This window comes from Cupressus sempervirens, chromosome 3 (genome assembly GCF_028749045.1).
Source record: "Cupressus sempervirens isolate cs-2001-9-10 chromosome 3, ASM2874904v1, whole genome shotgun sequence".
NCBI lineage: Eukaryota > Viridiplantae > Streptophyta > Pinopsida > Cupressales > Cupressaceae > Cupressus > Cupressus sempervirens.
The window spans coordinates 109964947-110109125 of NC_143120.1; the positions used below are offsets into that span (position 1 = coordinate 109964947).

Here is a 144179-nt window from a genome sequence, read left to right on the forward strand (position 1 = left end):
AATGAGAATATGAGGCTCCAAGTTTGTGACCCATTGCCTTCTAATGGAATATTTGACTGGATTCCTAAAAGTTGGGTATGGTCTCTCATTTTGTTTATCTCATTTATGGTAAATAATACTTTAGTATTTGTATTGTTTCTCCTACTTTATGTAGATTTGCGAGCTCTTAATAAGAAAATTTTGGAGTTACAATAAAAAGTTATTTTTGTGCCATTTTATCATGTGAGCTTTTCATCTATGATTATAGGCCCTTAGTGAAAATGAATGTTTATAGTTTCTTTAATAGAATATGGGCTCTAAGTACCATTACTAATCCATCAGTGTTGACTAGTATTTCGATGTTGGGCCTTAAGTTCTATGGGAGACTGTACCTCCTTCCATTTGGCCACAGTTACATTATCTTTAGCTTTGTATGGAATGATTTTGTGTTTTACTTGTATAAATTGGTTTGGTATATGATGCCTTAAGACATCTCTATTTCAATATCTAACCTACAAGGAACTCCAAGCTAAACATGCCTTGGGTTAATATTAATTCAAATTTGCCTCATGGGTAATGAAATTCTATTATGTTTTATGGTTGCTATATTATTATTGTATGTGGAATTAGATAGTCAAAGCGTAGTGAGACTAGTGAGTGGCATCACTCATAATAATTTCCTATTCGATACATTTTCTCAGCTCTCGAAGCATAAGGGTTCGTGCTCCCCGATTTCGTTTCCCAATATTGGCCCTCCTCAACTGAGGGGTAAGGAGAAAGAATTGAGCTATATGTTTCTTCAAGGATTTCCAGGCCTCACATCTTGACCCTTTGGTATGATTTGACATTTCCCCTAAAGCTCCTCATTTCTTTTCCTTCTCTCTAATTATCCCTCCTAGGAGTTTAATTTGGTGTCTCCCTTTCCTTGATACCCACCCTTATGCTTCTAAGCTCTAAGTGAGGGTAATTTTTCATAAATTTATTTTATAATTTTCACAAGTTGATTTGATTGGTGATGGACCTTTGGTTGTTAAGGAGCTTGTGTCTTCAATCAATGGCTGGCTATTATTATTACTCTATATCTCTGAACACCATAGCTATTTGTTTCTTTATGATTGTTTATTTGCTATAGTCTGTTTCATGCTCATGCAAAGGTTCTATTCATATTAAGCTATGTTTTGACTAAATATCTATTCTTATAGCTGTGTTGGATACTAATGGCTCTTCTGTAGCTCAAGTTGGATTTCAGGGAGCATTATGGCTTTATTTCTCTCTTAGATGGGCTAGCTTGTCACTGTATCTACTCATTGATATAGGTTAAACTATTTTATTAGGATGAATTATGGTCTCTTTATTTTTGGGTCTCTTGGATGCAAGGGAGCTAACTATAGGGGATCTTGCAACTTGTTATGCTACAATATTGTTTCTTTCTTATCTATCATCCTTATTTTGATGTATAAGCTGATTGGCCTCCTATATCCCTTTCAAAGAGTCTCTTTTAATTTATATTTTATTATGTAAGGGTTAGTATGCTAGCTCAAGACCTCACTTGGAGGTGCTTGTAAATGTGGTATGCCACCTCAGCCATATGATTATGGCCATGTAAGCATAGGGTATGTCCTTGTTATTTGTAGTGGAGGTTCCCCTTCCCTTATATGCTGGACCTTGGTCTTAGGTTAGACTAGGGGTTTTCTTTTGCGTTATTTTTTCCCTAGTGCTCCCACTTTGAACAGGGTAATTTTTTTGTAAATATTCCTCAATATTAATAAAATTTGGCATATGCCTATTATTGAACAAAAAACAAAAAAAAGGGAGTATTCAGAACAATATCTCTAAAATGGATCTACCTTAGTCAACTTAAAGTCATCAAATATTCTACATAATTGTGTATAAGTGAGCTATGTGGAATAGTTTTCATCATGCTCTTCTTTTGGAATAACTTATTCCATCCTTTGAGTATGTGACAACCAAGGATACATGCTTCTACAACTTCTATAATCTCTGTAAGAATTTTCCTTAAGCTCTTATACCATGTAATAATTTTCCCAACGCAAAGAATGAAAATGTCAAAATCTAGAAGCTAAATTAATAGAACAAGAGAGACAAAATGATATTATCAAATAATAATGGATAATTGAATTTAGATAATTGGATGAATACATCATAGGAGTGCCTTGTATATAAACACAATCAAGATGGCTAGGAGTCATGCAAAGAGATAAGCAACAACTAAGCACATGTCCAACAATAATGGATTATCCTCCATTGTGCATGAATGTATGTGCAACAATGAGAGGATATGAATACACAGGTGTATCTCATAAATACATACAGTAGACAACATGTGTTCAAATATGGTGCAAACTACTATGTTGTCAACATGACAACTCATGTGAATATGCTAACTCCTAAGTGTCTACATGACAACTAATATGCAAATTCATTAACCTAAGTAAACTTAAGTAAAGTGTAAATAGTATATACTTATTTACACCAACAATCTCTAATGCTTAAAATGATGAATCAACTAAGGGCGCTTTAAGGAAAGTGTGTGACTTTGTAGAATAATGGCTTAAGAGAGGAGATGACAAATTGCAAATATATTATTCTCCTCCTAGTTCTCACCAACATGTATCTCAAATTTCTTTTATATACTTACCATTGATCTATGAGCCCTATTTTTTATTTAGTTTTTTTTTTTTTTTGCTATAATAAGGACTACAAAGTGCAACCATTAGGTTTTTTTGCAATACACACACTTATAAGCAAATGAAAACCTTAGAAGAAGAGTATAATACTTTTAACGATTAATAAAAACAAAAATACAACAATAATCATTGAAATAACAACTCCTCATTTACATAAAGATGTCAAAGAAACAATCCCTCAAGATTACCAAATGACATACTCATTTTGGGAAACAAAAGAAGGAAGAAGAGATGACTTATCTAGACTCTACCATTGGAAATTTGAATTTGATACTTTCTAAGGATGAAGAAACTAAAAAATAACTTCAACAATTGAGAAATTCTATAAAAGATTGATAGCTTTAATATCATTTACACCTACAAATTGTATAAATCTCCTTATTTTGACATCCCACATTGACAGCTTGTAGATTAGATAGTTGGATAGATACAATGGTAAATGAATCTTGTGAACAAATGAATTAATACCCATTCTATTTTATTTATGAATTATTGAACAATTATTACTATTTATGTATATTATTTGCTTATTTTATTTTATTTTATTTGAACAACTATTTAAAAAAAAAATTAACATAAATAATAATAATATTTATATATCATTTTATTAGAAACACAAAGATTATTTTGTTTTTTATAAATTTGTTTTATTTTATTATTAATTTCATTCACTTATTTTTTTAAAATTATATTAAAAATTATTTTAATTATTTACAATTTTAATTATTTGCTTAGACCCTGCCTCCCCTTGACCCAACTTCTATCCCAAAAACAATGCTCCCTCCGTGGGCGTTGGAACCTGCCGTAGATTTGTCTGAGCCCACTAGATCTGCTTGAAAACTCCACGCTACTTGAAAACCCCAAAATCCTCGTGCGTTTTGTTCAACATTTCCAAAACTAAAATAAAATTGGGCGACCTCTCTACATGGATTGTTATAAAGACCGTCAAGTTCCAGGCCCCCTCACCGGAAAACTGAAACTAAGGTGACCAATCATTACTTAAAATTCAACTTCAATATATTTCCCGACAATTCTTGACCCTATTGGACCATCCATTGACATTTATAACATTTAAAAAAAAGTAGGTGGATCAACTTTCCAGAAAGAAAACAGTAACAGAACTGGACTCAAGACTTCTGTTGATCATTACGATCATGGCGGTCTTAAACCAATTGCAAAAAGCTTACTCAAAGACGCCGCAAAAATGTCCAATAAACAGGTTCTCAATGGAATTAGGAAGGTGGGCGTGATCGGAGCTGGAGCGGCAGGGCTTATAGCTGCCAGGGAGCTGAAGCGAGAAGGATTTGAAGTGGTGGTGTATGAGCAAAATGCAGATGTGGGTGGCGTTTGGTTGTATAATCCGAATGTTGGGGATGACCCACTTGGATTGGAGTTAACAGGGCCCAACCACGGGAACATCTATCAATCGCTCAGAGCAAATCTGACCAGAGAGCTCATGAGTTTCATGGATTACCCATTGCTTGTGAAGGAGGGGAGAGACCCAAGAAGGTTCCCTGGTCACCATGAAATTCTCCTCTACCTCAAGGATTTTGCAAGGGACTTCAATTTGGTTGAACTTATTAAATTCAATACAAAGGTTGAGTATGTTGGGATGGTTGGGGAAGATCAGAAATGTGTTATGAATGGTGATATGGATGGGAATCCAATGGATGAAAGAGTTCAGTGGGTTGTTAGAGCAAGGAGCTCAGAATTTTTGGAAGAGAAAGTGTTTGATGCAGTTATTGTTTGCAACGGTCATCATAGACAGCCCATAATTGCTGACATTCCAGGTAATTGTTTTAAAATTGATGGACTAGAACGTGGATTCTATTTTGTCTTTTGGTGTTTATAATGGGACTTAACGTAGATTTAGTAGCTGGGTATATTCATCAATTTTTGCTCCAAATGTTTCTGATTGAATGAATGAAGAATTTTAATGACGTGCACAAGACCAAACAGTCTAAGAGACCACAGGATCACAGCCTTACACTAACTCCAAATTCTTTTCAAAGTTCAACCTCCTGCTATGTAACTTGATGATCAAACTAGCAGTTCTATTGATCTTATCCTCTTCGAACAAGTTGTGCAAGTTGTCCACCCTCAAATTGATTTCGTATTGAGCTCTGATGTCATCCTATGCTGAGCACTCTCTAACAAAGTGCCATTTAGTTTCAAGCGCACCTATCTCATAGAACCTGCAGATCCTTTCTTCCCACTCCTCTTTGGGCCTTTTCTATCTACTTGTCTCAAATCTAAGATGATGGGAACTTGTCCTCAACTGAACCACTACCAATCTAGCTTTTTGTTGGGAGGTTGGTGCCTCCGTCCCCTCTAGGTGAAGGTATTGTTTAGCATAGACTGATGGATTTGTGACGTGTGCTTAATCGCCTCTTGTGGATCCTTGTTTTTGGCTACATTGTGATGTTCATTGATAGCTCGGGCTTTTGGTGTAACGACAGCGGTGATTCCAACAAGCGGTATTAGAGTGCTGGGTTATGGGTTCAAATCCCTTTGGTCATGCTGAAGGTGGATTGTTGTTACCTTTGTCCCCTCTAGGTGAAGGTACCATTCAGCATAGACTGGATTTATGACATGTGCTTAATCACCCCTCGTGGATTCTTGTCTCTAGCTGTTGTGACGTTCATTGACAGATGGAGCCTTTGCTTTAATGACAACGACAATTCCAAAACTTTGCCTTTAATAGCTGCCGCTAGATAAGCCTTATCATCATGTTCCCAGGTTGAATTGAAGAGTTTGACGCAGTGAGCCTTTTTCGATCTATGTTATTAGTCCTTATGGCGGTCCAGAATTTCTCTATGACGAACTTTTTTATTTCTGTGGAGTTAGGGCATTCTTGTAACTTGATGTTCCACTTACTCAACCACTTTATATTTTGTCTCATTCACGTTTTCCTCCTGTGAACCAAGTTCTCACTCATTGCAATCTTAGGCCATCTTTGGTTATTCATGGTTCCAAGTTTCCTTAAATAACTTAGAAGTCGAGTTATTGCTGCTGCCTCCTATGGGAAACTACTTGCTTCAGCAAAAAGAATTTCGTACAACACTGAAGTCTTGACTTTAAGAACACATGTGATTAAGTGTTTCTAAATCCTTTTTACCTATCTCCAACGACTTTAACTCATGCTGCCCCCCAAACCTCGCAGCCATAAAAGACAACTGGTGTAACCAGCAAACCAAATAAAGTTTTCTTGGTTTTCCAGTCCCAAAGCTCAATATTTCTGCTTTCTTTAATAAGTAGGTATGATGCTTTTCACCCTCCCAGAAACCCAAGTCTCCCAACTGAGTCGATAATGAAGGCCAATCTCCAAGTGTTTGTAATCTTTCACCACTTCTAATGGGCTGCCTTCAAAAAGAAAGAAAAAATGTTTGTCCTTCCTCAAACAAAAATCATAATTCACTTGCATTCCAATCTCATGATTAAAGTGCTCAAAGCCCCTAAATGATCTCTCAACCCTTGAGAAGTTTTTGAAATCAGAATAAGGTCGTCCACATGAAGAAGAAGCTTCACCACATACCCCACCAAATGGACCCCTTTAGCCTCAATTTTGTCTAACCAAGCAACCCAGTTTATCAATTTATAAGCCAATCAAAGTTGGAGATGAAGGACACCCTTGTTTAACACCAATATCACTATCAAAGCATTTAGACATTGTCTTTACTTCTGATTTTGGTCCAAACTCTCTCATATAACCTATGCACCGCCACTCTATACTCATCCGAGATACCTAATTCTTCCATTCTCTTCCACAACTTGTCTCTAGGAACCTTGTCAAAGGCATTTTTGAATTCTACAAAACAACAATAAGCTTCCCCTCCCTGATTGTCCCATACTTTCTGTATAAGATGTCAAAGAGTGATGCAATGATCAATAGGCCTAAGCCTGAAGCCCGCTTGCCTTTTTGCTCTTTTTCCTTCACCTTCTGCCCAACTGCCATTTGTAGATTCCAACATGCTCCCAAAAAGTTTTCTGAATAGAGGGTTGACCATAATGGTTTGATAATTAGATGCGTTATTGATGCCCCTACCTTTAAACAGATGGATAATCACACTAGTTGTCCAATCAGCTGGAAACCCCTCCCAAATAACATTGTTGAAGACCGCTTTGATGTGGGGGGAAAGCAGATCAACTCCCCACTTTAAAAATTCACCCTGCAGCCCGTCTGTATCACGTGTCTTCCCACTAGCCAATTTCTTTATTCCAAGTTTGATGTCATCCACTGTGAACAACTCCATTGAGGTTTTAACAATGGGGAGAGAGTCATTCTCATGTCTCCGCTCATAAAGTGACTCAGCATACTCTAACCATTGCTCATCTGTAATGTTATTCTTTGTTTGTTTTTTCCTTTGTTGGAGTTACTTCCAAAAGTCTTTGGGATTGTGTTTGCCAAGATGTATTAACTCCCTCCTCCCTCCAATAACATACTCCTTTGCTTGGATCAACTTTGTAAATGATTTCTTGTTTTCTTTGCACCGATCTTTCCCTCATATAGCTCTCTTGGCATCCTTAATCATGCCATGGATTTGTTGGAAATGTATTGGTAACCCTCTTCCTATTGCCCGATCTTTTACGTACCTTTAACACCTTGTGTATAATTGGAATCAACAAACTACTATGCAAATGTTCAAACTTCTCCTTGTCCCTTTTATCAATTGAAATATTGTCTGTTTCAATGAGTTGCTGTTTAAGGGCAGCACTGAAAATAACCCCTTTTTCTTCATTTATCAGAATTCTACCTTTGCTAACAACTGTCTTTTGCCTGTGGGAGCCTTGTTTATCATGTGGAATACTCAGAAAAAAGTCTAATTTAATATAGAGGGGCGTGTGATCAGATTCCATCTCTCTAAAATGTTCACCAATGTTGAATTCTATCACTCTAGAGTAGAATTTTGTGAGCAAATAACATAATCCACCACACTTTGAGTATTGTACATCTTGCAAGTGATATCCCCCGACGTTGACATACCCGCATGACATTACCAATAACCATGTCTAGCAGACTACACAACCCCAATAATTCTTCTCTGAAATAAGAAACACCCCCATCACCATCCTGTGAGGATCTTTTGCATGGTTGGTCCCCGCTTTCTAACCATAAAGGATTATCCTCTCCTTTTTCAGCATTGTTCAAATGTAAGGACTGATTGTTGGCCGTCCTTGCACTGAAGTCCCCAACAAGTATTATTTCATTTGTAGTGCTGAATAGAGAGAGATCTTTTTTTAACGATGCAAATGGATCTTCATTGTCTATGTTCCTTTCTTTGTAGAATTTAGAGTTTTTGGGACAAAGTAACAGGCTGCCAATCTGAAAATTGTCCCATTCGCTGCTATACACAGCCACATCTATTGTTTATTTGGGTCTTCCTTTTCAAATATTACCACATCGTACCATTTCTTTTTTATAAACACCACGATTCCACCATGTCCTTTACATGTTTCATTCCCATCGTTCCAAACTGAAAATTTCTCGTAGCCATCAAAATCAGAGACCATGCAATTGTCATGCTCATGTATCTCAACGAGAATAATAATATTTTTCTGTTCTTCTATGGGTCCCAACCCAGGACCTCTTCTCCAAGGATGTAATGTCCCCTTTTTGGGACATTAAAACTTTTGAGGTTAAATTCATATAATATTAAATTTCGCCTATGAGAGTTTAAAACAAGTTTATAAAATGGTTCAATTTAATATTTTAAAGGGGGCTATATGGTGACCAAAGAGGAAGATGACGAGAGACAAAATGGGAATTTGAAGAGGCATGGTTGAGCGCTAAAAGAGGAAGTCTCATTCACTTTGGGAATGTTTGGATTTGAGATTGAATTTCTGGTTTCTTTTTGGAGAACTTTGGAATGCTGGTAGCTTTTTCTTGTTGAGGATCCTGAGGACGGAAACCTTCAAGCTCTTTTTGGGTGGATTGGACGTAGCCCCAATTCATCTTTCAGTGGATTCACATCAGAATTCACATTAGGCTTTCAGGTGCATTTTATTGTTTACATCCAATCTGACTGTGTTTCTATGTTTAAGATTGGACCTAATGGGTATTATATTGCTGATGTATAATGCAATAACAACTTCTAAAGTTTAAATGAGCATTGCTGGTTATTTACTTGTTTATTGTGCTGGTTTATTTGCATAAGATGTATGTTTATATTCTGAAAATTGTTTGAGGAAAAAATTGGGTATAATACTTGACTAGGATATTATATGGTATTAGAGCATAAAATCCTATCAGCCGGTGTGTTTTGATGAGTGATAGAAGCACAAAAAAGGGTTACAAATTGCAGTGTGGAAGTTTATTTTTTGCTTGCTGATCAAAGATCAAATACACAGTTAAATTTGAGAAATAATAGCCTTGCGTCCCTTTTCACATGAAACTTGCAATTAGTTTGAGGTTGTCGAGATATATAGTCTAGAACATAACATTTGCTTGGGCCTTCATTTATTTATATTCAGGCTTAGTTCTGGCTGTCGTGGGTTTATTGAAATATACTCAAAAGGGAGATGAGTGCTTACTAAGCTTAGTTTGAGCATTAAAATATTATACGAAGTAAATGTTATTCTCGTGCCATTGGGGTTGTCGATGGGTGTATTCATATAATTTCATCATTTAGCCAGAGTCCAAAGTATTAATGGGACTGGTGAGGATGAGAAGTTGCATGTGAAATGAATATAGTGTTGAAGCAAGTTTGTGCTAAAGTTGGGTTAAGAAAATGCATTGACGCGAAACTACGGAAAGCCAACTCTTATATAGTTATTTTTGAAGCTAGCGGGACCCCTTGATTTTAGTATGTGAAATATATGATAGATATATTAATCTTTGTGACCATCTATTGCACTGGTGGACTATTCAAGCTTTAAAAGTTTGGAATAAGTGATATTTGGGCCGATACTACTTATAGAATTGTTGTGCCGTATTTCTTATGAAGTATTGAGCAATTGACAATTTCTGCCATTGTTTCAAACATCTAAAAGCATTCAAAGACATTTGGAAAGATATTATCGGGTCTATTCTCAATTGTTGGAGCTGATTATAAGTGCCATGGTCGGCCTTCTTGCGTCTTCAGTTGTTGCCTATTCTCGCATTCTCTAAGGTCTGATTTTTTTTAACAAAGGCATCCATGGTTGTTGTGTTTGGTCTCTTGGATGTTGGCGTCAACATAGGACATGTTGCACTAAATGGGTTTGCTAACGTTGCATGAGGATAATATTGCTTTGAGGAAAAAATGGACATTGCCGTGAAAGTTGAAACATCACTGGAACGATGACCATCCGTTGTTATTGAATATCATTTTAAAGCTAGCCGAGCATTATTTTGGGTAGTTGGGGTAGTGTCATAACCGGGGGCAGTGACTTTGATACAATTAGCAACAGTTTGGAAGTCCACGAGTCGATGCCGTTACAAATTATGAAGATTCCAATCAAATACTCATTGGAGTAATAGGAAGGTAGAGGACTTTGTCAAAAGGGTAACTTGCGGGAGAATGCAGGTCTCGATTGTGGAGTCAACTTAAGAGATTTTTCTAGCGGTTATTGCATGCGAATTATTAATCCTGAGTGTTACTGAAGACATAATTATTGGACACATAAAGGGCTTTATGAATTGATTCCGGTATATGTTGTTAGTAGTATTGTTCAACAGTTACAATAGAGAATATAAGCTTACTGCTCATGTGAGAAAGTGATCATTCAAAGACGAAAGTTATATAGAGCACTGGCAACATTATTGATTGGGGGGAACTAGATTTTTCTAAAAACAACATCATATTATACCATAACATACCACTTAGTCACAATGACAATAGTCTCTATGATGCAAATGGATATTTTAATTGGGAAAGTGTCAAAAGCAATCTAAGAGATTGCTAAGAGTCGCTACATAACAATTAGGGGGAGACTTGGTTATAACACATAGGAAAAAACTCAGAGTGATTTACATTAAGGAATTAAATTGAGGTAAAAGTTGGGTCTCAATGTTATTTCTCAATGCATATAAGCATCGCATGCTGAGATACAGTACAAGAGGAACTTCCGTAGTTTGAGTTTCCACAAGTTGGTGTAGATTTGGGATCTGAAAATAGTTTGGAGATTTCTTGTAGGAAGGGATAAACTTGGCAAGTGGTGCTGGAATAACTTCAGTTTCGGAATTGGGATGTTTGTTTGAAGTACTTGAGCACTGCCAAGGTGGATGCTACAGGGTTGATTATCTTGAGGACTAGGCTAATACTTTGTTTGGCAACTGATGTACGAGCATCCTAGGCTTTCTTGCAATCCTGCATGTTGGAGGAATTTTGGTTGGTGGTTGTGGAATTGATCGCTTTTTGGTACAGTTTATGCCTGGAAGCTTGACATACCCTAGGAGCTCGGCATACACTATGTTGCTCGATATGGTGTTTGGTTACTTGGCATGGTCAGTGGAACTCGACATGGTCTTTGGTTACTCGACATGGTCTGTAGAACTCAGCATGGTCTTTGGTTGCTCAGCATGGTCTCTGGAACTCAACAATGCTTGGGAATTTACTGGTGTTCGGCTTGGTTTTGCTAACACTCAGCTTGGTCTTGGTTTCTGTTGGTGCCGAGTTGTCTATGAGCTGACTTTTGGCATTTACTTTGTGTATGGGTATTTAATTTAGTGTTGTAGCCGACTTATGGCTCGGCCTATATTTAATGTAAGGGATTTAATTTAGTTTATAATGAGCTGGGCCGACTTGTGGCTTAATTGGGTATAAGTAAATGGTCTTGTAGAGTCTTTTGGCATTATAATGATTCATTCCAGCTTGGAGAAGGGGATGAGGAGTAGATGTGAATTTTGAAGAGCTAGGGTTGCGGCTTAGGAACCAGAGGATTGCTTGGGGGACTTGAGGGTACAAGTGTGGATTCTTCTTGGTGTTCTTATCCAGTTGTGGATCTGGATTAGCTAGAATTGGTGTGTGGTAATTGGATATTGTGGGATCTTGCAGAACTGGTATTGTAATTGTTGTTTGTATTTGGCCTTAACCCTCAAGGCCTTACAGTTGGGCACATTGCATGTAATCAGTTATTTTATGAATAAAGAGTTATGATCTGGTATTAGATCTTGCATTATTGTTGCTTGTTGTTGTGTTTCCGTTGTGGGTTTATTTGTTGGGGGTTTGGACATCTCCTTTGGGGATTCTCTTGCCTTGCACTGCATCAACAACTAGAGCTAGATTGTAAGCAGTGGAAAGGCAAAGGTGATTGAGTGAAGGCAAAGGTGATTGAGTGCAGCGAATGAAATAAAATTCCTGAGCTGCATAGTTTAATTGCTAATCGTTGAAAGTGATCTTATGAGTAGGCATTGTTCTGATTTGAATAACATTAAGCAGTTGTAAACGACATGGTCATAGCTGGGTTGTTTGAAACAAAAGTCAAACCAATGAAGGAGAGTTAATAACTTAATTGTGGTTGATAACTCTTGATTAGAACTATCCATGTTTGTGTTTTAAGAATCTGTTATATTGGGCCTTTGGTTGTCTCATTGCTTTGCATTAGATTTTCATTCATATGTTATTTAGCCTCATTAAAACTAAACCACAGTCACAGACCAGTTTAAAAACATATAGTCAACATACATACAAAATGTTTGATGAATTGCTTGTGAGATTTAGCAGTAGTCAAAAATGCAGATCTTGGGATACATCAATACAATTTCATTAACAAGGTCCCTGCGAAGTGGAAGTGAAAACAAGGCACATTCAAAATATTTTCAGATCTGACATGGCATCAGAAACCAATTTGGCCAAAATGCTATATGAAACAGGTAGCAAGTTGGGGTTGGATTCACAAACAAATGAATACACTCTCAACATCTTGAGCAAATTGGAAGGATGTTTGACCCTGGTAGAGCAATCACCTCCTCATTTATTGTAGATTGTTCTTGCTCCTACAGTGAAAAAATTGAGTCATCACAAGTGGTTGAAGCATTCAAGGGGAGAGGTAAGGCTTGTAGTTACTTCTTGTCTAATGGAGGTCATAAGAATTTTAGCACCAAAAGAACCTTATGAAGAAGACATCATGAAGGAGGTACTTTAGCTCATTGTTGGTAGTTTTCACAATTTTGGGAATATTGGAAGTCATCATTTCCCTTGAAGGGCTGAAGTCATATGCAGAAATCAGATTATGCAATCTTATGCTTGACATGGGATTGTACAATTTAATACATACCATGTTTCAAAGTCTATTAGGCACAATTAGAGGAGAACACAATGTAGATGTTGCAGCCATGGAAGACATTATGATTATGACAATTAATGAGAGTCATGCACATTTCTAGCCACTTTTACATATATTGTTAGACATTTCCAATAGAAAACAAAAGGCATCACAAAGTGCTTATAAACTGGTCAACAAGGTGCTCAAACAATGTGAGCAAAAAATTGAGAAGTACAAACAACAATAGGCTAAATAAGAACCCAAGGCAAGGGAATTACAGGTTGTAGAATCTCAGAAAATGAGCAAGAACCAAATGAGGAAAGAGAAGATTTGTTTTACTTGCAAGCATATCTAGTCACTTGATCACACTTGTGAGGGTAACAAGAAAGGAGAAACGACACAAGAAGTGCATATCAGCATTGAGGGTTGGGAACTCTATAATTCAGGTTCAAAGTGATGAAACCGAAGAGATTGAGTCAGCTATGTGATAGCAAAGAATATAATAGCATCCTATTCGGTGAATTGGAGGTTATGATTGACAACCATTTTTATGAGAATGACCATCCACATGATATGATAAAAAATGAAAATGAACCTCTCCATCAGGATGGGCTATTTGAAAACAATGGCGTAATTATTGATGAGACAATACAAATGAAGATAGAGGAAAATTCTGAAAATGGTGCAGCTGAGAATGAGTCTAGTATTCAAAATCTAGAGCAAGGTGTTACTATAGGAGCTGATTTGAAGGACCAATCAGACATTTTATTTCTAGATGATGATTTTGGAGCTTATAATTTGGAGCATAAGCTGAAAGTATCAAATGATATGATCATTGCAGCCTTAGTACATTTTGACAACACCCATAAAAACATTGGGGAAATCATGTGGGAAGTTAAACGTATTGAAAATGAGATGGGAACAATGGAGGGATCCAATAGTGCAAGCCTTCACACTCTTAAGAAGACACTGGAAAGAATGAAATCAGACTACTTGAAACTGCTAAAAGACAGGGATATAACCATCAAGCATGCAGGAGATGAGGAAAAAGAGGTAGATGAACTTTGTCTTTAGCTAAGTATGACACAATACTCCTTGTACTAGGCTGAAAACCAGACTTCTATTGCAGCCATTCACAAGGAAGATGAACTTAAAGACAAAACTATGGAGAAGGCACAAATTGTTCAAGGAATCAATACCATTTATGAGCATGAAAACCAAAACAATATTCCCACTATTTCCCATCCCAATGAGGCAGATTTTGCTAATGAAGATCATAAAGACCAGCAAGAAGTCAAGTACATAAGTTCTGATTTTTACAACAACAACAACATGATCTCGCCATATCATGAGGTAGAAGATGAATCAAGTGAATTTACTTCAACAACTATGTGTGGAGGTGATCATTTCATTGATGGAGATGTTGAGTTTAGTGATGATACTTATGGTGAAGCAGATAATTTAGAGTAGTCCTTAGTGTGCCCTGAGGGTTTTTATAGCTTACCTAGAGTTTATCACCAAGTTCTTATGATATAGCAGCTGCCTACTTATTGATTGAAAATTTTATCTTTCTACGTACTCTAGTTATCAGTGGCTGCCCTACTTGGACTATTTGCACATTTTCGGATTTGGCTGGGCCTATAGGGGTTAGTGAGTTGCATGCAAATGAGTGCAAACTACACATGTTGCAATATATTCCATATGAGATGTTTACCTTTCCAGTTCAACGATATATTGGTGATAACATTGTCATTCTTGATGATGATCTGAGTTATGACAGCGACATCTTGAGTTTCCTTGCATATGGGCAGTGTGTTGGGCATCTATTTATTTAGTTGGTTGATTTGGGAGGTTGGAGATTCATTAATCATCTACACCCAGGAGCGCGTTGGTTGGTTGGTCGGTTTGGGATCCAAGTGTTAACATGATGTATGTTTTACATTTTTTGGATTATGTTGTGGAGTTACATAGCCAGAGATTTATGATCAAAGTCGCACAACCTATAGTGGCAGCAGAGATTGACATGGGATCCAGGGATCATATTGATAGTTGGGCTGCATTCCCACTTTTGGTACCACATGGCAGGTCCTGACTTTAAAGTTATCAGCATGGATCATAGTGATGCTAACAGATGGATATGGGACCTCGATATTGGCTTATGGACTCATGATTGCTTGAGGTCAAGCAAGCGCGAGGAGGGAGGACGTGTAATGCCCCCCTTTTGGGACATTAGAACTTTTGAAGTTCAATTCATATAATATTAAATTTGGCTTATGAGAGTTTAAAACAAGTGTATTTAAATGGGTCAATTTAATATTATAAAGGGGGCTATATGGTGACAAAAGAGGAAGATGATGAAAGACAAAATGAAATTTTGAATAGGCATGATTGAACATTAAAAGAGGAAGTCTCATTCATTTTGGGAATGCTTGGATTTGAGATTGAATTATTGGTTTCTCTTTGGAGAACTTTGGAAAGCTGCTAGCTTTCTCTTGTTGAGGATCCTAAGGACAAAAACCTTCGAGATCTTCTTGGGTAGATTGGACGTAGCCCCAATTCATCTTTGTGGTGGATTCACATTGGACTTTCAGGTGCATTTTATTGTTTACTTCCAATTTGATTGTATTTTTGTATTTAAGATTGGACTTGATTGTTATTGTATTGCTGATGTATAATGCAATGAGTTCTAAAGCTTAAATTGGCATTGCTGGATTTACTGGTTTATTTGCATAAGATATATGTTTATTTTCTGAAAATTGTTTAAGAAAAAAATTGGGTATAATATCCGATTGGGATATTACAAAGGATAACCTCTACAATTCCAAGTAAGCTGAATCGGCTGACCTGAACTAGTTAGGAAAGGAATGTTGTGTTAGTTCTAGTTGTAGGTTATTCTTCTCCTTATGTGTAGGTGGTGAGAATGGAATTTTGTGGCCATTATTTGGCCGAGAAAGGTTTCCTAAACATACTAGACATTTACATCTATTTCAATCTAACTTAATAAAATTTTATAGTAGATTTAAAGGAAAATAAAGAACATCTTTTTATTACATCTTTATGTTTGGCTATTGTTATATATGAGCATGATATTTGTTAGTTAAAGGACGAGGCTGATAGGTTGTTAGGTGCTATAAAGATGCTGCCAATAAGGCTTGGAGTTGTCAACTTTGTTGGAGACTTATACAAGTAAATGTACAAATGACTGGACTCAATGCGATATACAAGAATGTTAGTTTGGTTGTATTGGGCGTATTCCTGTAGGAAGTGGGCAAAGATTCATGTAAGTGAATTTGTAAATGTTAATGTTTCATAGCGTCGGTCAAATAAAACATAGAATGTAAATCTAAAGGACATCTCCTCGATTGAATGATATTTATAATTATGTAGATATATTAAATATATATTAATATATAAAATAATCCATGATTATATATAAATTCTTCTTTCTATAATATTATGTTTGATAGGGCATATTAACTCCTTTGTTTAGTGGGCCCTTTCTCTGAACTCGAATGATGTCCTTGTCACCATCTTGAGAATCTATCTCACCAACTTATGTCATAATTGTCCAATGTTGGGTCATGTGATTGCATGGTAGGTGATTTTCTCGGGTCTTCATTATACTTTGTTATCCTCCAAACAGTCATCCGCGAATGATTTGATATCGGGATATATTTGATATCGGGGTATGTTTTCAATATAATCAATTATCGACAATAGGTGTTAAGGCCGATAGGGTGTATGTCATGGGATATGACCCTTGGTAAATATTTAGATTCATGACCTTTTCAATTGTATTTAAAGGAGCAAGAACCCCCATTTTGAAACACACACAATATCAAAAGTGCTATTACAAAGTGGGGTTCTAATTATAAGTTTTTATTTCATACCAAGATAATATATTATAGAAAATCTAAATTTATAAATCTATTCAAAATTTTAACATGGTATCAAAGCCAGTCTAAGAGACGATCCGGATTAGATTTATTTATTCAGTACACTCAAACATTCTTAAACCGCACTTATCAAAATGATAAGTAGAATGAGAATTGAAGATAGACTTGAAAGTGCTTCAAATTTTGAAGCATGGAAATCGCATACAATGATGATACTAAGAAAGAAAAAATTAACAATGATTGTGGAAAATGCTCCTAAAACTAAGAAGACTGATGAATGGGAAAATGAGAAAGCCAAAGCTATGGAGTTATTAGTAGATGGAATAAAAGATCTTCTACTACCTATTATCAGACTCTGCATATGATATGTTCAAAGCTCTAGAAGATATGTTTGAGATCAACAACACTAGTAGGATTGTCACTCTGAAAAATCAATTCAATAATATAAAGATGAAGAAAGGAGAGACCATTATCTCATACTTTATGAGGATAATAGAGTTAAGAAACCAACTATTAATAGTTGGTCACAACTATGATAGCAAATAGTTAATTATGGAATCATTAAATGGGCTACCTTTTTTCATGGGAGAATTTTAGACAAGGGATAGGTACTCGTCCCACACTCCCCAAATTCGATCGATTAAAATCTGATTGCATTCAAGAAGAGTGGAATAAAAAACTAGAGGAATTGACATGGAGTCCACAGATGAAGACATTCAAGCTCTCACCACCAACTTAAAAAGAAAAAGAGGGAAGAATGATAAACCACCTTTCAAGAAACAAAAAGATCTTTCTTATGTACAATGTTTTAGATGTGACAAATATAGTCACATTTCAGCAAGATGTCCTGACAGAAACAAACAACAAGCCTCCTTCACTAAAGGCAATAATTCAAACTTGATTTTAGAGAAAGATTTGTTCTAAAGAACTTCAAATCATAAATCTTCTAAAATTCCACATTAAGAGGGTGTTCCCTATTATTTTCACTAAACCTCTAGCAAAATAAAATTGGATCACTTCCGAAGTAAACTTGGAATGTTGTAATTAATGAGAAGAGTCTCAAGATATTTATTCTATTAATTAATTATTTATTAATAAAAGTTATTTCATACGGGCACTGTGTACATCATGAGGAAGTGACGACTTCTAAATGATTATCACTTGTATTTGTAGAAGTTATTGAAAGGTGACGATTTTACAATAACTTAATTTTGTATATAGTGAATGTTCATATGGTAAGCATTAGGAGAATGCACGTGCACATGCCTCATGAACATTTTTGAGTACATGGTGAATGCTATGCAAATTGATGTTCATGAGGCCATTACTTGGTGAATATCTTGCAACTCTATATTCGGGAGGCCATTACTCAAAGTGATTTAGTGAATGTCAAATGAGTTGACATCTAATAATCCAGAATGGCAAACAAGTTGTCATTCTAGAATGTCAAATGAGTTGACATTTCATAAACCACAAATGTTAAATGAGAATACCCATTTTCAATATTATGTTGAGGTAACATGTTATTCATATTGTATATGAATCGTGTTATCCTCCCTAGCTAAGAGGGAGTGTTCATGTTTTATAGTGTCGGTTAGATAAAACATAGAATGTAAATCCAAAGGACATCTCCTTGATTAAATGACATTTATAATTATATAGATATATTAAATATATATTAATATACATATATATATTATATGTATAGATACTAATATATATTAATATATAAAGTAATCCATGATTATATATAAATTCTTCTTTGTATAATATTATGTCTGATCGGATATATTAACTCAGTTTTGTGGGCCCTTTCTCTGAATTTGAATGATGTCCTCATCACCATCTCGAGACTCTACGTCACCAACCTCATGTCATAGCTATCCAATGTCGGGTCATGTGACTACGTGGTAGGTGACTTTCTCAAGCCTCCATTATACTTTGCTATCCTCCAAACAGTCATCTGTGAATGATTTGATATCGGGGTATGTTTTCAATATAATCAATTATTAACGATAGGTGTTAAGGCAGATAGGATGTATGTCATGGGATGTGCTCCTTGGTTAAGGCAGATAGGATGAATGTCAAGCAATTATGAGTCTATGAACCAATGCCAGGATCCCATATCAATATGAAGGTAACTTTGTAGCCCAATCGACAATGACATCCTGCCACACTATGAAGTAAAGTTCCAAATGCAACTCCTTAATCATAAGATCCCTAGATCCCAAGTCAATCTGTAGAACTTAACTGCACCTATCTGCTGCGTTACCTTGGGAGTATCTGTGTAAAACCTCAAAGTACTAGTCCTGTCAACTCCTAGATCCCAAATCAGCCTATCAAATCGATCCTACGAGTAGAAGTAGGTGTCTAACAAACAGACCACCCTACCAAAACCATGAAAATACATGAAGTTCAACTCATAAGTCCACCACGTATCGCTGTCATAAATTGGATTAGCAATATGGAAGATAACATTACTCTCGCTATGCCCTTGTACAAGAAGGGTAATCATCTCATAAAGTATGTACCTCAAGATGAGACATCTCCACGACTCAATTTGCAACTGGCTAAGAGATTGAACCAAATCTAAATCAATAATAGTAGACCAAATGAAGCAACCACTGACAACTGGAGTATGCATAAAGATAAAATCACCAATCAATAAGTAGGCACCTTAATCTTTTGATTCACTATGAATACCATCAACCAAATCATTACCTCGATTAATGAGAAGATCCTCATCAAATGAAATCTCTGAATTATTTTCACTTGGTTATCTCTATCCATGTGGCATTGCGAAGATACAACTGCTGTTATAAAATCAGAGTTCTCATTGTTGTCTTTTTGATGGTCCTTATGGTCTTCATTAGCATAATGTGCTGCATCAAGATAGAAAATGGTGAAAACGTCTTGCTTACTTTCATGCTCACGAACAATATTGATTCCTTAAACAATCTGTACCATCTCCAACGTTCTATAGTTAATTTCATCTTCCTTGTGAATGATTGCAATAGAAGTCTGATTTCCTTGAGCAACTTAAAGTAGTCTGAATTCATTCTTTCCAAAGCCCTCTTAAGAGTGTGAAGGTATGCACTATTGATTCCATTCGCCTTCTCCCTTTCAACACTACTAACTTCCCACAAGGCTTCTTCAATATTTTAATGGGTGTTATCAAAATGCATTAAGGCTGCAATGATCATCTCATTTGATACCTTTAACTTATCCTCCAAATTGTATGCTCCAAAATCATCAACTAGAAATGGGATTTTTGATTGGTCCTTCAAATCAACCCCTATAGTAACATCATTTTGCTCTAATTCTTGAATACTAGCTCCATTATCATGATTTTCCCCATCTCCAAATGTATTGTCTGTTCATCTGTGTGGAGAAATACATTTTCAACCTTATGATCACTGTTTTTCAATTAGCCTCCAAGTCTCCAAATAAGAGACTTGCATATCCCTTACCATCAATCATAGTTGATTCCATCACCTCGCAAGTTGGAGCTTCATTATGTTGAAGCTGAACCAATGAGTCCTCAACTTCCTCAACACTAATCAACACTTCTTGAGCTGATCTTTTTCCTGGTTCTTCTCACAAAAGTGGTCAAGAGATCAAGTATGCTAGCCTTTGAATCATAGCTGCTCTTTTCTCATTTTTTTTTTGCTCATTGCCGGAGATCTTGAAACCTGTAATTCCATTGCTTTTGATTCTTCTTTAGCTCTTCATTGTTTTTACTTCTCAAATTTTGGCCTACATTGTTTGAACACCTTGGTGATCAGCTTACAAGCTATTTTTAAGGCATCTTGTTCTTACCGTGAGATTGCTAACAACATATGCATAAGAGGATGTAAATGAGTATCACTCTCGTTTATGGTTCCCATAGCTTTAAAAATACATGCATGGTGCTCTTTCCCAATTGTGTCCAAGAAATGCTTAAACATGGTATGATTTAATCATATAATCTCATGTCAAGTGATGCAGAGCATCTACCATAACCCTTCAAGAACCCCAAAATCAGTCATAGAGTTCCAATAATCAACATAATGTCTTCAACATGATAGAGGCATTAACACATTTGAAATAAACTCTGTTCTGGTCATCAAATTACAGTCATAAACAGTCATCATAATTCTTAATACATTCATGAAAATGCCGATCGCACCCTTCATATTGTAGAATGGGTAATTATAGATAATTTCTCCAATTCATAGCAAGATCCAACAGTGCAATAAAAAGTTATGATTGTTTTCCCAAAACTGGTCACCTTGAATTAGAGTTTGTGCAGAACTTTGATAACTTTGTCAATACTGTATGAAATCATCTCAAACCAAAAGCAATGGAAAACTTATTCAATTTACTAAACTACCATAATAGAAATACACTTATTTCCAGGCTGTACATGGCCGTACAAGACCTGAAAACAAGAGGGAAAACTTTCAAGACAACAAACAATAGATTTAAACAATGAAAATATGATACGAAAATACTTCCAATGCTTTCCAATCCTTCTCCATCTTTACATCATGCCTATGAATGACCATTACAAATGTTTTTATAGCCTTTACACCTTCATTTTGAAGTTACAATTACTCAACTTCCTCTTATGACCATCCAACTTCCCATTTTGTCTTTTTACAACTTTTCAAAAGTTGCATTTTACAACTTCTACAATATTTGACTCAAATGACTTTACAACTTCCCAAGAATATTCCATGTTGGATGTAATCTGGGATTTTTCTTGAGATTTTGGCATTCGTAGGATGACAATACAACAAAGCTCTACAAAATTCCTCAATAAACCAGCTCATTCAAGCTTCCACAAGGCTTTACAATAATGATGTAGCAACAAATAACACCTAAACTAGCTTTAGAGTTTAATTTTCCAAATGACATAATAGCAAATAGTTGCCAGGCATTCTTATAATCAATGAGAGTCAAAACTTGTTAATGTTATAATTCTGTCGGATAAATTATATTATATATGGAATATTAGATATATAATATATATGACAAATATTATATATATGAGATATATAATATATGACAAATATTATGTATGGAATAATTAACTTATATTAAGAGTGATATATATATATATATATGTAAAACAATTATAATAGATTGAGGGTATATTACTTGTGTTTTAAGTAATGTAAATTAATATGTTAAAGAGACATGCCTCTTTATTTCACATATATATTCATTCATATAGTGCTATTACAATAAAAAATTCCACAAGTGCTATTACAAGTTATAAAATAGTAGATCCTATTTCACTAACATGGTATCAGAGAAGGTTCTTCTGTTAGACTTGTGAGGTTTCTAAAATGTTCTAAAATTTATTTAGGACTGTCAAATATATGTAATGGATATATGCTGTTCTAAAATTTCTATCAAAATCAAAGAAAACAAAGAAATATATTTATACTCAACTCAGAATATTTGTGCCAATAGTGGCATGTTGTGATGGTTAAGTTGTTGAGTTGTTATCCTTGTCATCAAGGTTCAAATCTAATGGGGATGAGGTCCCCCGTTTGTGGCCTCACTGATTCATAGCTCCAGGTCAAAGCGTTTACCCCTCTTTTAAAAAAAAAAACCTCAAAATATTTGCATAAATATTTTTTTTTGGAAGAATATATCTAGAAGTTAAATGCGGAGTATAACCACCGAAAAAATACATCCTAGTGAAGTTTGTCTTTACTAGGAAGAATATATATTGATGCCATATGCTTTTGGGGAGGAATTTATTGATCAGATGTTGCCTCAATCTATATAAATGTTGAAAGATGGGCGAATGTTTTCGAAAGATTTATGTGGCTATATATATTGGAGCCAAATATTAGATTATAGTTGGAGCTTTAATAATTCATCCCAACTCTCCAATATTGTTGTGGAAGATTATCTTATATGGGTTGGTTCTGCTTTAACTATGGAAACCTTTCAAATTATTGTGCTTGTGTAATATTTTAGGAGCCTGCGACAACAAACAAGTTTGTCTTTTGTAAATTGGAATGATTCTCTTTGACATTTATTACCCAACAACCATTCTTGTTGTATTGGAGCGGTTCTTATGAAGTCAACACAAAGAGAGGAGTTACAGTTCATACTACACGTAGCTGTCAAAATGAGGAATTTTGGACTAGTGTAGGAGTGAACAGAATTTGCAGTGTTGTAGGAATTAAATAGGGGTCGTTGATAAATTGTAGGAATTAAAATAAAAGAAGTGGTAGCATCTTTATTTTAAGATGGAATCTTCAAAGTACGTAGAGATATATTTTCGGTGGCCAACACATTAAGAATCGAAAATGAAAGAATATGGAAGATGGCCGATAAGGGCCAATAAGGGACCTGAAGAGTACATATATAATTATATAGAAAAATGTGATGTAGGCATCAAAAATATTTTGGATGAACGCTTGAATTGGAAATTTGATAAATTACCTTGCAGTTAAATATACATTTGAAATCAAATTGCGATAACGGAGAAGATTATTGGCAATCTTCCACTTTATACACAGCTGCATATGAATAAAAATGACAAATAAGTATCACTAAACTAATTGAGGAAGAAGTATTTTATTCAGGAAATGGTTTCATTACCATCAACATTTACCAATATCAAAGCAGACTAATTCATATTATGTGGATAACTATGGTTTGAGCAATGAAATACAAATGTTTCATTTCCAACTATTGTCGATTGGACATTTCCCAAATATATAAATCTACATGCTATCATAATGCCAACAGTAGAAGGTGCTAAGGCTATTATCTATAGTTATAGTGGCGATTCATTAAATTCTATAAATTGATGGTTGAAAGAAGTTTCATTTCTAGGGGAAGCATCCCTTCGTAAGAGAGCAGAAGGGAATGGAGATCCCTATCTTCAATGCACTGGCTCATATATCATTGACAAATTCTGATCTTTGCTAGTCTGTATTCATATATATGCTCTGATTGATACTTGTAATTCAGAAGGATAGAGATCACATACTCTAGCACATTGTCTCTAGGAAAATATTCTCTCCTTGACTGAATGCTTATTGAGGAGCTTGGTCGGATAAATTGTTTGCGGATACATGTGGGTCTCAAACATTTAGCGCAAATATAAGGAAGGAAATTACATTTCAAATTCTTCAATGCTTTATGTATTTGATCGAGAGATCATGAGTGATCGTCAGAAGTTCACATTCATCATAGAGGAAGGCATTGAATATTTACACAACAGAGAAAGTAAAAACATGTGAGTCCATTCCTTCTTAGTTGGCTCCTTTGCTTGCTCAACAAATATTCTTGAGAAGTGTTTGTGAGATAAGCTGAAACCCCAGTAAATCAGAGAAGACACTCAATCATGAGTTTGTGATTAGGTCTGAGGGGAATAATCAAGTCTTAGATAAATTACTGAAGGAAGATGAATACTGTAGAAACTAACTGTTTAGTACATGAGTTATTGAGTTCTATGGGAGGCCTTAGGGACTTTGATTACGATTATGATGTGATTCTCTGCAAGGGTTGAAAGCTTGTTCTAGTTGCTCCTGTATAATGAGATAAGTTCTCTGTCTCTTGATTATTACATTTATTTACATATTGTAGGAAATCTCTTAACTATCCATGCATATAATATAAGAGTTATTTTCTTTATTATGCGCTTGTTATTTTCTTAATTCTCCATGGATGATTCTTTGAAATGAAGAAAAAGAAGAACACAAAGAAGTTTTCCATATGTGATGTGATGCAAAATTACTTGATGATATAAGAGTGGAAATCTAACATTGTATGGGGGAATGATAACCAATGTTCTATTTCCAATTGAACTGTCCTTATATGGGACTAGAAAACCTTATTTGATGAATTCTTACATGGAGGCATTTCCTGATTTGATGCATATGGACCTTCATTGGAGCAACTTATATTATTATTGTAGATAAGTATTTATTATTCTCAGGTATTGCACATATCTACTCATTGTAGTCTCTCTCTTATTTTGTATTTCTATAATTCCTATAAAGAGCTATTTGCCTTGATCTTTTGCCTTGTCTCTGAGGATGTTCTTGTAGGAAAAGAAGATTGGTACATTAGGCATGCTACCAAATATTGTGCAAACTTAATCTTATGATAGTAGCTTCAAAGAAGCTGTGATTTAGGATTCACGAATCCTTTGATGATTAGGTTGGATAATGTGAGTTTCTTGAAGCAAATATCCTTGATGATTGAAATTATGAGAGGGAGTCTGACAGTTCATTAGAGGCAACCTTAGGGAAAGAGAGGGAGAAGAAAATAAAAATGCTTCAATCAAACTTTTATTGGTTCAGAAGGAGTAGACTTTGTTGATGAATACAACACTAGTCAGAAACTATAACAGCTAAAGGAATATGATTCATGGGATAAATTCTCATATATGTAGGCTAGAAGGCCTTCTGCTATTAGGATAACCATTGAACTTAGGAAGCATGACATGACTTGCTACCAAGAGGTTAGAAGGATGATAATAGATTCAGAGGAAGTCTGATACTTCATCAGAGAGAACCTTGTGCTAAGAGGTCAGAAAAGTTGATATCAAACTAAGAGGGAGAAACCTTATTCTCTAATATGTTTTATGGTGAATTTTGTGACAGCACCACATGATAGTATTCGTAGAGACTTCATGCGAGCTTTTGATGTCATACATGTATGAGCCTGTCCCTTGTGTACATCATGAAGAAGTGACAACTTCTAAATGATTATCACTTCTATTAGGAGAAGTTGTTGTAAAGTGACATCCTTACAATAACTTGTAGCATGATTCATTTTTGCGAAATTGTTTCATGTAAAGGCTTTATCTTATAAATCAACAACTAGGCAGTTGATATCATTAATTTGTATGGATATATTTTCGGTACTTGGTGTATATCTTGCCTTGATATTCTAATAGGCCATTACCACATTGAGTACTTGGTGGATATCATTTAGTTGATGTTTTGATAGGCCATTACTCAGAGTATTTGGTGAATATCATTTGATTGATATTCTGATAGGCCAATGCTTATGTTACCAAATATGATATCAAATAGTAATTGGTGAATATAATATGTTGATATTCTGATAGGCCAATATTTATGATATCATATTCTAGAAATCTTTTGATCAAAGATTTTCTATATGTATTAATTTGAAATATTACCTATGGTGTAATATCTATGTATTTTATCCTTCTTCATTAAGAGGGAGTGTTAATGTTATAATTTTGTTGGATAAATTATATTATATATATGAGATATATAATATATGACAAATATTATATATGGAATAATTAACTTATATTAAGAGTGATATATATATAGTTATATAACAATTAAAATATATTGAGGGTATATTACTTGTATTATAACTATAACTAATGTAAATTAATATGTTAAAGAGACATGTCTCTTCAAGAGACATGCCTTTTTATTTCACATATATATTCATTCATATAGTAACTTGGAAAACACATAAAAATTCCACAAGTGCTATTACAAGTTACAAAATAGTCGATCCTATTTCACTAACAAAACTACTATAGGTTTGTACATGCATGGAGTCGATAGTCCCAAAACCTGATTATTCCATGACAATGTGAGAAAGTGTTGTTTAAAGTTGGAATCAATTTTCAGACGTTTCATCAAATATGTCATGTACAAGTTGGTTGAACATTTCATATCCAGATTACTCACTGCCAGGGGACAACATTGCTCAGGATTATTTTAGAACCATCCTTAAATGGCAAGGTAATGTCTAATACAATTCCTTCACCAAGCTTTTTAACCATGTTAGGGTGTTGGAGATTGTAGTTGTGATAGAGATCTTTATCTTTGGGTGTTAATACCATTATAGTCACCTTCAGCTGAAAAGGACATTTATGATAAATTGTAATATTAAATATAAAGACGTGTCATACAACATGCATTAAGGCATGGAAATACGAAGAGTTGTATTTGAATATAAAGAGTCATGTTTTGGGAAATTGAAGAGACTTTTTTAGTTGTTATGTGAAGAGTCTCTCTATATGTTATATATCATATCAAGCGAATGACATTGTACACTTGAATTTTATAATCAATAAAGTGATCTTTTGTTGTGTGGTTGGGTTTTCCCCTTTTCTTGAAGGGTTTTCCTAGGGAAATTTCTAGTACTTATTGTATCTGTTTTAGTTCTCTCTTATTGATATCTATCTCTATCTTGTGGGCAAAACCTAACATGGTATCAGAGCAAGATTGGATGACAACATTTAAGGAAGTTTCATTTATGAATTCGTTATTTGTTGTAGATTGCATTGAGTTGTTTTTTGTAGCCAATCTCTGTGTATTAAGTGTTAGTAGGTACTTCAAATCTTATCTACAAAACTCATTTCTGCTCTCTTCGTACTTCTCTATGTTTTAGAGTCTTCTTCATTTTCTAGCCATTTATGTTCTCATATGCTTCTTTAGCTTTTATGTAGACCAGTACTTGTTAATTACTTATTCCAGTTGTCTACAATGTATGCATCATTGGCCAAATATTCCTTTTAATATTGTGCGAATTGAATGAATGTCCATACATACCATTTTGTTCTCTTGATATGAAAATTAATTGCAAGATGCTTTGGAAATAAAATTGACACGATAACAATTCCTTATCAGTATAGGTTTTCCCGACATATTATCCCTGTTTGGCGCCATCTCCAAAGCTTATCCAATTTTTTTTTGTTTTCATGAAATTGGTATAGGTAATACCAATGTATCTATCAAGGATTGGGCAAACTGCTTTGTGTTACACCGATAATGGAAGTTAGACCGATGAGATGTTCATTGGTGTATCTTAATCCAATGTCATTTTCTTTATCGACATAGGTCTCAATGACATTATTTGTGTGGTTCTGTTCATTTCATCCTATCAACATTACATAGGGTTATAACCTTTTTGTGTATTTATTAATATTAGTATTGCCACTGATCCCATTGGGGGTTAGGAGGACTCAAGATCTCTTACTCCGATAGTATAAGCTACGTTGATTAGTGCTATATTGCCGTAGGAAACTCTGATAAGCTTATCGAAGACTGGTGTGATTCAAAATGAGTTTTTCAAATAGTCTTAGCTTTGTCGATGGATTCATCGTTGTGACTTTTCCCGATGCTTCATTTTGTTCACTTGGTATAAGCTTTCCCGATCACCTTCTCATAACTACCTTAAGTATACCATATTGCCATAGTTTTGTCCAATATAGTTAATGCTATGCTGATGAACTTCATCGGTGCAAGCTTTGTCGAAGAGATTTTTCACATGATTGATTCTTCATTGGGTGGTGTCTTCTCGATAACCTCATTGGTATTGGCAAGAAAATTTTCATTTCTCTAATAGTGTAAGTCTTGCCAATAGTGTCCCTCGGTGCAAGTTTCCCCAATGTCATATTTCTTTTGCTCGTTTAGATATCATTGGCTTGTTTTTCCTCGATGAGTTTCTTCTTTTGGTTCTTCCATCCGTATATATTATCCACATGCTCCTTTGGTTTTCTTCATCGGCTTGACTTTCCATGACGTATGTTATTTGTTTTATGTAAGATTATTTCACCATTTGGCCATTTCAGAAGCATCCAACCTTATTGTCCTTGTTCAAATGAAGCTTCCTTTGATCCTTCTGCCTTAGAATATCATAAATGATGACTCCATTGGTGTTTTAGTGAGTTTCAATCTTGAACAAATGTAAGGATACATAGTCTCTCTTAGTGTTACGCTTAAGCTACCCAATTGAAAGTTGGTTCTTATGTATTGGACACATAATGAATGATGCTTTCTTGGTGATAACCTTCATCCTACATAGATAACCAGGAGTAACTATCCTCATGAAAAAGTGCTATATATCATGCATACATTTGAATTAATATGCAATTTAAAATGGAACAAGACTTTAAATGAACAAAATGTAAAGGAAAATGAGATTGAAAATTTATGTGTCAATAGGGTGAATTATGATTATTATTTAATTAAATACACTAAGGTTACTATTTTTGCTAGTATTGGATATTGGTCACCTTAGTGTCATAGCTCGTTGGAACTGGGTTGAAAAAGTTTTAAATCTTGGGCATAAGAAATAATGACCTTGCATGTCAGAATATCATGATATTGATAAAAAGGTTGTTTTTGGAGCTAAAAGATTTAAGAAATTATATTATTCAACTATGTGCCTAAGTATAAAGCAAAAGACATTTAAGTGAAAAGTGTATTCGAGAAGAGTCATGACATTGAGAGTGAAGGTGAAGGTTTTGGAGCTAAAAACTTATAAATACAATTGCCTTGCAAGGATCGAACTATTATATTATGCATTGTTTATTTGATAAAGTATGAATTCCAAAGGTTTGGCGTTGAATTGGAGGAAATGGTGAATTTTCTTTAATGTCTTTCAGCACTTTGACTTGGATCTTATGCCGATGAATTGTGTTTGTCATCTTGTCATTGTTGCAAAGCAATTTTGATAATTAGTAAGGTGTTTTAATGAGGGTTTGAGATAATATTGCTGCTGGCAATCGGTGTTTAGAAGCGGCCACGTAGATTTGGGTGATAATCTGCTATCACAAGCCGATTTTATGGTTTCATTGCATTTTATACGAAGGTGGCATCAAAGTAAAGGCAGTGCAACTTCCTTTTCACAGCTGCGATCAGTTATTAAGGGTGGCCTTTGGCATTTAGAAGGCTGCAAACAGTAATTTGGAAGCAGCGTTTATTACTTTTGCATCAACTATCAATTCCATCTGCCACAATTAAAGACTTATGTGCTTATCTTTGCCAAGTTCCATTCATTTCAGATATTTAATAAATGTGCACTTCATATAGGTGAAATTCAATGTATATGCTTGCAAAATTATAAGAGTGTGAATTGCCATCAATTTCTATGCATTGACTTAATTTTTCTCAAAATCTAAAAAGCATGTAATCCGAAAAGTACAAAAATGCAAAAATTACGAACTTTCAAAAAGCAAGGAAAACAATATTACTTCTATAGCATAGTGAGGAGTGAGCCACTAGGGCTCATTACAGTGGTATCGGAGCTTGCATGCTAAGTGTTTGATAAAATGTCAAACCACCAGAATTAAAAGTTAGAACCGGTTGGGGCTCTCTACAAGAGAAGAACAAGCACTAGGAATCCAGTCTCTAACTTAAGTCTTGTTGTTATTAGTGGTAAAAGTTGAGGATTTGGTCTACACCAACTAGATGTTAGTGGAAGGTGGCAAGAGAAGGGTTGGTTTCTTGGAATAATTGAAGGTCACGCTTGTGAACCTGGCTGTAGGGTGGAAAAAGATTGGTTCTAACCTACAATTGTTGAAGGTTGCACAAGGAAGATTGGTTGGTTGTCAAAATGGTAGTTTTCTGGATACTGAACAGACCTAGTTGTTTGAGGTAGATTGTTTGTGTTGATAGATTGTTGGACTAGAGTAGGGCAATCAACGCTTCAGACTGCCAACCTAAGGAAGTTGAAGATTGGCATCTTTATAAACACGCTGCCTAGAAAGATGAAACCTAGAAGATTAGAGAAGATGATGGAAGAATTTAGAAATGAGATGAGAGCTGAAATCCGAAATGCTCTAATTGGGGCTAGGAGATGTCCTAAAACTAAACATGAATTTGAAGAGGATGCTGAAGATTTGGAACAAATAGAAGTGGGGATTTCTGTAGAAGAAGAAAGACCATTGAAGGCTATGACACAAATTGGTAAGACTGATAGACTTGATATTTCTAACTTTGTTGGTTTATACATCTTGACAATTTGATAGGTTGGATTAATGAGCTAGAACATTACATTGAGCTTGAAGACATTAATGATCCATAAAGGGTTAGGTTAGCACAGACTAAATTAAAGGGTCATGCTATGTTATGGTGGAAAGACTTACAGAAAGATAGGGAAGATAACGGAGAATCTAAGATCACTAGATGGGGAGATATGGTTTCTAGAATTAAATCCAAGTTCATATTGGAAGATTATGAATTGTACTTTCTTTAGAAGTTGCAAAACTTGAAGTAAAAGGATTTAATAGTTAAAAAGTACACCATAGAATTCTCTACGACGACCATCTAATCTAGACATCGAGACACATCTAAGGAAAGTTTGCCAGGTATGTTAATGGGTAAAGACTTAACATTTAGGATGAGTCAAGTATGTTAAGGCTTAGTATAGTTGAAGATGCTTATCAATATGCTATGAAGGTAGAACATAAGTTGAAAAGAAGGCAAGTTATAACTAGGGTTAAGGATAAACCAGTTGGTGATAAGAGCAAAGATAAACTTGAAATTAAAGAACCTGATCAAAAGATTCATGGAAGGGGTAGTAGTAGTAGAGAGTTCAAGGGCACTTGTTCCAAATTTGGTAATGTTGGACACATGGATTACTTGGTTCAAGCAAAGGAAAAAAAGAACCTTGTGGCACATGAGGAGCAAGCAAATGAAGACCTTATTGAGAATGAAGATGGACTTGAGATGGGAGGATCTCTGATGTTCAGAAGAGTCATGTTGCGTAGAAAGGAACTAGATCTTGTCTAGAGGAGGCAATTGTTTAGAATTGTTTGAAAATTAGAAGGCAAATGTCGTAAGTTTATTGTGGATGGTGGTAGTAATGATAGCCTTGCATATGAGGAAATGGTACAAAAGCTTGGACTTAGGAGACTCAAGCTACCTTGCCCTTATGTGATAGATTGGTTTCAAGATGATCACATGGTTAAGGTTAAGGAACAATGTTGGGTTAAGTTTAATATTGGTCTATACTTGAATGAAGTATTATGTGATGTTATAGATGAGTGGTTGTCATGTTTTGTTAGGAAGACCTTGACAGTATGATGTTGGAGCTATTCATGTTTGTCGAAGGAATGTAGTTTCTATCGTCAAGGATAGTGAGATTCACCTTACTTCATTTGAAGGAGTAAGGAATGGAAGCTAATAACTTGTGCAGGTTGAGAACTTACACCTTAGGAGATCAGACTAATTTGGATCAAATTGTGATGGATTTGCAACGGGTGATTGATAAGGTTTTTGAGGTTGTACATTTGTTGAAGATCTTGTTAAAGGAAGATTTTCAAAATCTGTTACAGAATTAGATTGAAGAAGTAGAACTGGGAGGTGAAAAGAATATTGTGGTATCAAACGAGTAAAAAAATCTTGTAAGAAATTCAGAGATGGAGAATTTGTTGAAGAATTTCAAAAGTGAAGTTAAACAATTGAAGCATCCATTGACAATTCACAATAAGGATTGTTAGGTAATGAAGATCTAGAATTGAAATCATGGAACTTGTAGTAGAACAATAACAAACATGAAATGGTGTGAATGTTTGCATAATTAGGATAGCTTTGAAGGAAATAAGAGTAGCCATTTGCAGAAAAATATATCATGTAGGTGAGAGATGCATCATCAATAGAGATAGGGGACAAAATTAGTTCAATGGTTTCAATGAAAATGAGCTTGGGATCCATGTTTTGAACTTGGTGAAATGTTCATAATTTTCTCTTATGGAACATTTTAAAGTAACCCGAGGTGTTGGATGTAGGAGCATCCTAGGTTGTTGGCAATCTTGCATCACCCACAAATATTTTCCTTTCTGTTTTTTGTTTCCTGTTCACTTGGACAGTTTTTTTGTTGTTTGGCAAGCAATCAATCCAGTTGGCTCGTTACCTTATGCAATCAAAATGGTGTGATTTAGGCATCATGGAGACCTTTTGTCTAGCTTCACAACTTCTTTTGATGTTTCTAGATGAAGTTATCTTAAGTTTGATCCAGTCCTATTTTGGCTTAACTATTCTAACAGCTAAGGTGGTGAATTGTGGCTGGCAACGAAGATTCACGTGCAATTCTTAATGGCACATTGTTCTATGTTGTTATAAGAATGACCAACCCTCTTGTGTGTCTGCATGACATGAAGTATGTTATCCTGTTGTTTGGCAAGCGATCAATCCAGTTGGCTCGTTATCTTATGCAATCAAAATGATGTGGTTTAGGCATCATGGAGATCTTATGTCTAGCTTCACAACTTCTTCTGATGTTTCTAGATGAAGTTATCTTAAGTTTGATCCAGTCCTATTTTGGCTTACCTATTCTAACGGCTATGGTGGTGAATTGTGGTTGGCAATGAAGATTCACAACATGTGATTCTTAATGGCACATTGTTCTATGTTGTTATAAGAATGACCAACCCTCTTTTGTGTCTGCATGACATGAAGTATCTTTTGGAAGTGTTCTTATGAATTTAGGTCTTGAACTATTTGTTTGTAAAACTTATCCTTTATCTTGGGATTTAATGATCAAATAAGACGACTTGTGGCTAGAGATCTTTTAGATAAGTAAGCTAGTGCTCTTGTTTAGTAGAGAAGGATTCATAGAAGCCACTAGGGGTAAGTAGGGTATGTAGAGGTTGTCTTAATTTTGATGAGGGTGTTGAATGTATTTGACTTGTTAGAAGTTGTATATTGACAATGCTGATTGGGAATAAGGTTAATTTCTGTAATATCTGCATTCGCACGCCAAACTAATGATAATCTAGTGTTATTTCTGCCATTGGTGCTCATTTCTATTTGTTTGTTTGGGCATTTCTGTTGTAGCATCTCTAGCTGCAAGTATTGGACATCTCCTTCGGAGGTTCTCTGTCCTTGATTGGATCATGCAAACTCTTGATGTAAACATGACAACAAGACATGTACATTGTTGTGTCTCATTAGTCATTACGACAAAGCATAAATTTATGAAGATGGATGGCAGCTCAAAGAGTATTAAGCTATGGTACTATTTAGAATGCCTTGAATCTCTTTCATTTTTATCATTATCTTTCATTCCCATCTTTAATTTTTTAGTTCTAATCCAAATGTGCCTTCAAATGTTCTATTTGGTACAAATGTGGATTTGTAGCATCTATCAGATATCTTCTATCTGATTATTGCTCAAAAGGAACCACATATACTCTCATAAATATACACATGTATATATATATATATATATATATATCTGTATGAGGGTATTTTAATTGACAATATTAAACTGATTCAATTTGTTCAAACTGTACATATGCAGAGATCATATCATAGTATGAATATGATTCCATTATTCACTATTATCATGAGTCACTTCATTATGTTATATTACTGATTAAGATCAGAAGTTATGAATTGCTAGATACCAGAAGGTTTTGTTTTCCATAACAAAGAGTCACATGTATGCAAATTGAAGAAAGCTCTATATGGTCTTAAACAAGCTCCTAGGGCATGGTATGAGAGAATAGATAGCTATCTTATCAAATTAGGGTACTCAAGAAATGACACAGATCCTAACATGTACTTCAAGAAATCAGAGGGTATATGTTAATACTAGTTCTCTATGTTGATGATCTTCTGATAATAGGTGAAGACCATCTTATTGTTAAATGTAAGCAAGACTTCATTTGAATTCGAAATGAAAGATTTAGGTCTTCTACACTACTTCTCGGGATTAGAAGTAAGACAAAAGGAAGAATACATTTTCCTAAACCAAGGGAAGAATAACATTGACATATTGAACAAATTTGGCATTATGGACTGCAAACCACTATCCACACCTATGGAGACAAATCTCCATAAACTCAAAACTGAGGCACATGAGTCTGAGGCTGTTGATCCTACATATTATAGATATATAATTGGATCATTACTGTACTTAGTAAAGACCCGTCTTCATATTTTTTATGCCACAAATGCACTAAGTTAGTTTATGTGCAAACCTAAAAAGATTCACCTCATGGCAGCAAAACACATTTTGAGGTACTTGCGAGGCATTATTGAACTTGGTCTGAAATATGAAAAAGTTGAGTTACAGCATCATGGATATTCAAATTCTGATTGGGCCGGATGTTCTACTGATCGAAAGAGCACTACAGAATGTTGTTTTAGTCTTAGTTCTGCAATGATGTCCTGGTTTAGCAAGAAGCAATCTTCTATTGCTCTAGGTTCCATCAAAGTAGAGTACATAGCCGCATCCATGGAAGCTCGAGAAGCAGTGTGGTTAAGGAAGTTACTTTTTGGGCTATTTGAAAAGTCTCTAAAACCTATAGTCATCCATTGTGATAATCAAAATTGAATCAAACTCTCAGTGAATCCAGTCTTCCACAATAGATCCAAACATATAGAGACACATGTTCACTACATCAGAGATATGGTAGATAAGGGTGTCATCAAGTTGAAAAATATCAGCACTGAAGAGTAGTTTGCTGATATATTTACCAAACCTCTTGCAAAGGTGAAAGTGGTTTACTTCAAGGGAAAACTTGCTATACTAAAATTGTAATTGTTATTGTCACTCTTGAGACTAACAATCTTAGTTCCTTTGTGAAATATATATATATGTATGTATGTATGTATGTTCTCTTAAATTCAAGTGACTATTGTGCCAATGTGTTTATTTGTGGAAAGATGATGATTTGTCATTATATAAGATGCTAGGTCTCTATTGTAAGGTGACGACCTTAACAATAGATTGACCTGTCATCATAGACTTCATTAAGTTGTTGTCTCGGAATGTGCCGGATAATATGATAACAAAAGTATCATGATTGACTTTTATTGTTTTCCCAGAACGAGTTGGAAATCATGGTACTACTTGTGTTGTTTTCTGAGCTCTTGATCCATTTGTCATATGAATATTTCTTGTTTTGGACTTTACCAGAATTCATAACAATGAAATCATGATAGACTACCTTAGTCCTGGAATGAGCCGGAGATCATGATTCTATATTGCCTTAAGATCAAGATCAACATTTGATAGACTATACCTAGCTATTGTCCCGGAATGTGCCGAATATCAGATAATTGTGTTGATGAATATTTGAATCTTAGATTGATGAAATCTAGATCATTAGTTTTTGTGACAGTCATATCCTCCCTCGCTAAGCGGGAGTGTTAGATTTGTAGCATCTGTTGGATATCTTCTATTTGATTATTGCTCAAAAGGAACTACAGATACTCTCATAAATATACACGCGCGCGCGCGCGCGCGCGCGTGTGTGTGTGTATATGAGAGTATTCTAATTGACTATATTAAACTGATTCAATCTGTTCAAACTCTGTACATATGCAGCGATCATATCACAGTATGCATATGATTCCATTATTCACTATTATTGTGAGCTGCTTCATTATGTTATATCACTGATTAAGATCAGAAGTTATGAATTGCTAGATACTGATCATGATCGGATTTCTTGAAACACCGAATGTGATTTAGTATAATGGGTCTTAACTAATGATTAAGGATAATTGTTAAGGGTTGTCTCATATAGAGACATGACCCTACGTGTCCTACATGCCCAAAGAGCACATAGAGTCATACCTCTGCATGAGACACAGCCTCTCAATCCTTATATATACAAAGTGGCATGATCATTTGGAAACACATCAATAACACATGCTATTACCAGCGATCTGCATACTTATATCCACCTGCAATTAAAAGAAGAAAGCATCAGCATTATTCATTGAAGGATTCAAATACAAGAAAGATATCAATATTCATTTCTTGAATGATCTAGTTATATCCTCATTGTGATAAGTATCAGAATTAGAGCAGTCAAATGTGAACATAATTTAAAGAATAAAGTTCTACCTCTGATCTCATTTTCCTTAACAACAAATACATAGGGCTGACTTGATTATTAATTGTGAACAAATCGATCTACAAAAACTACTAGCGGAAATACGAAAGTCTCTAATGATTTACTTTTTATTATTCTTTCCATGTAGGCGATCTATCTTCAGCCCTAGGCTGACAAATTATAGTGTTCCTCTTGCTGACAATCTAATTTTGTCTATGTTTCAGGTGCACAGAAATGGCCAGGAAAGCAAATCCATAGCATAAACTATCGAGTTCCCAAACCATTTTCCAATCAGGTATTAGATTGCAAACTTCAAACTTATTCTTCTTTTTTGTTTGAAGATAACAATAGATAATTAATAACAAATAAATTATATATTAAACTAGTATGACGCAAGACTATTGTTTTGAAGGATATTGTAAATAATACCACATCTCAAGCCTCAGATTTTCACCTCAAAAAAAATGTAATGTCCCCTTCTAGATTAAACCAAAAAATTATATTGACTTGACACTCTTGATCATAGACCTTGCAATCACATAGGGAACACCATTGTATACATATATCTATATAGACTAATTTAAGCTCTTAAATGCAATCTCTTTATGCTATTGAACAAACTTTGAACATAAGGTTTGAGTCGTGATAGGGTTGGCCAAGCCAACCCCATACTAAGCCCAAGAGTGGAACTTTAGCCCCCTTGGCCTCGGTGGCAGGACATTGACATCTACATGAGGTGGCCTACATTGTGCAATGCTTGTCTTGCTTCCGATCTATGCTTCATCTCTTAGGAATGGTAGGGAGATTGCAGTGGGGCTTTCAACTCATGCAATATAAGTCCAAAAGTGGTACTTGAACCCTATTGGTCCTAGTGGCAAGACTTTGACATCCATGACATCCATCAAGGTGGCCTACTTAGATGAAAATCTTATGCTATCATATCTACATTTCCTATAGTTTACTCATCATATTAGGAACCGGAGGAAGATTGGAGTGGGGTTCTTAGCTCGTCCAATCCAAGCCCAAGAGTGGGACTTTGACCCTCTTGGCCCTGATGGCAGGACTTTGACATCCACCAAGGTGGCCTACTTAGATGGAAGCTTTATACCGTCTTACCTACACCTTCCCCTGCCATCCATAATGAGATTCAATATTGGTTTACATTTAAAATATATTAAAGAGAGCCATACTTATTAACAATGTTGTGTTGAAGATCATTTCAAATCTATGTATTTGAACATTCCAATATATAATTCAGTTATATATTTTTGATATATATATATATATATATATATATATATAAGATCTCTCATGTATGAATATTTATAACTCCGATCCTTCCATGTTCCAATTCCACTACATATTGTTCATTCTATTCAGTATTGATATATCTTGAGATCCATACTAATGTCTTTCTCAAATATGTCAGTTTCAAATCCTTTTTTATGAATGATATGTATTCCATGATGTTTGAATGAGGCATAGCCATACTTATTAACAATGCCATGTTGAAGATCATTCTAATATATGTATTTGAACATTTGGATATATAATTCAGTTATATAGTGCAGATCTATCTATCTATCTATCTATATATTAGATCTCTCATGTATGTATATTTATAATTCTGATTCTTTCATGGTCCAGTTCCATTATATATTGATCATTCTATTTACTATTGATATATCTTGATATCCATACTAATGTCTTTCTTAAATATGTCAGTTTCAACTCTGTTTTATTGAATGATATGTATTCGATGATGTTTGAATGAGAGATAAATCTAATATTTGTATCTGAGTGGTGGAAGCATATCTGATGCCATTTTCTTAGATTCAAGGCTCTGATTGTAACTATGTTCCTTATGGAAGATGCACATCCATTCCTGTTGTTGTTACTGCTGTATCTCTGTCAATCTTCTCCATGTCTTCATAGAGTCAATATACTTCTTTACTTTATTGCTGTTGTCCATATAACAATTATTCATATTGACTTTCCATCTACGTTATTCCTTCACACATTATGCTTGTCGTTGATCTACTGAAGTTAATATACTGTAATGATCCTAACTTGCTTGTTCCCTTTTAACAATAAGTTCAAATCTTTAATTTACACTTAATAATTGTTTACTAATTTGGCTATCTCCACTTCTAGAATGGGAATATTACAGGGCATGACAATTTGCACCAGCATAACAAGTAATCAGCTTGGTATAGTGACTTGTTACAAAAACATTCTTATACCTATTGATATCATGATTGTCTCATAAATATAATATATTATCATTTATTTAAATTTATAATTTTTACTAATTTTATTTATTATTAATTTCTATTTCGAAAAACGGATATCACAAAATAATAGAATGGTTTCTCCAAATTAACTGCAAACATTATAAATGAATTACTCCACAGCTCTTTACATTATAATTGCCAAACTAAGGTCTACAGAAATTATAATATTCTGAAAACTATAACCTTATTTTCCAGGTAAGTTATAGTTAACAAATACCTCAGCTCTACAAAAAATTTACTATTGTAAATTTGTCTTTAGAGGAAGACTTCATAAATTTGGTTGATTAGTGTCTTCCACCTTGCAAATACTCCATGGAAAGGAATAGGTTTTCATCCATAAGATATTTTTTAGCGTCACTGTAAAATATTGGGTACATTACAAAATCTGGCCACACTTTTTGTAGATCTCACTCTTGAGGCATGATTAATGTGAGTTCTTTCATCTTTTTAGTAACATAAAAATTATTCTGTGTTAAATCTCCTTTCAAATTTTCAAAGTATAAAGAAATTATAAAGTCAATTTGACAAACCAACAAGAAATTTTAGGACTTCATTGTACATTTCTAATATAGATGTGGTTTTTAAGAATTTTATGGTATTGGCCATCTAACTAGTTAACATGCTATGTTAACAATGTAAAATGTGAGGTTTGTTCTATTTTCAGTGGAAAGCAACTGAAATCAAAATTAATGTCAAGAATTACAAGTGATAAATTCACAAAATTGTTGACATGGTTTATTTATTTCTCTCCCATTGGGTTTACTTTAACTTATATTCCATAAATCCAAACCAAACTTAATTGGAAATGGCCATTGCTTAATATTATTTTCATTTAACTTTATTTCATGCCTGTTATGAAAGGTTGTGGTTATTATTGGGTCTTCATCAAGTGCAATTGATATCTCATCGGAACTAAAGATGGTGGCAAAGGAAGTTCATATGTCTATACGATCGACATACTCAAAATATGAAAAAGATGTTGGTGTTCACATTGATTTGCACCGCCTTGATGTGCACCTTCATCCAACAGTAAGTTTATAGCTTAAACATAATAGATTGATGTAAGATGTCATGCCACATAGATATTTCAAATTAGTAAGGCTATTTATCTATGACACTATTTCCTTGTTTCCTAATTATTCTACAAACTTGAGTTCGGACTAAACATGTAGTTTTCACAGGTCCTTATAGTAATATTTCTAATGCAGGTAGCTTATTTAGATGAAGATGGAACTGTTGTCTTTGAAGATGGTTCAAAAATCATTGCCGATTCAATTATCCATTGCACTGGGTAAAACATAGATACGTTTTCTGCTTCCAACGTTATTTTTCGAGCTTGGCCTTTATATATTTCTAGTCTCTGCTTGACATTCAGTTTTTCTCATAGAACACTTGTGTTTAGGTATTCTTATTCTATTCCATTTCTTGATACGAAGGGAATTGTGATAGTGGAGAATAAACATGTCGGTCCATTATATGAGCATATATTTCCTCCACTACTAGCTCCTTCTCTTTCATTTGTTGGGATTCCCAATAAGGTAATTTTTAATTTCATGTAATATGTAATTTCTTATATTTCTATATTTTTCCAAAATGGTTGAATTCTAAGTTGTGATTTACTAAATTTGACTAGCAATACAGCTATTAAATAGCCAAAAAACTAATTTTATTTCATTCTTGTAAAGTGACATATTATACATGTATTGACTTTACTAAACCATTTTATGCAAATGGATCCTTGTGATTGGCAATAGATTATATGCTTCCCTTTTTTTGAGTTACAATCAAAGTGGATATCAAGCATATTAGCAAGGAAAGTGAAACTTCCATCAAGAAGGGAAATGGTCAGACTTGTCAAGGATTTATATGATTATCATCTAGAGATGTATGATTCATCCAAGCGTCTCTTGCATGACATTGGAAGTTTTGAGGTGCTTTTTAGCTCTTGGATTTGTTTTTATTTCAATTTAAGTTTTACTTACTCTTGATTTGAAATTTGAAATTACTTCAATCTTGTTTAGACTAGAAACTAGAAATAGTAACCATCATTGGAACAGTATGGGACCTTTTGGTCAATTCATAGTTTTGGTCACCAAAGTAGGTCTGAATCATAAATTTTTATCATGCAAAAACTAGTTAGAGTTAGATCTCTATTTATACAAAATAACGCAATAGAAATAGAAAAATACAAGTTTCATTTTGAGGGAAAGTTTCAATTTTTGAAAGAGAATGCCAAAAGATGGCCATTTCGATGAACTTCAGTGAAGAAAAATGAGCCACGCACGTGCATTTCCATTCATTCTGGTAATGTATGTTAGTTTTTATTTCTTCTTTGTGCTTATCTAAGTAATCGGATAATTGCTAAATTTCATCAGATATTTTCTTATAATGAAAAAATAATAAAATAGATAGAAACATTATGCTAGCTTGTACCAAAATTTAAGTGTTCCAGCTATACACTGAAAACCATAAAGATAGAAATAGGTCAAACTTCAATGTTTTGGTTTTCTTATGGCCCTAAAAACGCATTACATTATTATAAACTTTAAACCCATTAGTTACACCTTTAAGTTGATGGAGATAGTACCAAAGAATATTCTAGAGAAAACATGAGTTAGAAAAAAAAAGGGAAGAAGATGACATAACATAAGGGTATCCTATGTTAAAGAAAAATATATTTCTTTGTTTTCTTTATGTTGAAAGTTGTTTTTGTGCATTACAAGTCAGGTATCATTATTTAGTATGTTTTAAAGGTCTCGATATATGTGTAACATCCATAAGTTTATTGTTAGCGGAAATTTCCAAATCAGTACCATCGACACCAACCCAAGTTATTTTTTATCTCAAAGATGCTAATGTGGGCAAGGTGAGAGAATCTGAAAATTAGGATGTGGACGAGGAAAAAATGATGGAGCTTACAAGAATTAAATGATGAAGCTTACTCTTGCAATGACAAATTCACAGTCAATGCCCATATAGGTTGATAGAACAAGATGCTCAAGCCAAACTAGCCGATTATTATCAGGTCAATGAAAAAATACTGTACACAAACCATTCTAAATAATTACCAAATTGGTGAATAATGTATGCAAACATCTAGCGGCTAAGCCATCCAATCATTTTTTACAATGTAAACAAGAAAATAAAGTAAATTTGGTTGTGATCTGTCTATCATTACAATCAACACCAACCCATATCTTTTTTAATCACCAAAATCATGTGGGCAAGGTGAGAGCATATGGAAACTAGGATGTGAACAAGGAATAAATGATGGAGTTTACTCGTTTCAATGACCAATTTACATTCAATGCCCTTGTAGGTGGACAAAACAAGATGATCAAACCAAACTTGCAGATTAATAACTACGAATCAGGACAATGCAAAAAGAGTAAACATAGGCCATTCTAAATCAACACCAAATCAGTGAATAGTGAATACAAACGTTAAGAAGCTAAACCATCCAATCATTGTTTACAACATAAAAAGAAAATAAAGTAAATCTGATCATAGTTGATCTAGAATATGTACTAAAAAGTCTGTCTTGTTCTTGTTATTTATAGTGGCAATACCCTCTTTGTTACAAAAAGATAAATCAAGGATAAATTACTCATAAAATAATACAGTTTGATGGCCAAATATGTATTGTATAGCAGGTTTCATACCCTCAACAACCTCAAAAATATGTTCCAGCGCTACTGAAATTACAATCTCAATCCTTAAAGGAGGAAACTGAACTGTTAATAAGAAAAGATGTTGAAATTATCAAAATGAGGCCGCCATAGGCAATTGACTCATTCCCAACAATTGTACAACCCATGGAAAATTGAACGAACCCCAAAATATTGTTAAATGATCATAGTAGCAGTTGCACCTAGAAAGAATAGGGTCACAAGTTTTCAGTATTGGCATAGTGTGATGGTTAAATTGTGGTTGTTATTCTTGCCATCAAGGTTCGAACCCCATTGAGGTGTTACACAGCTTGGTGGCCTTATATGCTATTGTATACTGGGTTTCATACCCTCAACAACCTCAAAAATATGTTCCAGCAACACTGAAATTATTATTTCTCAATTCTCATAGGGGGAAACTGAAATATTAGTAAGAAAAGTTGTTGAAATTATCAAAATGAGGCCTCCAAAGGCAATGAGTAATTCCAAACAATTGTACAATCCATGGAAAATTGAACGTTCTGCAAAATATTGTAAAATGATTATAGTAGCAGTTGCACATAGAAAGCAAGTTTCCAGCATTGGCATTGTGTGATGATAAATTGTGGTTGTAATACTTGCCATCAAGGTTAAAACCCCATTGGGGTGTTATTGCTGAGTGTTTATTGTGGGGATAAGATCCCATGTTTGTGACCTCACCAATTTATAGCTCTAAGTCAAAAGCACTAACCTCTAAAAAAAAGAATATGGGGGATAGTAGGGAATCAATCATATGTAGCATATATAATAGAAATCTATATGATTTCTATGTACCTTTATCAAAATTTTAATAACTAAGTCTTAAGGACACTTCTGCAGCCCTGAGGATGCATGGTTGGTGCCTTAGGATGAAGACAGAGAACTGGAATACTTGTGCATTTGAGGGATGCTAGCACATTCGAGGGAGGACAATGCAAGAAGTCCTCTAGGACACATGTACAAATCTTGGAAGCTAGCACAAAATTGGGACACATGCATTGCGCCGAAAATTCAAAACGTAATAAAAAAACATAAAAAATGACTAAAAGAGGCCAAATGAGGCATCTCATCCGGGGAGTTGTCGTCATCTATGACATTGTGCAGTTCTTCGATCATCTAGCCCAAAACTCTCATCAACGAGATGTTTTCACCAAATATCTATAGAAAAATAAATGAAAATCCCATGATGGATAGTGCAAATAACCCTTCTTATGGCCCATCTTTTTAGGACATAGCTAAATATTTGGCCAAATAAAACTTGAATTTTTGTGTGTGTATATCTTGGCTTTAATTTCTTCCTTTCTTCCTAGCTTACTGGGGGCATGAAATGAGGGGCATGTAGTCATCTACACAAGTGAAGATATCATCTCAACAAAGGGGTCTATGCTATGGATATCATTGTATCTGCAGATATGGAAAAGTCTAATGCCAAATACAGATACACACACACACACACACACACACACACACACACACACACCAAGTCCAAGTCTACTTACCAATGTTATCACCACATTTATAACACTAATGAGAAAGTACACATAAATGGCAAAATATAACTATATTGATTGTACCAAAGAGTTACGTTACCAATACCAGTGATCTTTAGTATTACCATACCCCTTCCCATTCCCTATGATCCTTACATATAGCGCTCGGATTGTTTGCGAGAACCAACCATTACGACTCTAGGTACATGACTTTTCCTAACTGTTAATTAATGTTAGTTGGACAGCTGTTTGTCCACTTGCCAAGAATTAGTAAATGGTTGTTGCAAGGATAATTATTTACTAATTTTAGTGATTCCCTTTTGGACACCTTGCAACCAATTCTATTGTTGGCTGTCGAGTTGTCTTAATCTCAACCGTCGATTGTAAATCAATCTCGGGCATTGGGTTACAAACAGGAGTAGTATAAAAAGGGGTCATTGGGTCATTTGGAGGATGAAGTTTTGGAGAAATGTTTGCAGTGTTAGCAAACAGTCTTGCAGTGTTAGCAAGGGCGCAGTGTTAGTGTGGGGATAGCAGTGGGGAATATCAGCGGGAGAAATTAGGAGGTTGTTGGAGTTCTGCCAGTGAGAGGCAAGGAATTTTGTATCTCTTGATTTGCTGAAGTTTAATATAATTTCTCACCTGTAGAACTGGTTTTCCCTTAGGGGTTTTTTCATGGACAATTTGTCCGAAAATATTGTGTTCATTGTGTTGCGCATTTCTTTCCGTATTTTATAAGTGAAGTTGTAGTTGTCTTATTTTTTGATATTAGCTGGGAATTTATTTTTAGCAGTTTAATAATCGTTTATGATAGGAGATTAATAATTAGTGACTGCAATAGTTGATTTTTCACATGGTATCAGAGCATTGTTAAGGGTAGAAGAGTTTTTCCCTAGGAAAGAAATTTTGATCTCTTTAGATTTATTATTGCTTTAAACCCTTGAGATGGCTTCAGCTGGTTTGAGAGATCAGGATGGATTGGATGGTGCCTCAAATTTTGGTGTCTGGAAGGCCAGAATTTCTTTATTGTTGGAAGAGAATGGTGTCAAGGATTATGCTACCAGTGGTGTACCTGTACCAACGGATGCAACACAGCTTGCGGCATATAGGAAGGATGATGCCAAAGCGAGGAGGATTATCCTTGATGGTGTCAAGGATCATATTGTTCCACATATCTCGGAGCTAGATACAACAAAGAAGATGTGGGACGCCATTCTAAATTTGTACCAGAATGCTACCACCAACAGGAAGTTGATTCTCAGAGAGAAGCTAAAGAATACACGGATGAATCAGGGAGAAGACGTCACAAGTTACCTCACCAGGCTCAGACTTGTCAAGGATGAGTTAGCAGCTGTTGGAGATAGCCCTAGTGATGATGAGCTAGTGAGAATAGCCCTAAATGGGTTTACTAAACAATGGAGTGTCTTTGTTCAAGTTGTCAGTGGACGAGATACTTTACCGAGTTGGGATCGACTATGGACTGATTTCACTCAGGAGGAGTTTAAACTAAGTCTTGTCAATGGGGCCAACAAGAGTCAGAAAAATGAGGTGGAACAGAGAACGTTGCCCTAGCGGGTAAAGGGAAAGCAAAGAAGGGATCTAGCAAAGGATCAAATTCACAAAGTGAAAAGAAGAAGAAGGACCTTTCTAAGGTCAAGTGCTTTGGATGTCACGAGTTTGGCCACTATGTAAGTGATTGCCCAGAGAGGAAGAAGGGTAAGAAGCAGGTGGCAGCTTCAGCAAGTGCAGAAGAACTCTCCAGTAGAATGGAAGATGAGTTTGCACTCATAGCTTGTATAGTTAGCTCAACCTCACAGTGTGTTTGGTATATAGATAGTGGGGCGTCATTTCATATGACAAGAGTTAGAGAGTACTTCTCCAATTACAAGGAGGAGGACACCAACATCCAGATTTCTACGGGAAACTTGTCCAAACTCAACCCTGTTGGGAAAGGGACTGTTCAGTTTCAGAGGGAGAATGGAAAGATAATTCCACTTCATGATGTGTTATATGTGCCAGGCTTAGGTATGAATTTGATTTCTGTATCTGTTCTTCAGGATAGGGGCTATAATGTACTCTTTAGAGGGACACATGTGTTGATTAAGCACAAGGATTGGAAATCACCCATAACTATTGGAGTTAGGAGTGGTCGCCTTTATAGATTGCAGTTTGATACTCCTAAGGCACTTATGAGCAACAGTAATCCTAGAGATCTTGGAGAGCTATGGCATAGGAGGATGAGCCATATTCATCATGGAGCACTTAGATTGCTTCGTGAGACCGTGACAGGTGTTCCAGAGGTGAGCACAGAGCATGACGATGTATGTAAGGGATGTGTGTTGGGGAAGTTTGTGAAAGCATCTTTTCCAAAGAGTGACACCAGATCTAAGGGTGTTCTTGATCTAGTACATTCAGATGTTTGTGGACCAATGTTGACGAAATCTCTCAGAGGATATGAGTACTATGTTACTTTTATTGATGATTTCTCTAGAAAGACTTGGATATACTTCTTGAAGACTAAGGATGAGGTTTTCAGTCGATTCCAAGAGTTCAAGGCACTTGTGGAGAACTCGACAGGAAAGAAGATAAAGGTTCTTCGGTCAGACAATGGAGGCGAGTACAAAGGAAATGTCTTCCAGGAGTTCTGCACCAGAGAAGGAATCAAGAGAGAATGGACTGTTCCTTACAATCCACAGCAGAATGGAGTTGCTGAGAGGAAGAACCGTTCTATATCGGAGGCAGTAAGAGCTATGCTACATGACCAGGACATGCCCCGTTACTTATGGGCAGAGGCGTGTAATACAACAATCTACATTCAGAATAGAGTTCGACACAAGGTGCTAGGGAAGATGACACCAGAGGAGGCTTTCACAGGGAAGAAGCCAAATGTTAGTCACTTCAGGATATTCGGGAGTTTGGCATATTGTCATATTCCTGGAGATACACGTACAAAGTTAGATCAGACTGCAGAGAGGGGGTACTTTGTTGGGTACATTGAGACCTCAAAGGCATACAGGATTTGCATTCCGGGGACTAAAAGAATTATTGTCAGACGGGATGTCAAGTTCATGAAGGACAAGGCATTCAGGAGATCCAGAGATTTGCCAGCAGATGATCAGAGTGAGCAGCCAATAGAAGCTCCAAGACCAAGTCAAGGGCAACAAAGCTCAAGTACAGTTACCAGTACGAGTGTAGACTCAGTTAGTGAAGATTCACAGAGTATGGAGCAACAGGTGCAACAGAAAATGCATCTAGAAGACTTAGAGGTTGACATTTCATCCTCTACAGTTGGCAGCAGGAACCATCTGGTTCCAAATACACACAGGGATACTCAAGAGTTTGTGGGAGCTCCTAGGAAGAGTACTAGAAAGCGAAGACAACCAGCCAAGTTCAATGACTATGTGGCATTAGTTAGTCAGTTGGTAGATAGTGAGCCTTCTAGCTATCAGGAAGCTGCAGAACATCAGGTATGGCGAGATGCTATGGTTGAGGAATATTCTTCAATAATGCAGAATGATGTGTGGGAGATAGTACCTAGACCAACAGATAGGGCTGTAGTTGGATCACGCTGGATCTATAAGATAAAGCACGGTGCAGATGGTAGCATCGAGAAATACAAGGCTAGGTTCGTGGCAAAGGGGTTCTCTCAGAAGGAGGGAATAGACTATGAGGAGACATTTGCTCCAGTTGCCAGGTATACTTCTATACGAGCTGTAATCTCACTTACAGCACAGATGGGATGGCAAATCCATCAAATGGATGTCAAGACAGCATTCCTCAATGGTGAGTTGAAGGAGGAGGTATACATAGAACAACTAGAAGGCTTTGTAGCACATAGCAAAGAGACCTACGTGTGCAGATTGAAGAAAGCATTGTACGGACTCAAGCAGGCTCCTAGAGCGTGGTATGAGCGCATTGATACATACTTGCAAAAAGTGGGCTTTGTGAAGAGTGAAGCAGATGCTAACCTCTACTACGTGATGGTTGGGGGTGAGATTCTCATTCTTGTTCTTTATGTGGACGATCTATTTCTTACAGGTTCACTAGGGCTCATAGTGGATTGCAAGAGGAACCTTGCAGAAGAGTTCGAGATGAAGGATTTAGGACTTATGCACTACTTTCTAGGCATGGAAGTGTGGCAGACAGATGGGGAGATTTTCCTTGGTCAAGGGAAATATTGCATTGAAATCTTGAAGAAATTTGGGATGGAGGATTGCAAAGCCATGTCTACACCCATGATCACGAATTGGAGGAAGGTAGATACATCTAAGGAGAAAGATGTAGATCCCACTTTATATAGACAGTTGATTGGTTCGCTTATGTATTTGGTTAACACTAGGCCAGATATAGCATTTGCAGTAAACTCTCTTAGTCAGTTCATGGTTGAACCAAAGAGAATGCATTGGATAGCGACTAAGCATGTGCTACGTTACTTGCGTGGTACAGTTGAGTATGGGATCAGATATGTTTGAGGTGAAGGTATTAGGTTGATAGGCTATACTGACGCAGATTGGGCAAGAAGTACAACAGACAAAAGGAGCACTTCAGGGTGTTGTTTCAGCTTGGGATCAGGAGTTGTATCTTGGTTCAGCAGGAAGCAGAAGTCTGTGGCTCTAAGTTCAGCAGAAGCAGAATACATAGCAGCTAGCATGGCGACATGTGAAGCTATATGGCTTCGGAAGTTGTTAGTAGCCTTGTTTGGTCAGAAGGTTGAGACTACTGTGATACATTGTGACAATCAAAGTTGCATCAAGTTGTCTGAGAATCCAGTGTTTCATGATAGGTCTAAACATATAGATATCAGATATCACTTCATCAGAGATTGTGTACAAAAGAAAGTTGTTCAGCTACAGTACATACCTACAGAGGAGCAGGTAGTAGACATTCTGACGAAGGCTTTGGGAAAGGCCAAATTTATCTTTTTTAGAGATAAGATGGGTGTCATGCAGAACAGCTTCCTCGCTAAGAGGGAGTGTTAATTATTGTTAGTTGGACAGCTGTTATTTCTAACCCGAAAATAGCAGTTGTATTTATGGGTAGCTTGGACAGCTGTTCGTCCTTATCTATGTATAGCAGCACTATTTATGGGTAGTTTGGACAGCTGTTTGTCCACTTGCCAAGAATTAGTAAATGGTTGCTGTAAGGATAATTATTTACTAATTTTAGTGATTCCCTTTTGGACACCTTGCAACCAATTCTATTGTTGGTTGTCGAGTTGTCTTAATCTCAACCGTCGATTGTAAATCAATCTCGGGCGTTGGGTTACCAACAGGAGTAGTATAAAAAGGGGTCATTGGGTCATTTGGAGGATGAAGTTTTGGAGAAACGTTCACAGTGTTAGCAAACAGTCTTGTAGTGTTAGCAAGGGCGCAGTGTTAGCATGGGGATAGCAGTGGGGAATATCAGCGTGAGAAATTAGGAGGTTGTCGGAGTTCTGCCAGTGAGAGGCAAGGAATTTTGTATCTCTTGATTTGCTGAAGTTTAATATAATTTCTCATCTGTAGAACTGGTTTTCCCTTAGGGGTTTTTCCAAGGACAATTTGTCCGAAAATATTGTGTTCATTGTGTTGCGCATTTCTTTCCGTATTTTATAAGTGAAGTTGCAGTTGTGTTATTTTTCGATATTAGCTGGGAATTTATTTTCAGCAGTTTAATAATCGTTTATGATAGGAGATTAATAATCAGTGACCGCAATAGTTGATTTTTCACACCAAAAACTAGTTAAAGTATTTTATTTTATGTAATTACCATCTACATTATCCCCCTCCCCCAAAAAAGAAGTTGTCTTCTAGACAATTGAATCAACAATACATTTATGAAGAAGGGTGAGATGACATCCCTGGAGTGGTGGATGCTTGTAATTGTGCCAAATGTTGTTTGAGAAGCTTCACATCCCATTTCACTGCAATTTGTTTAGTATGTGCGCCTTGTAGAAGCCTCAGTACATCCATTCTATCTTTTTATTCCGCTGCCAGTTGTTCTACATGCATAGTCATTTCTTGTGCCAGCTTAGATTCTAATTTCTCGACTTGCTTCCACAGAATAATTCAATCACCCTCTGTCTTTGCCAATTCCCAATTAGCTTTATAGAGACTAAAAAATTTCCTCCATCTCAGATAGAACAGTCAAGGAAGGGCCATGTACCTGTACAACTCGTGACGCTTGGTATGCTGAGACTATCCCTCTATTTCATCAATAGGCCATCCCTATTCCGTAAATACTAAATAACCTCTTAAACTCTTCCTGGTAGACAACTTTCATAAAGTGCAATAGTGATTTAGCTTCGGAAACTACCATGGTCATGTCCGCTTCCTTGGCTTTCCTTTTGATCTCATGTGTAGCTCTAGTCATAGTTTCCAACTTCGTCAAGAATCATTGGGTGCATTCCTCAAAGTGTGGTGGTATTCCTCCTTTTGGTGTGTGTTGACTTTCCCCCTCCATGCTTGTGAGCTCTGTTTGTAGATCCTATCTTCTTGAAGTTGTAGAGACAGTTCCCCTATTATAGGTGACGTAGGTTCCTTTATCAAAGTTGGGGAAGTGGGCAGTATGTTCTCCACTCCAAGCTAAAATTTGGCAAGTTACCCACCTCATTATCTATCGTGCCAGGGTCCTGTTGGTCCTGTTCGTGTGGCTTGTTTGTCAACTCTCGAGATGGAGGGTTGGAGAGAAGGTGTTGTTGAAGGAATTTTGCTTTTCTAGTTGTTACTCCCATAGGGGCCACCACTAATGCAAGTGGTTGTGCAGTCTTAATTCCCTAAGGGGTGGTAATCCATATTGTGTGGCCTATCCCTTTCATCCCTCTCAAATCCAGTGCCTTGGTATTTGTTATTATGCCTTCAGGAACAAGATGACCCATCGATGAAATTTGAGAGGGCGCAAAGTTTATTCTCTTTGCTCCCCAATCTGTAAACATTGGTCCACTAGTTGCGTCTTCTTTGTCTGCCCTTTCTATTGCAGGCTTCCTTGTACCATCCGTGTGGTCTTCCTTTTCTGTGCTTGTATTGCCTTCCTTCTCTGGACGCGGCCCCAGGGTCCCTTCACTCATATGGTTTTCCCTTTTTGTACACGAGGGCATACAACCCTCATTTTCTGTATAGGTGGTAGTGTCCTTGCTTGTACGACCCTTGTTGTGCCTCTCCTAGGTGGTCGTATGTGTACAACTTTGGTTTGTATGTGCATTCTCTCACTTTATACGAAGGGAATCTTGATTGTGTGTATGGTCTTGCCTCATACCTACTGATCTTGTCTCCTCAAGCGTAGTGCTTGCGCCTTTTGGTGGAGTTTGGTTCCCTAGAAGCAACCCCTCCACTACCTGTACCATTTATATGTCCTCTAAAGTGTCTTCCCTCCACCATGTTATACATTTGCTTTACTATTCGTTTGTAGGCATGTTTTTTGTGGAGCTGCAAGTCATACGTCCCTGTATGTATGTTGTACGACTTTGTCCATACGTCATATGACATTTATTCCCCCTTTGTCCTGTAATGTACACAATGTATGCAACTATGATCTGCTTGTGTCTGTACGGTTATGTGGTCGTACGAGGGGTACTTTTCTTGTGTATACCGAGGGTGTTTGTATGTGGATGAGTGGCTTGATCACTCTTACCGTACAAGTTTGTACGAGCCTTGCCTTCCTAATGGGATCTTCATTTGCATACAGACCATGCTAACACTAGAGCTCTTTCTACATCCTCCTTCTTGTCATATGATTCCTATTTGGGACTCATGTTTGGCTCTTTTCCATATGGAGTGTTGTGATCTCTATTCCTTTTTATCATGACTTTATTGTCCTTTCCTAATTTTTGGTTGCCTTTGGTGTTTTTTCTCTTCCTTATCTTCCTTATTTTTTCTTTATTATTTAAAAAAAAAAATTCTATCTTTTTTCTAAGTTCATACCTTTTTATCTCGTGGTTTGCCTTGTGTTTCTATCCCTAGTTTTTTTGGGATTCCTTTTTCTTGTTCGGGTCCTCATTTCTTTACCTTCTTGTTTGAGACTCTTACTTTTACTTTAGATGCATATTGCCAGATGCGTGTACCTAGATATGACTCTAAGCATCTATTCTCGCAACAAGTTCCTAAGTATTCCAGAACAAAGATTTTGTCCACCAAAGGAGCAGATCCCACACCTTTGTACTGCATTAGTGTACCTCCCACTGTACTTTTGGTACCGGGCGACCTTCTCTCCTTTGACTGTTGGTGCCTCTGCTAGGTTGGGAATTACTTGCCATAGTGCATTCACTCTTCTTTTATAAGTTGGTTTTTCCCCAGCCTTCTCACAATTTTCAATTACTTCATTCTTGTGAGCATCTCCTTCGCAAATAAACAAGTCATTTGTTTTAACTACCATCTTGAGGGGGGTCGTGGCACCATATTCCTCTAGGTCAAGTTCTTCTGTATCCTCCTTTGTTATATCCTTCCCTTGCCAATGCTCTTCTTGTTCCTTCTTTGATTCTTGATTGATATCATTGGCCACAAATCCTTCCCTTCTTCCCTTGTATGGTGCTTTTAGTGTCTAGTAGCCATTGGTTCTCATCCCTAGTGCTGGGGGACTAAACAAGGCGTCTGTCATTCCTTTGGGTCCATGATGGGCTTGTTCCATTCGTTGTTTGGTATGTACATTTCCTTTGTGATGACTGGGTCTTCTTCAATTTCCTTGTCTTGGTATATCGTCTAGTCTCCTTTGGTAGCATATCCCAACATATTGATCTCTTCTCTATTACTAATTCTTTCTAGATTGACTTTTAGTTTGGACCCGTTTATTGGCTCTTTGATAGGTCTATCATCAGTATTCCACGAGGTCATTTCCCCCAAGATTTTGGGGTCGTACTTGTCCTGGGACAAAATGGGGACATGGGGACATCTTTTTGTCATCCCGAGAGCCATCCCTTTTTGCCAAATTTGGAAACATCCTTGAAACAACAAAAACAAATTTGCAGAACACTTTTGACCATCCCCTTTATTCAACCAGTTTGGTAAAAGCAAAACACCCCCAATTTTTGTCTTTTAAATTTTTGTTCGTGCTGGTCCCTAGTTGTCTTAAAGACATAATAAAAATATGCAAACTATGTTTGGTCCATTAAAACACTAAAACACTAAAACACTAAAACACTAACTCTTCTACTCAATTTTAGATTTGAAATACTTGCTAAGAGGAAGAAAATAAAATAGAGCAGTAACAACAGTGAGGAAAGATTGCATTTTGTATCTACTACTTACTACTTTAGTTGGACTTCTCTTTATTTCATTATGATTTCATGCATGATACATGGAGCCTTTAGGCATTTTGATTTTTGTTATACATGTATGTGATATTGTTATAATGGAAGTACTTAAGTATTTGTCATTTGTTAATTTTCCATGTATTGATCCTCTAAAATATCTATGGTGTATGGTTTATCAATGTTATGATATGCATATTTAAATTCTGTCTCTATATATTAAAAAATCCCCTATGTTTTTAATCGTCGCCCCCTGAGATCTCGTCCCCTAAATTTTGGCTTCGACTCGTACCCATACTAGAAGCACGCCTCCACTCCCTAAAACGTCCCTGTCTTGGAAACATAGTGGAGCATAGTCTATCATCTAATGTTACCGATTTCACTGCCCCGTTGCTATTGATTTCCCTGATCTTATATGGTCCAAGTCATTGAATTTTGAATTTCCTTGGTTTGATTCATTACGACTGTTATACGTCATAACCAATTGCCCTCGTCAGAAATTCATTTTCCAAAGGTGTTTGTCGTGCCAGAATTTTCTCCAGCGTTGATTATTGTGTTGTTCTTTCAAGCTATCCTCCTCCCTCAATCTATTCTTCACTACCACCCCAAGGCTTGGTACCATGAACTTGGCTAGTACAAACCTATGTCACCTTTTATAAAGAAAAAGGATCCCAGAATGCAAACTGTTCAACTCTAATGACATAAAAATGGTATTTGTATTTAGAAGTTGAAGATGATGTAAACTGATGAATGTGTAAAATTGGATGAATTTATGCCTATATATAATCTTAAAAAAATTGAAGAATTTATTCATTGTTTTAAATTTTGAAGTCCTTTTTGTAACTGCGAAAAATATAGGGTGTAGTTCTTGTCAAACAAGTATTTGCAAATCATTTTTTTTTGCTCTGATTTGAAAATATGTTATAGATAACATGTATATGTAGGGCACACAAAAAGAAATATTGGTTTTCGACGTATATTTTCTTTGTTATAAGTACTCGCGGTCAACCTTATCAGAAACTAATAGTTTTTTCCTCCCATCAAAACTTCCCTATCAAATCTACACTTTCTTGAAAAAAATTACATATTCTTGAAGAGGAGCCTCTGCTCTAGGGATCAATATAAATTTTAATTATATGATTTAATATTTTTTTTTCCTTTTTTTAGGTAGTATCTTCTTAAATGTTAAAATACCTACTTATAATATTTTGAAATTATAACATATTAGAACTAATCAGAACACTATGAAATTTATATAATGATGATATTGACTCCGAGATCTATAAAAGGGTGTAAAGTTTACTTACAGATTTTCCTTCTGATGCTGAAGCATGTATGTTTTATTTCAGGTACAGTAACTGCAAATGAAAGGATCCAATGTGCTGCACAATATATATTAATTCAATGAAAATATGATATAACAGTTCCTTTAATTCGATGTCTGTACTGCCTCCGATCTGCCCGCATTAATCAATTTTGATGCTTGCAATATTCGGGTGGCATACATTTATAAACAAAGGTGGTCGGGTGTTTCGGTGAATGGGCATGTCTCCAAATGGAGACATGACCATTCGCCGAAGCACCCAATTGGTGGTATGGTCACACCCATTTGATTTAGTCATAACAAAACTAATGATTACAAGACTTAACAAAGTCTAAAGCAATCGATGACGATTAGAATAAATACGATCATTTGCTAAGTTCATTCTTAGATATAAACATAATAAGTATATGCACAGTCACTTCTGAATGATGCGATCATAATAACAATGCAAATTACATTCATGCATACATACATATCGATATTCAAATCATATCGACATGTACATATACATGAGTATATTTTCATATGAACAACGCTATTGTCTAAACCGAAGTTACTTGATTCAACATTCCCTCGTAGCTAGGGAAGACAAAGTGCATATGAATTCTTCTCATTATAAGAAGTAATATCCTCTTGATATTCTTTCAATTTTGTGTGTACAAAGATATCAAGTCTCATGATATCCTCCATAAAGGATCATGGCATATCCATAGATATTAAGTCACATAATATCCACCATGAGTTTAAACATATTGATTTTCAGTAGATATCAAGTCAAATGATATCATCAACATACTCTTTTAACTATTATGATTTTCAAGAATATCAAGTCACATGATATTCATCATAATAGTAATCTTATAATTTAAAGTTGTCACCTTATATTATTAGACTCAACATTTCAATATAAAAGATTGTCTCCTTTTAATACTGAACATAGGTTAGGCCCATGAGTCATAGAGTCACACATATAATAGAAGAGTGTACACTTTAAACATCTTTATTAATTAAACAAAATTACAAGATTTGAGACTCAATCTCATTAACTTACATTTTTAACCATGCCAAGTTTCTTTCTGAAATGATCAACCTTAACTTTAGGAAGTGCCTTGATAAGAATGCTAGCTGTTTGATCACCTGTATTGATATATTCTAAATGAATAGCTCTTCTTTCCACCATGTCTCTTAAATAGTGGTAAGGAATTTTTATATGCTTGGATCTATCATGAAATGCTAGATTCACAGCTAACTTGATACAACTTTTATCATAGTGAATAGTGGTAGGTTTCATAGGCTCGCCAAGGAAGTTAGAAAGCAAGTTTCGAAGCCATAGTACTTCTCTAGCTCCCATTGCTGCTGCAATATACTTTGCCTCGGTAGAACTTTGAGCAACTGAAGCTTACTTTTGACAGATCCAAGAGATCATAGCTGATCCTAAGCTGAAACAACATCCTGATGTGCTTTTCCAGTCTTTCACACTTCCGGTCCAATTAGAATCCATATATCAAAGTAACTCCATGTTGGTATTCTCATATTTAAGTTCATACCCAACAGTACCCTGAAGATACTTTAAAATATGCTTTAGAGCAACAAGATGAATCTCACGAGGTTCACATATGAACTGACTCAATGCATTGATTGCATAGTAGATGTCAGGTCAAGTATTTACAAGATACATCGAAGACCCAATTATCTGTCCGTATAAGGTAGGATCAACTAGACTGGATTCAACACTTGCTTCCTTTAGCTTGTGTAAGTTTGTTTCCATAGGTGTAGACATAGGTCGACAATTCCACATTCCAAATCTTTTCAAAATATCAATAGTGTACTTCTTTTGATGTAGAAAGATATTCCCATAATTCTAATGTACTTCCAAACCAAGAAAGTAATGAAGAATTCCTAAGTCCTTCATTTCAAATTCAGAGACCAAATCTTTCTTACACTGACTAATGAGATGTTCTTCCCCTGTAATAAGAAGATCATCAACATAAAGAATTAGAATTTTCATATCACCTTTAGTTACCTTAAAGCAGAGATTTGGATCAGACACGTTCTTGGTGAATCCAAGACTTAAAAGTCCATACAGAGCCTTCTTCAGTTTACATACATAAGAGGCAACATCATGTGTCACAAACCCTTCAGGTTGCTCCAGGTATACTTCTTCCTCGATTTTCCCATTAAGAAAAGCAGTTTTTACATCCATTTGATGGATTTTCCAACCTTTGGTGGCTGCAATGGCTATTACAACCCTAATAGAGGTGTACCTGGCAATTGGTGCAAAAGTTTCTTAAAAGTCAATCCCTTCCTTTTGAGAAAAACCTCTAGCCACAAACGAGCTTTATGTTTTTCAATGTTGCCATCTGCAGCATACTTAACCTTGAAGAGCCATTTTGAAGACGCAATAGATTTTTCCTTAGGTCTCGAAACTATGTCCCAAACATCATTTTTTAGTATAGACTGATATTCTTCCACCATGGTGTCTTTCCAAGCTTGATGTTGAAGTGCTTTAGAAGTACTAGAAAGTTTAGGATTTGAGCTCTCACACAAGAAGGCATTATATGTCAATTTTTTAGGTCCCTTGCTTTCTCGGAAGGTTCCTAAAGGGGCTGCGAATCCATCTCCTTCCTGTATTATTTTTCTTGCCCAAAGTGGCCTTTTAGAGTTATGGAGACTCTCTTCTTGAGTCTCAAGAAGGATTTCAGTTTGAGTTGAAGTCTCTTCAGGGAACTCCCTCTGAATCTCAGGAGCAAGAGTCTCTTCTAGAGATACATCAAATGTATCTAGTTCATTGGAGGTTTTGGCTCTTCTAAAAGCAATGTCCTCCTCAAAGATAACATTTGCTTAGTTCTATTTGCTTTTGTCCAGGTATGTAGACTCTGTATCCTTTTACTATTTCACTAAAACCAATGAGAATACCCTTTCTTCCAGAAGGTTCTAACTTAATTCTCTTCTCCTTAGGTACATGAACATACACAAGACATCCAAATATCCTTAGGTGAATGATGTCAGGTTTCTTTCTAGAAAAATGCTTCTTCAGGAATCTTATTGTGCAAATGTGAGTTAGGACATCTATTCTGTAAATAGACTGTTGTGTTGGATGCTTCAGCCCAGAAGGACATACTCAAATTTTGATAAAAAATCATAGCCCGAGCAACTTCTACAATAGTTCTGTTCTTCCTTTCAGCAACCCCATTTTGTTGAGGATTGTAAGGGACTGTGAACTCCCTCTTAATCCCAGTGAGTTTGTATAACTCTTTAAATATTTCAGAAGTATGCTCCTTCCCATTATTTGTTCTCAGAACTTTAATGTTCTTACCAGAGGAGTTCTCAGTGATAGTTTTGAATTCTTTAAACTTAGAGAGAATCTCTTCAAATTCTTTGCATTTAAGGAAGTATATCCATGTCTTCCTTGAAAAATCATCTTCACATATCAAATAGTACAAGAATCCTCCTATAGAAGGTATAGACATGGGCCTACATAGATTAGAATGTACTAGTTCCAACACTTCTTTAGTTTTGCTCAAACTATGAGGAAATGGCTTTTTAGTGTTTTTCCCTAACGCACAACCTTTACATGATTCATTGTGAATATGGTTTAACTTGGGCATTCTGGTTACTACCTTCTCCATTGATGTTAGGACACGGAAGTTAATATGACCTAGTCTTCTATGCCATATTTCATTTGAATCTAAGGTCTCGTGTACAAGTGCAAGGTTTGTCTTAGCACATAGCTTATATAAAAGTCCTTGTCGTACTCCTATTGTTAGAGCCCTTTTAATGGTTGAATTTTTAGGCCATGCTAGTACTTTCCCTCCCATGAATGCAATTCTAAAACCATCATCTTCAAGTGCGGATATAGATATTAAATTCCTCTTAATACCTGGTACATAAAGTACTCCAGAAAATTGAATAGAATTTTCAGATTTCAATTTTATGGTGCAAGTCCCAATTCCTTTTATAGAGTGTGCAAAGTCATCACCAATTGTAACTTCTTCATCTGTTTCTATTTGCATACTTTCTAGGCTATCCTGATATTTAGTGGTGTCTAGAAGATCCGCTGTCAACTACCCATGTAATCCTTTTGGTTGATATTTAGCTGGATAATGCTGAATAGAAGGCATATTTCTCATAGTCATTGCCTTCATTTTACTTCTTAGATTTTGGAAAAGATGCTTGAGGTTTAGATCTATCGAGACAATTTATTTCATAACGTCCATATAGATCACATCTGAAGCATTGGATTTTGGACAAGTCTTTCTTTTGTTTGGATTGTCCTTTTCCATGAAAATTTCTTTTCCTTTTGTTGTTTTTCTTCTTTCCCTTCTTATGAACGTTTGTATTAAGAACTTGAACATCTTCATCTAGGGTTTTGTGTTTTCCCTTAATCATTAATCTCGATTCTTCTTGAAGGCAATTTGATCTTAAACGATCCAGTTTAGGGATTTTAGACCTAGCACTTATACCTTGTACAAAGGATTCCCAGGAGTTTGGAAGTCCTCCTAGTGCTATTAAGGATAATTCTTGATTTTAATCTCATAACCAAGTGCAGATAATTGATTTCTCAAGTCTTTGATTCTCATAAAGAAAGCAATAGTAGTTTCTCCTTTATTCATGCTTACACTATTCATTTGCCTTTTAAGAGCAAGTTTTCTTCCTATATTATTGATTATAAATGCATTTTTAAGAGCTCGAAACATACGATATGCTGTGGTATGTTTTGCTACAATAGGTACTATGTGGTCTTGAACAACATCTACAATTATCTTCATAGCCTTTTCATTTTACTCGATACATTCTAATTTCTCAGGATCATCTCTAGGTTCCTCTTTGTCCTCTCTTACAAATGATTCCAATTTGTTTTCTTTTAACATCATTAATTAAAGTTTCCGAGATCGAAGTTATTAGCACTTCCAAGGTGATGTTCGAATCTTAATGTGTTTGTCATTTTTGTAGGGGGAGAGGATTTGTTATCTAAAGTAAAAATCTGATTCAATAAACTTAGTGTGATCTTTCCTTAGCCAAGCTCTAATACCATGTAAAGTTTACTTACAGATTTTCCTTCTGATGCTGAAGTATGTATGTTTTATTTCAGGTATAGTAATTGTAAATGAAAGGATCCAATGTGCTGCACAATATATATTGATTCAATGCAAATATGATATAATAGTTCCTTCAATTCGATGTCTGTATTGCCTCCAATCTGCCCGCATTAATCAATTTCTGTAATGGGCACCTACCGGTTATAACTTCATGAAACACTTTGCAAGTAAGCTCTGATACCACTGTAATGGACACCTTGGAAATGCCTAAGAACTAAACCAATTGCTGAAAGCGATTTAAATGTCTTTGCATAAGTTTCAATCCACACAACATGAGCAAGAAGGAATTTATGCAAATTGAAGAGTGAACCGCTGCTGAAATAATATTAGTTCTCACAATGATAAAATCAAGTATATAGCAATGTATTTCAAAGGCCAAACCCCAAGGGAATTACGTCTAGAATGTTACAAGAGAGGTTGAACGTCCTCTAATGCCAAGAAAGATATGTGACTCACACATCCAAGCTCTTATCAAATGCAATTCACAATCATCCGATGCTAAACACTGAGACTCTCACCCCTATTTATCCTTTTCCTTCACCCTTCTAGAAGGAATTAAAACATTAATTAATTACATTTACTAGAGGCTTCCCCCTTCCAATAATTAATGCATTCTCTAGAAACTCCTCCCTGGCAATACAATAATTAATTGTGCTTCTAGAAAATTAAATTACTAGAGGTTTCCCCCTTTCCAATAATTAATACACACTCTAGAAGCTTCTCCCTTGTAATACAATAATTAATTAAATATAAAGTCACTTTTTAATTTTTAATTTATTTAATGACTTTATAAGAAATTAATTTAATCTCCTCTTATGCTCCACTTAGCCTTTGGAGAACGTGAAGGCTAAAAGATGGGGTCATTACAGTGCGCCCTCCTTGAAATTGCTTGTCCTCAAGCAATCTTAGTCCTGTTTTTTGTAGCACCTGCTCACTCTCTGAAGTAGCATCTTCCTCTGGCAGATATCTCCATTTGACTAAATATTCTTTAATCAATCTGCTTCGCAGAGTCCTTTCCCTAGTATCCAGAATAGCCTCAGGAATTAATACGAGCTTTCCGTCCTCATCTAATGGTGGTAATTCTACTGAAGGCACAACTCTTTGACCGATGGCTTTCTTAAGCCTTGACACATGAAACACATTATGCACTTGACTGCCCTGTGGAAACTCAATCTCGTAAGCAACCTCGCCCACCTTGCAAATCACTTTGTAGGGGCCATAAAACCTAGGCTTCAACTTCTCTGCTCCGCTTTTCTTGAGTGATGACTGTCTGTATGGTTGTAGCCTTTGGTAAACCATATCCCCAACCTCGAAATTGCGCTCTATCCGGTGCTGGTCAGCATACAATTTCTGCTGATTTTGGGCTTCTTGTATATTCTCCTTGAGCACCCTCAAAATATCCTGACTATCTTGCAAGAAGTGTTTTGCTTTGGGCACTCTACTATCCCCCAAAATCAGATCCATGAAACTAAGTGCTTCGTAATCGTACAGTGCTATGAATGGAGTCATCTTGATGGACATATGATAAGTGGTGTTATAACAGTACTCTCCCATGTGTAGCGATTTGACCCAAGCCCTTTGTTGTGCAGTCACATAGTTCCTCAGATATCCTTCCACTATTCACAATCTCTATCTGCCCATCTATCTGTGGGTGATAACTAGTGCTAGGTGTAAGATCTCTACCACACAATGTAAACAATTCCTGCCAAAAAGTACTCATAAAATTTACTGCCCTGATCACTGATAATGAAACTAGGTAGCCCATGTAACTTGAATATCTCTTTGAAGAAAAGATCGGCCACCTATGCTACTATGTAAGTGGATGGAATAGCAAAGAAGTGAGCAAACTTCATTAGCCAGTTAACTATCACATAGATGCAATCTTTCCCTTGTACTTGTGGTAACCCGGTGATGAAGTCCATAGAAATACTTTCCCATTTCCTATTTGGAATAGGCAAAGGCTGTAACAACCCTGCAAGATATGTGTGCTCCCCCTTGTTCTGCTGACAAATTGCACACTCCCTGACATGCTTCTGAACATCATCCTTGAGCTCTTTCCATGTGAACCATTCATGGATCTGCCTGTAGGTCTTAAAGATCCCTGGATGTCTAGCTGTAGGTGCATCGTGACATGCCTTCAGTATTACCTCCCTAAATTGTGATGAAGGAATCAAATATATCCTACCCTGAAACTTAATCAATCCGTCCATCACCACATAATGATCATCATGTATGGTGCTTGCAATTACTCCAGAAGCCCAAGTGTCCCTTGCATACTCTCTTGTGATCTTATTTCTCCAATCTCCTGTAATCTCAGCTAGAGCACAAATATGAGTTCTCCTGGATAAAGCATCTGCCACCACATTCTTCTTACCTTTGACAAACTCAATGTCAAAGTCATAGGCCTGTAACTTCATAATCCACTTCTGTTGTCTATCATTCAAATCACTTTGGCTCATGAAGCATTTGATGCTGTTGTGATCGGTTTTGATAACAAACTCTCCCCCAACTAGGTAGGACTGAAACTTAGCCAATGCAGGCATTATAGCCAACATCTCCTGATCATAGATGGAATAGATCCTCTCCACTCCACGGAGCTTCCCGCTCTCAAAAACAATGGGATGCTTCTCTTGCATCAAGACTGCCCCAATCCCATCTCCTGACGCATCACAATGAAGCTCAAATGGCTTTGTGAAATCTGGTAGAGCTAGTACTGGACATGATGACATCACCTTCTTGAAATGATTGAAGCTTCTCTGAGCTGCCTCTATCCATGTGAAGGCCCCTTTCGTGGTAAGGTCTGTCAAGGGTGCAGTGATCTGTGAAAATCCCTTAACAAATCTCCTATAAATTTTGCAGAGACCAAGGAATCCCTTAAGCTGTGTAAGATTCGTAGGAGTAGGCCAATCAACAATAGCTCTAATCTTTTCAGGATCTACCCGACCTCCATCTGCGCTGATGATATGTCCAAGGTATAGTAGCTCAGTCATCCCAAACTCACACTTAGATTCCTTGGCATTTAGTGACTGTTTCTCCAAAGTGGACAACACCATCTCAAGATGTTGTAAATGCTCCTCCCAAGTCTTACTAAAGACTAAAATGTCATCAAAGAAAATCAAGACAAATCTCCTAAGCTGCTCCTTGAATACCTGATTCATGCAACTCTGGAACGTAGCAGGGGCATTGGTTAGCCCAAATGGCATAACCAAAAACTCGAAGTGGCCATAGTGACACCGAAAAGCTGTCTTCTCAATGTCCTCCTCCCTCATCCTGATCTGATGATACCCTGACAATAGATCAATCTTTGTAAAAAAGCATGCACCATGTAACTCATCAATCAACTCATCTATTCGTGGGATGGGATATCTATTCTTAATGGTCTTCTTATTTAATGCCCTGTAATCGATGCACATGCACATCATCTCATCCTTCTTCTTTACCAACACTATTGCTGAAGAAAAGGGGCTCTTACTAGGCCTGATATGCCCCATCTCCAACAACTCCTTAATTGCCCTCTCTATCTCATCCTTGTGTTTCTTAGGATGACGATAAGGAGTAATCGTAACTAGTTTGCCTCCCTCCTCGAGCTCAATAACATGCTCTATCCCTTTGTTAGGAGGAACTCCATGCGAAATCTCACCAAATACCTTCGTGTGCCTGTCAAGTATCTCCTGGATATGTGGTGGATGACTCTTCACTTGTGGCTCTTGTGAAGTTGGCATAGTGAAACATTCCATTGCCCACTCTATGTTATTATGCTGAAAAAGTCTCTGCATTCTCCTCAGGGAAACTGCTCTGCAACTCCCATCTGAAAGTCCTCTAAGTATAACAGTTCTTCCCTCATGCTGAAACCTCATCTCCAATTTTGCTAGGTTAAGTGTGAACTCTACTAGCGAGGCCATCCATGTCATGCTGAGGATGACATCATAGTCTCCCATGTCTACCACATAGAACTCATCCTCTAACTCATAGCCATCTCCAAACCTGATGTGAAGATTAGATATCTTCGAGTACATAATAGTTTGTCACCATTAGCTATCATGACTCTAAACCCGACGTGCTCCTCGGTCTGTAGACCTGTTTTGACTACCAATTGTGCATCTATAAAATTATGTGTAGCACTTTCTGCCCTTGGATAGTACCCCTGACCTTAAATGTGATTGCCTTTTGAGCCCTCATTAATTGTGCTAATGACTTCTCATCCTCAGGAATGTTGCTCTCCTCTGTAGTGCTATCCTCATCTGAATTAGAGTGCTGATCCTCCCTCTCTGACTGTGACTCCTCGGCTGAGAAATACTCCATTTGATTTACCTTAACCTTGAGAGGACACTTATGAGATATATCCCAAGGTTCTTCTTTCTTAAATCATTCAAGGTGTCATTATCCTACTTATCTTTTTTTGGCTAAGCATCCTTGTAAACAGTTTTTTTGTCCTTCTCCTTGTCCTTTTTCATATAAGAATCCCTGTGCTGAAATCTGCTCCTAAATGAAGAAGGTGCTAAGTCATGAGCCTTTTTAGTGGCCTCCTGCAATGTAGTTGGGTCATGCCCCTTGACCCAACCTCGCAAGTGTTCTGAGAGTCCATCCATAAACAACACCACCAACCTCCTCTCTAAAATATCTGTGACCAACACAACTAACTTCTGAAACTCACTAATATACGTCTCAACTGATCCCCACTGCTTGAGTTGGGCCAACTCCTTAAACTGTAATTTAGGATCCTTGGTATCAAATCTCTCTATAAGCTTCTCAATGAACTCCTCGTAAGATGTGATTTGATTATGCCCCAAGGTTACCATGCCATGGTGCCACCACTCATGTACCGGTCCATCCAAGTGAATAGCCACATACTTTATAGCCTCCTCTTCACACATAGGATTCAGCAGCAAGTATGTATCCATCTTCTGCACCCAAGCTCGTGCGGTCATCTTCATTGAAGCATCATAATAAGGTAAAGAAAGTTTCCCAACTTTCTTTCTTAGCTCAAGGTTTTGACTTCTTCCTCCTGATCTAGGCATGTGTCTCATCCTCAAGTCCAAGTAATCTTTGAGAGAAATGTCTGCCTGAAACTCCGATCCACTGGCCTCCCAATCCCTCCTGAACTGATCCTGTAACTCCATAATTTGCAGTTCATTAATCGGCTGAATTGGATCTCTCGGTGGGAAGGTGAGTAGAAGAGGTCTCGAGCTGGCTGTTCGTGCTGGGCGTGCAACATGTTTGAAGCTATTAGCCTCATTCCCATTGTTGTCATGTCCATTATTACCATTAATGTTGCCTCAACCTCCATTATCATTGCCCCTATTATTGTTGTTTCCATTGTTGGCATCACCCGGATTAATATTGATGCCCATCTGTCTAGCCATTAGCTGCAACATCATATCCATTCGCTTATTCTGCTCCTGAAATGTATCCAGTAACCTCAACATTACATTTTCTTGATCTGGACCGATATTCCTATCATCTCGGTCACCCATATTGCTGTCTTGTTCAAAGAATATCTCCTCTGTATTTGTATGACTAAATTGTATGTCCCTTTGCACGAATGAACTACCCTATTCGTTCTGCAAGTCTGAACTCCTACTTTGTCTTGCTCTGGTATTGCGGAAATTATAAAGCCCTTGTCGCATGCTCAAACATAGATGCTGAAGATCTCCATAGGATGGTAGGACTTATAGCTCTGATACAACTGTAATGGGCACCTACCGGTTATAACTTCGTGAAACACTTTGCAAGTAAGCTCTAATACCACTGTAATGGGCACCCTGGAAATGCCCAAGAACTAAACCAATTGCTGAAAGCGATTTAAATGTCTTTGCATAAGTTTCAATCCACACAACATGAGCAAGAAGGAATTTATGCAAATTGAAGAGTGAACCGCTGCTGAAATAATATTAGTTCTCACAATGATAAAATCAAGTATATAGCAATGTATTTCAAAGGCCAAACCCCAAGGGAATTACGTCTAGAATGTTACAAGAGAGGTTGAACGTCCTCTAATGCCAAGAAAGATATGTGACTCACACATCCAAGCTCTTATCAAATGCAATTCACAATCATCCGATGCTAAACACTGAGACTCTCACCCCTATTTATCCTTTTCCTTCACCCTTCTAGAAGGAATTAAAACATTAATTAATTACATTTACTAGAGGCTTCCCCCTTCCAATAATTAATGCATTCTCTAGAAACTCCTCCCTGGCAATACAATAATTAATTGTGCTTCTAGAAAATTAAATTACTAGAGGTTTCCCCCTTTCCAATAATTAATACACACTCTAGAAGCTTCTCCCTTGTAATACAATAATTAATTAAATATAAAGTCACCTTTTAATTTTTAATTTATTTAATAACTTTATAAGAAATTAATTTAATTTCTTCTTATGCTCCACTTAGCCTTTGGAGAATGTGAAGGCTAAAAGATGGGGTCATTACAATTTCAATGCTTGCAATATTCGGGTGGCATACATTTATTTACAAAGGTGGTCGGTGTTTGGGTGAATGGGCATGTCTCCAAATGGAGACATGACCATTCACCGAAGCACCCAATCGGTGGTATGGTCACACCTATTTGATTTACTCATAACAAAACTAATGATTACAAGACTTAACAAAGTCTAAAGCAATCGATGATGAGTAGAATAAATACGATCACTTGTTGAGTTCATTCTCAGATATAAACATAATAATTATATGCACAGTCGGTTCTGAATGCTGTGATCACAATAACAATGCAGATTATATTCATGCATACATATATATCGATATTCAAATCATATTGACATGTATATATACATGAGTATATTCTCTTATGATCAGTGCTATTGTCTGAATTGAAGCTACTTCATTCAACAAAGGGTATTTTTAGTTTTTTAAAAAAATTGAGTTTTGATAGAGAAATGAGATTTGACCAAAATAAGTTTAGAGGTCCTAAAATGTGACACAGATTTGTGCTTTTCGTACATCATCTGAAATGGTGTATGTCCCATAGTTGCCTTGTACGTGGTTCGATAGGCCCAAAGTATTGCAAGTAGCCTCTCTTCCCAGTTGCTGGCCTTCACCCCACAAGTTTTGTATAGGACGAATACTAAAATTTTATTGGTGGATTTGGCCGATCCATTTGCACATGGTAAGTACAAGGTGGATAGGTTATGGAATATGCAGAATTCATTGGTCATGTCTTGCACCACCTGATTTACAAAATGTACCTCTGTTGCTCATGATGGAGATTGGTATCCCGAATATGGTGACAATTTGCTCGTACAAGAATTTGGTAGTAGTCAAAGTTGTGTTGTCTGGAAGTGCCTTTGTCTATGCCCACTTTGTGAGGTATTTAGCGGCTACCACAACATACTGACAATGCTTGGCTGAACTTGCCCTTAGGGGTTCCACAAAATCAAGTCCCCACCTTTCGAATAGTTCTTGAGGTTGTGAAGGGAATAAAGGCATGAAAACTCTTTTCAATGTTTTCCCTCTTCTTTGGCATGTGTCACAACCCATCATCCACTGCTTTGCGTTTGTATGAAGTGTTGGCCACCATAGTCCCGCCAAGAGTACCTTTCTAGTTGTGGCATCTAGCCCTGTATGTCCTCTTGCTAGTCCTTTGTGGGACTTTTGCAGCACACTAGGGATCTCCTCCATTACACATTTACAAAGTACTTGGTCATCCCATTTTATAAGAATTCCTTGGATGAGCTGAAATTTTTTCTTTTAAGGCCAACCTCCTCCTTTGGTTGGTTGCCATGTCAAGAGGAAGTGATGTCGTGGACAGGTATCTCCCAATTTGCTCGTACCATGCCAGAAGGACTGCAATCCGAAAAAGTGAGTATCCTAAAAATCTTTGTTACTCCATCAATCGGTTCCCGAGACTTTATTCTTGACAGATGATCTGCCATGACGCAGCTCTTGCCTGGTCACACTATAATATTGAATGTAAATTCTTAAAGTAGGAGGAGCCACCTACTGACCTTCCCTTGTATTATGGGTTTGTTGACCAAATATAATAATACAATAGTGCCTGGTGGTCCACATAAAAGGTAAATGGTGGGCAAGGAGAGAGTGCCAAAATTTTTGAACTGAGTACACCATACCTAATGCCTCCCTTTCAGTCGTACTATAGTTTTTTTCTTTTGAGAGCTGCCTACTAGCCAAGTAGACTAGATGGTCTAGTCCTTTGGTTCTTGCCTGAGCTAGGGATGCCCCAATGGCAAAGTTAGATGCATCCATATGCACCTGAAATTCCTTGCTCCAATCATGATAGACAAGGATTGGTGCTCCTATTAGTCTTTCTTTTAGTTCCTTTAATGCATTAGTTTGCTCCTTCCCCCATAGGAACATTTCTCCATATCTTGTGAGTCTCTCAACTGGCTATAATATCTCTGCGAACCCTTTAATGAATCACTGGTACTAGCCCACATGGCTGCAAAATGAATTTACCCCCGTCACATCTTCTGGTTGTTCCATTTCCATGATTACTCCAATTTTACTTGGGTTGAGTTTTAACCCTTCCTTGTACAGAATGTGTCCCAACAATTTTCCTTGAGGTGCCAAGAACCAACATTTTTTTGGATTGAGTGCCAAGCATGCCCTCCAACATTGCTCCATGTGTTCTCACTATATTGGAAGGTGGGTCTCCTTTCCACTGAACATAAACCAATCCTCTAAAACTGCCTTAAAATTGCTTCTTGTCATTTTGTCGAATATGTGGAGTATGATCCTTCGGAATGTGGCAGGGGTGTTGCACGATCCAAATGGCATCATGTTGTATGCATAGACTCCATCCTCTACCACAGAGGTGGTTTTCAGTTTGTCTTCATTAGCTATATTGATACTGATTTGGTTGTAGCCTGAGAACCTATCCAAGAACGAGTACATCTCATGTCTCGCTACCTCTAATATATTGTCTGTAAACAGTATTAGGAAGGGGTCCTTGACAGTTACTGCATTTAAGCACCAAAACTCTATGCAGATTCTAATCTGGTTTGCTTCCTTCTTTAGTGAGATGACAATTGGAGACACCCATTCATTGGTTTGTACTTTTTTAAAATAATACCTACCTCCAATATTTTCGCAATCTCTTCTTGCACTTTGGCTGTGTAGTGTTTGTTCATGCAGTAAAATCTCTTCTGTACAGGTCTGGCATCAGGCATTAGTGGTATCTTATGTACGCACAGTTCCGGTGGAATCCCTTTTAGATTCTTGTATGTCCGCGCAAACACATCTTTGTACTCTAGGAATATTTTGAGTGTGTCATGACCCCATATGGATATACGACCAATATTAATAAAAATATATATCGAATATAATTATATGATGAATAAAATGTTATTTGATATCATTAATCAATAATATGATATTATAATTGTTCTTAGAAGTAACAATAACAACTAATAATCAAATAATCAAATATAAATTTAATAATACAAATTTATATAAAGGATATGTCTGATTTGATTATTTACTAATATTGAATTATAACAATCAAAATAATAGTTATATTTAATATTATACTAAATAAATGAACTATACTTATAATAATAATAACCTAAACTAATATTACTATACTATACTAATATTAATAGTCCAAACTAATTATGAAACAATTATATCATCAATATGATCTCAAAGTGATCAGTTATCTAGCCATATTAAACCTAAGAAAATTAACTAACACATTCTGAATGGAGCAGGACATGAAAGGTCGTGACCCCTTATTTGAATTGACATATAATAGATGTTGGAGACATAAGAGGAAATACAGAGAGATAAAGTGGACAAATAGTATTGCAAAAGGGATTAGAATAAATAATCTACCTTCCAAAAATACCCCACATAGAATTTGCCAAAATGAGAATCGAATACCATTATCTACAACTATATTTGAAGATTTAAAAGGTGTTAGATAAGTGTTTTGACCATTCCCAAGTGATACATGGAATAATTCACTATTATTATTTAATACCAATCAGAAATGTGATGTGGATAATAAGGAGTTTATAAAATCTTAAAAGAAATCCCATTCACGTAAAAAGAAAAAATAAGGGAAGACATCAAATTATTAGATGGAAAGAGAATAAGTTTTCTAAAATTTGTTTACAACCCCATAACCATGGGAAGATAAGGAAGAGGGTTAAAAGGACCAAACTAAATGAAATGACTTAATATCATAAAAGTATTGGGTTGTCTATTCCCTTTTAATGTTTATATTTTATATAAGGTACATTCTATATAGATATATATATGTCTAATAAAATATAAATTGTACCATAATAAAGGAAACACGTTATTATACATGGTAAAATAAATGATTAAGTATATATAATAAATTTTATAAATATATGGGATAATAATGTATATATGATATGTATATTTAGAGTTCTAGATTATCAAGAAATTAAAATTTTATTGTTTAAATATGGAAACAATCCACCTACTCTGTACTCGGGTATTTTTAGATAGGGAGTTTATGGAGGGTAAAGGCAGAGTAATTTTGGGCATATGACAGACTATCCCAATACTAAGGTTAGGCCTTGAGGGGCGTTACATGTAGTCTGTTCCACACAACCTTCGCATAGTAAATCTACCATCTAAGAATGACCTTAGTATTAGAGAAAGTAAAGAAATTTTTGCATAAGAAATCAAATTAAATAAATTCAATTGATTATAATTCAAAATTGGATAATATGCTTAATGATTTTACAAAATCTATTTAACAAAGATCTCTTAACGTTACAAATAATAATCCTTGAGTGGGTTCGAACCCAATGAAGGAATTTTTTTGAACAAAATCAAGTAAGGTCCTAGAAGGGATCATTATAGAGTGAAGCTCCCTTAAGGACTAGGTCTCAATCATCCCTACTACTATTAGTTTTGGTTCCTCATGATCATCCAAGTTAAATTCCGTCATATTTGGCTGCTTGCATTTTACCTCCTCGTGTTCCTACAATTGGTGAGTAGGTGTGTCATCTATCCTCGCTGTCATTTCCTTGTACTCCTTATATTCCTTGGGGTGCGTATCCTTGTTTTCTTCCTTCTTGGCATTTTCAAGCATATTGCAGCTCAGTTAGAACACTATGTACTCTTCCATATTTCAATGAAACAATCCTTTGAGAGACCTTGTCTCGTCCTCCAAGAAGCTACCAACTCTCAAGACATCTTCCTCATTGGGCTCCAATTCTCCATTTCCATCGTATCCATCTCCTTCTGATTTTGAATCGGATGCCAATTCTGGATGCGGCTTCAATTGACAAGGTGTTCTTTTTCCGCTTATGGTTGGCTTTGGTTAGCACTAACCATTCCCTACCTAATAAGATGTCATACCCTTTCTTCTCCAAAGAAATGACCACAAAGTCCAAAAAGAATTATTGTGTCCCCATAATCACTTTTTGGCCCATGAGCATGCCAAGTGGTTTTATGCCATGTTGGTCTACTCCTACCAAGTGGAATGTGGATGGCCACAATGTGGGTTGCCCAAGGCTTTCATGTCTCCTCGGGGAGTATGTTGACTCCCAATCCTCCATTGACAATGGCATTTGTAAGTTTGTGTCCCAAAATTTCTATTTCCACTATGGGAGGAGTCCTTCCTATCCCTACGGTGAATAGCATTGATTTCGTTGTTGGTTTTCGTTTGGAAAAATATTTTGATTGCCATCTTCCTCCCTTGGCTTGTTTCTTGTGTAACACGAGGACTCACACCCCTTCCCAAACCTCATAGTACCCGTCCTCGAGATGTCCCCCTACCGGGTACTTGCGTACCCAATTACCCCCACCTCCGCCATTCTGCAACCATGCTGCTGCTGGAATGGATACTTGAATTTCTATTTGAACTTTGATTTTTGAATGTTACTATAAAGCATGTAATATGTTGCTATGTTGAATGTCCAATGGTTCTAATTCATGTTGCAATTTTGCTATGTTCAAGCATTCTAATTTGGTATGTTCTTCTGAAACATCATTTCATAACGAGCATTTCAAGTTCTATATGTATACTATACAACACCCCTCCTTGCCCCATCCTCCCCTTGTCATTGTCCCCTCGCCATCCTGAAAATGTGGCCCACTTTAACTCGTCCCGATGTCTCGCCATCTCCACGTATCCTAGTACTGGTGTTACATTGCTCGTTTCCTCAATGGCTAGTGGCTTTTTCCTTTGTCCCTAAAATTGCTTCCCTTAGTTGGGGTAGTGTATCCAATAAGTTAGCCACTCTTATTGGTATGGTAGCTTGTAACATCTATTTTATTAAATTGCTGCCGGATGCCGAACATATCGGAGTACTTGTTGTCTCCTCATGATTTTGTTCTTCCTCTAATGCCATGCGTGCTTCCTCCAGTCTTTCTTTTTTGGTTCTGGGGTCTAGATACAAAGCCTTCTTCGCTTGCATTCTCATTACGGCCATTATTTCTTCTTCTGGCTTTGTTACGTCCAGCATGTTTACCGCCTTCCCCTTGGGACAATTGGCATCCCATGATTCCTCGGTCCACACCATTGGTACAACTTGTTTCTTTCGCTTTGCTGATTTTAGCATTCACATGCAAAGTGTCCCCACTCGTTACATCTTTTGCATTGTATCATTGGGTGGCCCTTTGCGTCGTACTGGATGTGCCGCTGTGGCGTGTTTTAATTGTTGTTGTTGCCTCCATGTCTATTATTCTAATAGCCTCCTTGGGAGGCATTGGAGTTCATATTCCTTGGAGGCATGGTGGGTGGGGTGGCTTGTTTTGTAGTAAGAAGTACTTGCGCACTTCTTACCTTTAAATTGTATGGACACTCTCTAAGAGAGTGCCTGGCATTGATAGATGTCACAAATTGAATTTTTCTGATAGTTATTCTTTGTATGCCCTTCACTTTGGCACTCTATTCACCACAACTCTTTGCTTTCTTTAGTTTCTTTTTCTCCTTCCATCTTCTTCACCATCCGCATCATGTCTTTACAAAGTGCTTGAATTGTCTTTGATTCCCCTTTACTTTCTTCATCACTGCTGCCAACACTTAGTCTCTTTTTATCCCTTGTGGTTTTGTCTTCACTCTCGATGTCCATCACTCGATCACATGCGTCCTTATATGTGGATGGAGGTACCACCTTTATCTTCCTTCAAATGGAGGGGTTTAGTCCTATAAACCATCTTTTCTTTAATTCATTTGTCAGTTTGTTCTCCATCTTCCCTATTAGTTCTTTCAATGTCTAGTGATGGACTCAGACGCTCTTTCTTCCCTTGGCGTGTGTTGTATATTTTTCCCACTACTTTGTCATCATCTCTTAGCAGTTTAAATTTTGCCTCAAAAGATTTCTTTAAATCAATCCTTGTTTTTTGTGTGGCTCGTAGATCAATATACCAATCAACTGCTATACTTCGCAACATGGATGGAAAGACTTTAAGCCAATAGTCGTCATCTTCTTGTCCTACGACCTCCCAAATAGTTATATATGTTTAACAATGTTGCATTGGTTCTCCTTCTCTTGTAAAGTTTGGGAGTTTTTATTTGTCTTGTGTAATCATCATCCTTCCTCTCGTATAGTTAGAGTTTACTCCTTGGGGATTCCCTCCTTGTCTCTCAAGCCCATCTTCAGTGGTATTATTGGGTTGCAAGACTTCTCCTCTATCACCTATTGATGTATTTTGGTGGTACCAATACTTACACCTTCTTGGGGTCTCCAGCTTAGTTTTCTCTATGGTTACCTCATTAGAGATAACTAATCCTTTTATTCTATGTACCATAGTTTCAAACGATTCTGCTACTTCTCCTTCTAAGCTTTCCCCTTTGTTTGTGCTATGGGAGTTGTGAGAGTGCTCTACCTTTCTTGATTCACTTCTGGAACTATCTGTATCCTTGCCGTGCCTTGTGGTACTGGGTGATGGTTTGTCCTTGAAGACATTTCCACCTTGTGGTCCTTCCTACAAATATTTGCTGTAGATGGTATAGTCTTGTTGGTGTTGTCAGGTGAGATTCCTCAATCTTTGTCGCCTTTCCTCTTGTTGGTGTATCTGCAAGGAATGCCTTGCCTCCTCTTTGCTACTTTCCGAATATGTTACCTTCTAGTATCACCTATCTTTGTTCAGAAGGAGGGGCATTAATTGTTGAACTGGGTCTTCCTTTCGAGGTTCCTTGTGTCTCTCGATTCCTCCACCAGAGGTTTGTTCTATGGTTACTTGTATCCCTAGATTTTTCCTCTCAATAGGTCCTTTGTAAAATCATTGCAATACTTGTTGCCTCCTTTGTTCCCTTTGGAGAGCTTCTCTTTGTTCCTCCAATTCTACTAGCCTTCATGCGAGCAACCTTGTGAGACTCCCAAGGAGATCATACACAACTTTGTTCACTATGAGTTCGGCTTGTACCATGCTAGTGGGGAGAGCACTCTTCTCTGGCTCCTGCCAGATGTCCTCATCTACCGCTACATCCCACGTGTGTATGAGGTCTTGTGCCAGTTGATCCTCCCTTGTAACTTCCTCCTCGATGTTGCTATCGGTTATCACTATTTGCTGGTCGAAGGATCGAACCATTATACTTCCATCTTCTCCCCGTCTTCTTAGATCTCAGGTTTGTGCTTAGACAATGACACCATAAATGTTTTTGCCAGATAAGGTAGAGTCTAATGCCAAGTGTGTGTGTGTATCAAGTCCAATTACCAATGTTATCGCCACATTTATACCACTAGTGAGAAAGTACACATAAATGGCATAATATAAATTTATTGATTGTTCTAGAGAGTTACTTTACCAATACCAATGATCTTTAGTATTACCATACCCCTTCCCATTCCTTATGATCCTTACATATAGTGCTCGGATTGGTTGCGAGAACCAACCATCACATCTCTTGGTACATGAATTTTCCTAACAAAAAGTTAAAGTATTTTATTTTACTTAATTACCATCTACAACCATCTCTTCTCTCTTATCTTTGCATGCTCATTTTGTCAAATCTATAAATGCATATATTATATATTGGCATTTTGATTGTTGTGTAACAAGGATTGTCTTTTATTAAGAAGGGTTTGTTTCTTTTAAGAAAGGTTTTCTTCTATTTGCATATCTCATCTAATAAGAGTTTTCCTACATTATTATTTCTATTACAAAATCAAATTATTGATATTATACTAAATCTATCTAGTTGTCTGTAGAGGTGGAAAAACTAAATTGGGGTTTTAACCGTGGGAAGCCCTTATACAACCCCAACACTTTTCCCCGTTTCTATGTGTGTAGGCGGAAAACAGGTTCGAGGAGCAAAGCATAACATATAGGAGTGAGTGAAACGTGTTTTTTGTTTGTACAAACTACGACACAACACACAGATGTCCTGTGGCACACTGGCATCTAATATCAAGATTGTGCCCATGTCAGGGTAAGAAGTTAATTCTTTCATCTTTCCTTCTTGTAATCAGAAAGTATATACCTTTCTACATTTGCTAGTTATTTCAATATTTTAGTTTCCCCATTTAGTTAATTGTTCTCTTAGTTTATCTCCCTAGCTCGCTAAAGTGCTAGTAAAGTGAGGTAGTCTAAGGTACGTTTTCTATTCGGGATCTTAATGTATATGGGGTACGAATCCCCTACTCTACAAATAGGTGCAGCACTAGTGGTGGAGCATATCTCCAAGGAGATAAATTGGTTTCTCGAATCTGCGTCCTTATCTACTGTTGAAGCTGAATATATTGCAACTGTTTTGTCTTTCAAGTCTTATGAATGAAGGAGACTCTCAAGTGTATCAAGGTAAAGTATTATGAATAGATCTCAATTTTGTCTGACAATACTAGTGTGATTAATATTTCAAGAGCCCCATTCTGCATTCACAAACTAAATTTATTTCTATCAAATATAATTTTTTAAGAGAAAAAGTTGCTGATCATGAAGTAAAACTGGAAAATTATGCAACCAAGGATCAGTTGGTAGATACTTTTACAAAATCCCTTCCTAAGTTGACCTTTGAGATTCTTCATCAAAAGCTAGGAGTCTTGGCTTTTCCTTCTCCTTGCTGACTAATTTCAAGAGAAAACATCTATCAAGGGTAGTATGTCATTACTTTTATATTTTAAACCTAGATGGAGTTTCCAACTCTCCTTCCTAGTTGATGTCAAAGGGGCAGAGATATGTAGGAAGACAAAATTATGCAGATATGTTGAAAATTTGCAGAGAGAATCTCGCCATCAATGATGAAGGTGAAGATTGTTAGACACAACAAAAATTATGATGTGTGTCATTGATGTCAATGCAATTCACATGAACAATTTGATACTGTTGGCACATCTTCTGAAGGATATTTAGGTGTAGGAACAAAGAAAGCTTAGTTTTTATGAAAGATATTCCTCTAGATCAATTGACAGTGGTGGTGAAAGGAAATGGCATTTTGTTCAAGAACTGAATTTTGCTAACATTAAATGCTACTCGAGAGAAAATGTCAGAAGAACAACACAAACATGGTTATCAAAACTAAAACCATTAGTCATCAATTGATTGGGATTGATGACACAATTCTATTCGGACCTCACATTGAGATTATCATGGTTTCATAGACACATACAAAAAAAAGGAGTCTTGGACCCTAATTTCAGTGGAGAATCATGTCCCATGGACGTTAATTATGACCTTGCTTCCCATATACCTTCAGATGTGCTTACTTGTTTTAACAGGGAAACTAGTACACCAAGATATTTCAAGCTTTTCTGTTTTATTGTGGGTACCAAAACCACTTGTATTATCTGCCACATCTATCCTTTACACCTCCCCAATACTAGCCTAAATCTTTTTTAAGGTTTTATAGATGGTGGTGTTTGGTTTTATTAAGTCTTTGAGACTCTTGAAAGGAGGTTGGCTCCCTTGTGTTGGGCATCACTCATACATTTGATACCATTGCCTCCTAGATACCTTCAACTCCTCTAAAACTAATGATAATTTGTGTCTTGTTCTTTATTTTGTTTATTGTTGTTTATCTTTATTTTGGGCAAAACATTAACTAAAACTTTGTATTACTTGTTGGAGTAATGAAACTAAATCAAGAAGGTTCCGAATGACAAATTAGGACTATTTTAACAGAGAAACAAGTACACCAAGGTACTGCAAGCTTTTCTTTTCTATTGTGGGCACCAAAATCACTTGTATTATCTGTCACATCTATCCTTACAGCTCCCCAACAGTAGCCTAACTTCTTTTCTAGGTTTTATAGATGACGGTGTTTAGTTTTACTAAGTCTTTGAGGCTCTTGCAAGGAGGTTGGCTCCCTTGTGTTGGGCACCACTCATACATTTGATACCATTGCCTCCTAGATGCCTTCAATGTAGTATCCTCCCCTTTTTTTTTCCAAATAAAGAAACTTGCAAGCTACTTTATGATATCAATTAATTTGCTTAATAACTCAACATAGCATTTTTGTCAAACACTTGGCACACATACTACAATATATAGGAAAAATTTGAAACTTCTTATTTGCTAATTAAATATTGATTTTTGCCATGTAAATGTGCTCATACAATTGTTTAACATGCTGCGACAAATATCAGTCTCGTATTCAACAACTACAATGCAAAAGTATAAAAATTTGACAGAAAAAACCTGGAGTTAGTTGCTGTAGTATTTTGGCAGATGTAGTTGGTAGCCTTCCAAACCCCCAAATCAGCAAGAATAAACAATAAACTTGTTGCAAATACTGTTCACGTACTGTAGCAAGTTCACTATTCATACCCACTGTAGCAACCACTATTCACGCGCACTGTAGCAAAACACTATTCATCCGCACTGTAGCAAAACACTATTCACGCGCATTGTAGCAAAACACTAAATGAAACCCAGTGTGTTTGGACACACCGTTAATCCTCTTGATTGTGTCTTTCAATAGCGAAGAGAATGCTAGCAAAGAGGGATTCCGTCCTCTAAGCCCGATAATCAGATATCTAGCAACATAACATTAATCTTCATCCAAGCATCCTAAAAAGAAGCTCTTCCATTTCTTTTATAGTGTTCTCACAAGAGCTCAATCCTTCGTTTTCTCAATGTGGGATAAAACATAACTCCCTTTATGTAACTTATGTCTCCAATGTGTTATAAAATAAAGGGGACTCTTTTAATTTAAATATTTCCCACAAACTATAGTCTATCCATTAATAAAGTTAAATATTTAAATTTAACTTTATAAAATAGCTTTATCAATGCATAACAAATCTTATCAATGATAAACAAGTCTTCTTGTCGATTTTAAACAATTACCATCGACATACCGCTGCCACTGGATGTCCAACCATGTCCAAGATGACTTACTATAAATAGTAAGTATGCCCAAAGTTGCCTCAAAACCCTTCAGAAAGACCTACAACTGAAACTATCTAGGCCAAATGGCCTCTAAGTCCCTTTAATGTCCTGGTTAGCCTACGGGACCGTGGGGAAATAAGCTAACGACAACATCATGCTATGAATGCTAAAAAGGGGACATTACAGTCTGTCCTTCCCAAAATTGCTTGTCCTCAAGCAATTTCAGCTCTGGATGCTGTAATATCTGCTCATTTTCCCAAGTAGTATCCTCCACTGGTAGATTCCTTCACTTGACCAAGTACTCCTTGATGATCCGCTTGCGAAGCACCCTCTCCCTGGAGTCAAGTATAGCCTCAAGAACCAAGATAAGCTTTCCCTCATCATCAAGAGGTGGCAATACTACTGAAGGCACCACATTGTGGCCCAATGCCTTCTTAAGATGTGACACATGGAACACATTATGCACTTTACTGTCTGCAGGCAACTCCAACTCATAAGCTACTTCGCCCACTCTCTTGATTATTTTGAATGGTCCATAGTAGCGTGGTTTCAATTTCTCTGCTCCACTCTTCTTGAGAGAGGACTGTCTATACGGTTGTAACATGAGGTACACCATGTCTCCTACCTCGAAAGACCTCTCAACCCTGTGTTGATCAGCATATTGCTTTTTCTGATTTTGAGCCTTTTGCAAATTTTCCTTCAAGGATCGCAAAATGTCCTGACACTCCTGCAAAATATCCTTGGCCTTAGGCACTCTACTGTCCTCAAATACAAATCCAGAAAATTAGGAGCATCATACCCGTATAGTGCCATGAAAGGGGACATTTGAATAGACATATGGAAAGCGGTATTATAGCAGTACTCCCCTAGATGTAGCCACTTCACCCAAGCCTTCTGCTCTCTTGCAATGTAGTTTCGAAGGTACCCCTCAACCCATTTATTCACTATCTCTGTTTGCCCATCAGTTTGGGGGTGGTAACTGGTACTCGGAGTTAGCTCTGTTCCACACAACTTGAACAACTCCTGCCAAAAGTGGCTCATAAACCTACCATCCCTGTCGCTGACTATGCTCCGTGGCATCCCATGTAATCTAAATACCTCTCGAAAGAATAGCTCTGCTGTCTGTACTGCTGAATATGTGGACGAAATCGCAAAGAAATGTGCAAATTTCGTCAATCTGTCTACCACAACAAAAATACAATCTCGACCCTGTGCCTTTGGAAGGCCTGTGATAAAATCGATGGAAATGCTATCCCACTTCTTCTCTGGTATAGGTAGGGGCTGTAGTAAATCGCCTAGAAAGGAATGTTCCTATTTGTTTTGTTGACACACTGGGCACTCCCTAACGAACTGTAGCACTTTTGACTTAAGCCCCTTCCAAGTGAAGCGCTCTCTCATCTGCTAATATGTCTTAAAAAATCCTGGATGTCCTGCTAATGGTGAATCATGAAATGCCCTCAAGATCTTTTGCTTCATGGCAGACCCAGGTACCAAATAAATCCTTCCGTTATAAATGATCAAATCATTTACAACAATGTATCGACTATCCTGAATAGCTCCTTCAATAACACTAGATGCCCAACTATCCTTGGCGTACTCTGCCAAGATCAACTCTCTCCAATCATCCATGACTATCCCAACAACAAGCAAATGAGGCCTTCTGGATAAAGCATCTGCGACAATATTTTTCTTCCCTTTGACATAGACTATGTCAAAATCATAGGCCTGTAACTTACTCACCCATTTCTGTTGCCTGTCATTAAGATCCTTCTATCCAAGGAAATGTTTCAAGCTATTATGATCTGTTTTTATTGTGAATCAGCTCCCTGCTAAGTATTGCCTGAACTTAGCTAGCGCGTGCATGATTGCTAGCATTTCTTTGTCATAGATGGTGTAAGTTCTCTCAACACCTCGTAATTTCCTGCTCTCATATGCGATGGGATGTTTGTCTTGAATGAGGACAGCTCCTACGCCCTCTCCCGAGGCATCACACTGCAGCTCAAAAGGCCTGGTGAAATCTGGAATGGCTAAAATAGGACATGTACTCATCAGCTCCTTGAACCTGTCAAAACAATCCTGAGCCCTCTCTGACCACTTGAAACTGTCTCTCCGTGTCAAATCTGTAAGTGGTGCTGCTATTTGTGAAAATCCCTTCACAAATCTATGGTAGAACCTGCAAAGCCCAAGAAATCCCTTGAGTTGTGAAGTGTTCCTCGGCGGTGGCCAATCCAGAATGGCCTCGATCTTGTCTGGGTCAACCCGAACACTTCTTGCACTAATAATATGCCCTAGATAGAGCAACTCTGTCATCCCGAACTCGCATTTACTCATCCTGGCATATAATGACTCCCTCTCTAGAATGCTGAGCACTGCATCAATATGCTTCAAATGTTCCTCCCAAGTATGGTTGTATATCAGTATATCATAAAAAAAAATCAACGCAAACTTCAACTAATCTCTGAATACTCTATTCATACAGGACTGGAAAGTGGCGGGGGCATTAGTCAACCCAAAGGGCATGACTAAGAACTCAAAATGTCCGTAGTGGCATCTAAAAGTTGTCTTCTCCACATCCACCTCTCTAACCCGTATCTGGTGGTAGCCGGATCTCAAATCAATCTTAGAGAAGTAGCATGCACCATGCAATTCATCAATAAGCTCATCGATGCACAGGATAGGGTATTGGTTCTTGATTGTCTTCTTGTTTAGCTCCCTCTAATCAATGCACATCCTCATTGTACCATCCTTCTTCACCAATACCACTGAAGAAGTGAAAGGACTCTTGCTTGGCTGTATGTGCTCCATGTCAATCAACTCCTTGATTGCCTTTTCTATTTCATCCTTATATCTCTTTGGATGGCAGTAGGGTGTGATGATGACTGGCTTAGCCCCTTCCTCTAACTCAATAACATGCTCGATTCCCCTATCCGGGGGTCTTCCTGGAGGTATCTCACCAAACACCTTAGTATGTTTGGTTATTAGTTCCTGTACATCAGGTGGATACTTTTGTTCATGCTGCTCTGTCATCTCAGGCATTGCTCTGAACTCTGCTGCCCACTGTACCTGATCATGTCTAAAGAAACTCTGCATCCGCTTGAGTGACACCACTCAAACTCTCCCATCTGACAAACTTTTGAGCACTATCTTCTTACCATTTGCCTCAAACCTCATTTCCATTTTTTGGAGGTTAAATGTGAACTCTTCCAGAGACTTCATCCAGTTCATCCCAAGCACCATATCCTGATCACCAATGTTGACCACAAAGAAATCTCCTATCATGTCGTAATCTCCCAAACGAAGCTGCAAGTTGGAGATCTTCTTGGTATAGTCGATTTTGAAGCCATCGGCAACCATCACCTTAAATCCCCTATGCTCCTCTGTATGTAGCCCTCTGCGTGACACAAACTTCTCATCAATGAAGTTATGTGTTGCCCCTGTATCAATGAGTGCCACAAATCTCTGTCCATCCAAAGTTCCCCTAACTCTGAAAGTGATGGCCTCCTGTATACTGGACAGCTGAGCTATCGTGCTATCACTGCGTGCTTCCTCATGTGAAGAATTATCATCATCTCCATTTGATTTTGATGACTGCTCTGAATCTCCATCCACTGACTCTTCGGCTGAAAAGTACTCCACTGCTTAGCTTTTGCTTTCAATGGACACTTATGTGACAAATCCCAAGGCTCCTTGCAATGAAAACAAAGCTTCTTCTTCCTAAGATCATTAAGTGTCTCATTGTCCAACCTCTTACTTTCCTCCTTCGGTGGCTGAGCCTCTCTATGGAAGGGTTTCATGTCCTTATCTTTCCTTGAAGGGAAACTCTTTGCCTGAAATTTATTTTTAGAAGCTGAAGAGGAATCCATTTCCCGAACTTTCTTAATGGCTTCCTGCAAAGTGGGAGGGTTGAGAGCTTTAAGCCACCCTCTCAATGGATCAGCTAACCCATCCATAAATAGAACCAATATCCTCCGTTTAGATACATCTGTTACTAACACTGCAAGTTTTTGAAACTTTGAAATGTATGTTTCCAATGATCCCCACTGTTTAAGCTGACCTAACTCCTTGAAATGGAGTTCTGGATCCTTCATGTCAAAACGTTCAGTCAGTCTCTCCGTAAACTCCACATATGAGGTAATGTGTGCATGACCCATAGTGACCATACCATGATGCCACCACTCGTGTGCTGACCCATCCAGGTGAATTGCTGCATACTTAATAGCTTCTTCCTCAGGCATAGGGTTCAATTGAAAGTATGTGTCAAGCTTTTGAACCCAAGCTCTTGCTGTGGACTTGCTCGAGCCATCATAATATGGTAACTGAAGTTTCCCTACTTTCTTCCGTAGCTCATAGCTCTGGTTCCTGTCATGTCCACGTGGCATATGCTTCATCCGCACATCCATATACTCCCTAAAGGTAATTGCAACAGTAAAATCTGGACCTTCGGCTTCCCAATCTCTCCTCAACTGGTCCTGTATATTAGTGATCTGGGGCTTTGGTACGGGCTACTTTGGAGCTCTAGAAGGAAATGTGGGAATCATGGGCCTTGAACTCACTGTCCTAGTTTGCTGGGGTGCATGACCAAAATTGTTCCCAACTTGTTTGCCTCCATTATGTGTCCCATCCTGATTATTACCATTCTGATTATTTCCTCCACCCACATTAGCATTCAACCCCATTTGACGAGCCATCATCTGCATCATAAGCTCCAATCTCTGACTCTGTTCCTGTGCTCTCTGCTCTGCTAATCGCTGTCCTTGTGCCAAGGTGTCTAATAATTGTAAGAATCTTTCCTCTCCCTAATCTGGACCGGCATTCCCGCCTCTGCCTAATCCTGTATTCCTGTCATCTCAGTCACCCATATTGTTGTCTTGATCAAAGAATACCTCCTTTGTGTCTGTATGACTGGATTCTATGTCCACCTGCACGGATGAACTAGACTGTTCGCTCTGCAGGTCTGAAATCCTATTTTGTCTTGCTCTAGTATTGCGGAAATTATAAGGCCCCTGGCGCATGCTCAAACATAAATGCTCTGATTTTAGTATTTTGACATTTCGTCAAATACTTTCCCCTCTATCCGGCTGTTCCAAATTCCCTATAAGACCCCCACAGGATGACAGGACTTATAGCTCTGATACCACTATAGTATCCTCCCCTTTTTTTTTCCAAATAAAGAAACTTGCAAGCTACTTTATGATATCAATTAATTTGCTTAATAACTCAACATAGCATTTTTGTCAAACACTTGGCACACATACTACAATATATAGGAAAAATTTGAAACTTCTTATTTGCTAATTAAATATTGATTTTTGCCATGTAAATGTGCTCATACAATTGTTTAACATGCTGCGACAAATATCAGTCTCGTATTCAACAACTACAATGCAAAAGTATAAAAATTTGATAGAAGAAACTTGGAGTTAGTTGCTGTAGTATTTTTGCAGATGTAGTTGGCAGCCTTCCAAACCCCCAAATCAGCAAGAATAAACAATAAACTTGTTGCAAATACTGTTCACGTACTGTAGCAAATTCACTATTCATGCCCACTGTAGCAACCACTATTCATGCGCACTGTAGCAAAACACTATTCATCCGCACTGTAGCAAAACACTATTCACTCAGACTGTAGCAAAACACTAAATGAAACCCAGTGTGTTTGGACACACCGTTAATCCTTCTGACTGTGTCTTTCAACAGCGAAGAGAATGCTAGCAAAGAGGGATTCCGTCCTCCAAGCCCGATAATCAGATATTCAGCAACATAACATTAATCTTCATCCAAGCATCCTAAAAAGAAGCTCTTCCATTTCTTTTACAGTGTTCTCACAAAAGCTCAATCCTTCGTTTTCTCAATGTGGGATAAAACATAACTCCCTTTATGCAACTTATGTCTCCAATGTGTTATAAAATAAGGGGACTCTTTTAATTTAAATATTTCTCACAAACTATAGTCTATGCATTAATAAAGTTAAATATTTAAATTTAACTTTATAAAATAGCTTTATCAATGCATAACAAATCTTATCAATGATAAACAAGTCTTCTTGTCAATTTTAAACAATTACCATCAACATACTGCTGCCACTGGATGTCCGACCATGTCCAAGTATACCCAAAGTTGCCTCAAAACCCCTCAGAAAGACCTGCAACTTAAACTATCTAGGCCAAATAGCCTCTAAGTCCCTTTAATGTCTTGGTTAGCCTATGGGACCGTGGGGAAATAGGCTAAAGACAACATCATGCTATGAATGCTAAAAAGGGGACATTACATTCAACTCCTCCCAAATTAAATGGTTCTTCCTATCCAAGCTGTGACTAGAGAAAGTTGTGCTACATCCTCCCATCATTCTCAAGACAAATTATAATGCTTAGAGGATGTCCTCACAAAATGGCAGCCAGCTATTCCACTTGAGACATTTATAGTCAGTCTTCCCTTACACTAGAAAATACATGAACGTCTTCATATTTATTTTTGCAAGCAAAATTTCAATAAACTTTTACCTATAAATCTTCGACATTAGGAAAAATTATTCCTTTTGAAACAATTTCTTGACTTTAAAATATTCAGTACAGTTGTAAACCTTGTGTAAATACCAGTGTTACGGGACTCAGACTCGCCTCTGACTCGGAAAGTCAAAATCCGACTCGGACTCGGACTCGGCGACCGGACTCGGCTAGGACTCGGCAAGGATTCGGAAAATCATACAAGTATAATAGTGAACTTTTGAAGGAAAAAATTGAATAACATAATATAAAGTTGAAGATTTAAGATTTAAGATTCAATCCTTAATAGATTCTTGGCATGCCACATCATTTTTAGAATTCATATACATTGTAAAAAACATCTACCAGAAATCTCTATCTTTTTAAAAAATTTAAAAAAATAAAAATAAAATAAAATAAAAAAATCAGAGTCCTGGGCTCTGGACTCGCCCAGGACTCGGCATTACTCTGCCAGGACTCAGCTGAGTCCGAGTCCAGAGGTAGATTGCCTCGGAAACATGGACTATGCCTCGGACTCGTAGAGTCGTGGCATGACTCAGCGAGTCCCATAACACTGGTAAATACACAATTGACTAGGAATAGATCTTTTGTCTCTAAAGTGCACTTACTCTTAGGCCTTACATTCGAGGGATTTGGAGTTGAAAACTCAGTCCAAACTTTACTAAGAAAAAACTTGAAAATGGCTAGAGATGATCAAATGAGCTCCTTCATTTTCATTTTATAACGTCTAATGGAACTTTTAAACATTCACCTTTTTCAGAACAATAACGGGTTTAGGTCCTCATAAAGTGACTTTTTATGTCTCGGTCATCTGTAAATATAGAAGGCATAATCAAATAATTACAAATTCTTGGCAATGTTAATTTAAGACAATTTCCCAATTACTGCAGTCAAAAAATAAAGTAAAATTTAAGACAATTAAATTAATTAACATTCCCTTTGCAACTTCCTAAATCGACCTATTGGAATAAAATAGGCTAAAGGGTCTCTACCAAACACCTAGGTCAAAAAAGGAGACATTACTCTACAGAACTCCAAACAAACTTTCCATCTTCAGATTGCAACCCTACCTCCAACTCTTGAAGTCCACAGAAGTTCTAGCTTAAGGAACTTGAAACTATGGAGCAGTTTTACGCATCTGTAAACTACAAGCTTTTCTCTAACCGATAAACCCTAACTATTTGCATGCTGGACTTAACAGTCTGGAAGAAAGTTTGCAACGCATGAAATGACAAATGTAGAACTACAAGTTGGGGTAGGGGCCTAGCTCATTTAGCTATAGCATCTTGTTGCAGGCAAGAGGTTATGAGGTCCAGTTACACGACTTGTCCTCGTAGTATTGGAGGGTCCATCTTGCCAGCATCACTGATGATGTGAAAATTTTCCTACCAAACACACTACAACTTATAGAAGGCTGCTGATTCTTGCAGTTCAAAAAAAATGTAGAAATACAAGTTCAGAATAGCAAATGAAAATTATATAAATATTTCATTTTGTATTCTGTATAAAAGCTATTTGAGCTAAGCACTGAACACTTATAAGATCTTCATTGCCAAATGACAATCCCCAAGAAGCCCCAAAACTATATAATCTCAATGCCAAGTTCCCATAGCAGGGTCAACACATGCTAAGGGAACAACAATGTATGCAACTGAAATATCTCATAAAGTAAACAATTTAGAATGTCACATGTCTGACACCGATGTTGAGACATTCCAAAAATAAGATAATTTTTCCACCACTTATATGGGATAATCATTTCAACTCACATTAGTGTCAAATGAATAATTATAATCTTATAAATGAGTAATACCAATGTCCCAAATACGTTTTAATCAAATTGCATAAACATGAAATACCGCAGCACAAAAGGACAAAACTCTTTTGGCATGTATTCTTAAGCTTCTATAAAGGATCTAGAGAATCTCAATGGTGGTTCAATATCACCTAATCATTGGAACCTTTAGTTTCATCACTTTAAACTAGTAGGGAACTGACTAGATAGTCCAACAGAACTTGCACAAAACAAGGTGGTTGAACATATACATACAACCATATCTCATACAAAGAGTTTTTCAAGAAAAGCATACATGAGGGACTTACAATCTTCAACCAATTCATATGTATTCTTGTCACATAATACAATAGAACATCAAGTAAGAAAGCATGTGTAGAACACAATTACGCTACTAAGAGGGGGGTGAGGGGGTGGGGGTTGAATTAGTGGTGATATACCTTAGCATTAATTTCAAAACTTAATCCAAATATTCTTCAACTTAGTCAATTTTGTACTTCAGTGCATTAGATCAGATTGATAAGAAAACAACATGAAATCAAGAGACATAAAACTCAATGCATAAGAATGTGACATGGAAACCTAATGCGGAGAAAACCATGGTGATAATAGCTGCTAGGATCTACTGTCCTAATCCAGCCTCACAAATCTTTACTTCAATTACAATTTTAAAGGCTTCAACCCTAAGGAGCAACAACCCCTCTCTTCTTTAGAGCATCAACTCTTTCACAACATATACACCAGCTATACAATTTGAACTAAATTCAACAATCTTACATGAGCACCAACTCAACAACATTCAGGGCTTCAACTCTTTCAACACTTCAACTTGATAAGATTTAATATAATGTAATGATTGTCAAATTCAAAGCAAACACTAACATGCTTTCAATCTATATTCAACTCTTGAAGATAAATACTTACATTCAAGCCCTTCTGCATGTGTGGCAATGACAGTAATAAACTTGACTGAACAAATATATCTTTAAACAACCTGAAAAACCTGATGAGTGAAATCATGTACTGATACCCAAAACACTATGTGTGTAGAGATATATTGAAGCAACACTGATTGTCTCCGTAAATCAGAAATAATCTCTCTTTGTATAGATTCTGCATTTATTTTATCGCTCTCTGCTAAAATATCTTGTTCCACATTAATCTATCAGTAGAACTTATAATACTGCTGAAGTTTCAGATAATTGAAAACATTACTGTAGATTTGAAATTAAATCTGGAACAGAAAATTTGATATCTGACATAATGATTTTAAATCAGAAATCTTTTCTCAACACTTGATACCTGACATAATGATGGCTCAAAGATACCTCGTTTCCTTGGGTGCGTATGTGTTTCAGTAATGTCCACCTATAACTTTTATATTTGCTTGACTTGCCTGAAAACAGATACACATCTGAGAAAGTTGCTTTCCCTTTTATTAAATCATATTAGAACGTTTAATCTTTAGTGAATGAGGAAATAATTTGTCTTTATCTGAGGTAATTATCTTTAATTGAATATATCTCTTTTTTCAGCTCATAATTATTAATTACCCTTTATATAATTTCCTTTAATTGAATATTTATCTTTTTCCAACTTATAATTTCTACCTACCTTTTATGTAATTAATTTGTTAAATTGAATATCACTTTTTTTTTTTCAATTTTTAATTGTCTGGGTAATAAAACATAGGCTTCAGATCCTCTGACTTAACTTAGTTTGAAAGCATTATTTCTAAATCTACTAGCTGCATTCACCTTCATGGTGGTGTTGGTTGGTGTTGCTACTTGACAAACAGCTTTTTAAAGCTGCTGTACCAAGTTCTTTTCTGTTGCTGTCACCAACCTCATCATCCACTGTAACCACTTGTACTTCAACAACTTTTCTATTCTTCCTTTTTGTGTTTTTTAATTTTTGGAGGTTCAAAACCTCTTTGTCCAAGAGCCAAGGACTAAGGGGTACCCAATCTGCCAAAATCTGTCGGGGCAGAACCCAACCTCATCTCTTATGGTGTTGTAGCTTTTTCACTTAGCAATACTTGATCCCTAATGGGCTCATTCAGAACCAACTTCACCAGCAGACCAAAAACCCATTCACTTTTGTGTTTTTTGATTTCCACCTACCAATAAGTAATTTTTCGCAAAATATTCATCCTGCTTAAAAAACTCAAATATGGGCATAAAAAATTGAATGTCCAAAATTACATGAAATGTGGTGGAAGATGTAATTTGAAATGTCTCCAGATTCAAGAAATCTTGTGCAGGAACAAAGCGTATGTCAAAAGTTTAATATTTCTGACCCAAATTGCATATTTCCAAATACTATGTTGGATTGAATCACTTGTTGCCAATTAATTGTATTTTCCCTTCATGGACACTGGTTTTCAACTTTGTTTCTCACAATAATTAGTACCAATGATCTGTACACTCAAATTGAACAACATCTACTTGTGGTTGATATTACATTGTTTTTTTGAATTGGATAGTGTGTCGGGTAATTTATCATAACTGGTGATGCTGGCACGATACTCTTCGGTATCACATGGACTGAGGGAGACCTGATCTTACGACCTTATGTCTACAACAGAAAGCTCTCACCAATTGATTCAGGCCCCCAGCCCTAAAAAATATTGAATCATTTGATAATCACCATGTTCCATGGTTTTTTACAGCCTTCATTGAATTTATTATATGTGAATATAACGTAATATTACAGCTGAATTAAGATTTTATATAAAAGTTGACATACAAATTACCGAAGCTGAATTATTTTCATTTAAGCTTGAAATAGCAATGGGTGAACTAAATGGTCGTTTCTCTTAAAGTTAATCTGACTTCATCACCTTTTAATTTCATTATCAGATTATATTTATCAATTCCATTAAAGTACAACTGATCCTATCATACAAAATTCATTACTTATATATAATGAGTTCTCAAGGAGGCCATTTTTGCCAGTCTATTTAAACTTGTTTCCTCTTACAAAAAGATGCTTAAGAGTGTATGTGTCGACTCAAATTTGTCATCAATGTCTGATCTCCTTAGCATATTCATCATCTTACTTGCCTGAGTCCAATTTCTTGTCTTTGATTATGTAATGTCCCCTTTTTCTGGGACATTATCATTCTATGTTGCCGGCTCACTTTGCCTAGGTTTTAGGGGCGAAAAGGTTCTTTACGGGGTTTAGTTCGAGGTTTGGCCTAGACATTTCCAGTTTCAGACCCATTAGAGCAGTTTTGGTAGGTTGTCTGGATGCTTACTGTTTTTAGTAAGTAAACAAAGCACAGTATTTTCGGTACCTCAGTGTTGGTTTGGAAGCGTCTCACCAAGAGCTTTCCAACGAGCTATTGCACGTGCTTATCTGAGTTCATTTGGTCAGCAATTTTAATGCCTAATGATTATTTGGTTTACTGACTAAGTGATTATTAAAGTTCATTACTTGTCACTTTATTTAAAAGGGTACCATGTTCATTTAAGTGACTAAAGGACAAAAAAGGTGCTTTATCCCACATTGCTTAAAAGAGCGTGCATCACATTGGGAAAAGTGATAAAGGTACATTAGGCTCTACATGGGAAAATATGAAGAATATAATATTTAAAACAAATATTACTCTAGAAGCTGGAAACAGTTACTGGTTATATCTTCGAGGATGCAAACCCTTGAAGAAGCATTTGAAGGTTGGACGCAAACCTAGCCTTCTTATAGGTCTTATCTGCATTGTCAATTTGATTGTAATTTCTATTTATAAGATTGGATTATTTGGATTGTTGCATGTTATTGTATTGCTGTTATGTAATATAGTAACATAATTGGCGGTTATTTGTGTTAATTCTTGGTTCATATATGTACTTTTGAATATTGGAGGAATAAAACGAACTTTTCTGAGCCTTTTTATATTCAAATCTGCTGATTATAAATCGATTAAAGTTTCGGAATTTTATATCAAGTATTGGTTTTCTGTTCGGATTTAAATCTGCACTTTAATATCAAGGGTTTTTAGTAAAATATCGAGAAAGGGATATTACAGTGGTATCAGAGCCAAAGGTCTTGCCAGCCTGTGAGGTTCAATAATAGTGGTATTTATATCAGCCTGGTTAGATTTCTGGAAAAGGGCCTCATTAATTTTTTTCGGAAGAGATTAAGTTTTAGCTTCTGAAAATATTACTACAGGTTTTGCCACACTTCTGTTGTTGATTGCTCTCCTAGGAATTAGTGTAGCTGCTGGTCTTTTCTCACCAGCGGTTATAATAGATAGAGGATTAGAGTTACTGTCTACAACATTTGTACTCAACATCTTGATTCTTTTTGATTCGTGCTGGCATGATTGGTTGGTTGGTCATCAATTTATCAGTTGCAACGAAAGCTTTTGAACAGAATGGGTCATTAGGCATTGCAATGATTCTTTACCAGAGTTCTACACTGTTGTACGTGTTGGATTATTTTTGGTATGAAGAATACATGACATCCACGGTTGGTGGCTTTTAACATACAAAAGTTGTTACCATCCTTAATGTTCTTGTTTTTATAATTGGGTATTGAGTGTTTAGAGGCTCAAACAAATAGAGCCCTTCATGTGGGTATTTTTCTACCTTCTCACGGCACCCATCATTCACGTCAGTGGGAGGTCACAGGAAGGAAGTTGTTTTTATGGGCCACAGATTCATACAGGGGCCACAAGCAACTGCCGAGCATCATTTAGAAGGCCATGGGAGTTCCTTAGGAGCACAGGCTCCAACTCCAACAGCTTTAGTGACCCGTATGCACCCAAAAAAGGTTATAGCAAGGTCGGCAACTCACGTTGATAGCAGAGACTCATATGAGTGAGAGGGAAGCCGTCAACAAGGAAGCCATTCCCGTGGTGAAGAGAAGGCCAGAGTGCAGAAAAAGGAACCAACGAAATAGTGGAAGTGAGAGTTAGCCACCGGTCAAGGCCACACGCCAGCATTGAGTGTTTCACAGGAGTTATAGTTAGTAATGGCTTTGGCATTTCATTTCCTCCATAGGTTGAGCCGGCGACTGCCCACAGTACAGCTTTTAGAAGAAGGTTTGATTCTGCAATTACAAACCCTTGTTTGGTGATTTTGACGACTTTAGTAGGGGTGGCGTTCAAATTTTAGAGGCAGTGTGGGGTTCCCATTGGTTGTGCTCAAACTTGAGGAGTAGCATACATATAACAGGACTACAGTTAGTTGGGAGACAAATACAGAAGCAACATCCTCATTACTAGGCCAACATTTGTTGCTTAAGACCAATCTCTCATTCATCCATGATCAGCAAGGTTCCAACGTTGATGATTATCATTGTTAGGTTCCCATCCTAGCACATATTGTGTGGTTTAACTTGCAAATTCCAGTCTATATTTCTGTATTCAACTTATTGCAATTCTCTGTAATTAAATGCAAACTCACTGTTGAACATGGAAATTAAACTATTGGTGATAAAATCCTTTGTGTTTTGCAAAGCATTGTGTGATTTACATTAGATTGTATGCAAAGTGCTTGACAAATTGTCAGTTGAATTAGCATCTAAAACTGGCTTGAAAGAACACGTTTTATTTCATAGCTTATGAAACTACTTCATATCCTCTCTGTTAATAATCAATACAGTGACAAATTAGAAGCAATTTGCTTAAGGAATTGGTCTTACAACAACTGTTTGACAATATACCTTGGAGTACGGACTTGAACCCATTGGGCAGAACTTGTAGAGAATATTTCAAGATTTGAACTCTTTAATCAGAACAGTCAGAGATCATTATAGCATTTGAATCGTTAAGCAGTGGTTCAGTTTTTCAAAATGTATGTCTACTGAAGGGAAAGAAGATTATTGCCATATTTTAAACAAAGAAGACCTTAGTCGGGATGTTATAAAGTCAAAGAGTGCATGGATTTAGTATTGGTGACAATGCAAATCAATGGAAGCGGAGTAAGTGGCAAGATTTTGATAGTCATTTGAGAAAGCTTCTTGGAGTTGAAGAGTCTTGGACATTGAATCAGTTAGTTAATCATATTTACTTCAAGTACCCAGAAGCAGTGGGACAAGAATATGGAGAAGCTTAAACAAAGTTTGAAAAGGTTAGATGAAAATCAGAAAAGGATGAATGAATTGATTTTAGACCCTACAAAACTAGACAAAGTGGCACGATATGGTTTCCATTTTTAAGAGGACTACATCACAGAATGAAGAGAAAGAGGAACAAGAAGTCTCTATAGTATCTAGAAGCCTCTATGATGAATTCCTAGCAGTTAGTGACTATACAATTAAACTTATGGAGAACAAAAATCAGACCTTAGAAAACGAATCAGAATGTTTATTTGATGACAATAAATCCCAAGATCATGATGTGGATGGACACGCAGTCACCTTGGAAGTGGAAGTGGTGAAGATACTATTATATCAGCAGCTTCTACCTCACCAGTCGAGCCATCCTATGAGGTGCATAGCAATAGAACCCTAGATATTGAGGTGTGCCTAGATGATAGCATACATGATGCTGCTGATCGTATGGTGAGTGACATTGATTCAGCTTCATATCACAGTGTAGATGACAAATTGGAAGATTTGTGTGGAAATGTTTCGTCACAAGGGGATCATCATTTAGCAAGCCAACTGAAGGTTAATGATAGGATGGTTGTCACAACCGTAAAGCATTTTGATGTTGCTTGTCAAATGTTGGCTACCTATGGTTGGAGTACTCCTTTGACAGATGAGCATGGTGATAGTATTTTTTCCCTTACAGAGATACATGCACTCCGAGAAGCAATTGGAATGATGAAACAAAATTACCTACAACTACTTGCAGATAGAGATTTTCTTCTCGAGTGGGATTGCATTTGTTATGTTGCATTGCAGGGAAACAAGGAGAAGGTTGATAAGCTCACTCATGAGCTTGAGGTGACTATGGACTTGTTGCAGAGTGCCCAGTTGGCCCTTCAAGAGTCACAATTATAGATTGAGAAGCTTACAGAGGAGTTGAGTTTGGCACAGTCTCCACCAACTGTAGATATAGTACAGTTACATATAGAGGCAGTTGATAAGGATCTTATATCCACGAGTTGTAGTGGGGATGTGGTTACATCTATCATAGATATAGGTACAAAAGTTTCAGCTGGGATGAGCACCTTGGTTGAAAACAATAGAGAACCACTAGTTGTATCGTGTTCTCCTGAGGTTAGTGCCGTGACAATTAATACAAGACAGTTTATTGGTAGCTCTTATGTCACAATGGTGGATTCTCCTAAGAGTTGTGTGGTAGTACATGACGCTACTCCGTCATCCACAGGGCATTCGTAGAGTGTCATCTAGTTGGGAGTATAGCTCTCATGTTGATTTGTTACCATCTCTTGGAAGCAAATCTGTCACTTCATTCCATGCAGCTGATTTTGGATGCCAGCTTGTTTTTCAGAGTCAGAGGGATCAGCTGCTTGATTCAAGTGTTTTTAGTGATGAGCCATTGAGAGAGGTTGGAGCATTTTACCACGAATACACAGTGAGGAGTGCTCATCACTTTTCTTTTGACCCACTCATGGAGGACTTGATGCATTGGTATGGATTGGTTCTAGAATTATACCATCCTTTGTGGGTATTTACCATCTTCGGAAGATGGGATTAGCGGCTGCAAGCGTCCGACTCAGCTGTTTGTGGGGGATTACTTGTAGGGAAAGTTGTTAGTTATACATCATGTTGATATGCATCCAACATGGTTAGCTACTTCTATGTCACAAAGTTTTCTTATGGGTACATGCTTACAGGACGACTATGGTGTCGGTTGGCATGATGGTTTGGTTAGTTATCACATCCATGGGAGTTTAGCGGGAGCTGTAGAGAGATGTTGTGTTATAGACGCTCCCAGATATTTTTATCTCTATATGGCAATTGGATGTGGGGTTCCGTTGTTTTGGGATCCAGGTGGCGACAGGTTTGACACGATATATTGGGTGATCAGGGATCCAGGTGTTAATAGTATCTTACATCTGGTGGATTATGTTGTGTTGTTACACAGTCACAGGGTTATGATCTGTGTGTTTCAGCCTTTTGACACATTAGAGTACCAAAGATTAGGATTACTCCGTTTCCACTAGGGTGATATAGTGGTGGAGTTAGATTGGCCGGATCTGTCATTGTTATCGGTACAGATATTGTAGGAGTGGTATAGTGGTACAGTGGTGCAGATATTACAGGAGTTGGTCAGTGGTATCTCAGACAGCACACGAGTTCTCACTTGGGATCCAGGGGGAGCATCCCTGTGTATTGCCTTTAATCGGGGAGTGACGAGGAGAATTTGGTTGTTATCATCTTGTGGTGGATATTGGTATATTGTCGAGCTCCCATCTTCAGTTGACAGTAGAGACTCGTAGGGTCACTCATGGAGTGAGCTATTCATTTTGACTGAGGGTATTGGTACACAGGGCAACACCATATGGCAGTTGGTGTCGCTTAATGGTGAGCCTTGGGATCCTGGCATTTAGTTATTTGGCACATCAATTCCTATTGTACTGTTTCACCATTTTAGATTTGGGAAGATGCATGTTGGGTTACATCGGCTAAGGAGTAGAATCTCATTCTCAAGGCGAGTATGGGATCCTGGCATTTGGTTTCTACAAGTATGAGCAGGGAGGCTTTGTAATGTCCCCTTTTTCTGGGACATTATAATTCTGTGTTGCCGGCTCACTTCGCCTAGGTTTTGGGGGCAAAATGGTTCTTTATGGGGTTTAGTTCGAGGTTTGGCCTAGAGATTTCCAATTTCAAACCCATCAAAGTAGTTTTGGTAGGTTGTCTGGATGCTTACTATTTTTAGTAAGTAAACAGAGCACAGTATTTTCAGTACCTTAGTGTTGGTTTGGAAGCGTCTCACCAATAGCTTTCCAACGAGCTATTGCATGTGCTTATCTTAGTTCATTTGGTTAGCTATTTTAATGCCTGATGATTATTTGGTTTACTGACTAAGTGACTATTAAAGTTCATTTAACTTGTCACTTTATTTAAAAGGGTACTATGTTCACTTAAGTGACTAAAGGACAAAAAAGGTGCTTTATCCCACATTGCTTAAAAGAGCGTGCATCACATTGAGAAAAGTGATAAAGGTGCATTAGGCTCCGCATGGGAAAATTACTCTGCAAGTTGGAAATGGTTATTGGTTATCTCTTTGAGGACGCAAACCCTTGAAGAAGCATTTGAAGGTTGGACGCAAACCTAGCCTTCTTACAAGTCTTATCTACATTGCCAATCTGACTGTTATTTTTATTTATAAGATTGGATTATTTGGATTGTTGCATGTTATTGTATTGCTATTATAAAATATAGTAACATATTTGGCGGTTATTTGTGTTAATTCCTGCTTCATATATGTACTTCTGAATATTGGAGGAATAAAACGAACTTTTTTGAGTCTTTATATTCAAATCTGCTGATTATAAATTGATTAAAGTTCTAGAATTTTATATCAAGTATTGGTTTTCTGTTTGTATTTAAATCTGCACTTTAATATCAAGGGTTTTTAGTAAAATATCTGGAAAGGGATATTACAGATTACCATGGCAATTAAGATTATCCAAAATCACTTTGCCATGTTTTCTTATAGAAATTTGTATATTATTTTGTTCATTTTCCCATTATATCTGACAAAACATCTTACATTAATCTCTTTAATTTTAGATCTTAGAAATTTTCTGGTCTACTTTTAACATGATAATATTTCCACAGTACTGTGACCAGCTTGCAGATCGCTCTGGAGCAGCCCATTTAGAGGAATGGAGGAAAGAAATTGAAATAAAAACCCTTAAGCTTATATTCTCCAATCCAGGAACATTTCGGGACATTTGGGACGAAAACTACTTGCCTGAATGGTTGGAGAAATCCTCTCCAGTAATGAGTGATTCATGATACTGCAGAGGGTTGAGATTCTTAAATTTTTAAAATGATGGCTATTTAAATGCAAGACAAAAATATTGTATTTTATGTGACAATCTGGTACCTAAAGCTTTGAGGATTATAGCTTTTTTTTTCTTTTTCTTTTCCTAATTTTGAATATCTAATTCCATCGATAAATTAAGTGTTAGGAGTACAAACTGTTGCAAAAACAATTCTTCATCATTGAAAATATTTAGCAATGGTATTACTAACTTCAAAGCTTCTAGATTTGATTGTGTATATCTTTTTTGCATCTACATTCCGGATCATATTCTACGATCCATCATCAGGACAAAGAAGTGCAAATAGAGAAAATGAATAAATGGTAGACAATGGAGAATAAAAAGATGGAGGTAAGAGAGAGAGGTCGCTATAGGAACAAAGTCTACAACAAGAGGTTGACCAACTGAGAAAGAGAGAGAAAAGAAAAATAAGCAAATACAAAAATAAGATGAGAAGAAAAACTATAGAAAACAAAGAAAATCACCTAAATCGACGAAGGCAAAATAGGCAAAATATATCAACTAACCTTGAACAAACACAAAAAAATTAATGTGAGAGAATGAAAAAGAATACTAAAGAAAAACAGTAAACACTTGCAAGGGAACAAAAAACTAAACAAAATCTAAAACCATATATTTTCAAACGAAAAAACTTAAATAACAAGGACGCACAGTGTCTAGTTCCTGCCATTGTTGTATTTGTAATTGCTTTGGTCACATACTATGGGTTCATATTCGAGTTTTGGAAAAATGACGTAATGAAATTGTTGATAGATTTGTAGATCTTTATATACCAGCAATTGCGTTTTTAATTTTCCTTTAAACAAATTTTGAAGTATTCAAGTTCCTTTTAAGTATGAACATTGAAACTTAGCAAGATTGAGGACAGAACATGTAACCAATTCAGTGTGACTGAAATTTGTCCAGAGCAATGTCCATATCAAACTCGGAAACGATGGGAAGAAGCTTTATAAATTATCAGTCTGTTTTCGTTTTGACCAAAGAGTATCAAGTTGGAAGAGCAGGAGTGCTTCCTTAGCAGCATCCTAAATCTCATGGCAGCATTAGATAAATAACAGGCAGAGTACAGGTGTGGTGTGTGAAATCATATAATCCTCATCATTTTGAAGAAAATGACAATTCTAACCTCCACTTGCCATTGCACCTTCCTAGAAAACCCTCAAGAGATATTGTATGTTTGAAATGTTTGACTGAAACAAATCGAACCAACTCATTGTTGTACCTCACATTATAACTAAAGACGTTTTTTCTTGTAAACAATGTGGTAAGTAATTGATAACAATTGATTGTCCACTTCTTGTTGGCATCTTGGATCTAATAATTATCTGCTCTAATTGCTCTTACAAGAATTTGAAGGCAGAGATAGCTGGGAATTGGTCTTTTTAGACCATTGTACAGAGGTGCCTTCTCATACGCTTTGGATGGTTAGAAATCTTGTAAATTTCTCGATACAACATTAGAATTTCATGTTTTTGATATAGATTGTGAACAAGTGTAGGCAGTGGTAGTGGTAAAAAATGGCTGTGGACCTTTTCCAGCATTGGTAGTAGATGTAACATTCAAACAGGTTACCGCTAGTATTATGTTCTAATTTGTTTAAAATAAAGGTGCACTGAAAAGTACAAAACAGTTTATCAGAGGCAAGATTAGTTTTTAGCATTTGGAAATGGCACAATACTTTAACTAAGAAAGTAAATCTATTTCTGAGAAGTTGGTTCCTAGCCTTACTATAAAAATAGGAGCGTGAGTACTATAAAAGTGTGTATTGGGCAGAAATTAAATCTCCTCTAAGTGTAAGTGATATCTGATTATACTGTTTACATTGGAGTTGTAGAGTAATCCATTCTACATGTTTGTAAAATATAATTTCAACAACATAATGACAGAATTTCTTTCGGACTGATTATGGAATTTAAATGACTTTGTGTGGAAAGATTCTCAAATTTAATTCAAACAATCCTCAAACCATTTAGAAAATAGAAAGTAGAAGAAAGTAAATAGTATTGTGTTAAGATTATAGTCTCATTCAGATTGAAGTTATCGGACTATTACCACACACACACACACACACAGATATATATCTGGATCAAATTAATTGTAATAATTCTGATGGAATTGCATCTTTGTTGAAAGTTTAGATTAAAGGACTAATTGATAGTTATAGATCGGTGTCTATGAATATACTAAGTCAAGCCCATGGAGGGCCATGACTCTCCATGGACATTGACTCACGGGAGAGTCATGTCCCTCCATGGACATTGACTCTCTGTGTATATATCTTGTAATGCTATCGGTGATTGAAACAATCAATATCAATAACAAGGGCATAGTGATTATTGCAGTCACTTGATACAAGTCATCACCATTATATCATATTTTGATCTGAACATTGAACATTACAATTTAACTTTTTTTAATTTTTAAAGAGGGGTAAATGCTTTGACTTGGAGCTATGAACCAGTGAGGCCACAAACGGGGGGGGGACCTCATCCCCACTAGATTTGAACCTTGATGGCAAGGATAATAACTCAACAACTTAACCATCACAACATGCCACTATTGGCAAGCATTACAGTTTAACTGTAATATATATAGATATACAATTATCCAAGTCTGATATATATATAAATGCATTGATTTTTTTCTATATAAAGATCTAATTTCCTTATCATGGTATCAGAGCCTCATTAAAGGAAAATCATTGGAAACAAATTGATGTAAGATTTTTTTTTTCCTTATCATATCAATCAGAGTAAATTAAGACTAAGATGGTGAACGGGATCAAAGTAGAAGATAGATAGGAAGGGGCTAGAAACTTCTCTTCATGGAAAATACATATTATAGCTTTACTTGAAGAACTTGAGCTAGAATCCTTCATAGAAAAAGCTCTAAAGATCCCTGAAGAAGAACCTGAAAGGACAACTTGGAACAGAGGAAACAAAAAAGTCAAGAAGATTATAATCGATGCTGTTAAAGATCATATTCTCCCTTCAATTGCAAGATTGGAAACAACTTATGAAGTATTTAAAACTATAAATGATACATTGGAAATAAACAATGCAAGCATAATACTTACATTAAAGAAACAACTCATGTATGTAAGAATAAACAAAGGAGAGTCAATAACGACTTATTTCTTAATAATTTTTAAAATAAAGGATCAACTTGCCACCATTGGAAACAATGTAGATGACTCAGAACTTTCACTAATTGCTCTAAGAGGACTACTTATATCATTGGAATCATTCATCCAATGTGTAAGTTGCCTTTGACTTCCATAATTTGATCAACTAAAGAACGAATGCACTCAAGAGGAGTCATGGCTAATATCAAGAGGAATTTGCACAAATCACGAAGGAGAGATCCAAGCACTACATACAAACTCTAGAAACAAAGTAAAGAATAGGAACTTCAAACCAAAGAGAGGAAATAATTCTCAAAATCACAAGGAAAGAGATCTATCCAAAGTACAGTGCTATCCATGTGATATGTTTGGGTCACATTTGAAGATTTTGTCCATAAAGGAAGGAAAATCAAGCTACCCTAGTTGAGTCTCATGAAGTGGAAAATCCTCTATTCTATTTAGCCTTGTCAAGTGAATTAAACACAAGTAATAATACTTGGATAATAGATAGCGGAGCTTCAAGATATATAATTGGATTCAAAAATCAGTTTGAAACATTCAGAGAGTATTGCACAAAAGAAGTCACAATTGGAGATAATTCCATTTATCTAGTAAAGGGAATTGGGACTTGCTTCTTAGAAATAAAAATAGGAGAAACTCTTCAATCAAAAAATGTGTCATTTGTATTAGGGATAATAAGAAAACTAATCTCCATTTCGGGTCTAGCCGATCAAGGATATTGTGTTACCTTCAATGAGGATAAAGTGTTTTACTATGGCCTAAAAACTCTTAACATAAATAACACCATTAGTATAGGATCAAGAGATGGAAGCATGTACAAATTAAGTACTAAAGAAAAACAACAAGCACTAAATCATGAAATTCATAAATCAAATGAACTTTCTCATAGAAGATTAGGGCACCTTGGCTTTAGTGCCCTTCCTACCATAGGGAAAATCACTACAAGCATATCTAATCTCAAATTTGATCATAGTAGTATTTGTAAAAGGTGTGCCTTAGGAAAAAATAAAAAATGATATTTTCTTTTAAGTAAATACAAGTCTAAAATTGTATACACCAATTTGTGTGAACCCATGTCAACACCCTCACTAGGGGGATTGTTGTACTATGTGACTTTCATTGATGATTACTTTAGAAAAATGTGGATATACTTTCTAAAACTTAAAGAATCCAATGATGTTTTACAAAAATTCAAAGAATTTAAATCCCTAGTGGAAAATCACACTGGAAAGAAAATAAAAACATTAAGATCAGATAATGGAGGTGAATACACATCTAACATCTTCAAAGAATTTTGTATTTCTGCTAGGATTAAGAGGGAGACTACAATACCTTATAATCCTCAACAAAATGGGATTGCAAAAATAAAAAATAGAACTATTATAGAAGCAGAAAAAGTCATGATTCATGACCAAAATCTCCCTATGTCTTTTTGGGCTGAAGCAACAAATACAATAGTATACATTCAAAACAGAAGTCCTCATATAACATTAGAAAATGTAACTCTTGAAGAAGCCTTCATAGGGAACAAACTAGATCTTAAGTCATCTGAGAATTTTTGATTGTCTAGTCTACATTCACATTCTCAAAGAGAAAAGTTCTAAATTATAACCTTCCAGAAAGAAAGGCATATTCGTTGGCTACAATGAAACAACAAATAGATACATATTATATATTCCAAGACAAAAGTTTGTTGAAATCAGTAGGGATGTTAAGTTTGACGAAGATATCACTTTCAAAACATCTTTAAACAAAGAAGATGAGGAAATTGAGAATCAGAGGGAGTTCATCATAGAAGATGATTATAATACTGGGAATCAGAGGGAGAATACTATAGAATATAATTCAACTGGAAATCTAAGGGAGAGTTTTTCCAAAGAACAAGACACACCTGCATCTAATGCTGAGAATGATGAAGTTGTAAATCACAAGAAAATACCACTTTGGGCCAAGAAAATGATTGAAGAGAACAATGTAGAACCAAATGAGATTTTTAGAGAAACTAAGAAAACAAGAAATAAAAAATGCTATGTTGCCTTATTAACATAACTCATAAAAATTAAGGAGGCTTTAAAATGTCAAGCATGGAAAGATGCAATGGTAGAGGAATATCGATCTACTCTAAAAAATGATGTATGGGATATTGTCCCCAGCCTAAAGACAAATTAGTTGTATCTTCAAAATGGTTGTTTAAAATCAAGTATGCACTTGCCGGAAGCATTGAAAAACACAAAGCCATATTTCTTGCAAGGGGTTTTTCTCAAAAGGAAAAAGATGGAATTGATTATGAAGAGACATTTGCTCCAATTGCATGTTACACCTTAGTAAGAACGATAATTGCTATTGTTGCATCCAAAGGATGGAAAATACATCAAATGGATGTAAAGACTACCTTCTTGAATGACATCATTGAAGATGAAGTATATATAGAACAACCTGAAGGGTTCGCCACACATGACAGGAAGCTTTATGTATGCGAACTAAAGAAAGCTCTCTATGGACTTAAGCAAGCTCCCAGGGCTTGGTATGAAATGATAGACAACTATTTCTCCAAGTTAGGATACTCTATAAATGAATTTGATCCTAACATATATTTCAAAATATCTAAGAACGACATGTTAGTTCTTGTTCTTTATGTTGATTATTTGTTGATAACAGGTGCAAACTACCTTATAGCCAAATGCAAACAATACCTCACAGCTGAATTTGATATGAAGGATCTTGAACTTCTACATTATTTTTTAAGTCTAAAAGTGTGGCAGAAAGAGAACTATATTTTCTTAAATAAAGGAAAATACACTACTGATATATTGACCAAATTTAGGATGATGACCTATAAGCCTCTTTCAACTCCAATGGAAACTAACCTTCATAAGCTTAAAAGTGAAGCAACATATTTAGAACCTATAGACCCTACTCGCTAACATTAAATTGTTGGATCTCTTATGTGCCTGGTAAATACAAGCTAGATATCTACTATGCTATGAATTTTTTAAGTCATTTCATGTGTGAACCCATGAAAATCCATCTAATGGCTACCAAGCATATTTTAAGATATCTATGAGGAACAATTAGACTTGGACTGAAGTATATGAATGCAGAATTACAACTTCAAGGGTATTCTGATTCAGACTGGGCAGGCAACTCTATTGATCGTAAGAGTATTACAGGATGTTTTAGTCTTGGATCAACTATGATAGCTTGGTTTAGTAGAAAACAATCAACAGTTGCTTAGAGCTCCACTAAAGTTAAATATATGGCTGCCTCTATGGGAGCACGTGAAGCAGTATGGCTAAGGAAACTTTTATAATGACTATTTGGAAAACCACTAAAACCCACCATAATCCACTGTGACAATCAAAGCTGTATTAAATTATCAGTTAATCCAGTTTTCAATAATAGGTCCAAAAACATAGAGATTCTTTACCATTATATAAGGGATATTGTTGATAAAGATGTTATCAAGTTGATTTACATTAGCATTGAAGAACAAAATGCAGAGATTTTCACCAAGCATCTTGCAAAGTTGAAAATTGAGTACTTCATAAACAAACTTGGTATGACTAAACTATAACTCGAGATTAGAATATCATATTATGCATTTTATTCATGAATATTTGAATAAAATCAAAATTGCAATATTGTGGATGTGTTGTGGCATGTAAGATGACGATCTTATCAATAGCTTGACCTGTTATCATGTGTCACTAAATTGGTTGAAACACTTGATGGCAAATGTATCAAGATTGACTACATCAAGTTGAAGTTCCGGATTGTGTTGGATATCTTGATATAAGTGTTATCACTGGATCTAGCTCAAAACTAGTTTGAATTTTTGATAACGGTTGTATCATAATTATGATGGATTGAATACTTCATTATCTTCATCATTTAAAATTGATACTAGTGCATTCCTGAGTTGTATGATTTCAACCCTTCTTCTAAGAGGAAGTGTTAAGATTATAGTCTCATTCATATTGACGTTATCAGACTATATATACATATATATTTGGATTAAATGAATTATAATAATTCTGATGGAATTGCATCTTTACTGAAAGTTTAGATTAAAGGACGAACCGATAGTTATAGATTGGTGTCTATGAATTTACTAAGTCAAGCCCACGGAGGGTCATGACTCTCTATGGCATATGCCACGGGAGAGTCATGTCCCTCCGTGGACATTGACTCTCCGTGTACATACCTTGTAATGCTAACGGTGACTAAAACAATCAATATCAATAACAAGGGCATAGTGATTATTGCAGTCACCCGATACAAGTCATCACCATTATATCATATTCTAATCTGAACATTGAACATTACAGTATAACTATAATATATATAGATATACAATTATCCAAGTCTAGTAAATGAAAGTGCATTGATTTTTTTCTCTATAAAGATCCGATTTCCTTATCATATTGTAGTTAAAGAAATATTTTCTAAATGTATGGAACTAAATAGAATTTACTTTTATTACAACTAACACTCAGCAGAAGACCTATATTCCAAACAGGCAAGGTTGAGTGTTTGATTCTGGATGGGATCGATTTGGAAATACAATACATTCAAGCATACCTAGTTGTAAAGTTAGGCCTGTTAATGCTAACAACCTACATGCTAGATTAATGTAAACTGTAAAGAGTGAGCAGTAATTAATTTTGCATCAATGTTTGATTTAAGTAATATTTAATATTGGTTTACCCTGAAAATGAAACTGTTGACAAACTATATGAAGTAACATTGGAATCGTATGATATTGTTGGTTGCGTTTGGAAATTCCTACATAAAGTTGAATTTTAGATTTGCATCAATGAATTCAAACATCAAATAGAGGTCATTAAAGAAAAATATTTTCTCACATAGCAATCATTGTGCCAAATTTCTAATTTTGCACCTTAAACCATAAACTTGATGCTCCATTTTGCAGGGACAAGCGACCCAGTCAAATGCAACAATAGAAAATAAAATATTGAATATTACTATATCTTCACTACCAATTAATCAGTTGAATGTAATTGCAAACTTCAATCTTATTTTGCAATGCATATGATAGTATTTAAGATTTTAAAAGGAGTTTGAAACACATTGTTTATAGCTATGTAGGGTAATTTCCGAACTCAGATGTTCCACCACAAAGAGATGTTTTTGATAGTTACTACATTAACTTCATAGTTCACATACTACAACAAAGCTTTGCATAGCATAATATATCAATATTTTAATCTAATTCTCAACGTAGTTTAGCAGATTCCTATTGCTAGATGGCCTCCTGCCTCCTGCAATAGTTTTGAAGAAATAAATTTTGTTAATGTTTGAACATGAGAAGAAAGAAAACATTATTTAACAATCTATTGACTTTGTAGCAATAGTGAAATGAAAGTTAAAAACATAATATCTTTTCTCCCCATTCATGATCCAAGAGCAAAGTGACATGCGTGAAAACATTGTTTTGGTTAGTGTGAGGTTGCCTCTAAATGGAGGGTGAACATAACCTTAGATTTTTTATGTATGCAACCTTTGTATTTTATGTTTGCAATGGCAAGCACCAAGTCTTTAATTATTGAGTGGTCAATTGAACAGTAAAGCGATTCCCTATATTAAGTAATCAACACCATTTTGAGATGGATCTTGTGCACATAGGTGACATCTTGATGTAGTACAAGGTAGAGGAGTCCTCATAGGATATGTCCTAGCCCCCAACAAACAACCACACAACATAATATAAACAATAACATAGAGATTTAGATCCATACAATGCCAATTCTCATAATAGAATCATCAACTCTTCATGCAACATGCCTGACTATAAGGCCTTCCAAGTTACGGCCAAATGCATAAGAAAATACAATAGTAATTCTACAAGACCTCACAAGCTCCAATTTCTAGCTAGTCCAAATACACACTTTGGTAGAGAACTCCAAGAAGAATCTAAACTTGTACTCGCTAGCCACCAAGCAACCTTCTTGTTTCCCAAGTGCACACTTAGCTACTAGCTTTGGTACACTTCACTCCTCTCAGCTACTCCTTCTTCCTCATGTTGAATGACAATGACTCTAGATTCCACAAGATCCTCTACTTATACTAAACCAAGCCACAAGTCGGCCAGACATATTAGACATTAAAAAAACTCATATTAAATACACTCTCAAGCCACAAGTTGGCTTGGTTACATAATATTAAATACATAACATAAATTAAATACTTAGGACATGCCCCAATTTTACAATGCATAACTAATTCATAAGACTACATAAGAATACGCACACTTTGACATAGGTCTATGTGCCATTGAATGATCCAAATACAAGAGCGCACACACGAACTCCCATGGATCAAAGCTCATGAATACAATCTCCAAAGTCTACCAGTAAATCAAGAATGCGTGACCAACAGTCACCAAAACGGCTTTAACTCCAAGATGATAACTCTAAACTCCATGCACACTAAGGACAAGTTTGCCCAATATATCTCAAACACATCCCCAATCACGCAAACTATAACTACACAAATCCAAGAATGGAGCCCTGCATATAGGATCATAGACTTCCCAAGGATGCTCCTGCATTAGACACCCCAGGTGTAAAGAAAATATGTTCTTAATAGTTGGAAGAACATCTTTTAGGGTTCAACACATAAACCCTGAACTGGTTCCTCACATACATATCCTCCACCACATAAACTTGTATACTTTGGATTTTTTCTACTTTTGCAACTTTGTTTGTACAACTATCTCCACTGTGCAATACATCTGCTTTCCACGCTGATCTCCAACACTTTCAGAATCCCTCAATTCAACTCAGCTACCAAAACTCAAGTTCCTCCTACCAAGTTCTTCATTTTGCAAAGGAATCAAGGAATGCTTCTTGCCACCCTTCTCGAGAGTAAACACATTATTGACACAATCATGCACAACCTTGTAATCATACTACCAAGGTCTACCAAGTAATATGTGACAATTACTCATGTACGCAATATCACACAACACTTGATCCTTATACTGTTAAGATTATAGCTACAGTCGGATTGATTTAATCGTAAAATACAATGTTGATATAATATATCATATATAATATTATCCTACATATATATAATATTATATATATTATATTATACATATATATTATATATATAATACATATGTTATATTGTGATTTATATTGTTAATATATATTATTTAATAATGATTAATCATAGAGACATGTCTCCTACTCTTATAAGAGATTGGGTTCTACATTTGAAAAACAACAATAACAATGGTAGTGTAAATACATTTGTAGAAATGATCCTTACAAACTTAACATGGTATCAGAGCCAACTACAAATGTAAAGAAAATAAATAAATAAATAAATACAGAGGCTTCCTCAATGGGTAGCAGACATAATAGTCAGCGAATAAAGGAAGTGAATTGAGAGGAAATTTTAAACTACTCATGGTACAAAGATACCATGGAAGCAAATAATAGTAATAATCCAAATTTGAGCAAATTTGAGCAATGGTCCCATGAGACATGGTAATTCTTGATGACAGTTTGAGGCTTACCTATGAACTTCCTAAGTAGTTTCATACCCAAATTTACTGATCCCCCATAGCATGTTGAGTAGATGTAAAAGACACTCGCCACCAAAATTTATCATGTGTTTGTTGGCATGGGATTTTGAGTTTTCCTCGATATAGAAATTGAGCCTGGTGATTTTATTCCCACAGAAAATCAAGAAACAATGGAGAAATTGTCCCTTTACATTACCGTATTTTCTCCTAACTACATCCAATCCTAATGGTGTCTATTTGAGCTATGCTTCATGCTCAAAATTGATGTAATGATAATTCTTATTTTCTATCACATTGACATCTCTGATCTCTGATGGGTACAACAAGAAATATGCATGTATGCCGATGCATTCTCAACGCACAAAGAGAAAGGAAGCTACAACAATAAAAAGCTCAATGAGTGGACAAAGGCACTCCATAACATTTTTCATTCCGCCAATGAGGTCAACAATATTGAGAGATGAGGGATATTTGTAGTTTCTGCGAACCTGCAAACGATGTCCATATCAAGCATTATGTAGGAAAAACAGAAAGCATTGAAATACAAGTTTGAATAAGAAAATAAAATATAAGCTGCCAAGTCTTCGAAGGTCATCATGATTCAAGCAGCTATCAAATAGTGATAGGTACAAATGTGGGAATAGCAATAGTGGAGAGGTATCATCATTTAGGAAGGATTAGATTATAATTGTACACAATATATTCACATATTCATGAAATTTTAATGCAAAGTGTAGATAAAATGATAACGAACTAGACTAAACCCAAGAAATCATTGTCAAAATGTAAACTCTACGAACATCTCATGTTTTCTTAACTACAACTGCTAAGAAAGCTCTCAAACCAACATCTCAGTGGCAGTTCTAGAATGAGAGTATGCTTAAAATGCAAATCTACAAAAATATATGCAAGATCTATGACTAAATGCAGATTATATGGTGTAACAACTCTAGAATGCTATCAAAATGGATATGCAATGAGCTAAACAAGGGTTAAAATGATACTAAATAACATGAGAACAATGCTAAAAATGCTATGAACTTGCTATAATGACAATGCTACAATGATAACTCAAAATGTGCTTATGGTGCAGATGCCTAAAACTTAGGTCCTTTAGCTCTTAGATTTCCCTCCTATTTATAGGATTTTGGAAGGGGTTAGGGTAAGAATAAGAATTTTTAACTTTGACTGGTGGATGGAGGTGAAATTAAAAATATCTCATAAGAGACTAGTAGGAAGAGTTCAACAGACTTGGTTTTGAGGATAAATGAGGATTTTTCCAATTCTTTTAAATGTAAAAAGGGGATTTTCACTTTTGTGAGGATAGATGACTTTATTGATTCAATAAATGTTCTATTTATTTTCAACAGTTTGTTTTTTTCTTCCTCCCTTTTTGAATTTCATTTTATGATTTGAATTATTTTTCTCGTCTTTTTAAAGTTGATTTAGGTCTTGTTGGTTTGATAGATGATTAATGACCTAATGTGATTTTTGATTTGAAAGTTTGTTGTGTTCTTTTGATTTCCTCCTTAATTTGCGTTGATTGATCGAAATTGTGCAGTTTAAGTCTTTGCCAATTTTTGGGTGTCTACAAATGCCCCTCTTTGAGCTAATATCCAAAGCATATTAGTTCAAAGACTATTTTGATTTTCGGACTTTAGGTCAAATTTTGATGGTTGAATGTTTGTTCAATGATATTTTGATGTTTCACAATTGTCGTGGTGTCCAATTGTTGATGGCTTGATGTCTGATCGTTGATGACTTGATGTCTTGATTATTGTTGATTTTTCTAATTGATGTTGTGATGTTTTTACTTGGATATCCTGGTTTTTGGTTGATTTGATGTTTGAAATTTTGGCTGGGGTAGAACGTTTTTGATTTTTCAAATTTTTTTGATGCCCTAGTTTGATATGGACATACTCCCCCCTTAGAAATGAAATTGGAAAAAAATGAATGTGCAAAAATTAATGAGGTTCCAGTTTTATTTTTGAAATGTTTGATAATTGATGGATAAAGATGATCAAGTTGGTTTAAGACAATACCCAATTTGCAAAAGTGAACAAAAAGGTTCTAATGTTGGATAAATAGAGTGAAAAAGTGATATAAATGCCCATAGGGAGGGTTAAATAGGTCAAAAGGCCTGGTACCTTTGTCATCTTCACATTCTCTTTTGACATTTGGCAATTTGGAGCTCTGCGCTAGCGAGGATGGTGGTCCCTTTACAAGAGCACAAATTTGAGAGGGCTCATAGGTACAAGCATCCAAGGGACTATGGTGCCCCAATAAGTCATCGAGATCCTCGAGTTTTAAGATTTTGCGTTTGTATTTGAGTTTTTGTGAATTTCGCACAAACTTTTGTGGTAGATGTGGTAGTTTAAATGTTTTAGCGTATTTATCTTTTCTTTTAGCACATTTGATTTTTTTTAGCGCATACGCGTAATAATTTAGTGCATTTGAAGGGCGAATTAGCATATACAAAATCCTAGTTTTGGAGGCATAATAGCGCATACAGTAAAACAATAGCACATATAGGGTTTTTAATAGCACATTTGAACATTTTGGTACATTTGATTGATCTTGTAGCACATGTGAATGATGTTTTAGCACTTTTGTGTCAAATAGCGCTTATGCACTTTGAAATAGCACATATCATCATGTAAATAGCGCTTATACATCTTATAACACATCTGATATAGGAAATAGCACTTTCATGTGATTTAAGAATGCATGTCTATTTTAGTGCATCCGATTAATCGGGTAGCACATGTCTTAGGAAATAGTGCAGATGAACTTTGAAGAGCAAGAATAGATATCAAAGCCTTAATTGAGCGTAAGATAACACAAAAGGCAAGATTCTAGGTCTGTCAGCTAGGGATTTGTCATAACGAGTAAACAATAGCAATCAGGTAGTCATGAAGTGATGTCTTACGATCAGTTTGATGATAGATAGGTAAAGAATGATGCACTAGCTCAGGATACAGAGTAGGGAAAACAAACAGGTCTGGCTCAGGATAAAGAAGGACAAGTAATAGGTCCACGATAGAACCAATAGCTGATTAGCTAGATATTGATATTAGACTGATGTATGATGATCACTTGGGATGAAAAACTGACGTTGTTGTGTGTTCGTTTGATGCAAATAGGTACATGGGTGCAAGCTCATAGTGTGAGGATTGTATCCATGGCCCCTAGAGACAGTAGGCACATTATCAATCGAGGAGCGGCAGGTGATTGACAGATGTCGGTTCACTTATTTACTACAAATGCCCCAGTTCCAAGTGAACAGAGGGCTGTTGACAACTATGGCTGAGCGATGGCACTCAGACCACAACACTTCCATCTGTCCTTGGGTGAGATGACCATGATGTAGGAGGATGTATATCGATTATTGTGGATCTCAAAAATGGGAGATTTAGTGTACTACGATCAAATTGCAGATGGTATTGCCTTCAAAGATTTGTTTGAAGATCACAACATTGGGGATGATAGTGTATCATGGTTCTAGATGTTGCAGTATAAGCCATTGTCGATAGTTTTGGCTGGATTGATCGGGGGATTTTTGTTTCTAGATAGAGGAGGACAAGGATGTCCAGTTGGACGGGGCCAGTTGATACAGGATATGATTGATCAACCATGGAGATTTGCATGGGGCAGTTGCATATTGGCCCACTTATACCATGACTTGCATTAGGTTGTATATTCTGGAGCCTCATTGCCGTTAACAAGGGTGATATTGTTACAGCTATGGACATGGGAGCATTTACACATTACTCATTCGATATGTGTGCGACAACGTCCTTAGGGTATGCATGTTGTCGCACACATATCGAACGAGTAATGTGTAAATGCTCCCATGTCCATAGCTGTAACAATATCACCCTTGTTAACTATATATATATATATATATATACTTACTTTGGTGTGATCATGTAGCCCCATTTGGGCAAGACAAAGTATCGGTAGCAGATATTGAATGACATTGATGAGGTTGTAAGGAGACCGTACATGTTTACTGAGCCATGGGCCAAGGACGATGATGAGATGATATATTTCTTTGCTCCGAGATATTTACTTGGGCGAGTGCTTATAGTGATAAAGAGATTTTGTTTCAGGTGGGTTGTGAGATAGTTTGGTTGGCGGCAAGGCATGCCATAGGGGTTAGCACATTGTGCTTGGGTTTAGTCAAAGAGGGCAAGTGGGGGCCAACCTTGGAGTATGAGGCTTGTTTGGAGGCCTTTCTTGAGATGATAGATACACCACAACCATGGGCATTGTGAGACAAAGAGGCAGATGGAGGGATGGAGGGGGACTATGCACGATGGTTTCCTGAGCATTCGTTCCTGAGGTACATGGATCTAGTGGAGCCTATTTTGGGCATTGATGAGCCATCAAGTGGGAGAGAGGATGAGGATGATGAGGGTGGTCTAGGGAGAGGTAGAGAGAGACGACGGGCCAAAGGGAGAGCAAGAGGTCTGGTTAGAGCATGGGGGAGATATGGAGGGCGAGGGCAAGTGGTAGTGGTACTAACACAAAGGGGTGTTGCATGAGGTCTAGTGCAGAGGCCAGAAGATGTGGGTGTAGGGAGGGTTGGAGGGATCTGAGGCCACATAGGTACAAGGGTGAGAGGAGGGATGGGTGGTGGTGTGGGAGTTGGTCAGTGGGATAGAGGCGTTGGGCAGGGTAGGGCAAAGTAGGTGAGGGCCAGGTTGCCCAATGATATACAATTTATTTGGTGACAAAGGCCATAGGTATAGGCTCCTATCAGAGATCCGCAAGATTTACAACCATAGGGGGAGCAATAGGTGTTGCCAGATGCGCGATCACCACTAGAGAAGCTGGGAGGATCTATCGATTTATAGGCTCAGATGAGTGCCATGGAAGCTTAGATGGGTGAGTTGACGAGTATGCTATAGGCATTTATAGTGTCAATAACACCGAGGCCACCACTGCCACTGGGGACAAATGGGGCTTCGATGCATCAAATGACCATAGATGGACATGTCGCAACGATGATAGATGCGATTGAGCATGTGCCATGAGAGGATGGGAGTGCCCCTAGCGAGCGGGGACCCTCAGGTCAACCACCTACGCATGGATGATTGAATATTATTTGTTATGGCATTACTTATCATATGTTTTCTTATTCATGTGATGTTTATGTGATATTCATGCAAAGGTACTCAGTGATCTTTGAATGTTCATGTGAATAGATGTTGTGACCTTTTGATGTTCATGTTATTTGATCATATGGACGTTCCTGTTGATGCAGTCCATCTTATGTTCATGTTGATTTGATCCTTTGGATACATCATTCATTCTTTTTCTTTATGAGAAATTCGAGTTTATTGATGTTCAGACGTGCACTTGTTATATCATGGACTCATGTATGCATGTGATGGTTTGATTTGATGGATATGGTAGTAGTAGATATTGATAAATATGTGAATGATTAATGTAGCATGATATGTGGATAATGAATGAAGGAATGAAATAGCAAAAATGAATTGTAATGAATAAAAATGTGATGTGATAGTATGAATGTGATAAAATAGGCGTGAATGAAATGAGATAAAATGTGGTAAAATGAAATTTGATGTAATGTAATGTAATGGAATGACCTTTGGTGTAATGTAACATGATGTAATGATATGTAATGAAATGAAATGAATTTGAAATGAGATGTGATGTATTGAAATGTGATGAATTGAGATGTAATGTGGTGTAGTAAAATGAAATTTAATGTAATGTGATAAATGAAATGTAATGAATTGAATTTTGTGATAACGTCATGTGATAGAATGGAATAAATTTAGATAAAATGGAACTAAAGGAATGAAATGAAATTTGCAATGTGATAAGATGTAATGAAATGAAAAAATTGTAAGTGAATTGGAAATGTGATGAAATGTGAGGAAAATGTGAAAGGAAATAATATAATGTAATGCAGTGAAATGCGTAATGAAATGAGATTTGATGTAGTGGAATATAATAAATGAAATTTAATGCAATGCGATGTAATGTAATGCAATGAAGTGTGACGAGATTTGATGTGATGTGATGTGAGGAAATGGATTGTGATAAATGAAATTTAATGTAATGAAAGAAATGTGATGAATCAGATGTGATGTAACAAAGTGGGATGAAATGAAAAATGTGATAAAATGTGATGCAAGGGAATGAATGTGTAAATGGTAAATGAAATGAAACAGGAATGTGATAAAATGTGATGCAAGGGAATGAATGTGTAAATGAAATGAAAATGGTAAATGAAATGAAACAAGAATGTGATAGAATGAAAGATGATGAAATGGTAATGATATGAAAGTGTGATAAAATGTAATGTGATGACATGCAATGGAATGAAACATGATAAAATGGAATGTAACAAATGGATTTTTACATTTGTTACATTCCCTTTTTGAATTTCATTTTATGATTTTGAATTGTTCTTCTCCTCTTTTTAAAGTTGACTTATGTCTTGTTGGTTTGATAGATGATTAATGATCTAATGTGATTTTTGATTTGAAAGTCTGTTGTGTTCTTTTGATTTCCTCCTTAATTTGCATTGATTGATCAAAACTACGCAGTTTAGGTCTTTGCCAATTTTTGGGTGTCTACAATAATATATGAAGTCTCTCTGAGAATGAAGCTATTACAAGGATAAAGTATTAAAAAAGGGAGAAAGATTTTCATCTTAGAACCCTTAACATAGTGAATGAAATGTGTTTGGCCTATCATAGAAGAGATTAGAAATGTCCTACATTGAACCAAGACACCAAGCGAATGAGTTTCCATTAATCGAGGAAGGTAAATACACTATATTTAACTACATTTACAATTTTCCAGGCCACATGGAATTAACAAGGGTGGCACAGAAAGCAAAGGTAATCAGACCATTTGGCAAATTGATGTCATAACTTCTACCACTACAGAAAGACCAATGCAAATTAAAGAAGGGGTATGGGTAGCACGACCACACCATATCATGCACAATGATGGCAACATATTATAAAGGTTTCCTTATATCATCATGAATCCTAAATAGTCCAACACATATAAAGAAAATATCCACGTGGACTGCAAATGGACTGCATACTTGGTACTCGATGCGAAGACCAAGCAAAGATCGACGGGGGAGAGACTCTTTTTTGATATTAGAGAGAAACATATAAAAGTGTAAAGGGAATATCATTGACATGTCACACTCTACCCTAATCTACGTGCCAACCAAGTTATAAGGTAAGTATAACTATGGGAAATATGTATGGTGTAATACGAATTATTTTCTCTTCATTGTTTAAATTCTTTGCATTATTGATATGTAATAAGGGATGATATAATAACCTTGGAAATAGTATATAAAAGAACATAGGATATGTTTGATTGATAATTGCGAAACTTGATAATAAAATGAAGAAATTTGATAATAAAATGAAGAAATAATATACTAAAAGCATAGATTAAAATATACATATATTCAATATATGTATATATTTAAATATCTATTTAAATTAGATATTTATTTGATCTATATATTAATTGGAAATTATATAAGGATTAATATGTTATATAATTAGAACATTAAGAATTTTCATTTTATAAATGAGAAATTATTTTCTCACAATTGTAGACTATTGAATATGAATCTATATCAATATAACTGAGAATTATAATGTGAATCATGAGAAATATATTTATGTTTTGATTAAGTAAAAATAGGTTTTGAAAGGACCCAAAACCTTGTATAAGAAACCAAAAGAAGGATCTTAATACAATTGTGGAACACCACCCAATAAACTAGAGGGAAAAACCAAAATTCCCAACAAGAGGGCTAAAACCAACCTAGAATAAAACCAAGGACCATCAAGATTTACATTTTGGTCCAATCTTTTGAGAATGTAAAGATATATGAGATGGAGGTTTGGAGGATTTGGCTTTTTTCCCTTTAACTGAAATCTATCCATCCTCCACCTTTTCAGCAACCATCAGACAATTCAAAGATAAACCTAAAGAACTAGGGTAGGCCACAAAACTATCCAAAGAGGGAAAAAGGGTAGCCCCACTACAAACCCCCAAATTTTCATGCCCTAAATTAAGGAGGCAAGACACAACCAATTTTTTTTTTTTTAAAACTTAATGATAAAAAGTGAAAGCCCACATGAGCTACGTTTGATCTGTCAAATTACTGGTGCTTGGAATAGTCATCTCATAATCCTTGCGACCATTGAATGGTTACTCTAATAGGTTATTATTATTGATTGATGTAGGAGAATTTTGTTTCATCCTAATATTGAATTCTATGCATCCAAGGAAATTTGAATTAGTACCTAACATATATTGAAGACCTAAGAGGTAGATGATTATGTGTTCCTTTGAACTTCATATCCTACCCTTAGAAAAGGAGTTAATAACTTATGTATATGAATGTGAAGAGGTTTTGTGTTTGCTTTACATGTTTTGTTCTCCTCAAGTCATCATGTCATAAATGCATTCATAATTATAATTCATTATGTTCTAATGTTCAATATCTTCTTAATTGTATCTTGCCTAAGGTTCTTATCATTTTAATTAAAGGTTCAAGTAATTGAGAAAATATGGAGGTTCCTAGCAACATCATTTATCAATTTTCTAACTTGCTCCTTTCATCTTGCTATACTATCCTACTATAATAAGTGATGTTTTACTTTAGCAATTTAATACTATCAACAAGACTTAACCCTATATCTAATTTCACTCTTCTTTACCACACGTCTTTTCTTAATACATGGTTTAATAACTTTAAATATGATTCCATAGCTTAAATATGATTTATTATCTTATATATATTTTATATTTAAAAAAATGATTAAATTCAAATCCTTGGATGCATGATTCACCATCTTTATCTAAATTCTTCTAAACAACATCCTACATACGTCTTATTCTAATCAAAATAAAATATAAGAAAATAAAATAAAAACCCAACAATAATAATAAAAAATAAAATAAATTATAAATCCAACCATAATTACCTACCTAGACATCGTAACATAAATTCCCCTTAAACACTACCCTTAATGGTTGCCACTACTAACATTCTAATGCAAAATCTTTTAAAATATTTCTACTTGACTAACCCCAAACATCATAGCAACAAAGAAATTATCCAATCCCAACTTGCAACTACCTATTACCATATTCCTTCTTTTCCCAAAATTGGTGCCTAGATTCCCATTCTCCAAGACACCTACTCCCAACCCCAACATGAATACCTTTATCCCACCTAGCATCAATCCCCTTAAATCTATTTTCCATGCCCCCATGCGAAATCTCCTTGGGATCTAGGCCATGTGACCCAACTTTTCCTTTTTTTAAGGTGACAAGTTCTTTTCATCTAGCTCCCTCTTTAGGTGCCAAGTTTGGAGAGTGGATCCTTATTGGTCTAAAGGTACTCCAAGTTATGACATGTACCCTTCCCTATCAAAGCTGCTCCATCTTCCTATGCAAAATCTGGTTGGGTGGGAAGTCAGGACAATTAAAACTTTGCAAGTTTCTTTCCAATTTGCTAGCGCCTAGGAGGAGGTGTAACCTAAGATAAGTCAAGAGGCCAATAATCATTGTTTTGTTTACATGTTTCCCAAGATGTGATAGGGCTAGGTTGCCTAGTGGGGCCACCCCAACTTTTGCATGATTTTATTGTTTTTTTAATTTGAATATGCTTGGTACGCGTAGGCAACGGAATACCAGTTTGGGAGATTATATACATGACACCATTTATTTATTTTGTTTAGTTCAAATTTGTTGTATTATAGTTTTGTCATGAATGTTCCTTTATTGATATTTTATGGGCTAGATTCTAAGTATATTCTTTCTATTATTTAATTGCTCTGTAATAGGGGAGTGGATTATCTCACTCCCCATACATTTTCCAGAGGGGAAAAAGTGCACCTACAACACTCTTTTCTCATGGATTTTTTTTTTGTCAAGTAGTATGAGGACTTATTTTCTCCTACTCCCTCCTTAGAAAATTGGGACTATGTGTAGTCCTAGAATTGATTTGTTTTTTCTGTTGACTCCTTAGTTGAAAGTTGATGATTCTCTTATATGATCTATTAAAATATGAAGCCCCAATGAACAAATGTTTCATACATATGCAAAGAACTTTCAAACACATAATAAGTTTCCTTTCATTATTTGAATGCATAGCATGTAAATATCAAATGCAATATTCTAGGTATAAATTCTAAGTTATCTATATCAAGAAGATTTAACAACTATGGAATTTTCCATCGACTAATTTATAAGGAAAATGTCCCATTTACATGATGCTTCCTACTACATCTTATTACAAAATGTGGAAGCTTGAAATTGAATATCTCTTACAAGTAACTAATTACAATCTCACAATCACTCAAGATAAAGACCTATAATGAATCTTTCTTACAATACAACTTCTAAATCAATCCTTACACCTTTTTAACAAAATACAATAATCTGAAATTTTTATTTTACATCACATTGAGATAAAAATGGAGACTTAAAATCACAACTCATTTAAGATGACATGAACCATCAATCTCTCTTTGCAGACTTGAATAATTTCACTTTATCAAGGGTGAAACCCTAATGCCTTCAAGGGATGCATCTTCACAAAACTTGCACATAACACACAAACTAGGAACCATGGAGGTTCACCTCCCAACCTAGGCTTCTATGAAGCCACCCACCGAGCAGGGGAAATGAGGCTCAAATGGGATACATTCAATCAAGTATCACAAAAAAGAACTAACATGAATACAATATTTTCACAACTCATTTACATCCCCAACCAAGGTATGCACAATATTTCACAGATGGAATCATAAACATTGGGTAAAGATGGGCTCTCCAAGGAGAAGAATGCCATATCCTTATGAAACAACAAATCTTGCAATTGCAATATTCCAATAAGGCTTCCAAGAAACATGCCACAAAAAGGCTATCAATAATCACATGCCTCAACAAGGCTATCAACACTTACTCCTCTTCACATATCTTCACATATACCTCCCATAGAACAATATAAAGGCATATGGCTTCAATGGAGCCCATACTCCATGAAAAATATCCCCTCTTCAAGAGGAGGATTTCTCAACTTCAATGTTGAGCTCAACTAACCCCTTCACCCCAAGGCTTCTCTTCCCTCCCAAGGGTGAGTGAAGCCTTCACACCCAACACAACATTTATTCCACCACAATAAATCAAGAAAAAAAATCAAAAGCAAGTAGATCCAACATGCTCATTTACATACACAAGCAACTACAACACACACCATATGTGAGACACATAAATTCTACAAGAACACTCTTACAACTTCCATCTTTCAACTTTCATGAGATGAGAAAATCCATGTCATGAAGCACTAACCTCCTTTCAAGCTAATGGCTATGAAATGGTGATGAAGAGCTTTCCTTCCTTGGCTTCCAAGTTTCTTCTCCCAAAAACCCTAAGTGTCTCTACAATTAGAGAGTGGGTGACCAACCATTACTTTGACATAAGCTTCCTAAAAAGACCTCCAGTTTCATTCTCACCTACCCTTCCTACCCCCTTGTACCTTTCTACCAATAGGAACTTAACCAAGTGGAGGGGTGAGGAAAGAAGTCATGTGGCACTTTGATTTTCGAATTGGTTTGAAAATGACTGCTTTAGAGGGTCTCCTAAGTCCCCTAGACCAACTCATGGTTATATTTAGACCCACAAGCTATACTACTATCATGCGGGTGACTTATTTTCACAAAAATAACACTTGGGAACCACTGTTAGGCCCTCTAAAGCTCCTATCACATTTGAATTCGAATTCTATCATGAATTTGACTAATCCTAACACCCTCCCAAGTGGTTTCACTTGAATTCTTAATGGGAATTAGATTTAGGTTAAGTGCCTTCATGCCCAAAATCCCTATATGACATGTCATTTACACATAGACAACACAAGTGTCAAATGATACACATTAAGATACTTTACACAACAAATGACATGTCTCTAATTATTCATAATTTCTAAATTTATTACACCCATGCATAATCACATTATGAAATAAACACAATACAACAAGGTTTTGAATCTTCCAAAGATTCACCTTGGCTTTACCGTGTTCACATAGGTTTGAACCTTGTTTCCTTGAATAATTTCCATGGTTCAAATTTTCCTACACACTCAACTTAAATGTCAGTAGTCCAATGAAAATAGTATAGAAGTACATGTATATAGGCATAGAATAATGCATTATCACATTAACATACACAATTGTTTCTCCTTTCTAATCATTTCCATAAGTATTCAAACATTGAAATATCAAAATATGTGCATTAGCATTTATCTCAACTTAACGTAACCAAATTAACATTCTAAATATCATCACAATCCTTTCTATCATAACAATGGAACACTAGAGTCATATTTATTGAATCATTAAAAAAATTAAATGGATCCTAGAATATGTCATAAGTGAAAATCATTAATATGAAAACATGTTAACTAGTATCCTTTTATCACATTATGAGGTGTGTGTCCTTAGGGTCAATTCCTCATGTTATTAGAATACTTTCATAATTATGTCATCATGGTTTAGAACCAATCCTCGAATACAACCTTTATGGCTTCTTGTCATTATAATCTACATTCCTTGTTGTTTCTCACGAGAGAAAATTTTAATTCCTCTTTCCTAATTGTCTAGTAGATCATACCTTGAATTCCTTGACCAAGTTCATAGCTTGACATATTGAGTCTCATTTCATGTGATCTTATCTCATCAACCTCATGTTATTGAATAAGGTATCAAACTTATAATATTCAAAATCTATATTTGTCCCTAACAGAATCTCATAAATAATTCTAAGTAACAAAAATGTCAATCATGACCTAATTTAACTCCTAATCACATGCATTCCTTACAATTTATAATAGGGTATGAGTGTGGGCCTTATACAAATTCCCCACAAAAGAAACATGAGCCTCAATACCCACAACAACAAGAGATAAGACAATCGAATCAACATTAGAAATAATATTCTAGATAGAGCTAGTAGCAAAAGAAGGGACAATATCAACATTCTGAACCAAAGTTGCCTTAGAGAAAACATCTGTATCATCAAGGACAATAATAGAAACTGTCAAAAAATCATTCTAAGAAGAGCTATCCTCCTCACCCTCATCCTTGGAAGCTTTCTAAACCATATAGTGATAATATGAAACCCCCAACCACCAAGAAGGTGATCTCTTTGATCTAACCTTATTAGAGGAGCACCATGTAGTGAGATGACTAGTCTTATGACATTTCCTACACCTGAAAGGAATACCCTCATAATCAAGAACCTAGGTCCAAGCTATTTGGAGAAGCCAAAGTAATTTGTTCAGGGAGACCCTTGGACACATCAATATCCACAAGCATGTGGGCATACATTGTCTTATACAGATTATTAGACTTTGAATCTACCAATTTGAAATCCCTAAGAGCCTTCCCCACAACCTCCAAGACTGAATCTAGCCAAATGTGAAGGGGAAGGTTCAACAATCTTACCTATAAAGGTATCTTATTAAAGGACTCAATAGTCAGATCAAAATCTTGAAACCAAGGTTTGGCCATCAGGGGAAACCACTCCTCCCGAGAGAAACAATAACACATAATGAATTCCCTATCTACAACATTTGCAAATTTCATAATAAAAAAACCCCTTTGTCACAGGGTAAATCTAAACTAAATCCGATATGATTGATTCCCAATATTTGGAAATCTAAGCATGTAAATTTGGAAGAGAGGGCCAAAAACCCTTAAAGAAAAAAATAGTAGTAGTAGAAGAGTAATCCTCCACATATTTAGAAATCTCATCAATAGTTTCTGAATCTAGGTTAATCACAATGGGGCTACTTACAGAGATAGGCATAATCGAACGAGGACCCCCTCTTGCAATAGGACCACCAATGCCTACCTCAAAAGTAGCCACATCCACATAAGAAATTGTAGATATCCCAACAACAACTCGAGACCCGAAAAGGGTCATCTGAGACTTCTTAGAGGACCCACCAAGAGAAGCAACAATGGTCTGCACATTGGCCGCAATAGGAGGACGAAGAGAATCCACAAAAGCATGAGGATGGTGGGTGGGAGTGTCTATTGTTTGAAAATTTGCATGAGTAGTGTGAGTGGAAATAGGAATAGGAATAGGAGCGGGAGCAGGAGAAATATATTTATGTTACTATTAGTAATAGACATGGGTTGAACTACTAACATTCCTATTTGAATTATAAGGATTGTTTTCCTTGATCTTCTTCCTTATAAAATATTATTGCAAGAAGAGGGAGATTGAGATCTAGAGGAGTTTGACATTTCATTTGAGACAACCTTGAAAGAGAGGGAGAAAATAGAGGATACAATTTAGTCAACCTTCAATGATCTCGATCCTATTGATTTGGAGGGTGTAATCCATGTTGAGATGGAGTCTCCAATTATCAATAAATTGTACCAATCAAGAGGACTATGATTCATAAATATACCTTCTGACTATGTGATTTTAATGGGCCTACCACCCATGTACATCAAGAGGAAGTGACAACTTAAAAATGATGTCACTTACCTTTGTCAATGATCTCTAAAATTTAACATATACAACCTCCTTAAAACCAAGGAAAAACCCCATCAAAGTGAAATGTGAGAAATATTCTACAAGAAAACTACAAGGATCATTCATGGAAGTAAAACTTCATTCCTCAAGATACAAATTGCATAGAATGAAATTATTGCTCATGAGAACTAAGTATTACTAAATAGATACTATCACCCAACAATGTTGATGGAATGAGTGGGAATTTTACATTGAGGGGGGGAATAATAACCAATGTTTTGCTCCCATTGGTTGATAAATATTTATACAAAGACATCATCTTATTTGATACATATGTACCATCATTGGAGTAACTAGTATCAAGAACATTAATGTGCAAATAAGTATTTATTATGCTTGAGTAATATAGTTACTTTTTTATCGTAGTGTCTCTCTTATTTTTAATTGTACACACACTATAAGAGTTATTTGCCTTGACCTTTGCTTTTGTATATGAAGTTGATCTTGTAGGAAAAGAAGAATGACACATCAAACAACTTATGATAGTGGCTTAAAAGAAGTTATGATCAGGTTGGATAAAGTGAGGCTCTTGAAGCAAATATCTTTGATGATTAAGATTATGAGTATCCTTCTAAATTAAGAGGGAGTATGAAACTTCTTCGAAGACAATGCAAGAGCTTAGAAGATTAACACTCAAAGGGAGTCTAAAAATACATGTTTGTGACTACATGATTTTGATGGGCCTATTGTTGAGTGCATAATGAGGAAGTATTGACTTATCACCAGGAAAGTCAAAAAATTGATATCATATTTAGAGAGAGTTCGAAAGGAATTTGGGTGAAGAGAGATTTTCATGGAATAACTAGAGGACCTCACTTCCCAGGATCATTATTCAGAGGGAGAATTTTTGAGGTGCAATCCTTTATGAATGAAATCTTCTCTATGAGAAGAAGTTCTAACTAAAACTCCTTTGTAATACATTCTTCTTTGTGAGAGAAAATTATGATGAAAGCCTTTGCACCACCCTTTGACTGGGTTCATGGTGGTTACTATATCACATATGATATGTAATGAAAGTGATGCAGGAGCATCCAGAGGTATAAGGGCAATCCTGTGTCACCCAAAAAAATGTACTTAGACTTAGTTTCTATTTTATGTCTTTACATTTTTGGATACCCATTTGGCTCAAATAAAGGTTCCAACTCTCATAGTTCAACTATCAGTGCATTTAAAAATCCCGAAAAAATAGGAGCATGCAATTTGACCATCATTTTGGTGACCTAGAAGGTGTGACTTTGCCAGATGAATGTAATCGAGATTTAGAGCATTCCAGAAAAAGAATCAGGTCAAAAGGCCCCTCGGTTTGAAAGTTATTGCAGTTTTTCGGGTTTTGGAGACCCCCTAAGAATGCTTCAGAGTCAATTTTGGGGCATTAAATGACCTCGAAAAGGGCCGAAAAATGGGGGACGAGCAAAGCTTGTCCATAGGGCTATAGAGCTCTTCGAGAGCTTTCCAAAAATGTAAACGGTTCGTCAATCGGAGTTACGGTTCAAAAGTTATGCCTCCCGGAAGTTCGGCTACCGTTTTTGGATTCTTCTAGAATTGCACCGACTTCTAACGCAGCTTCCAGAACCTTCTATTTTGTCGGTGGATGCCTACTAGCACTTTCTAGAATGTACTCCTAGTCCTTAACCCTCTGGGGTCTATTTAAGGAGATTTTTGGCATTGTAAAAGGCAGTTCGGATTGGAGCTTGAGAGGAGGTGCTAAAAGGAGAAATATTCTCCAGATTTATGCTATTGTAAGCCCGCAGGGCATGTTTTGAGTTTATTTTCTCTGCACTATTTGTACCAGCTTATTTTCTTAGTTAATATAATTTCCCCTTTCTATTGTGTCTGTTCTGGTTGTTGGGTTGTGTCCCCATCAGAAAGTGATGATCTTTCATTGACATATATAAATAGAAGGTAACCATTGTAAGGTGAGAATCTTATAAATGGTAGACCTATTATCATGACAGACTTCATTAAGTTGTTATCCTAAAGGGCTGGAAGTCATGATAATGAACATATCAACCAAAAGCTAACCATTGTAAGGTGACAACCTTATCAATAGTTGACCTATTTTGTAACACCAAAATATGTTGGAGCAAGTGTTATCATAGTTCTTCGGGCCAGATTTTGTCAAACACCTTGACAATCAACTCATCATGGTTCTTTGGGCTAGATGTTGTTGGACATCATGCAAATCATTTTTTTATGGTTCTTTGGGTTGCATCTTGTTGGACACCATAACTTAAATCTATCACAAACCACACTTAAGGTGGTATTAAAATCTTGTAGTATAATTGTCAAAATTCTCTCCTTGCTAAAAAGGGAATGTTGAGAAATGAAGCCTCATAGTGAAATGAAGCCAATTTCATATGTATTATAGGTTAATATATATGTGTATTGATGGATTTATGTTGATATCCTTATTTATGTCATTCCTGAAATATCATATTGAGGCAATATACCTCCATATGCTTGAGAGCATAATGTGTACCATAACAAATCCTACCTAGCTAAGAGGGAGCGTTAAGATTATAGCTACTGTCAGATTGATTTAATTGTAAGATACAATGTTGATATAATATATCATATATAATATTATCATACATATATATTATATATAATACATATGTTATATTGTGATTTATATTGTTAATATATATTATTTAATAATTATTAATCCTAGAGACATATCTCTTCATGTACATGTCTCCTACTTTTATACTTATAAGAGATTGGGATCTGCATTTGAAATACACCAATAACAATGGTAGTGTAAATACGTTTGCAGAAATGATCCTTACAAACTTAACATATACTGCCCAATCTGGAAATCAATAGACATTGCTCCTTCACTTCCAAAGCATGTTCATCTTGTAACCAGCTAATCCTATAAGGACAAGCATGTCTTACCCTCTTCAAACCAAGTTTATGAACCATCTCTTCAACAAATAAGTTATCAATATTACCACCATCCACAATCACATTACATATTTTACCTCTAGATCTGCAACGAGTCCTAAACAAAGTCCTCCTTTGACAAGGTTCCAACATCCTCTTACCAAGCAACACTTTTCAAATCAACAAGTTATCCCCATCCTACTTAGGTTCATTAACCAGCCTTAGGAAATTCAAAAGACTTTTGACCTTCTTCACCACATCTGTAGCAAGTACCCTTAATGAACCTTTGTTTGTTCTCTCCCTTTGTTCAACAAGTTTCAGTTCATTTTTAGCAATTTGTTTGTTCTTCACGAGGTGATCCTTCTTCTCCTTCCCTTGAGGATTACCTTGATGTTCCCTTATAATCTGAAAGCTTATTGATGAGAATCCTCAATCAAATCAATATTCAACATACCAATCTCATGTTGAATATTGAATCTCAAGCCATTAATATATAGAGCCACATTTTCTTTAGACAATTCTCTATGTCCAAATTGAATAGTTAACTTGTAGAACTCCCCAATATAATCTTTCTCCTCAGTATAATCTTTCATAGTCAAATCTTTCTACTTTAGATTCTACAACTTATTAAACAATTCAAGTTCATAATCAACTAGAATGGACTTAGCCTTCAATTTGGTCACCATAAATATCCATCTAGTGAACTTCATTTCACCTTCCTCTTCTCTATCTCATTGTGATTCCTTCCACCATAAAGCAACATGTCCTTTCGATTTAGTTTGTGCCGACCTCACTTTGAGTGGATCTTCAACCAGTCCAATCAATAAGGCTTTCAAGATTCAAAGTACTTGAAAAATTAGAAACCTCCATCTTATGCTTCAACTTATATTGAGATCCAAATCTATAAAACTGACTACCCCTCTCTCCCATAGGTCTCTCAACTTGATCAATTCTACCTTCACCACTTGATCAAACAACCTCAAAGTCTTCAATAGTTTCCTCATAACCATCTTCAGTACCCATATGCCAAGGTACACCACCTATAACACTTATGATCTCAAAAATCATATCACTCTTCATCAGCATTATCTTAGATTTGAATAATGCTTTAATCTTCTATGAGATCCTTGCTTCCACAACATCATTGAGATCTTCAACTGTCTTAGGGTCCAATTGTCTCAGAGACATCTTCCAAGATCTTTAAAAACCTTTTGGAACAAATCAACTAGATCCAACATTCACTCTCCTATCACTTGACATAGTACAAGGAAGGAGAGTCCCTAGAGGAGATGTTGTAGCCACCAACAAACAACCACACATTAGAATATAAATAGTAACATAGAGATTTAGATCCACACAATGCCAATTATTATAATAGAATCATCAAAATTTCATGCAACATGCTTGGCTGTAAGACCTTCCAATATTAGGATTAAGAACAGACTGAAATACAATTACATGAAAATATAAACAATATAAGAAAATAGTAAATCGTACAGAAGAGAACACAAGACACCAAGATTTAACATGGTTCACCCAAACCCTGGGCTACATCCACCAAACAAAAAGTCCAATATTATTACGATCTAGTGATTACAACTTGATTACAATTCATAATCCCTTATAGCTCAATACTGCCACAAGAAGCAATTTTTAATTTTTGCATTACCCACAAAATGAAACAATCCCTAACCCTAAGCCCTTTTATACAAGTATTTTTGTCACTTTAGGGTTAATATTAGTTAAAACATGTCGGCCATAAAATGATGATAAAATAGCCCCATTGAGGAATTATGGAGTATGTATAGTACTTTCTTGGTCAGTCACCACAATCTAACAATATCCCACTTGGGGACTGATCAAGTTCCACACTTAACAACAATCTCCCACTTGGAGACTGATCATATAGCTATGTCACTACTCCACGAGACTCCCACTAGATCAAACCACCCTGGACTCTACTATTCTTTTATTCCTATTCACTAAATGAAGCTAAAGAAGAGTTCAACTTCTCCTTTTTTACTACCTTTGTAAACATATATGTTAGATTGTCATCTATATATATCATGTCCAACTTTAATTGTCCATCATCCAAAACTGATAGAATGAAATGGTACCACAACTAAATGTGTTTTGTCTTTGAATGCAGAGATGAATTCTTTGCAAGATGAATGACACTCTAACTATCTGTAAACAAATAATCATCTTTCTAAGGGTGTCCCAATTCTTCCAAGAAGAAATGAAGCCATATCATCTCCTTGGATGCATCTGTAGCAGCAACATACTCTACCTCTATAGTGGATAATGCATTAACCTTCTGTAACCTAGAAACCCATCTCACAGCTACCTCAGCAATAGTAAATACATAACTTTTAGTACTCGACCTGGTATCAATATCGCCTACCAAATTTGGGTCAGAATATCCCTGTAAATTAGTAGTAGAGCCCCCAAAATGTAAACACTTACTGAATCTTCCTCTCAAATATCTAAGAATCCATTTTATTGCATTTCAATGCTCAATTCCTGGATGACTCATATACCTGCTAATGACTCCACTATATGTGAAATATCTAGCCTTGTACATACCATAGCATACATCAAGCTTCTTATAGCTGAAGCATAAGGTACCTTAGACATCTTGTCCTCCTCTTCTTGTGTCTTTGAACACATCTCCTTAGTCAACTTCAAATGACCAGGTAAAGGTATGTTGATAGCTTTGGCATTCTCCATAGAGAAATGTTGTAACACCTTTGTAATATAATCAGGCTGAGATAATGTCAATTTTCTTCTCTTTCTATCTCTAAAAATATTCATACCAAGAATTTATTTTGCTTCCCCCAAATCCTTCATAGAAAATGCATGTGCTAACTGACATTTCAACCCTTTAATATGATCAATGTTAGACTCCACTACAAGCATATCCTAAACATATATAAAATAATGTAATTGTCATCATCCAACCTTAAAATAAACACAATGATCTAAATGACACCTATTGTATCCATGCTTATGAATAAACCTATCAAATTTTAGATACTATTGCTGAGTTGCTTGCTTCACGCCATATAAACTTTTTTTCAATCTGCACACTAAGTTCTCCTTACCTTTGACCTCAAATCCCTATGGCTTTTCCATATATACCTCTTCAACCAAATCACCATGAAGGTAGGCTATTTTAACATCAAGCTTCTCTAAATGCAAATAGAAGTCATTTTAACAATAGGAGAGAATATCTCATCAAAATCAATGCCCTTTTTCTATGCAAATCCTTTTACAACTAACCTGTCTTTAAACCATCTCTTACCTCCATCCTCTTCTTTCAACCTATAAACCCATTTATTCTATAAAGCCCTTTTACCTACATGCAACTTGCAAAAATCTCATGTCTTATTTTTCAGCAAAGAGTCCATTTCTTCTTTCATTGTAGACTCCCATTGAATCTTAGTATCCACCTACACAATTTCATCATAACATTCAGGTTCACCAACATTAGTAAGTAAAATAAAATACAAGGAAGGAGAAAATATTTTTGGAGGTCTACTTAGCCTTGTTGACTATCTAACATTCACTGGGGTGTGTGGTATTTGTCATTATGGTTGTTGTAGATCATGAGGAATTGCTGGAAGACTAGGTTTTGGAGTATCATCTAGCACTACATAATCACCTTCTTTCTTCTCATGTTGCTGCAATAGATATTTAAAGAACACTTTCTAATTGAATATGACATGTCTACTTCTTATAATATTACAATTTTCAAAATCCCAAAGTCTATAACCAAATTCATTAATTTCGTATCCAAAAAATACACATTTCTTTGACTTAGCTTCCTACTTGCTTCTATTTTAAGAATATATATGAACAAATGCTTCAGAACCGAAAGTTTTGAGAAAAGAATAACTCACCTTCTTACCAATCCATGCAACCCAAAGGAGTAGAGGGACCTATATTAATCAAATATATAACAATATTAATGGCCTCCACCCACATGTTTAAGAAAAACCCTGCATGCAACCTCATGCTTCTTGTATGCTCCATTATAGTCTTGTTCATGTGTTCAACCAATCCATTTTCCTATGGAGTCCTTAGAACAATTTTTTGTCTATGAATACCATTAGTGGAGCAATAATCTTCAAATTCATAGTTGCAATACTCACCACCATTATTAGATCTAAGACATTTTAATTTCTCACTAGTCTCATTTTCAACCAAGCATTTCCATTTCTTAAAAGTTTGAAATACATCAGATTTCTGTTTAAGAAAATAAACTAATACTTTTGATGTAGGAGCATCTAGTGTTCTAATGGAAATCCTGTATCACCCAAAAATATGCTTAGTGTTAGTTTCTTTTTAAAGTTTTTTTATTTCTAGATACCAATTTGAGTCAAACAAAGATTCCAACATTCATAGTTCCACTATTGGTTTTCTAGGTTAGAGTTTTTGAACACCTTGAGATATGTGTCAATGTAGAAAATAGGTTATTTTGCAATTGAGCTATAGCTATAATGAGTTAGAGGGTGTAAGTCTAAAGAATGATTATACTTGTAATTCAAAGCACTCCAAAAAAAGAATCAGGTCAAAAAGCTTTATGGTTTGAAAATTATTGCAGTTTTAATTTGCTTAGAGACCTCCTAAGAGCACTTAAAAACAAAATTTGAGGCACTAAATAGCCTCATATGGACCCAAAAAATGGGAGATGAGTGAAGCTGGTCCATAGGGCTATAGATCACTTGGAGAGCTTTCTAGAAATCTAAACGGTTTGTTAATCAGAGCTTTGGATCAAAAGTCATGCCTCCCAGAAGTTGGACTACCATTTCTAAATTCTTCTAAGTTTACACTGACTTTTGACGTGTTTTCTAGAACCTTCTATTTTGGCAATGGATGCCAAATGACATATTATAAAATGTGTTCCTAACCCTAAACCTAATTTGGGTTACTAAGGATATTTTTGCTATCGCGAAGGGATTTTTTGGTGGAGTTTAGGAGAAGGTACTATGACAAGGGTTTTCTCCTGAAGCTAATAACATTGTAAGCCCATAGGGCATTTCATGGAGTCTATTTTCATTGTATTGAATGTAGTAGCAGATCACTTATGATAATAATATTTTCCTTTTCTTATTGCATTCATTTTTTCTTAAGTTGTGTCCCCATAAAGTCGTATCAGAGCAAGTTTTCCTAAGTGTGTAGATAGAGCATCGATTGTGAGGCATTTTGCACTAGGACTATTTGGTTGTGGGTTTTGATACAAAAAGATGCCTCCACGAAGGGAGCATGGTGGAAGGGCTAGAATTGTTATTCCTAAGGTTAGAGCCCTCCAGAGACAAGTCCAGACATTATGGGAGGAGATCCTTAGAGGGATGAATGTTGTTGTAGGTGATGAAAGTGAGGAAGAAAATGAAGAAGGAAATATTGGGTAGGAAGGGGAAGGAGGAGAAGTCTTAAACTAGGTGGAGGAGAGGCTTTTTAGGGCCATTATAAAGCTTGGAAAAAAACCTAAAATTGATGTCAACATGTTTTTAGAAAATCTAAACTCAGATGAGTTGATCGACTAGATCAATGAGTTGGAGGAATATTTTGAGTATGAGGATATCAGGGACTCTGATAGGGTTAAGTTTGTGAAGGACAAAATGAAAGGCTATGCCAAAATCTAGTGGCAAAGATTTAGTTGGAAAGAAATAGAAGAGGAAAGGAGAAAATCACAAGATGGGATCACATGGTGGACAAACTAAAGAAGCAATTCATTCCTATTGATTATGAGCTTGATTTGTTCAAGAAGATGAAAGGGTTAAAGAAAGTAAGAAAATCTATCCAGGTATACATAGAGGAATTTTATTGAGTCCTTATTAAGATGGGGCATGCAGAAGCAAACAAAGAGGAGTTTGCTCATTGCCTTACTAGGTTAAGACCTAGCATTTAGGAGGATTTAAGTCTAGCTAGAATGACTAAAATTGAATGGGATACCAGTTTGCCTTGAAAGTTGAGGAGAAGCTAAACAAAAAGTTTGATGGAAGGAAAAGAGGGCATAGTCAAGGAGGAAGGGGTGGTGGTAGGTCATTTGGAAGTTGAAATGAGAACCAGAAGAAAAATGAAGATGTGGGTACTAGCCAAAATTAGAGGAATGAGGGTTTCAACCACTCCCATGATAAAAAATTTGGGGATCAAAGAGGAAGAGTTAGAGGACATGGACAAGATTTAGGAAGAGGAGGTTTCTATGGTACCTATTTTCATTGTAATGAAGAAGGTCATCATGCCTTCAAATGCCTTAGCACCAAGGAAGGACAGATAGGAGAGCTAATGGTCAAGCAAGGGTTGTTCATGTGGATGATGATGCATAGTCATCACATTTAGAGGATATAGAAAGAGGAGAGGTTATAGTTAACAAAAGGGTTTTACTGAGCAATGAGACTAAACTTGGACAAAGGAGAAGTTTGTTTCATACTAGGTGTAAGTGTGAGGGTAAATGTTGTGATGTGATTGTTGATGGTGGAAGCACTAAAAACTTGGTGTCAAAGGAGATGGTCTCAAAGCTAAAGATCAAGAGGGAGAAACACCCTTAACCCTATCGGATTTCTTGGGTGTAGGATGATCATAAGGTCCTAGTTAGTGAGCAATGTTTGGTAAAGTTCAAGATTGGGAGTTAACATGACGAGGCTCTCTGTGACATCATTCCTATGGATGTCTACCATTTATTGTTGGGAAGGCTATGGAAATTTGATAAGCATGCTATACATGATGGTCATGCAAATACATACTCTTTGACAAAGGATGAAGTTCACCACAAATTGAAGCCCCTGATAGAGAAAGGTGAAAACATATGTAATAGTGTTAGGGTATTGTCTTGTTGATGGAAGAAATTTTTTGGATGGCATGAAACATCAACATATGTGTTATGCTTTAATTCCTAGAATAGATAAGGAAGGTAGTAGTGAAAATCCACTTGAAGTTTTAAGTCTATTAAGTGAGTATGGAGATGTCATCTCTGATAATGTTCCAAAAGGGTTGTTGCCAATAAGGAAAATCAGTCATCAAATAGATTTAGTCCATGAAGCTAGTTTTCCTAACAAGGCTGCTCATAGGATGACTCCTAATAAGACTAAGGAGCTAGACAGAAAAGTTCAGGAGCTTTTGAGGAAGGGTTTGATTCAAGAGAGCCTGAGTCCATTGGGTAGTACTTGTAGTGCTGGCACCAAAGAAGGATGGAGAGTGGAGAATGTGTATAGACTCTTGTGTCATAAATAGAATAACCATCAAGTGTCGGTTTCCTTTGCCAAGAATGGATGATCTTATGGACTATTTGAGTGGAGCTTAGTACTTCACAAATATAGATCTAAAGAGTGGTTATCACTAGATATGGATATGAGAGGGAGATGAGTGGAAGACTACATTCAAGACCAAGGAGGGTCTATATGAGTGGTTAGTCATGCCCTTTGGAATGACCGATGCGCCAAGCACCTTCATGCGGCTTTTGAATGAGGTTCTAAAGAAACTTTTGGGAAAATTTGTTATTGTCTATCTAGATGATATTTTGATTTTCAGTAAGTCTTTGGATGAACATTTATTGCACATTTGTAGTGTCCTTGAAAGGTTGAGGGAAGAGAAATTGTTGATTAATTTGAAGAAGTGTAGCTTTGTCAAAAAGGAGTTACTCTCTTTGGGGTTTGTTATATTAGTTGATAGTCTCAAAATGGACCTAGAGAAGGTGAAGGTCATCTTGGAATGACCTACTCCAAGGTCTGCTACTGAGGTGAGGTCATTCCATGGTCTGGCTAGTTTTTATAGGAAGTTCATTAGGAATTTCAGTAGTATATGTGCACCCCTAACTAAAGCAATGAGGGGGGGTATAAAAGAGTTCAAGTGGACTACAAGAGCTGCAAGGAGTTTTTAATTGCTGAAGAAGAAGGTGACAGAGCAACCTGTGTTGGCAATTCCTAATTTCAACAAAGTGTTCTAGGTGGATTGCAATGCTAGTGGGGCTATGTTGAGCCAAGAAGGTAAACCTATAACCTATTTCAGTAAAAAATTGAATGATACAAAGAATAAGTATTCTATTTATGATTAGGAGTTCTATAAAATAGTTCAGGCCTTAAAGAAATGGAGGCATTATTTGTTTCCAAAATAATTTTTTTTGTATATTGATCACCAAGCATTGTAGTACCTAAATAGCCAAGGTAAATTGGATCAGGGACATTTAAAATGGGTAGAGTTTATGCAAAGCTATACATTTGTATTAAAACATAGAAGCAAAAGGTCTAATAGGGTTGCAAATGCATTAAGTAGGAGACAGTTGTTACTGACCGTAATGCAGGTTGAAGTGGTTGTGTTTGATGAACTCAAGAATCTATACCCTAAGGATCTTGACTTTGCAAAGGCTTGGAAGGCTTTTAAAGAACCTGTTACTCTAAATAGGACCAGGTGGCTAGATTACATGATTCAGGATGGTATGTTGTTCAAGGGAAGTCAATTGTGTATTCCAAGAAGTTCCATGAGGGAAAACTTGATCAAGGAGAAGAACAATGGAGGGATGGCAGGACACTTTGTTCAAGATAAGACTATTGCCATTATTAGAGAACATTACTTTTGGCCTTAATTTTCACAAGATTGTAAAGAAGTTTTTATAGAGTTGTCAAGTATGTCAAATAGCCAAAGGATTTAGTCAAAATATTTGACTGTATCAACCATTGCTTGTTCCATTGAAGCCTTGGGAGGATATAAGTATGGATTTTGTTCTTGGATTTCCAAGGACACAAAGGGCTAATGACTTAGTATTTGTAGTGGTTGATAGATTCTCCAAGATGGCACATTTTATTCCATGCCACAAGACTCATGATGCAATGCATATTGTAGATTTTTTTTTCAAAGAGGTGGTGAGGCTACATGGTCTCCCAAAAGTATTGTTTCTGATAGAGATACTAAATTTGTTGGGTATTTTGGAGGACTTTGCGGAAGAATTTAAAGATAGAATTGAAGTTTAATTCTGTACATCATCTGCAGATTGATGGACAAACATAAGTAGTGAATAGAAGTCTGGGAAATTTGCTGAGGTGTTTAGTAGGAGATAGACCCAAGGGATGAGATTTGATTCTACCACAAACAAAATTTGCTTACAATAATTCTATAAATAGGAGTGCTAGTAGAGCACCATTCCAAATTGTTTATGGGAGTAGTCCAAGGACTGCACTAGAGCTGAGGAAGATGGAGCAAGGGGAGAGGACAAGTGCTGAGGTAGAAGACTTTGTTGAACATGTCAAGAACCTACATGAGGAGGTGCGAACACATATTACCAAGATGAACCTACAATATAAGGCTAGGGTAGATCAAAAGAGGAGACATAAGGAGTTCCAAGTTGGAGATCAAGGTATGGTATATTTGAGAAAGGAGTGATTTCCAGTGGGTACCTACAATAAGTTAAAGATGAAGAAATTTGGCCCTTTCAAAATTTTGAAGAAACATGATTCAGGGAATGCATATGAAGTGGAGTTACCAAATGGGATTCACATTTCTCCTATTTTTAATATTGCAGACTTAACAGAATATCATGATGATGGTACAGATGAGGAGTTGATGCTAGAGCCATGTCCAATTCCTACTTGTGTGAAAGAAGAGATTGAAGAAATTCTAGATAGTTGTGTGGGCTAGAGTACCAGAAATAGGCAGTATGAAGAATACTTGGTGAAGTGGAAATGATTACTAATAGAAGACTCAACTTGGATATTTGCAATGGAGGTTGCCCATTTGGGTTTTCCTCTACTAGCTATAAAGTGACAGGGTCACTCTTCAATCTACCTTGGGTGTCTGATGCAGGAGCATCCAATGGTGTAAGAGTGATCCTATATCACCCAAAAATATACTTAGTGTTAGTTTTCATTTAGAGTGTTTTCATATCTAGATACCCATTTAGGTCAAATATAGATTCTACCTCTCATAGCCCACTATTGGTTTTCTAGGTTAGAGATTTTGAGCACCTTGGAATATGTGTCAATGTAGAAAATAGGTTATTTTATAATTGAGCCATAGTTATAATGAGTTAGAGGGTGCACATTGGAGGGATGATCATAATTTTAATTTAAAGCACTCCAAAAAAAGAATTAGGTCAAACAGCTTTATGGTTTGAACATTATTGCAATTTTAAGTTGCCTAGAAACCTCCTAAGAGCACTTCAAAATCAGACTTGAGGTACTAAATGGCATTTTATGGGCCTAAAAAATGGGGGACAAGAAAAGATGGTTCATATAGCTATAGAGAACTTGTAGAGCTTTCTAGAAATGTAAACAATTTGTCAATCAGATTCCCAGATCAAAAGTTATGCCTCTTGGAAGTTGGACTACCATTTTTGGATTCTTCTAATTTTACATTGGTATTTGCATTGATTCATTTTGGATTGGTGAATGCAACATCACATCTCGTATTAGTGTAGTCAACAGAACTAATTATGGCCCTGACACATTTTGTTCCTGAAGAAAGGGTCATCAAGAGCATCACTCGAGAGGTTGTTTTGGATCTATGACCTAATAAAATTAAGGGGATCTTCCATCTCCCAAGAGCAGACCAGTTCATTAGACTCTCATATGAAGTAACTGAAAGATGGTACAGGGAGCATCAGTAGGAGGCCATAGACATCATATAATCCTCTTACCTCATTGAGAAGCCTCCTAGGGGAAGGATAATAGGAAAAGTCGATATGACTCGGGGATATATGAAGGAGGACATTGGATACTCTATCATTCTTTTGAGTAGAGTCATGAGCTTACCTACAATAGGCCACCTCAACACTTTTATGGTCAATTTCATTGAGATCATCAGAGTAGTGAAGATACCATTGGACTGGGCCACCACACTAAGTCAAAACTTGTGTGGGCAATTGAGGATGGTAAAGGAAAAGAAGAAGTTTTACATGACTTCTTACATGGTATACCTACTTGTAGCAAGGGCAAAAAATTATCCCAGTTTGTACAAGAGAGGCAATATGTAGGATCCTAATGCCTAGCCATACATAGTCTACCCTCAGCTAGTGAATAAGAAGCTCTTAGCATAGAGCAAGGAGTACAAAATCATGAATGATGCATTCATCTTTGTGATCATCTGATTCATTGAGGGGGATTATGGAAAGAGCTTATCTGATGAAGCTAAAGCACAGATTATAGTTATCAGAGCCTTGGAGGAAAAGAATTTCACCATGAGGATGTAGTTGAAGATCACTGGATGAATGCAATAAATGACTATGATGGCCACATAAGGGACTATTGTAGGATGACTTTGTATCTAGAAAAGAAGGCACTCTAGTTGAACATCCCAGAGGAGATAAGGCTACAAGATTCGAAGGAGTTACTAGACCCCCTGTTCAATGTAGAAAAAATTGGCAAAAGATCAATTATGAATGCTGAAGTTGATAGGGAAGAGGCTGATGATATTAATCATCGGGTGAGGCATGTCACTAGAATGATGAAGGATTGGATCAAGAAACATTTTTCACTTAATCCAATTCTTTATATAGTGATCTTTCATGTACATGCCTACCCAGAAAGAGGTAGAGGGAAGAAAGTAATGATTCCTACCTTTGCGGTCTAGTCTCCTATCAGGCCTGAGACAGTGTACCAGCTTGATCACCCAGTTGGATACTATCACCATCCAAAGAGGAGGGGAAAGAACAAAAGGAAGAGGACCTCCCCTCAGAGGATTCAAACAGAATAGGTTGAAGAACAAACACCTCCCCAATAGAAAGAAGAGAGTGCACAAGGGTTCGAAGATACTAAAGCTACTAAGTCCAAGATGAACTTCAATTGCCTCCCGTTGTGCCTAGCAAACTAGAAGAAGGAGAAATTTTGCAGGCCTCCATTCCTCCTATGCAAGAGGAGCTAGCTTCTCCTTCTACCTCCAAGAAACAAAAGAAGAGGATTAAGATCTAGATAAAAAAGAGGCAAAGGATCAAGAGAAGATTGGTGCATTCCCCATCTATTCTTAAAAGCATTTTGGAGGGAGATGAAGAGGAGGAAGAAGAAGAGTTAGAAGAGGAAGATAAGAAAGTGCCCCTATAGGGAAGAACATGGCTAGCAAGAGCCACATAATTACAAAGGAGTAAGAGTGCTACAAGTACCTCACCATCCACCCAAGTAGAACCCTTAGAACTCTCTTCCTCAGAAGATGAAGTACAATAGTGGGTGGATGAGCAGAGTGAAGAGGGCAATGAAATTTTTGGATTGTTAGATTTTTATTTTATGCCCATGGGTACATAGTTGATTGGGGATAAGATCAAGGCCACCCCTATAGGTGAACCTCAACAGGAAGACAGGACGCAAATGCCACCAGATACACAGGGTCTTGATCTCACTCCTCCATCTCCATCACAAATTATAGTGGTAGATAAGGCTTAATTTACTCCTCCACCTTTGAGTTTAGAAGAAGAATAGGTTCAAAAAGAACCATTACAAGAAGAGGAACGAGAAAAAATGATGACTCATGAAGTGTCGAAGGAGGAACAAATAGTGCAATATTCTCAACCACTTTCCCAAGACATTAAGGTTCAAGCTGTAGGGTCTACTGAGACTAAGGCTACAAAAGAAGAACCCTCCCAACACAAGACAACTCTGAGCAAGAGTGACAAAGGGAAGGAAGTTGTAGAACATACTCTTTTATCATCAAGAGCCAGGTCCTTAGTAGGATGCACCACTAGATGGATCCAAAAGAAAATAATGAGGAGTACTAAGCCTCAATTCTTTAGAAGAAGATATTTGTGACATTACAGAGATTTTGAATAAACTTGAGTCTCCATCACACAATGCAACACTATTGACATTTGTCACCAACACATAGAACCAAGAATTGTTTGCACAAGTTACTATCCCTCCTAAAGATATAGATGCAGAAGGCCTTGGTCTTGAGGATTATGAATTGAAGGATGTTATGTTGGGGATGTCTAGATGGGATTCAATCCAATTAATGATGACCCTGGGAGTCAAAGATGCCCTCAAGGAAATGGAACAAGATGAGGCCAAACTCCAAGCACTTCAAAGGTAGGTCGAGATCCTAAAGGGATATCTAGCTAAAGTAGTTGGTCCTCTTAATCCTAAGCACCCCGAGCACACTTTGAATATTGTCCTTAAAGAAGGACGAGCAGTGCACATTGATCCATTTTTGAAAGCCTATCAACAATGGTGAGAAATTTTTGAGGAAAAAGGTTTTTTGATCATCATAGGGAATTTGAAGTTACTACATGCTATGTAGGAGAATGTGAATAAAATCATAGAAATTTTGAAGAAGGACTTCAGGATTATGGATGAAGTACAGGTCTAGAGTAAGGATTTGAAAACTTTACAAGCCATAAAAGAGCAAAAATATCAAGTTTTGATTGATGTATATACTAGAGAAGAATTAGATATGATCAATGACTAGATAGAAAAGATAGCAGGTAGCAAAAATGGAAACATTACATGAGGAGATCCATTAGCTCAAAGACCAAGCCTAAGAGAAAATTTTGGAAGCAAAGAGACACTATAGTGATGTGTGCTTGGATATTTTTGAAGATGATGAACGTTAGAAGTTATTGCCTATTGAGGTTGTGGTAGTGAATTTTAAGAAGACTTTTGAGGAAATATCTAGTGATGAAGATATTTGGCAAGCCTTCAAGACAAAGGAAGCACTGTTAGAATTGGATACCAAACTTGGGAATTTTGCTAACACCTGGATTGAGGTAGACAATTACTGATAGAAGGTCAAAGAAAAATATGAGGCTTTAGATTTACTAGATGCAGCCGAAATTATTGAGATGATAGAAAAATTCAAGGGCAAACATCCAAACATAGCTTTGAGATGAAGAAGAAAAAAACCCAGATGCTAGAATTTCAATTTTGACACTTGGTAACATTTTGAGATTTTGACCTTGTTGAGGTCTGCAGCTATGCAGGTCTGTAGCTCCACAATTTAGAAGTGCACTAACAGTTAACTGTTAGTTCTAAAAATAACATTTTTCATGCATTAGAAATGCATTCTGATGGCAGTTTAACTTTGACACACACCTAGTGAAGGACCAACTTCTAATTTTGGCACCTCTAAACACTCTTACTTTGACTCGAAGCTTCCTCCTCTTTCTTCTCTCATAATTTCTTTTTTTTTTGACATGTAAAGGCTTATGCATCCAATTAATAAATAAAATATGGATGGAGTCCTACTAAGCACCAGATTCGTTGTTATTTTGTATATATTTAGTTTGTTTTATTTTTTAAAAGCATTTTATAACATGAAGAATATCTCTCACTCTTAACACAAATTGAGGAGACAATTTCTTATAAATACCCTATTGTAATTTGTAATCAAGCCTTCTATTATTATGCAATAAAACTATGCTTTTGGTGCTCGCACTTGGAGTGTAGTGATTCTTGCCTGAATGTGACATTGTTTTGTGAATTTTGTTCATGAGATTGTGATTGAGCCAAAGGTTTATTTCATTGTTTTTGGTTATGCAATCTTTTAGTTCTAGTATTTTCTGTAAATTTACAAATTCTATTGACATATTGAGCTCGAGAAGAAATCACCAAATTGTGCCTATATAACTCTTAGTCTCGCATGAGCGCATTTTCTATAGCCTTGCGATTTGATGAAGAGTGAAACATCATTCAATTATTAAAATTTCCCATCGATGATTACATCAGTAGAATCTAGGAAGCACTGCTCTTGTTTTTATTGGTTACCTATTGATCTCTTCAAAAGCTTAACTCATAGTGTGTTGTTTTCTATAGCTTATATCTGTTAGGATTTCAATTTCACATTATTTTCTTTGAAATTCATGTTATTTGATTTCAGTTTTGTTATTTGTTTTGCTAACCCCTTGTTAGAATAAGGATTTCATACTAGTTGCACAGTTAGATTGCATTCATAAAAAAATATAAAATACAAAAATACAATTTTCTTTTAGTGTTATTTTTAAAACACTGTGCAAATTCTACATTCGATCTGAAATCAAAACAAACTAGGAAAGGACTCCTCATGAAAATTCAAATTTATCTTCAACTAGGTGGGTTCCAATAGGTCACAAGATCATTCTGAACCTTGTAGTCGATTCACAAAATCAGCTTTTCAAGAGAGGAATTTGAAAGAATTTCTGTCGTACAACATCATGCAAAACAACAACTCAATAGTGGCAAAGGAATCTTTAGCATACTCTAAAATTATGGATACTTTCCAATCAGTAGAGATAGATGTTAAGGAACACAAAGTGGGCTTTCTTGAGAGAGAATCAACAACCACATTATTCTTTCCTTTCATGTATTCAATATCAAAATCATAAGTTTGCAATTTGCTTACCCATTTTTGTTGACTATCATTCAAATCCCTTTGGTTCAAGAAGAACCTGAGGCTATTATGGTTTTTTTTTACAATAAATCTCCCACATGCCAAATATTGTCTAAACTTATAAAGTGCATGCATGATTTCCAACATTTCCTTATCATAGATGAAGTAACCTTTCTTTTATTGATTTAATTTCCTACTCTCAGATGATATTGGATGTCCCCCCCTTTGAGTTAGGATAGCCCCTATACCTTCTCTAGAAACATCACATTCAACAACAAAAGGTAAAGAGAAATATGGAATTGCAAGCACAGGGCATGAAATCATTACCTCGTTAAGCTTATCAAATTTTTATGTGCCTCTTCTATCCAAATAAAAGCTCCTTTCTTTGTCAAATCAGTCAAGGGGGCAGCAAGCTAAGAAAATCTCTTAGCAAATCTCCTATAGTAGCTACACAACCCAAAGAAATCTCTCAACTGTGTAAGATTAGTGGGTGGAGGCCAATCCAAAATTGCCTAGATTTTTTGTTGATCAACTTGTACTCCTGTAGAACTTATAATATGTCCCAAATATAGGATCTCTGAAACCAAACTCACATTTAGATAGCTTAGAACAGAGGGATTGTTGCTTCAAGATTCCCAAAATAGTGCCTATGTGCTTTAGATGCTCTTCTCATGTTTTACTGTAAATCAAGATATCATCAAAAAATACCAAATTTTTTTTTCGAAGATGCTCGGTTCATACAAGATTGGAATGTTGCTAGTGCATTAGTGAGGCCAAATGACATAATAAGAAATTCAAAGTTCCCATAGTGACATCTGAAAGTGGCCTTTTCCACATCTTCCCTCCTCATTTGGATTTGATGGAACCCTAATCTTAAGTCAATTTTTGAGAAGTATACAACACCATGTAACTCATCAATGAGTTCACCTATGCATGGTATGGGATACCTATTTTTTATGGTCTTTTTTTTTAGAGCCCTATAGTCTATACACATTCTCATTGTACCATCCTTTTTCTTGACAAGTACCATAGATGATGCAAATGGACTAGAACCCATGTCCAGGAGTTCCTTAATAGTTTTTTCTATTTCTTCCTTATAACCTCTTGGATGGCAGTATGGAGTTGTTATAACTGATTTGGCACTCTGTTCTAACTCTATAACATACTCAAAACCTCTATCTAGTGGTAATCCTAGAGGAAAATCATTGAAAACTATACTATGCTTATCAAGAATATTTTGAATTTCACAATGGAAATTACCTTGATTCTTTGGAGAGGTTTTTAAATGGATTATGACTCCTACTACCCATGCTACTTGTACTCTTCAAAAAGTCCTCTCCATCCTTTTTGCAATGAGCCATCGTAGGTGCTCCATTCGATAAGCCTCTCAATAAGACTTCTTTCCCATTGGAATGAAATCTAAACTCCATAGTTTGATGGTTCATGTAATAGCCTCCAATAGAGTGCAACCATTGAACACCCAATAGAAGATCTATTTCCCCAATGCTAACAACATAGAAGTCATCACATAACTCATAATCTCCTAAGGTCATCTTGAGTTGTTTCACCACCCATGTGTAAGGCGTAGTGAATCCATCAGCTACAGTAACATTGAATCCCTCAAAATCTTCTACTTTAAGCCCTCTTTTCATGAAAAATCTCTCATCAATAAAATTGTGAGTTGTCCCACTATCAAGAAGAACTGTCAACCTTTTCCCTACTAGTACCCCTCAAATTTGAAAGGGATGGTATCTTGGGACTCCTAATAATGCTGCTAAAATGCCATCCTTGCTGATTTCTTTTCCTTTCTCTTCTTCTTCCTCCTCCTTAGTGTCATGAAATTCCTCGTGCTCATCTAAATTAGATTCTAAAAAAACTTCAATATAGTCCCCAAACATCTGTGTCCTGGAACCCATGGTTCTCTACAAGTGAAACAACTTTGTAACTAACTCCTAGTCTCTTCATCTACCTTCTTTTTTGCTACATTTATCAAATTCTTTGGTGGTAGTGCTAGAAAATTCTTTTTTTTAAAATTCCCCTTATGTTGCCAAAGATTTGGGGGTTTTTGATTAGTAAATAGTTTCATAGGCACACAAGTTTGAATTTGAAAAGCTTCTTTTGATAGCTTCCTATAAGGTTGAGGGTGAGAAAGCCTTAACCAAACCCTTAACATAATCTTCCAACCAATCAAGAAAAATATAAATAATCTTCTTTTCACTCATATCAGGTACCATAATAACCACTTTTTGAAACTCTTCTATATACTCATTAGCTAATTTGGTTTACTTCAACTTTGACAATTCTTTAAAATACTCTTCATCATCCTTGAGGTCACTTATATCTATCACTCTTTAACTAAAATCCTCAAATGTAGTTACCTGATCATGAGCTTGAGTAGTCATTCCATGGTACCACCAATCATAGGCTACATCTTCCAAGTGTAGACTTGCAAATTGAATGACATCACTCTCCTTCATGGGGTTAAGTGTGAAGAAGGTCTATAATTTTTTTAGCCATGTTCTAGCTGAAATTTTATTTGTTCCATCAAAATTAGGTGTCGTAAACTTGCTTATTTTATTTTTGAGCTCTCTTCCACTTATGTCATGCTCCCTTCTGTACTCTTTCTTGGGCATCAAAGTGTTCATCATATCCACATATTCTCAAACCAAACTGTGAAAGTCATCATCTAAGTCATTGTAAGTAGCTCTTGATGCAATCAAGTTACTTGTAACCTCTTCCATAGGAGTAGGGGTTGGATTTAGTACTAGTGGCTCATATGCAGGTAGGAAAATAGTTTTTGTTGATTTAGAGGGTGTGGGTTTCAGATTTCTTGGCTCCTTTGAAGTGCTCCCTTTCTTATTAGTAGATACAACTCCTTGCAATTTTTATGTCAATATCCGCAAAGCCTCTCTAGTTTTTGCCAAACTATCCATTGTTTGCTTCTGAATATTCTAGATGTCTTAGAAGAATTATTTGGGTCAGCCATACTTGTTCCTTCCTTGGATTTTGTACTTTTATTTTTAACTGGAGGTTTGATCAAATTTTTTTAATTCTTTTCTCGCTGCAAATATCTCATTTCTCTTTTACTTAGTTGTGTACAACTTCTACAAACCTTCAGGCTAGCAAGATCATAGCTTTGATACCACTAAAATGTCCCCTTTCTATTTTTTAATGATATTTAAAGCCTCTAATCAAATTTTAAAATCAAACAACCAATATTTTAAAAGATTGACCAATTTCTCAATAAAACCCAAATTGAGTATGCCTGAAATAGTGTGAAAAACTTCACAGCTTCACATATCATTAATAGATCTGAAAGTAGACATTTTTATAGAAATTTTTATAGCATAATGGTCTAAAAAATAAAATTTCTAGATTTTTATAGAGTTTATACAACAGCTCCCAAATGAAGGACAAAAAACATGCTCATCAGGCTCCCAAAAATAATATAAAATAGCTCAAAAACACCACAAAACATAATAATCTATCATAGAAGTATAACCACGACCCAATACATATGTTTAGCTCTATTTTGAAATCTAAATGTCTACAATATAGCAACAAACCAAATTGATATGAAATACTCAATCGGAACACCAAACTCTTACAATAAACACACTCGAAAATTCACAAATTTGCACTGTACAACATAAGGGAAAACTCTGCATGAGCTGGCCCATGGGATGACCTCAAAATCCTATCCTTATCCTTCTTGGAAACCTACAAACTCTCATCCTTTGGTCTCGTTCTCTATAGGTTTGGCAGCCTCTGAAGAGCAACAAAGCAATGAGCAAAAATCAAGTTCTAGAATAAGCCTGAAATGCCTCCAAACCCCTTTAAAAGAGGGCATAAAACATAAGTCACGACCAAGATGCATCAATAATACATATTTTAATAATAATTTTCATTTATTAATCCATTGGTTTCCAAAGATTAGCCCCTTTTCCTAAAACTTCACTTTTTGAGCTTGCTAGCCTTAGCAAAAGTTATTATTTTTTAATTATTTGAAAAGGGGACATGACACGCATGTTTTTTGAGATAATTTTCTATTATGAGATAGAGACATCTATCATAAGGACGTACATGTCAATTTTGATCATCCTGCTTTCAAAGTTGATTCCCTTATCTAATTAATGAAACTACTTGCATCTGACACCCTAATATTTTGCAACTTGCCTGATCAGCCATTCACACAAAAAAATCATCCCATATCCATAAAAAACATCTAATCTTCTATAAGTCTCTGTCCTCTAAAGACCCAATACATGGATCCACTATCATCATGAGTAGACTCACTCTCCTTACACAAATTTAATTGAAACTATTCCTACCAAACTACGTATGCAAAAATTTGTACCTACAAATTATATTATCTCTTGGTGATTGAGTAAAGATCGAATATAGTTTTCCAAGGTGATAAAATTGCATATGTAGATGTATATATGTATGTATGTATTTATGTATGTGTATATGTATGTATATATGTATCTCTACATCTCATTGTCATGCCTTTGTGATGTCTATCTATGTATGTTTTTATGTATGTATATACATATATATAGACATGTATATGTATATATGTATATATATACATACATACATGCACACAGACACACATGTGTGTGTGTGTATGTGTAAGGAAACTCAGGTGCAAAAACAACTTCCTACACTAATCTATTAAGGAAAGTATTGTGCAAATTCCTATTAAATCCTTACAATTTCAAATTCAATATTATGT

General features: G+C 36.1%; 1 protein-coding gene across 10 annotated transcripts; it reads left to right on the top strand.

Moving 5' to 3' along the window:
- The first annotated feature begins 3719 nt into the window (after positions 1–3719).
- On the top strand, positions 3720–96132 carry LOC149565025 (flavin-containing monooxygenase FMO GS-OX-like 2). 10 transcript variants are annotated; one of them, XR_016361992.1, is made up of 9 exons: positions 3728–4477; positions 36584–36654; positions 39515–39682; positions 39862–39944; positions 40041–40191; positions 40408–40584; positions 74671–74809; positions 75033–75177; positions 95707–95841. XR_016361992.1 is itself a non-coding variant. In XM_089818566.1 (8 exons), the coding sequence occupies exons 1-7, from the start codon at positions 3892–3894 to the stop codon at positions 87301–87303; spliced, it is 1257 nt and encodes a 418-aa protein (XP_089674692.1). In that variant the 5' UTR covers positions 3729–3891; the 3' UTR covers positions 87304–87345; positions 95707–96132. The 10 variants fall into 10 exon arrangements, 9 of the variants coding, with proteins under 9 accessions (XP_089674689.1, XP_089674688.1, XP_089674692.1 ...); XM_089818566.1 differs by lacking the exons at positions 74671–74809; positions 75033–75177 and adding an exon at positions 87283–87345 and having other exon boundaries at positions 3729–4477; positions 95707–96132; XM_089818567.1 differs by lacking the exons at positions 74671–74809; positions 75033–75177 and adding an exon at positions 87283–87345 and having other exon boundaries at positions 3731–4477; positions 40056–40191; positions 95707–96132.
- Positions 96133–144179: the final 48047 nt, after the last annotated feature.

Excerpts from the sequence above, each read along its gene's own strand:
- LOC149565025 (XM_089818561.1), top strand. The coding sequence starts at position 3,892 with ATGTCCAATAAACAGGTTCTCAATGGAATTAGGAAGGTGGGCGTGATC. Across the intron at positions 4,478-36,583 it reads CATAATTGCTGACATTCCAG|GTGCACAGAAATGGCCAGGA; the intron begins GTAATTGTTTTA and ends TCTATGTTTCAG. Across the intron at positions 39,683-39,861 it reads ATGTGCACCTTCATCCAACA|GTAGCTTATTTAGATGAAGA; the intron begins GTAAGTTTATAG and ends TTTCTAATGCAG.